The following is a 140,900-nucleotide window of genomic DNA, read 5'->3' as shown; positions in this document are numbered from 1 at the left end:
GGAGCAGAAAGATTACTGGATGTACTTTCGTATTTGGAAAATAATAATAACAGGCGTTTGACAAAGTCCAATAAAACATTTGAATAGGTTCATAGGAAACTGTGCAATTGTAAATAACAAGGTAATGGTTGGCTCCTGGAAAAAGAAAGGAAACATAATTGTTGGAACTACCTGCCTCAACAGTGCATAGTATCTGCATGCTTTTTATTTATATAAATAGAGACTAACAACTAACCAAAAACTGGACAGAGAAGGAAGGGAGCAAGTGAGGCCATAAGTTGTAAGAGAACTAAAATCTCATCCACTATAACAAGAAACCAGTTTACATTAAAATCAGCATTTTTAATTATTGAGAAAGAAAGGTCTATTTAAGAAAGTGTTGGAATTTTCAAATAAAAATGCATTAAAAATAACAGACTCCTATCTTAATATAAAATCTAGATTTAAATGAAATAATAAGCATTAAAAATGAGGGTTTTAAAAATGAACTCGGCATGAAAAAAGCCTCCCTAAGCAAGACACAAACTGCAAAAGCCATAAAGGTAAATTATGGACAGCTTTCTACAAAATTATATTTATTGGAGTCATATTGGTTAATAAAATCATGTAGGTTCCAAGTGTACAATTCTATAATACATCATCTGGATGTTGTATCGTAGATTCACCATCCAAAGTTGATGGTCAGGTTTGGCCTTGAAAGAGCAAGAAATTAAGGAATGACAGGAACTACCATAAATTAAGTTAAACCAAAGCAACCAACCTGAAAGAAAATATGCACAACATATTTAAGATAAAATAATTAATACTCTATCTACACATGTAATTTTTAGTAGTTTTGCCCGGTTCTTTTTCAAATGTATCTGATCAATTTTTAAAATATCTTGTTCCTTAATCATACTTTTGATAGTCTTATTTCTTTAAACACATTAAGCTTATTTTATATTCTGAATCTGATATTCTAATAATTATAGTCTTTGTAGTTCTGAGCCTGTATTTTACTGTTTTGGCTAATGCTTCCTCAGGTTAGCTTGTTTCCTGTTTTTTTATTTTTATTTTAATTTTTATTGTGAGTTCATGTTTGTTGAAACCTTGGATGTGAGAATTTTTAAAACTTGGCGTAAAGGTTTTTCTGCAGGAAGTTTGCTTTCACTAACCAAACGCCTGAGACCATAACCAGCTCAGACCTGCTGTGAACCATATTTACATGTGAGGGCTTCTTGTGCTACATAAGCGTGCAGATCTGGTTCCAGACCCGCCTGAGGGTTCAGTGTGTGGTTTGCTGTTCTCAGGGAACACTCCCCCCCTCCTTCATTGTCCCCTACTACGTAAGTGACTTTCCCACAATCAGTCTTGCAAATCTGATCAGGTCACTTCCCCTACTTAAAAACCAAAGGTCCACTTATTTGTCAGGTCTCAGCTTAAACATTATTCCTCATTGTGGCCTCCTCTAGCTGCCTGCCCTGCATCAGGTCCCCAAATGCATGCTCTTGTGGTGCCTTGTGCTTCTCCTGACAGCATTCATAACAATGAAAACCAATTATTTGTGTAACCACATTTCAGTGAAATGGTGTCTTCGCCAGCAGCTGGCTGCAACCTCGATGATGCTGGAGCACTGTCAGCCATCTTCACTGCTGTGTCTCTAACACCCAACCTAGTGCTGGTTGAATAAATAAAAAACGAATAAAGGAACGGTTTTGGAAATATTGCCATAATCGAACAAATCTAGTTGCCAGCTCTGTCATGTTCTAGCTACATACATGTCTCTAAATCATTGAATGTCTCAAAGTCTTGGTTGCTCACTTGTGAAATAGCATTAATAATACATACCTCATAGGATTGTCGTGAGGGTTACAAGTGGCATAGCTAAAGAACGACAAAATGGATCTTGGCAATGGTAGCTACTCAGTAACTCGTAGTTTTTGTTATGATTTGCCAGAGAAGTGTCATAAGTTCTGAGCAACTGTGCCCGCCAATTATTTTGAGCATACTCCTATAGCCACCTCAAATAGGGAGTAAAGAGCTTTTAGCACATAATGAATCACATACAAATATGCTAATTAACAGATTATTCCTGAAATTAGATATTAGAATGGTATAGGCTTTAAACTCAATAATATAGCTTTTAAAATTAAGCCACTACTATGGTTTCATGGGTGCACACCTACATCAAAATTTATTAAGTTGTGCACTTTGAATCTGTGCAGTCTATTGTATGTCAATTATCCCCCAGTAAAACTTAAAAAAATATAAAGACAAAAGGTAATCCATGAACAAAGAGTAGAATGAAACACATGACATATCTCTGTGTTAAATAAATCACACATTTATTTATTTTGATTTATTTAATTTTTTTTCATCACCGTGTATCCCCCATCCCCTCTTCCATCTCTCCCTCCCCTCCCCAGCCCTGCAGTCACCGTACTGTCAGCGTGTCCATGAGTTTCTTCTCTTGTGTTCAGTCGCTCTACCCTGGGCCCCCTCCCAGCTGTCAGTCTGCTTTCTATGAGTCTGTTTCTCTTTTGCTTCTTGGCTCAGTTTGTTCATTAGATTCTACATATAAGGGAGATTGTATAGTACTTGTCTTTTTCTGACTGGCTCATGTCACTTAGCAGAATGTTCTTCAGGTCCATTCATACTGTCGCAAAGGGTAAAATTTTCTTTATTTTCACCAAGTAATATTTCATTGTATAAATATACCATAGCTGTTTTATCCACTCATCTGCTGATGGACACTTGGGCTGCTTCCAAATATTGGCTATTGTAAATAACACTGCAATGAACATAGGTGTGCATATATTCTTTCAAGTTAATGTTTTGGGTTTCTTTTGATAAATTCCCAGGAGTGTAATTGCTGGGTCAAAAGGGAGATCCATTTTTAATTTGTTGAGGAACCTCCATGCTGCTTTCCACAGTGGCTGCATTCCCACCAACAGTACACAGGTGCCCTTTTCTTCACATCCTCACCAGCACTTGTCTGTTGATTTACAAGTATTGATGATAGCTGTTCTGACAGGTGTGAGGCAATATCTCACTATGGTTTCAATTTGCATTTCTCTGATGATTAGTGACATTGAGCATCTTTTCATGTCTGTTGGCCACATGTATGTCATCTTTAGAGAAGTGTCTATTCAGGTCCTTTGCCCATTTTTAAATGGGTTGTTTGTGGGTTTTTTTGGTGTTGAGTTTTATAAGTTCTTTTTTTAAAATTTTTTTATTGATTATGCTGTTACAGTTGTTCTATTCCCCCTTTCATTCCCCTCCACCCTACCCCCCTTCCCCACCATTACCCCCCCTTTAGTTTATGACCATGTGTCTCAAGTCCTTTAGATTCTATATTTCCCATGCTATTCTTGCCCCCCTTCTATTTTCTATCTACTCTCTATGCTACTTATTTTCTGTACCTTCTCCCCCCTTCTCCTCCTCCCACTCCCCTGTTGCTAACCCTCCTTGAGATCTTCGTTTCTATGTTTCCACTCCTGATCTAGCTGTCCTTTTAGTTTGCTATCATTTTAGGTGTGGTCGTTAATAACTGTGAGTTTGTTGTCCTTTCACTGTTCATGTTTCTTTAACTTCTTTTTCTTCGATAGGTCCCTTTAACATTTCATATAATAAGGGCTTGGTGATGATGAACTCCTTGAATTTGATCTTATCTGAGAAGCACCTTATCTGTCCTTCCATTCTAAATAAAAGCTTTGCTGGATAGAGCAATCTTGGATGTAGGTCTCTGGATTTCATGACTTGGAATAGTTCTTTCCAGCCCCTTCTTGCCTGTAAGGTCTCTTTTGAGAAATCCGCTGACAGTCTGATGGGGACTCCTTTGTAGGTGACTGTCCCCTTAGCTCTTGCTGCTTCTAGGATTCTCTCCTTCATTTTAATTTTGGCTAATGTAATTATGATGTGCCTTGGTGTGTTCCTTCTTGGGTCCAACTTCTCTGGTACTCTCTGAGCTTCCTGGATTTCCTGGAAGTCTATTTCCTTTGCCAGATTGGGGAAATTCTCCTTTATTATTTGTTCAAATAAGTTTTCCACTGGTGGCTGTTCCTTTCCCCCTTTTGGTACCCCTATAATTCGGATGTTGGAGTGTTTAAAGATGTCCTGGAGGTTCCTAAGCCTCTCCTCATTTTTTTGAATTCTTGCTTCTTGACTCTTTTCTGTTTGGCCATTATTTGGTTTCTTCTGGTCCACTCCATTGATTTGAGTCCCAGTTTTCTTTTCATTGATATTGGTGTCCTGTGCAATTCCACTCATTTCAATTAGTTTCGCCTTCATATATTTGTCTAATTTGTGGCTATAATCAACCAGTTCTGTGAGGATCCTGATCACCAGTGTTTTAAACTGTGTGTCTGAGAGTTTTGCTATTTCTTCATCGCTTAGATCTATAGGCTCTGGGGCTTTGAGATCTTCTTGCGATATTTTTCGTCTGTTTGCGCACTTTAAGTGTGAGAAGCGGCGCCTTGGACTCCCAGGTCGCTGGGTTGTGACGCTGTATGTGGGGGCGTGGTCAGAGTGGGGAAATGGCGACCCCCTCTGCTGTTTCTCACAGCTGGGTGAGGAGCAGCGCGTTAGGTCGTTCACCTGGGCCGGGCCACTCAGAGTCGCTGGGTTATGAAGCTGTGTATGTGGAGGTGGGGTCAGAGCAGGGAAATGGTGGCGCCCTCCACTGCCGCTTGCCACGGGGACCCGCCGGGCCCCGGTCCAACCTCCCACTCCCTCGCCTGTCCACCCTCGCACAAATGCGCGACCACAGTCAACACGCAGCCCCGCTCCCCCGCTGTCTCCCCCGCAGTCGCTCGCCCGGTCGCTCGCTCAGTTCGCTCACTAGGCCCAACCCTGCGCCTGGATTTTGCGCGCCTGAGTCCGTCTGACTGAGTTTTCCTGTGCAACCCCGCTTCACCAGCCGCTGGTTTCGCCTCTTACTGGTCAGGCTGCAGAATTTATTGTTAACAGACTTCCGAAAAGTTCAATTTTCTGTGTTCTGGCTGTGTTTTCTGTCGCTAATATTTAGTTGTCTCTAAACTTGGTTGTGTGAGAAGGCACGGCACATCCACCTATGCCTCCATCTTGGCGGAAGTCTATAAGGTCTTTATAAATTTTAGAATTAATGCCTTATCAGTTGTGTTGTTGGTGAATATGTTCTCCCACCAGGTGGGTTGTCTTTTCATTTTGTTGATGGTTTCCTTTGTTGTGCAAAAACTTCTTAGTTTGATGTAGTCCCGCCTGTTTATTTTTCTTTCATTTCTTTTGCCTGAGGAGATATAGCAGAAAAAAACATTGCTATGAGCAATTTCCAAAATTTTACTGCCTGTTTTCTTCTGAAGTTTTTATACTTTTGAGTCTAACATTTAAGTTTTAATCCATTTTGAGTTTATTCTTGTATGTGGTGTAAGAAGAGGATCTAGTTTTATTGTTTTATACAGATCTGTCCAATTTCCCAATGCCATTTATTTAATAGACTATCTTTACCCCATTGTATGTCTCTGCCTCCTTTGTCAAATATTAATTGCCTTTAAAGGTATGAGTTTATTTCTGGTCTCTCTGTTCTGTTCCATTGATCTATGTGTTTGTTTTCATGCCAGTACCATACTATTTTGATTACTATGCCCTTATAGTAGAGTTTGATTTAAGTAGCATGATTCCTCCAACTTTGTTCTTCTGTCTCAAGATTTCTGTGGCTACCAGCAATAGGAAATAAAGCCTAAAAGCACCAATTGAAAAGGAGCCAGGAGAGACTCCCAGCCTCATAGGAGAGCTCGTTGGAGAGACCCATAGGGTCCTAGAATGTACACAAGCCCACACACCTGAGAACCAGCACCAGAAGGGCCCAATTTGCTTGTGGGAAATGGCAGAAGGGACTGAAATCCGAGAGAGAGCAGAGCAAGTGCCATTGTTCCCTCTCTGACCCCGCCCCCACATGTAATGTCACAACCCAGCCACTGGGTTGCCCCACCCTGGTGAACACCTAAGGCGCTGCCTCATACATAACAGGTGCCACCTGAGCAAAAAATTACAGCTCAAACAGAAGAACAAATCAAAACCCTACAGCCAATACTTCTAAGTGACCAAGAGATAGCCAACCTATCAGATACACAGTTCAAAACACTGGTGATCAGGATGTTCACAGAACTGGTTGATTTTGGTCACAAATTAGATTAAAAAAAAATGAAAGCTACACTAAGTGAAATGAAGGAAGATTCACAGGGAACCAATAGTGATGGGAAGAAAACTGGGACTCAGATCAAGGGAGTGGACCAGAAGGAAGAAAGAAACAACCAAACAGAAAAGAATGAAGAAATAAGAATTCAAAAAATAAGGAGAGGCTTAGGAACCTCTCTGAAGGGTGAGGGGGCATCTTTAAATGCTCCAACATCTGAATTATAGGGGTACCAGAAGGGGAAGAGGAACAGCAACAAGTGGTAAACTTATTTGAACAAATAATAAAGGAGAACTTCCCCAATCTGGCAAAGGAAATAGACTTCCAGGAAGTTCAGAGAGTCCAGGAAGCTCAGAGAGTCCCAAAGAAGTTGGACCCAAGAAGGAACACACCAAGACACATCATAATTATATTAGCCAAGATTAAAATGAAGGAGAGAATCCTAGAAGCAGCAAGAGCTAAGGGGACAGTCACCTACAAAGGAGTCCCCATCAGACTGTCAGCTGATTTCTCAAAAGAGACCTTACAGGCAAGAAGGGGCTGGAAAGAACTATTCTAAGTCATGAAATCCAAAGACCTACCTCCAAGATTGGTCTATCCAGCAAAGCTTTCTTTCATTTAGAATGGAAGGGCAGATAAAGTGCTTCTCAGATAAGGTCCAATTTAAGGAGTTCATCATCACCAAACCCTTATTATATGAAATGTTAAAGGGACTTACCTAAGAAAAAGAAGATAAAAAAGATGAACAGTGAAAGATGACAGCAAACTCACAGTTATTAACAACCACACCTAAAATGATAGCAAACTAAGAGGACAGCTAGATCAGGAGTAGAGCCACAGAAATGGAGATCACATGGAGGGTTAGCAACAGAGGTGTGGGAGGAGGAGAGAGGGGGAAAAGGTCCAGAGAATAAGGAGCATAGACAGTGGGGAGAAAATAGATAGGGGGGAGGGCAAGAATAGTATGGGAAATACAGAACCTAAAAGAACTTGAGACACGTGGTAAAAAACTAAAGGGGGGAATGGTGGGGGAGGGGTGTGCAGGGTGGAGGGGAATGAAGTGGGGGAATGGGACAACTGTAATGGCATAATCAATAAAATATATTTTTAAAAAAGAAAGGGAGGGGAGAAAGAAAGACAGACAGACACTGATGTGAGAAATACCTGTTGGTTCCCTCCCATAGGTGCTCTGACCTGCAACATTTCCAGTATACAGGAAAATGCTCCAACCGATGGAGCCACCTGGCCAGGGCTTTTTAAAAAATTTTTTTATTTATTGATTTTGAGAGACAGAGAGACATCAATTTGTTCCACTCATTTATGCCTTCACTGGTTGACTATTGTATGTGCCCTAACCGGGGATTGAATCCGTAACCTTGGGATATCAGAACAACACTCTAACCAACTGAGCTACTGGCCAGGGCTGCTTTATTGTTTTAATAGAGTTTTCTGATGGATACTAGTGACTTAAATTTGATATGCATTAGAAAATTTACTTAATAAAGCTCACAAATAGTGTTTTGGTGCTTAATAAAATTGTAAATTGGAAAAAAATTTCTGTGGCTATTTGGGGTCTTTTGTGGTTCCATATAAATTTTTGGATTATTTGTTCTAGTTCTGTGACATTATTTAATTATTTTGTTAACCAAACAGATCTATTTTTATTATTTTGCTTCAATTTGAGGGCAATTGGTTCGTTATAGCTTTTTTCTTTTTTCATTGCAGGTTGAACTGCAGTTTGACAGTGTTGATGCCATCATTGCTGAAACTCCACTCCTCAATTGTAAATATTTGCTGAAGGTTAATCTTGCTTCAACAGCACAAAAGGAAACAGCTGTATTTCAGAACTAACAGATGCTTTTTATGGTGATGCCCTGAAAAATATGCATAATGCCAGGTTTCTTTTTAAGGTACTTCCTTCACAGACGAACTTTGGCCTCTTTCAGAAGAGTGACCACTTGAGCATACAATTCAGAAATCATGGGTATCTGCATGTGATTCAACCGCCTGTATTTCTGCTCCTGTAAACACAGCAGCAATCAGCTGTACCCTTTATTCATTCACACCCACGGAATGCACCCTCACTTGGGTTGGCCAGCCCAAAGACCTGTGAATAAACCCCAGGGCATAGGACTGAAAGGTGAGCAAGAGCTGGGAGGTGATGCTTCTGTGAACTTGGTGAAGAACTTTAAGACAGTGTCTTAGTGTGTGTTCCCCAAAAGCAGACCCTGAGAAAAGAACATGGAACACAGTTTATTTAGGAAATGACCTTGGGAAGCACAAAAGAGGAAGTAAAAGTGGACAGGAAAGGGAGAAATGCCAACAAAGAATGCATTACGAGTGAGTTACTGCTACGGGAAATGGGCACAGTCTCACTTGGGACACTCTGAGGGGACAGTTGAAAAAGCTTCAAACTTGTCCTGCTGAGAGACAGGGATGCCAGAGTATTTATCCACAGATTCATGTCCTCTTTGTTTAAAGAGTGCCCTGGAAAGTGGGGGTATTAATTACACACACACACAGACACACACACTCCGCTTGTGGGCTGAGCAAGCTCTTGTTGGTCAAAGAGTAGTCTTGGACAGAGACACCAAAAATCATGAGCTGGCCATGTGCATGGAAGCGGCCCACTCTGCAGGCGCGAAATGCTCAGAGGCTGGATGAGGGGGCGTGGGCAGAGATGTCATTGCCATCTGCTACATGAGGGCTTAGGCCCTTTGGTGTGATTGGATACCGGTGCTAGGTGTTGGGGCCCATGTAGTGGCATGATTAAAGCGATGGCTGTATAAATTCTGAAAGAGGAATTTCCCTTTCCCGTTTTCTCAGGATGAAATAACATTGACAACATGCCCAATCAGTTGGTCAATTCAGTAGATATTTCAGTTGTTTTGTATCCTGCAGACAAGAGGTTCAGCAGCCTTGGCATCACCTGAAAATTTCAGGCCCCCCTCCAGCCCTATTGAATCGGAACCTCGGGAGGTGGGACCCAGACGTTTGTGCCAAGTGCTGCAGATGACCCTGCTACACACTGATGTTTGGGACTGTGGATATAGGGAAAGCACTGCACTGAGAGATTTCCCTTTCATCCCAATCACAGGTTAGTGGACTGGGAATAGAGACCTGTCTGGTTTCTGATCTTAGTTGGATGTGCACTTGGGCAACTTTGGTGATCTTTGTGGGCCTTTTCCAATCTGTAAAATGAAAAGTTTGAACTAGTGTACCATAGTTTCAAACTTATTTTTCAGGCAGTGGAATACTTTCTTCTGAAGAAATTTTACTAGAAACACCAGCATATGAGACATAAAAACAGAGCTCCTGGCTTCCAGTATAGCCCAGTACCCATCTTCTCACCTGCCCTGCAGTGACTTCCTAAGCACCACTGCAGTCTCTCAGGGTCCCGAGAATGTGTTTGGAGAATCACTGCACCAGAAGACCCACAAGGTACCTCTGCAATATGATCTGAGACATCAGGCCTCGAACATCCTAACCACACTTTCCCTGATAATGATAACTCTGAGACAGACCTAGGATCACAAACCCTGGATTCGAGGTCTGGATGAACACCCCCACCCCACCCCTGCAGCAGGGCGACTGTGAGCAAGTCATGTGGCTTCCATGGCCTCCGCATCTCACTCGTAAAGTGAAGTTAACTGTAATTCTGGTTCTGCCTGCCTTACAGGGCTGTGGGGAGGATCAAATGAAATCATGTATGTGAGCATACTTTATAAATGGCTAAGTCCTGTGTAATTGGAAGAGATTATGGTGGGAAAAATCATCCTTTCAGGTAGTTTTGCTTTGTAACTGGTGCCAAAGATAAGTAGAAATAGAGAACATAGATAGTTAAATAGTTTGTAGTTTCTCCTTAATCTTCAAGGGATGCAAATATAATTTGCCTTTTAATTAAAAACCTGTTTACCAGGAAGTGTCGCTTTAAAGAAAGTGATGCTTAAACAGATACATGAGTTAACTTGATGAGTCATTCTCCAAACTTATAAAAGTAATGTTTGGGGTAATACTATCTAAAGAGATAATTCGTTTTCCTTAACAATTTGCTGCCCACATACTAATAAGGAGAAACAGTTTTGTAATGTGTTGACGTAGCATTTGTATGTAGCTGCAGTAGGCTCAGAAAAATTTCGGTGTAACATTAATTCATATTTATTTAGCTTTTTTCTCTGTCGGATGGGTGTTCTTGAAGAGATTCGTTCATCTACTACAAAGATGCCTGAAAAATATTAAACACTATGTTTTATGGCTTTTTTTGTTATTAGGGAAGTCATGAATAATTTCTTGTGGAACGTTTGGAAAACTATCTAGTAGGAATGTCAAACATGGTTGGTTACCGGTGGTACAAGATAGTCAGACTGAAGACCCTCAGGGTGGCAGAAGGGCAGGATGATGTTTGAAAACTGTCCCCATGAGTAATAGGTACCTGCCAATGACTGTTGTCCCTCTGAAGGCAGCTATGACATGGACCTACCCACATTTCCTGAGTGTGTCTCACTTTGTGTTTCCTAAATACATTTGCTTGTTACCTGGATCTTCACCCTCACATGGTTGTACACCGATCAGAATTACCTGAGGAGCTGGCACAGACTGGACAAGAAGTTGTTCACGCTCACCCCAGATTTGAGTGGGAAGGCTGTCAACATTCTTGAACCTCAGAGTCATTGAATCTGACTCTGGGAGCCGTGGAGCAAGGCTCCTTTCCATGTGCTCATTCATTCATTCAAAAAGGGGTACACAGCGCTTAGTATTGGTCAGCCACTGTGCTGGGACGGTGACGCAAACAGACAGGCCTCTGCTGACACACAGGTTACAGAGCAGTCAGGCAGGCAGGAGTGGGCTGGGAAGACACGGAGGTTTGTGGGGGAGCTGGGAGCTTTTCCAATAGAAAGCGTAGCACTTGGAAAGACCCAGCAGAGGAGGTATAGGATGTTCTGAAACTGAAAACAGTCCACATGGCCAAAGTTTAAGGAGTCACGTGGGGAGCGAGGTAAGCCAGTGCCAGGGCACGGAAGACCCTGTCAGCACGGGCCTCCTTTCCCTCATTTATATAGTGATAGGGCTGCCACTGAGCAGTCAGACTGGCCCACCGAACCCAGGGGGTTCCACCCAGGGGCCTCTGAGGGCACTGGGGCCTATGCGGTAGAAGAGAACGCCTTGGGGCTCCACCTTCTGCTTCAGCAAGGACAGCTTTGCTAATATCCATGTCAAGTGTTGGGGATCTGAGCAACATACTGTTGGAAGACAGGGCTCCACACATTATAAATAAAAGATTGACAACCAGCAGGTCCCTCCAGCTCTGTAGAGACTGGTAGAATTGCCTGCTTTCTGTTTCTCTCAGCCTCCGCTTCTCTAGACGAGCGGAGCCTCTTTGAGCTTCTCTCACCTGACTTCTCTGGGCTGGACTTCTTGCCTCCTTGACCTCTGGACATTGCCTTCAAGCCCAGGCTTTGGCTCTGAAGCTCAACCTTTGCTCACACATCCATACAATTTGCAGATTGCCCCTGCCCAGCCAAATGCGGTTCTGCTTCCTCTGACGCAGAGCAGCCTGGCCACCTGCCCAGGCCCAAACACACAGCGGTCACAATTTAAGGAATCAGTTTGGACACTACCTGACAGCGCCTGCCTTCCCCAGCCCCTCTCAGCTGGAGCCATGAGATACCATCCTCAGGGAGACTTGGGCCTCCTCATCCCTCCAGTCGGTTCTGAGTAAGCGGTCCTTCTCACAGCTTAATGTGCAAAACAAACCTGGGGGGCCAGGCCAAGATGTTCTGCTTTATTTGGTCTGGGTGGGATCAGACATCCATGTTTCTAAGAAGTTCCCGAGTGATGTCAATAGTTCATGAACTTCATTCAGTCTGAGGAGTAAGAATGAGAATGTATAAACTAGCAGCCTCAGGTTCACCACCTGGGCGCAGGTCCAGAATAATGATGATGATAATGACGAGGATGATGATGATTTTCAAAAATATTTTATTTTTAGAGAAGAAGGGAGGGAGAGAAACATCAGTGTGTGGTTGCCTCTCAGGTGCCCCCTACTGGGGACCTGGCCCACAATCCAGGCACGTGCCCTGACTGGGAATCAAACCAATGACCCTTTGATTCACAGGCTGGCACTCAATCCACTGAGCTACACCAGCCAGGGTTGATGATGACGATTAAACATCTTTCTCTGTGGCCATAGCTGTGCTGCTAAGATCATTCTCTGCTTTCAAGGAACTTACAAACTAGTAGAATAAAAGTGTTTATTTTAAGCCTAATACTTTATATGGCTTAATTCTCACTGCATCTGTATGAGATTATTATTATTATTCGTGGCTTATGCATGAGAAAACAGAGCCTTAGAGAAGTTGGAGACACTTGTCAAAGGTTAACCAATGGGAGATAACAACCTGAATTCCAGTTCTTATCTTTCTGGCTCTGAGTTTTCATGCTTTCTAGGATATTTCGGACACCTTTTCCTTAGTCTTCTTGTGTTGCCCAAGTCCATACAGTTGGGCAACTCTTTGAACCCTGCTTCAAATTCCAGAGTTTGGCTTGGAAGTATGAACCCAGCTCTTTCCTCCTCACCCACCCATCCACCAGACTAGTTATAGATATTCTAATTACCTAGAAACACAAAGCATTGCTCCATATTGCAAAATAGCTTCTAGGAACGAGTCACAGGAATATTCTCTTTCCTCTACAATTCACTCTCGTGGTTCTTTGGCATTTCACACTCAGCATCAAGCACTTCAAAAAGTAAATAAGCTACATAACAGGCATTATGAACAAAGAAGAAGGTAGCACTAATTTATATAAACTTTGTTCTCTGACCTCTTCACTCAGGACAGTATACCTAATGGTCCAGCCATCCTTTCCCCGGGGATGTATAGAGCAGCTCATGCTCAGCAGTAGAGCTCATGATGTGCCTTGTTCCAAATCTCAGCTTGGCTAGTCTCTGCCAAGGCTCTGGCAGGGCAGAAACAAGGGGACAGCATCTGGGACAGTTGTCTACACATAGTCCACAGGGGCCCTGGCCTGTGGTCATGGCTTTGCCTCTCAAGTCCTCCCTGCTCCCTCCTTACCTGGCCCTTCCTAGCAGGGCATACTTCTCTAGTAAGCAAGGAGCTGACTTCCTACTGGCTCATTTATTCCCATGTTACCATCCAGCAAAGGGTAGGAGGAATATTTGCTACAGCTTCATCTGCTTTATCTTAGAACATCATCATTCAGCAAGAGTTAGGAATTGAAATGTTATCATTTCCAGTTCTCCCTGACAGTTGTAATGTTTTCTCTGCTTATTACTGAATGCAATCCAGTCTACTCAACACACTCAGTGTGACTTTTAGTGAGAAATCTTTAGAAAAATTTTGTAAATCATTCCCCACGCTCAGACTGACATTTTTGATGATCATAGAGCAGACTTTGGGCAATCTTCTCTAGACCCTCGTCACTCTAAGTGACACCTGGTACTTGTTTAAGGTTCCCTCCCCTCCCTTCACATGCCCAGCAGATGGTAATACCTGCACAATCCAAGCCCAAGTTTGCCTTGGACCTTCTGAGCCTGCGGCTGCCTTAGCTTGATCCTCTAACCACATTTCCCTCCTCTTCTTCCCCCGTGCACTCTAGGTGGCTTTGACCGCACCAGGGGCAGCAGCTCTGCAAGTCACTCACACCCCATCAGATGGAATGTAAACATCTTTATGGTCAGTAGTTTGCTGTCTTGTGGTTTCCTTTAATTCAAAGTTAAAGCCCCCTGAGGGTTTGCCATGGTTTCTTTGTGAGTCTCGGCATAGTTATTTACCCTGAACATGAGGGCGGCTGATGGAGCTTCAACCAGATGGACCACAGCATCCTGTAGTCAACGTAGAGAGGATTTGGGGTTTGTGTGGGCTTTATGTGCATCTTGAGAACTTCTGAGTGTTATCTGATCTAGTGCCCTCAGAAGCCATCCACAGTAAAGTATCAAAGCTTTGCATGAATATTTTCCTTCTGGGAGTCCACTCAATTCTAGAAAAATTTGCGGTCAAACTCTGTAATTTTTTTTTACTTACAATGTTGACTACATAATTTTGACAATTTTCAGGTGTTCTTTGTTGCAAATTCTTTAGAAACCAGTGGTAAATGCTTAGTGTTATGGACAATATTGACCACAAATTAGATTTGAAATTTTAAAAAAAGGAAAAATAAATTATTTCATTTTAGGTGTTCTAAAACCTGACTAATTGAAAAATATTTTTACCTTTTCTCAAGTCCATATGCCATTTTTGTCTTAGAAAAATTTAAATGCTTTTAATGTTGGAACTATCTAGTAGCTGCTAGCCTACTCAAATCTCTAGTTGGTAAGTATCAGCAGGCAACACGTAAGATTATTGTCACAACTGAGAAGATATTTTAGAACTCAACACATTTGCAAACATTCACTAATTATTCATTCATTCAATGAATATATAGCTAGTGCTTACTCTGTACCAGAAATTGTTCTGGGTTTTAGGTCTTAAAATGATGAAAAAGATAGTGTTTCTGTCTGCATGGAGTTTATAATTTAGTGGAGGCTCAAATGGTTATTAATTGACCAAGTGAATGAATGAAGTAGAGAGAGGAAGAAGGCTGGGATTGGGCTGGGTTGTGGTCAGAGTAACCGACAATTTCTGACAATGCCCGAGGGCTTAGAGAAAGCCAGAGGAAGTCAGTCCCAGGTGTCTGAACCAGTGTGGCGACCTCGCCCATCCTCCCTACACCTGTTGGCCCTACAAGATGCCACGTCTCCACATTCCAGTGCTGGGAAGTCATTGCTGTTTTCACCTCCATCCTCCCTTTTGCTCCTACCTGCTCCATAATGTTGGCTCCAGATACAGTGTTCCTCTTTGCTGGCTCTTTTGTGCTAGGCTCCTTTGAATGCATAGTTCTTTGGCCTGGTTGTTGGTTCTCCTTGCCTTCATCGCTAGATTCTCTCCTTGTGATCCCTTCTTATATTCCATAGCTGTTGACAAGCCCTGCCTTAATCTGAGCCCGCATCTAGTTTCTAAGCTGGAGCCTTAGCACCCCTGACCCAACAGGGGAAGTAGATGTCAGGGACTGGGGCTTAGCAGGCACGGGCTTATTTGGGGGGACCACGTGAAGGAGGAGAGCGGCAGGAGAAGATCAAGGGCTCAGGGATTCAGGGTTGCCTTTCTGTGTGGCAGAGTAACCAAAGTGCAAAATAAAAAGTGAGGGTGAGATCCAATCTTGTGAAAGGCAAGTATGATGGGCTAGGGTCAAGGCTAACATTTGGTGGGCACGTGGTTGTACATACACCATACCAGGCTGCGTTAGTATTAATTCCAGATTCCATAACTGGAATTCTGAAGCCATTGATCCGACAGTCTGGTTAGGGCCAAGACTCACACAGAGTACTGGTTAGAAGCACAGGCTTTGGAAGAAGAAGTCAGGAGAGGGTGTGAATTCTAATTCTGCTACTTAATAGCTCTGTGACCTTGTTTAAAATTGCTTTACCTTCCTGATCCTTAGTCTCCTTACCTGTAAAATGGTAATGGTAACACCTACCTCACATGGAGGTGGGGAGGATTAAATTAATGCATTTGGGATGACTATGAGACTTCTTTAAAAAAAAAAGGCTGATAAGTCTTTAAGCATCTAGGGCTCACCATGAGGCTGAGGTTGGAAAGGGATGGAGGTCAGCAGCCCAGGGCTGGCAGGACTGACTCCAGAATCAACAGTTTAGGGAAGTCATTTAGGTCAGGCTGCTGGAGAGCAGTAACATTCAGTGGGTATGTTCTCCCACTGCATCTGCAGGAGAGGTTGGCTGGCCGTTCTCTTGTATTTGCCATGGCTCTGCTGTGAGCTCATAACCTTGAGAACTGAAGCAATGTATCTCCTCCTTCCTTTAAGCTCAGACACTGGTGACCAAAAATTGAAGGCAGACATACATATCTGGCCCCTGTTGCTGAGTTTATTCCATACACCAAAGTGAGACAACTTGTTATTCTTCTGCTCAGAAATCTTTAGTTGCTCCTCATTTTTAACAGCATCGCTCCACTTTCTAGGCCTTTATAACCTGATTTCCAGTTATCAGTCACTCAGCTGTCTTTGCTTCCTGACACTCCCTGCATCTCTAAATCACAGTTTCCCTTTATCCCTGGGGCGCTTCACCTCCAATTGACCTTGTCCTTCCTCCCTTTAAAATCCTACTGTTTCTTCAACCTGGTTCAAGTCTCACCTTGTCCTCCAAGGCCTTTTTGACTCGTGGAATGCTCATAGATCTGCATATCCCAGAACTCCTGTAATACTTAATAGTTTAGAATTTATCACATTTCTAAGATTTATCACAAAATCTAAGATGCCATCAACTGAAGATGCACCATTATTGTATGTACCATTAGGAGAATGCTTGTAATTGAACTGGCACCACAGAATGTTAGACACATCCTTATTTCAGAAATGTTAAACTGTAAAAGAGTACATCTTAGAATTAATGAAATATAGTAACTCTTTATTGGTACACATTATTCATAATTATAATGACATAATTATTCTTTTATAATTGTTTATTTTCTGATGCTGCTGGAACATATATTCACGAGGATAGATTTCATGCCCGGCTCATTCACTAATATTCCAGCACACTGTCTAGGACTCAACAAATGACAGAATAAAGAGACTTCTAAATTGAATGGAAAGTTCCTCAAGGTCAGTGATTATGTATTGCACTTATGTATTATACTTTTTTTTAGGTTTTTAAAAATATATATTTTATTGATTATAGCATTACAGTTGTTCTATTCCCCCCCTTCATTCCCCTCCACCCTGCACACTCCCTCCCCTACCATTCCCCCCTTTAGTTTATGACTATATGTTTCAAGTTCTTTAGATTCTATATTTCCCAAACTATTCTTTCCCTCCCCCTATCTATTTTCTACCTACCGTCTATGCTACTTATTTTCTGTACCTTCTCCCCCCTTCTCTTTCTCCCACTCCCCTGTTGCTAACCCTCCATGTGACCTTCATTTCTATGGTTCCGCTTCTGATCTAGCTGTCCTCTTAGTTTGCTTTTGTTTTAGGTGTGGTTGTTGATAACTGAGTTTGCTGTCCTTTCACTGTTCATCTTTTTTATCTTCTTTTTCTTAGATAAGTCCCTTTAATATTTCATATAATAAGGGTTTGGTGATGATGAACTCCTTGAATTTGATCTTATCTGAGAAGCACTTTATCTGTCTTTCCATTCTAAATGAAAACTTTGCTGGATAGAGCAATCTTGGATGTAGGTCTCTGGATTTCATGACTTGGAATACTTCTTTCCAGCCCCTTCTTGCCTGTAAGGTCTCCTTTGAGAAATCAGCTGACAGTCTGATGGGGACTCCTTTGTAGGTGACTGTCCCCTTAGCTCTTGCTGCTTCTAGGATTCTCTCCTTCATTTTAATTTTGGCTAATGTAATTATGATGTGCCTTGGTGTGTTCCTTCTTGGGTCCAACTTCTTTGGGACTCTCTGAGCTTCCTGGATTTCCTGGAAGTCTATTTGCTTTGCCAGATTGGGGAAGTTCTCCTTTATTATTTGTTCAAATAAGTTTTCCACTTGTTGCTGTTCTTCTTCCCCTTCCGGTACCCCTATAATTCAGATGTTGGAGCATTTAAAGATATCCTGGAGGTTCCTGAGCCTCTCCTCATTGTTTTGAATTCTTGTTTCTTCATCTTTTTCTGTTTGGTCATTTTTTTCTTCCTTCTGGTCCATTCCCTTGATTTGAGTCCAAGTTTCCTTTTCATTACCATTGATTTCCTGTGCATTTCCCTTCATTTCAATTAGTTTAGCCTTCATATGTTCCTCTAATTTGTGACTAAAATCAACCAGTTCTGTGAGCATCCTGAGCACCAGTGTTTTGAACTTTGCATCTGAAAGTTTGGCTATTTCTTCATGGCTTAGAGTTATGGGCTCTGGGGCTTTGAGTTCTTCTTGAGCCATAATATTTTGCTTTGTTTGCACCTGTTACATATGAGGATCGGAGCCTTAGGTGTTCACCGGGGCGGGGCCACCCAGGTTGCTGGTTTGTGATGCTGTATGTGGGGGCAGGGTCAGAGAGGGACAGTAGTGGTCCCCTCTGCTGCTTCCCGCCGCTGGGGTCTGTGCGGTCTGTCTCACTGCCCGCTCCTTCACCAGTTATCTGCGCGTGAATGTGTGACCATGGTCAGCCCTCAGCGGGTCCACCGCCTTGTGTCCTCAGTGGGTCCACCCACTGCTCCTCCACACCTGGGATCCACCCATGGCTGCCTGTGTGCCTGGGTCGTGTGCCTGGGTCGTGTGCCTGGGTCAGTCTGGTGAATCTTTCCTGCCTGACCCTGCTCTGCTGCTGGCTCTGCCCCCCTTACCAGTTTGGCTGAATGGTTTGTTGTTGTCAGACTTTTGCATAGTTCAATTTTCTGTGGTTTGGCTGCGTTTTTGTTGCTAAAATTTTGTTGTTTTTAAACTTGGTTGTGCAAGAAGGTACAGTGTGTCTACCTACGCCTCCATCTTGGCGGAAGTCTCTATACTTATTTTTTGAATTGACATATAACATGCATACAGTAAAGTGCACTAATCTTAAGGGTAGGGCCTAAGGTCTTTTTATATATGTATACATCTGCATTATAATCACTGATTAATAAAGAGAACATTTTCCTACAGTGCTTTTCTTAGTGTTGAGGAAATAGGAGGTATTTATTGGTGCTGTAGACCTCAGATTTGACTCACTACTGTTTCCACCAGCTCAGTGGCTCTCAGGCTCCAGTGTGCATTAGAGTCTCCTGGAAGGCTCATAGAAACACAGATTGCTGGGCATTGCCTGCAGAGTTTTTGATCTACAAGGTTGGTGGCAGAGCCTGAGAATTTGCTTCTGTAATCAGACAATGCTGATGCTAGTCCACTGGGGGGCTGGGTGGGGAGTCTTCCCAACAGTATTAAATGTCAGGAGCTCATTCTAGTCAGGAGTTTTTAACTTTTCTTCACTATGGACAGCCTGGGCAGTGTGGGGAAGCCCATGTACTTCTCAGAAAAGTATTTCTAAATGGAATAAAATAAAACACCTAGGACTGTGAAGGAAGCCAACTATGTTCAAATGAATTGTTCAGATTGTTTTAAAATTATTATTAAAATTATAATAATTGGCCCTGGCTGGTGTAGTTCAGTGCATTGAGCATAGGCCTGTGAACCAAACAATTACGGTTCAATTCCCAGTCAGGGCACATGCCTGGGTTGCAGGCCAGTTCCCAGCAGGGGACGCACAAGAGGAAACCATACATTGATGTTTCTCTCCCTCTCTCCTTCCCTTCCCCTCTAAAGATAAATAAATAAAATCTTTAAAAAATCATAATAATTGCAATATTTGCAACAAGCCTACTGTAATGTGATATAAAATATTTGGGGTTCTATTGGGGATAAACTCACACACCTCGTAATTAATACTACTGTGCTTGATGCTACATCTATAATTGAAGGAAATGATAAATTTTAGATAGAGATTAGTAAAAATAAAACACCTTGGTTAGAAGTCTTTGCCCTGGCCCATCTGAAATGCGATGTTCTAGCCTTTACATTTGGTGAAGTCCCAAAGGCTTCAATTCCGTGCAGTTGGATGTCATTATCCCCTATGTGGAGACACTGTAACAAATGCTCAACACTCAGAGAGGTCCTTATTCAGGAACCTCTCATTTTGGTGAGGGAGGATCAAAATATAAACTGATGGTTGAAGTGGAATGTGACATATGCAGAAACAGAAGTAAACCCAGGCACAGAGCAAAAAAATGGAGTGGTTTATGCAGAAACATGAGAGAAGAGGCTACTATCTCAGTTAACTAGAACTCAGTTGAAGGGAAATTGTGGCAGTAGACTTTAAAATCAGCGGTTCCTGATGAAACATGCCTCTAGGTATTTGGGCTTCCCCAAGTGGACTTGGATTTTGACCACAAAAATGGCCTTGGCAGAGACTGTTAGCAAGCATGACACAAATACTTGCACATCAGGGTTTGTCTCTTGTAATGCTCAGGCTTCTTCAGCTGCCATGTGAGAAGCTGGGGGCTTAGACTCCTCAATGGAGAGAAGCTGTGTGGAAGGTGGCCCTGCAGGATGAGTGGGCGTCTTGGATACTCCAGCCTCAGGGAAATGCTCAGCTGAATGTAGCAGCATAAGAAACCACAGTTGGGGAGTGAACAGTGTAAGAACAGCCCAAACAACAGAATCATGAGAAATAGTAAGTCGTTGTTTTAATCACTGTTTTTAAATTATATTTTATTGATTATGCTATTATAGTTGTCCCAATTTTTCCCCCTTTGCTTCCCTCCACCCAGCACCCCATCTCCCTCAGGCCATACCCACACCATTATTGTTCATGCGCAGGGGTCATGCATAGGTTCTTTGGCTACTCCATTTCCTACACTGTACTTTACATCCCCATGGCTATTCTGTAACTACCTGTTTGTACTTAATCCTCTCACCTCTTCACCCATCCCCCATCCCCTCCCATCTGACAACCATCACAACTTTCTCCATATGCATGATTCTGTCTCTGGTCTTATTTGCTTAGTTTTTTTTTCAGATTCAATTATTGATAGATATGTATTTATTGCCATTTTATTGTTCATAGTTTTGATCCTTTTTTTCTTAAATAAGTCCCTTTAACATTTTATACACCGTATTTTTTGGACTATAAGATACCCCCCCTGCCAAATTTAGGAGAAATAATTGTTGTTAATGCTGCTGTTGAGTTCTGTTTACATTTACTTTGGTGAAATATTATGTTATTTATTTTATTAAATATTTTACCACATTTTTTGCTTCAAAATTTTTTCCCCTTCTTTCCTCTAAATCCTAAGTGCATCTTATGGTTCTAAAAATATGGTAATGATGGTTTGGTGATGCTGGACTCCTTTAGTTTTTTTCTTGTCTGGGAGACTCTTTATCTGCCCTTCTATCCTAAGTGATAGCTTTGCTGGGTAGAGCAATCTTGGCTGCAGGTCCCTGCTTTTCATGGCTTTAAATATTTCTTGCCAGTCCCTTCTAGCCCGCAAAGTTTCTTTTGTTAAATCAGCAGAGTTTTGTGGGAATTCCCCTGTAGGTAACTAACTTCTTTTCTTTTGCCACTTTTAAGATTCTCTCTTTATAGTTAACCTTTGGCACTTTAATATTAATGTGGCTTGGAGTGGGCCTCTTTGCATCCATCTTGTTTGGGACTCTCTGTGCTTCCTGGTCTTGCATGTCTATTTCCTTCACCAAATTAGGGGAGTGTTCTTTCATTATGTTTTCAAATAGCTTTGCAATTCCTTGCTCTTTCTCTTCTCCTTCTGACACCCCTATGATGCAAATGTTGGAATGTTTGAAGCTGTCCCAGAGGCTGCTTACACTATCCTCATTTTTTTGGATTTTTTCCTTCTTGATTTGATTTGTTGTTTTTTGCTTCTTTATATTCCAAATCATTGATTTGATTCTTTTTTTCCCATTCTACTGTTGTTTCCCTGTAAATTGTTCTTTATTTTCATTAGTGTACCCTTCATTTCTGACTGGAAGTTTTTCATGCTGTTGAGGTCCTCATAAGCCCTTGAGCATCTTTATAACCAGTGTTTAGAACTCTGCATCTGATAAATTGATTATTTCTTGTTTAGTTCTTTTTCTGAAGTTGTGATCTGTTGTTTCATTTGGGCCACACTTCTTTGTCTCCTCATTTTATCTCCTTCTGTGTTTGTTTCCATGTGTTAGGTAGAGCTGCTTTGACTTTGTGTCTTGGTGGTGTGACCTAATGTAGTAGGTGTCCTGTAGGGTCCAGTAGAATAGTCCCCTCTATCACCCAAGCTGAGTACTCAAAGTGCACCCTTTGTGTGGGCTGAGAACATCCTCCTCTTGTAGTTGAGCCTTGATTGCTGTTGGCAGGTCAATGGGAAGAATTTACCCTAGCCAGTCACCTGCAAAGACTGGCTGTGACCACTGACCATCCACCTCTGCCCTCCATGGAGCATCAGCTGTGCAGGAGCAGGGTGGTGGTGCTCCGATGTGGTCTGTAGCTATCTACTGGGTACGCACGCTCTAGGGTTTCCTGGGTGATGCAGGCCAAGGTGAGCCCTACCTATGTTTTGCCCAGGGCCACTCTGCCTGAGCTATAAAGCAATCTGAGATATTTTTTACTTTTTCTGGGCTTGGAGATTCCCAGGCAAAGCCAAGCTGTGAATCTGGGCTGACTTCTGCTATTGCTATGCATGGGGCTACTTATCAAGAGGTACAAGGGCTGAGGGCTTACTGAGTCTGACTGTTGCTTGTTTGAGAGGATTTAGGATTTGAGAGGAAGTTGTGAAGCAGGAGCTAGGACCAGCCATTCATATGGAAAAGCAGCTTTGGTGGTGCATAAATTGGGTGGGACAGAGTCTCAGAGGATTTCCAGGGTGGTGTGAACAGGGTTAGCCAGGTTGATGGAGTCTTGGATATGGCACCTGCCTGCCAGCTCTGTGGATCTGTGGGGGAGGGCTCCAAAAAAAGGACAATCAATGGCTTCTGCCTGCCTGTCTGTCTGGGAGAAAGCTACCCCCCAGCTCTCTCCTGATACTTCAGTTCCTCCCTGTGTGCCACTGGTGTCTTTCAAGCTGCTCTCCTGGTGCTGGGGCTCAGAGGGAGTGAGTGTGATCAGTCCATGTGTGGGTTCTTTAAGAGGGACTGTTTGGGACTCTTGAAGTTTCTTCCACTGGTTCAGTCCCTGCTGGATTTTATAGCTAGAAGTTGTTGGGGCTTATCTTCCTGAAACTGGAGCCCTGGGCCTGGCGGGGGGGCTTGGTATGGGAGGCTTACCACTCCCAAGATATCCCTCCACATGGGGATGTGGAACCAGCAGGTTCTGTGATTCTACTCCTCCTACCAGTCTGCATGGATTGGATTCTATAATTCAGTAGGTGTCAGACTTCCGTTCAACTCAATTTCTGATGGTTCTGAGTGATGGCTGTTCTATATTTTAGTTGTAATTTTGATGTGGTTGTACAAGGAGGTGAGCCGTGTTTACCTATGCCTCCAGCTTGACTGGAAGTAACCACTATGTTTGGAGTGGTATGCTACACACCAAGAGCAAGCGGAAGTAGTTGCAGAGGACAAAACACGGTAAAATAAGTGGATGCAGAGGTTTTTTTTTTGCAAATGAGTAAGAACAACTTCCAGGAACATGTATTTCATACATTAAAATCCTGTAAGATCTATGGCTAAAGAATTGCCTTGATAATTATGACTCTGGTAAACTTAAATGCTGATATTCCAAAAATGATTACTTTAAAATCATGCTCTTAAAACTGGGGATTTTGAGCTGGAAAATATTTGGAATGTATGCAGCCTAACCTTCACTTTAGAGATAAGGGCACTGAGACATGAGAGGTTAAAAATCATATGGTATGTTGTTTGTAGGGTCTAGAAAGAAAGCCAAATCTCCAGGCTTCTAATGTAGTGCCTTATAATAAGTAAAATATAGTCATGTGCAGATTATCATTTCCATTATCTTATTTTATTTTCACAATAGAGAAAATGAATATTTTTATTCTTTCCAATTTTATAGATAAAAAACCCTGAGATTTCGATTTGAAGAGAACCACTCATTTCATATCACTCATAAAACTAGAACTGGATTTTATGACCTTGGTTTAGGTTTTTTTCATGATATCATGCTGCCTGTGATGTTTACTAGAAAAAGCAAAGAAATAAGCTAACATACTTTTGGAAGAGAATCAGTAGCAGACACCAATCTGGTTTATCTTTGAATTCCTTGTGGCGACATTCCATGCACATAATGGTCACTCAGTAAATACTTGTAAAATGAAGTGAATACATGAGTGAATTAATGAGTAACTGAACAAACAAGGGATGAAACAAGATTACGTTTCCTTTTTTCCAGGTCTTACATTCTTGATGTGTATGGTTGGTCAAGATTCCCCTGCACTTGAAAAAGGCTAGGGAATAAAAATGCCAGTCAGTGTAGTAATGACAACATTTTGTAATTATTGTGCTTTGAATTCGAAATCAGAGTAATGAGTACACAGGTATGTCCCATATTTCAATGTCTTTCCTGTGCTGTATGTGATAACTCAAAAGGCCTTCTCTGACATGTCACAATGGGGAAAATTAAGTGAAGGGAGACCTTCCAGCTGAGTCATCAGGAAACAAGGTTACTTCTCTACTCCCAAGGGGAAAAACTGAGGTGGAGCAAGTGACCCCGACAGCTGTGAGCAGCCTTGTCCCACAGAAATGTAATAAGAGCCATGTACTTAATTAAAAAGTTTCTAGTAGCCACACACAAACAAGTAAAAAGAGACAAATGAAAGTCATTGTGATATTATATTTTATTTAATTCCTTATGTCCAAATATATTATCTTTTCAACATGTAATCAATACAAAATTGTTAATAAGATATCTTCCCTTTTTTCTGTGGGTGTTTTACGCTTATGTTATATCTCAGTTCAGACTAGTCACATTGTTAGTGCTCAATAGCCAACATGTGGCTAGTGGCTATCATTTTGGTCAGCACAGGCCTAGTCACACAGGATACAATGATCCTGTTAAAGAGCAGGTGACAGTAATTTCAGCAGAAAGGAAGTAGTGTCCTAAGGGATACTTGAGGGAATTACCCTGTTTTAGTCCAAATGCATAACTCAGACCACTGACTGGAGCTTCAAGGGAGAATCTGCTACCCCCTGGGGAAGGTAGGCCCAGAGTTTCCGAGCAAGTAACTCAACCTTCATATAACTCAGTTTCTCATCTCTTGCCACTCAGCTGCTCAGACGATTACATGAAATAATAGGTAAAAGCACTTAGTCAACACCAGGCAGGTAGGAAGCACTCAATAGTAGCTATAGTAACCTACTGGTATCTCACCTTATCACACTAACCTAAACCCCATTTTGGATTTTTAATAAAAGATCAGTAGAGCTCCCTACAGATCACTATCTTCTTTTCTATGGCAAATACAAAGGGCTCTTAGGTAATGTGGATTAAAAAAAGAAAAACAAACAAAACCTAAAAAGCTAGCCTTCTACCAAAGGGAATCTCACATTAAAAAAACAAAGTGGTGTTTCTTCAACACCATTTATACATAACACAAATATACATAACATAAATTTCGCCATTCAAACCATTTTTAAATGTGTGGTTCTGTGCCATTTATGACACTCACGTTGTTCTGCAACCATCACCATCATCCCTGTCCAGAACTTTTCCGAACCGCCCCCCAGGGAAACTCCGACCAGACAGCCCCCAAACCCGCGTTTCCAGCCTCCCCGCCCCCGGTGAGCACTGTTCTACTTTCTGTCTCTTTGTATTTGACTATTCTAAGTTTCCCTATAACATTTGGGTTTTTTTTGAAGTAACATTTGTTCTTTCTATAAACATTATAATAAGAAAATTTGTTCTAAAACACTGGTAGAATAAGCCCAGAGATTTTTAAAACAAAATAATTAATGTTGGAATGCATGTTAATAATGCCCAGGTGAGAGGCACTGAAGTGACAGGCTGTGGGTGGGGACTATACATACCTGTCTGAGAATGTGATCCCCATGGAGGGTTTCTCTCACTTTGTGAAAGGAACTCTGTATGAAAACATATGCACATATACGTATAAAGGTTATACATAGGGATGCCGAGATCTTCATGAATATCAACAATCTTCCTGGTACAGCAGGTACATGGGTTCCAACCTTGACTTTGTCGCTAGTGTGCCCTTTGGGCCAGGCTTGGGGCCTGATCCTTTCAAGTTCCTCCTGTCTTCATCTGTAAAATGCAGATACTAAAGGCTGTGCTTCCTACCTCCTGGGGCTGATGTGAAGATCAAACAAGATAATCAAAGTGAAAGAGCTTTGAAACAAAGCCTGTAGAACTGCAAGGCATTATTAAAGACTGTGGAAAGATTGTGAACACAGTGTGATTCAAGGCCAAAACCTTGTGCCTCCAAAATTTAAAAAGATACTCAGTATCCGCAAATTATGTAGACAACCAGACTCCTGCTTTGGTGACTCAGTACCGTGACTGAACTGTGTTCTGAGTGCCGTACATTTGATACCTACTGCTGTTAAGTCATCTAACCACATTGCCACACTAGATGTAATTGTACAGCATTTCAGCAATAGCTTCAGTTTTTGGTGGGTGAGAAGTTATAAACCCACAAAGCTTGAGGGCAAAGTGATGTCTTCACAAGGAAGTTGTATTTTTCTCTTCATTTTTATTTCCCTCCAGCAGCACGAGAGCTGCTCTTTATAACACATTTACTGTGAGAGACCTGCCTGCCAATGCAATTTAATTAGCACTTATTGAGTGCCTATGAAAGTATAAGTCATTGAGGGTAGAGAGAGCAGCCATCCTCCACCCCGCAAACGGCACTTCTTTCATTTCTGGTCCATAGAGATGCAAGAATTTTATCTATGTTCAGACAGGGGTTCCAAATTCAAATAACCCATTTCTGCCTGGAAAATGCCTGCAGGCCCACACCCTACCTGCACGTTTCTGAGCTTACTTCTCCCATCTCACTCCGCTTTTGTAGATCCAGGTCTTTACATTTAAGTTTACTGTTCCCCTCCCACCCCCAGAATTTCACTTTCTCCTTCCAATGCATTACTGTTAGATTACTCTTCTCTTCCCCAAAAGTATCAGACCTCTCTTGTAACCATTATCATATTATTATTTACTGAGATCTTCCCTGGGTCAGGCAATGTGCTATGTGTATTACAGCATCTCCCTTACATAGGGCAGGTAATGTTACTATTGAATTTCTATTTTTTTAAAGAATATTTATTTACTTATCATGAGAGAAAGGGGAAGGGAGGGAGAAAGAGAGGGAGAGAAGCATTGATGTGAGAGAGAAACATTGATTGGTTGCTTCTCATATGCGTACCTTATACATGCCAAGACTGGGGACTGAACCCGCAACCAGGCATGTGCCCTGACCGGGACTGGAACCAGAGACCTTTCACTTTTTGGGAAGATGCCCAACTCACTGAGTCACACTGGTCCAGGCACTATTTCTGTTTTACAGGAGAGGAACAGAGGCTTAAAAGAGGTTAAGTGACTTGAGCAAAGTCACGGTGTAGCGGACTGGTGGAGTTGGGACATGCACCGGAGCCTGTACATTTAATAACTGCCCTGCACGATCCCTACCCCCTTGCCGTTCTCTTTGATATCAAGCAAGAATTCTGTGAAATTTAGGTTTCACTTATATGCAAACCATTTTGCAGAGTGGCAATCTACTGTAGGTTAAGAGGAACAAGGCACCGCTGACTTGACATAATCATGTTAACTACGATTTATTCAGTGCTCATCTGGGCAAGGCTCTCTGCTAAACACCTGCACTTTATCATTCGAACTTTCACAGCAGACTTAGAGGGCAGCACTTGCATCCCTTTAACAATTAAGCAAACGGTGCAGCACAGAGGAGTAACTGTACGGTCCTGTTAGAAAGTGGTGGGCCCGGTATTTAAAATGTGGCCATTTGACGTCAGAGCTCTAGCTTTTAACCTCTGAGCCACACAACCTCTTTGGATGAGTTGAGGGCCCCAACAAGATCCTGTCTCAAAATTTCTCTCCCACCCACCTGCCTCGGAGCTTGAGGTGAGAATCCTGAGCCCCTCCCTAGCAGGAAGGGGTGGCTGTTTGTTTCCTGGGGAGGAGTGACACTGGGAGTAGCAGGCACTGACCTCCTTCAAAGCCCTGTAAAAGGTCATGCAAGGCACACACAGGCGAGTCAGACCCAGTACCTGCCCTCCAGGCTGGAGGGGTAGAGGAGGAGATAACCAAGGAAGACACAGTCAACACTGAAAGGGCGTGCCATAAAAAATGAGGTCATGCCACTTCTTCGCTTAAAATCTTTTATCAGCAGCCATCCCCAACAGGATGCAGTGGCTCCCCTCAGCAGGGCAGGCACGCTCCCCCTCCTGTACCTACCTCCTGAGCTTCATCTCTGCCTGCCTGCCACACACCTTGCACACTAGACTGCAAATGACAGGCATGTCCATGTCTTCCTTGTCTCCGCACCCACTATTTTCTCCTGCTTCCTTCTGACCTAATTTATAACCCTCCCTCAAGACAACCTTGGTAATTTTCTCAAAGACTAAAAATGGATCTGCCTATTGACCCAGCAATTCCACTGCTAGGATTATATCCTAAGAACCCTGGAACACCAATCCCAAAGAACCTATGCACCCTAATGTTCATAGCAGCACAATTTACAATACCCAAGAGTTGGAAGCAACCTAGGTGCCCATCAGTAAATGAATGGATCAAAAAACTGTAGTACATTTACATGATGGAATTATATGCGCAGCACAAAGAAGGAGCTCCTACCCTTCACAACAGCGTGGATGGATCTGGAGAGCATTATGCTAAGTAAAGTAAGCCAGACAGTGAAAGACAAATACCATATGATCTCACCTATACATGGAACCTAATCCACAAAACAAACAAGCAAGCAAAATAGAACCAGAGACATAGAAATAAGGAACAAATTGACAAGGATCAGAAGGGACAGGGGAGGAGGGTAACAGGGGAAAGAAGGGGAAGAAGGGTCATCAAGGAACATGAATAAAGGACCCATGGACAAAGCCAGAGGGGGGCAGGATTGAGGGTGAGAGGTGGGTTTGGGTGGGGCAGGGGAGAGTAGTGGGGGGAATGGGGACAACTGTAGGGGAACAACAATTAAAAAAAATGAAATTAAAAAAAGACTTACATTGGTCACACTTTATTTAAGCTTTTATTGCCCTCCTTTCCCAATGTGTGACTCTATAATACTTTTTACGCCTAGTATATTACCCTAAATTGGAATTATTTACAAATTTGTCTTTTCAAAGGCCGGGAGAGTGGCTTAATCCTTTCTTGCATGCCGAGTGCTCTCCTAGAACAGGGACAGAGTAGACTCCAGAAGTGTGGGTGAAAGCTAGAGCTCCCACATGAACACAGTGCAAGGATTCCTCATTCGGGTCCTGCACCCAGCACCGAATGATGCCTTTGGGATTCCGCGTTGCTAGGTTTGGGAGGAGGAAGACCTTTGGAAGAACCCAGGGCCGGCGGACCTGGGCCGCCCTCATTTACAGGGACAACACTAACTGGGAGATGATGAAGGAAAGACCTCAAGGTGCACCAGCTTGGGGAGTTTGTCCGGGCTGGCCTAGTCATCGGTAATGTTTGAAATCTGGCTACGACGCACTATTGTATTCACAGGCTGCCCGTCTCCCCACCGGCCTGCACCGTCCAGCCTGTGCCAGTCCAGTACACGGGTGCACAAGAAGTACACCCGTGGGGTGGCTCAGGCAGTACACCTTGTGCTCACCGCTTACCCGAGTGTTATTTTATTAGGAACTTTGAAAGGATGACCTCATTTAATCTTCTCAACCTGTGAGGTATTTTGATCTATTTTACAGGTGAGGAAACTGATGCCCGGAGCGGTTTTAACGGCCTCTTGCTTGGGTCACGAGGATCCGTAAGGTTCGGCGCCGCTGTCCCGCGGGGCGGTTGACGCCAGAAGGGCGGGTGGGCTCCTCGCGCTCCAGGCTCTGGGTTCCGAGGTCCCCTAACGCACAGCGTTAAAACACAAACACACAAACAAACAACAGCGGTGCATTCTTTGCGCAGTTAAAAAGTTGTTTCTGAGCAAGGTACGCTTGAGAAAGCCGGGGCGGGAGGACCCAGGGAGCCCAGGCGGCGGGAGCGGTGGGCGCAGGGCAGGCAGGGGCTCGAGTCCCCGGGCGCCGGGGGCGGGTGGGGGCGGGCCGGGGAGCGGGCTCCGCGCTATTGGCCCGCAGCCCGGGAGCGGCCCCTGCGCGCCGCCCGCGGGAGGAGCCTGCACGCGCAGCCCTGCGCTGACAGCTGCGGGGTGACACTGGCACCGCGGGGCTGGCGAGTGAGCCGCGCAGAGCCGCCAGCGCCCCGCCGGGGGAGAGGAGGCTCGCGCCGCCGGTCTCCGGAAGGTAACGCGCCACGCCCGGGGCTGCGGGGTTTGCGCCACCAGGCTGGGGTCCGCGGGGAGAGTGCGAAGGCTGCGAGACGCGCTCCCTACCCGTCTGCGAGCCGAAGCGCGTTCGGGTTCTAGTCTCTCCATGTTGCCTACTCGCTGTGTTACCCCAGGCAGCTTTCTCTCCCTCTCTGGGTCTCCGTTTACTTCTCTGTTCAGTGAGGGTGTCTTCTGAATTCTAAAACGTGAACTGCGTTTTGGCAGCCAGCAAGCTCCCTTCCTTAGTTTCCCACCTAATTAAGACTCAGCTGCGCTGCCCAGAGGGCCGAGTCTCCAGGACACTGAGGTGGCTGGACAGGTGGGGGCTCTGCTGGGCGGTCCTGTTTCCTGCGACTTTTGAGGACCGAGCCCGGGGTTGGGAGGGCTGCCGACAAGACCTGGCTGCAGAGTCACTTCCCCCAGATCGCGCGGGTGAAGTGAAGCAGGACATCAGGACCTAGCTACAGGTGGGGGGTTGGGGAGGGAATTGGGGGGCTGATGATTTCTACTGGGGAAATAAGCAAATTTGGTTTGGAATTCTCTTCTCACACCCAGACCCGTCCCAAGGTGAGTTTTACATTAAGTGAATGGTATTTGTCATCTTTTAAGGTGGAAAACCAACTGCTTCAGTGGCTAAGTCATGGGGCTCCACCAGCACGTAGGAAGTGGGCCTCTCTCTCTGCACCTACCCTGCCTTCCTCCCTCTCCTCTTCCTCCTTCCTCCCTTTATAAACCCCCTGTCCTGTTAAAAAGTCCTTATTTTCATTTGGTGTTGGTTTGTGCCCAGCAGCCTTCCCGCAGGGCTTTGGGCTGTGAGTTGAGATGGAAGCCTAGATAAGAACAGACTATGAATCATAGTGTCAGTCTCCTGACCCGCACAGCCTGGCAGGGATGTGCAGAGGAAGCCCAGTGGGTTTCAGACAGACAGGCAAACACTGGAAGGTGGGATGGATTCTAACTGCCGCCCAGCTTCCTGTCCCCTTCTTGGCAGGCATTCCCAACCAGGGAATAGTGGCCCTAGCTGTCAACTGGATGGAGCCACGCAGTAGAGGAGGGTGGTTGAAAGGAACTGGGGACTTGGATGGGTTTCACTGGAAGTTTTTCAGCCTCCCCTCCCCTCCCCTCCCCTCCCCTCCCCTCCCCTCCCCTCCCCTCCCCTCCCCTCCCCTCCCTCCCCTCCCCTCCCCTCCCCTCCCCTCCCCTCCCCTCCCTCCCCTCCCCTCCCCTCCCCTCCCCTCCCCTCCCCTCCCCTCCCCTCCCCTCCCCTCCCCTCCCCCCTATAGTTCTTCTGCTTTAGGGTGGTTTCCAGGTAAAATCAGATTCTAGGACTCTTCAGGAGAGGTGGGGGAGGTGTGATGCAAACCAGTGGCAATATTTACTATCTTTTATTGGGTGCTTATGGGCCAGACACTTTTCTTTGCATACAATGTGTCCCTTAATTCTCACAAACCCTCACGAGGGATGGGATACTGCCCTTCACCCCATTTAAAGTGTTTTTCTTTTTCTTTTTTTAAATCCTCACTCGAGGGTATGTTCATTAATTTGAGAGAGAGAGGGGGGGAGAGAGAGAGGTTGGTGAGAGAAACATTGGTGGGATGCCGGGGACCAGGGATGGAACCTGCTAACTCTTTGGTGTACAGGATGACACTCCAACCAACGGAGGTACCTGGCCAGGGCTCGTTTACCCCATTTTATAAACCTGAAACCGAGACTCAGGAAGATCGGGTCCCTTAGTCACATGGCCAGTAAGTGGCATCCCTGGGATTCAAATCCGTTCTCTCTGAATCTAAAACCTGTGTTCTTTCTACCTTTTTGATGCTCCTTGTGTAAGAACAAGCTGAAATAGTAATGGCAAAAATGAGTACTGAGTTCTTACTAAGTGTCAGACACTGCTCAGAGCGTTTAGAGGTGCTTTATCATTTATGGTGCAGGACTGTAGGTGGTTTTGGTGGTGATCAGTGACCGCCTCCGCCTCTCTCCAGCAGCCCTCCTGTTCCACAAGCGCCTGCCTGATCTCGCCCAGCTGCTAGGGAGTGGGTGGGGCAGGGGCCCTGTTTGCTTTATCCCACAGGTGGTTTGAGGTCTAATGAAAGATTGATTGTCCACCTCTGATCCGTTAGCCCTGACCGTTGGCTTGTGAATGATCCCACTGTCCCCTAAGAGGCCTTTTTCAGACTTCACTCAATACACATTTGTGGAATGACTGAATTAGCACCTTGTGCTGAGCAGCCTGCCGTCCTGCTGACAAGTGAGGCAGCCCAGAGCTGGCCCCAGGAGCCAGGATGCCAGGCCAGACAGTGCTCACCTCTGGCTAGGGAGGCAGGGGGAACTCTGCTCCTGTGGTTTTTGGATTTCCCTGGTAATGTATTTGCTGCCACCTGTTTTATAAAGAATTTTTAAAGGTCTAGTAGAGGAAGAGAAATTTGACTTAAAAACTAACAGTAAAAGTGATTTTATTAATAAGGTTGCTGCTCTCTCAAAAAGCAGGAGAAAGGGGAATTGGATGGTGCAATTTGCCTTAGAGTGTCCCTAGCTTTCCCAATGAGGGGTCCCAGAGAGCAGGACAGACTGGCACAGGCCTCTGGGTGCAGGGAGGACCTCAGGTTAGTGCCAGCCAGCTTGGAAATCGATTTAAGGATCAATGTAATTTTTTCATTTGATTTTGTATGTAGAATTTGGTATATATATATATATATATACATTCATTTTTTTTATTTCCCCCCAATCCTTGTATAAAATCGGTGTCCTGGCACATTGGGGCTGAGAGCACTGAGATGGAGAAGACTCAAGGCCAAGGGTCTGTCTGGTCTGGGGACTTAGAGTGCTGTCTGCATTTTCCATTTACTCGGTTCACAGTAACAGAGCTCCCAACTTCCTGCAGAGATAACCCCCTTTCCCATTTTTCAGAATGAAGAAAATGTTTTTAAAATAAAAACAATCTTTATTGTTTGTTTTCTTAGCTCTCCACTCCGCCCACCCCCTGGAGCCTTACTGAGATATAACTGACCTAAAACATTGCGTCTACAGTGTACACATGATGCTTTGATACATGTAGATATTGTTACTATTTTTTTTGTAGTGGGAACATTTAAGGTTCACTCTCTTAGCAACTTTCAAGCATCTAATTCAGCATTGTTAACTATAGCCACCATGCTCTCATTGGATCCTCAGAACTTACATCACAGCTGAACCAATGTTGCTGCCCTTCCCCACCCACCCCCACCCTCTGCCAATCGCCATTCCGCCCTCAGTTTCTATGAATTCAGCTCTTCGTGGATTCCACTTACGAGATTATTGTTGCTTGTTTTCTTATTTCCAAAGCTATACATGTTCATTGTAAAAATAAAACACATTAGCATTACTAACATACTGCTAATAATCAGTACACCTGTCCTCAAGATACAGCCTTCCAACTCTTTTTCTCTGCATCTAATGAGTAAATATTTTTGAAAAGGAACAAATGAATTATTTTTGATTGAATTATTGTCAAAGCTAAGAGCCATCACAGATTGCTTTTGAAAGGATAGAAAGAATTATGAGTAATTCAAAACATCATAAGGTTAATCCTGTTTACGAACCCCCAAAGCCCTCCCCCCCATAATGCACCTGTGTCGTTCAGTTTCCTGCGGAGAAGCACCTGCTGCAGGGCTGCTGCCGAACTTGCACGCTCAGCCTGGGCTCCTTTCCCAGTGACTCCAGTGTCTTAAATGTCTCCAATGTAGCAGCAAAGGTTGCTCTTTGGTGTTGTTGATGTGCAAAATGTGAGAAGACAATTCTGAAGCTAAATTGCACAGTAAGGAGGAGAGAGACTTAGTCAAGGTCATTGTTACGGCATTGCCTTTTATTATCTGTTGACTTTGGGCAGACTGGTAGTTCCCCTGAACCAATTTTCGCTTCTGCAAATTGGGGATAATTACCCTACTCTACCACGCTCTACTGGAGTTGCTATGAGGACCATGTGTCAAGCATTATTGTTACTTGCATTGCATGCAAATGTGTTTGCTATTTAAAAAAAAAAGTTTAGCTGTAGAAAGATAAAACACATTGTCCCTCTGTAAAATGCTGGAATCTAATTCTTGGGTTTAACATTAGTAGGAATTTATTATGAATGCAAATACTCTATTTGATCCCCACTCTAAGTTTTCTTCAAAGTATGTAGAATTCCTTGATGCCTAGCAGCTCATGGATCTTCAGAAGAAAAGGACAGAAAACAATCTCATTTCACAAAATAAAAGCAGACATGCTACTCAGGGGCATTCTTCATTTGCACAGGGGTCTCAGAGCTCCTGGGAGCTGTGTCTTTCTGCTTTAAGCAAGGCACAGTCACGCAAGGAAGAAGCAATGAGAGCAGCTAGGATGGTGGTGTGCTTGAGGGGCCATGAAGGGCATGCTGCAGGGCCGCCTGCAACCACACACCTGGCTCCTGGAAGCTCTGGGGAGACAAACAGACCCTGCACAGGCAGGCAGGTGGCTTGGCTTCTGTTCCTGCCTCAGAGACAAGCTGTGCAATCTGGGCTTTGTCGTATCCTCTCCCTGAGCCTTGGTTTCTTTATCTATAAAGCCAGGGAATGGGACCAGATGAGGTTCCTTCCAGTCTTAAAAATCTATGATTCTGGGCTATTTTCCATTAACGTCTGCCCAGAGAGAAGTCTGGTGGAGAATCACCACATCCGGATGAATCAGGTGGCAGAAAATGTTTCTACTTCCTGTTGCTTCAAGCTGCCCCCTCATCATTCTCTAAGGGTGTCCCAGGCTGACTGCCCTCACGCGGAACACATGATCGGTAGATTGTTGAGATTTGCTTCTACTCCTCTGTTAACTCTTAACCCAGTGGAGCCTCCTCAGATTGCTGGGAGGAGAGAATTCTTTCAGGCAACTTTTGGGAAGACGGGTTGACAGAAGTACAATGAAAGCAGGTTATTGTAATAAAGCCACGTGTGTCGCTAAGCACTCACCTCTTAAATCACTAGATATTTTTTTTTCCTTAGTGCCAATAGGAGACTTGGCTGTGTGCTTAGGCTTTTGCAGACTGTGTGTGGGGCACACTCTTGAGTGGTACAGAACTCAGGACAGGGGTGCGGGGAAAACGGAGACCGAGAGAGGTGAGAGCAGCTGGAGTGTTTGGAATACCATGGAGATGAAAAGACCAGTTTTCAAAAAGATTGGTCCCCCAAGGGCTTGGACTGTCTAGTTCAATTCTGCATTCACATTGCTTGGCACTTGGCGGGGACTCAGTAAAGTGTGTTTAATGAATTAAAGGAACAAATGAATGAATGAATGACTCTTCTGAAATGAAGTCTTTGCTGAAATGTGTTGCCATAACTGTCAGGTGATTGCAGTAATTTATTTACATATGTGAAGTGCTTTCAACCACAAGAACACTTCATATGCATTATCCTCATCGTGATGCCAGAGATAAAAGAGGCCAAAATAAAAGCATTTCCTAATGTCTTACTTTCTAGACACTGCAACTACTAGCAGAAATAGATTTGGTTTATTATCCCTAGATGAGTCTCCTTTCTAAAATGCATCAAGAAATAAATATTTCAGAGGGGAGGGTATAAGATCTAGTAAACAAGTCCACAAATTTGCATTCTGAGTTAGAGGGAGAAAGAAAGTCTCTGGTTTTCTGTTTGCCTTTGCAGAGGTGTTGTTTTACTGCTAGTCTTGACAGAACTGGTACCATCAGCTTCTGATTAGAAAGATGAATTTTGTGCTGGCATTATTCATGGCTACAGGCTCCTGGGCTCTTCTGCCACTGGCTGGATCAGTTGGTTCAAACACAGGGCTCTGAGGCTGAGGGCCTGGGCTGGACCTCGGCCAAGCTGAGTTGCTCAGTCAGATCAGCGCCTCAACTACCCGCCCCCTGGGAGGAGCACTGAGCTGTGCCGTGTTAGATTCTGTAGGGCCGATTCTTTAACACTGCTCGTTTTAGACTAGTCATTTGAGTTTTAGATGTAAGAGGTGTGGGCTTTCAGTTTAATCCTTTGATTCTTCATAGAATGAATTCTAGGGTTGTATCAGGTCTACCATGTCATGTTTGGGGTACATCCGGAGACTTTTGCAGTTCCCAGGTCTGTAGCTATTGCCACGGCATGTCATTCTCCTCAGTGTGTCTGTAGAATGGGAATGATCGTACCTCACAAAGTTGTGCAGAGGATTGAGTGAAGTCACTTATTTACAAAAGCCAGCAAAAAAAAAGAGATTGATATGCTGTCCCTGGGTGGTCGGCCAAGGACTCACTAGCCAAGGTCACCACCTCACACCCGTCTCTACTATATTTGATTTAACTGCAATTTCCACATGACATATACTCATGTAGCTTGTGAGCAGTGGAAACCATAGGCATTCGGTCTGCAAATGCTATGGAACTACTGGTAGTAATTGGTTAGATACAGTTCATCTTCCAAAGTTATTTTTTAAAAATCTGTTTTCTTTCATTGCTACAGTAACATACCGTATTATATTTGGTTGCTTTAGGCTGCTTTTTCAGCCTAGTGAGGCGAGTGAACGATGACGCTATCTGACATTTTTAAATTTTTTTTTACTATCTGACATTCATTGAGCAGTCACTATGTACCAGACACTGTTGTGAGCACTGCATCCAGGTTTTAATCCTCCCTAATCTGTTACTGATACTGTTTTTGGTACTATCGTTTCTCCATTTTATGAGGAGGAAATTAAGGCACAGACCAGTTAAATGAGTTGCTGAGAAGACAGTCGTGAGGAGCGGGCGTCAGTAGCTGTTTCATGTCAGTTCCCGTCTGTGTGTTCCCTCTGCCTTCTCCTCCCTTATCTGTCTCCCGCTCGGCTTCCTCCTGACTTTGCTGTTTTCCAACTGTACTTCGCCAAGTCACTCCACTTACAGATGCTTCAGTTTCCATGGGTAGCAAGTGGGGTTCATGGTAACTGCCCCACTATTTTATTGGGTTTTCATTTAGTCATTAAGCTTACAACCAGATTCTGGGGATTAAACAAAGAACAAGAATATGCCCATACTAAGGGCAACAATGATTAAGCAATACAATACAATGTGCTAAATGTTCGCAGAAATATTGTGAGACTGCAGAGAGACCCAGCTTTCCTGGGAAAGTTGGAAGGAGACAGACGAGGTAGAATCACAGCCTGGGAGCAGTTTGCTAGATTTAGAAGGGAGTGGGGTGAAGAGAAGAGGTTGAGGGACTTTCAAGTTCAATGGCATGGAGGCAGGAAGGGCATGGAATAGCAAGGGAGCAGGGAGAGACCCCTGAGTTGGCACATGGACAGGTCAGCTATGGCTGGAGGTGTCACTCATGTGGTCGGCTGAAGCGCAAAGGCAAAACTGGGCTAAGTCTTGCCCTTTACCTTGGAGGCTGTAAGAAAGTGTCTAACTATCGTGAGTAAAAACTAGATTTCTTTTTAGAATAGTAACACTCCCCAGAGTATAGAAGATGGATTTGGAGTTTAACAAAGGCACACTTGTTTGGACTTACGGGTACAGATAAGATAGCATATTTTAACGACTTTTGTAAAAGTTACTTGTAGATGTGGTGCTACTATTTAAGACTTATATAGGAAGGTACGTATGTGTTGGAAATGGTAACTGCATGTACTAATTTATAGACTAGACCACATTGGAGCAAAATTATTCCAAAAAGATGCATATGGCCTACTTTGGAGCTAAGCATATTTACCATTTTTTAATAAAAAAGACCCCAGTATGCAAAATGAGTGAGGCTTGGACATAGACAGAATGTGTAAGGCCTTTATTAATATCCCCGGAATCGAGTTTAAGATTCTGGAAATAGTTGACACCCCGTGCATGCTGAACTGGGTTAGTGCTCTGCAGCGAGCACTGCTGTGGTTAACAGTCTCTGAGTTTCCTGGGGGGAGGGGCAGGGAGGCCTGCACCACAAAACTATCATTTATGGGCAAATCTCGAGAAACCGGGTGGCCCTTTTCCCCAAGCAGTCAGAGTCAGCATCGGAGTCAGGCACAAGTACACACAAGTGTGTGTTTGTGTGTTTCTAGGTCTGTGTTTATGTTTTCCTAAGTGTTGTCTGCTTTATCCAGACCAGAGGGAAAAGCTGACATACACCCGGGTTCCCCAGGGGGGAGCCCCTGGGGAGGTTGGCCTTGGTTGCTAGAGATGCCTGGGCGGAGAGAGGGTCACCTGCTTCCCCACAGGAACTGGGTGGTGGCTGGGAGCCAAGGGTGTGGCGGAGATGTGGCTCCACCTGTCAGATTCTGCTGGGGACACGTGTGCGTGCCCCTACCACAGAACTGGGCACAGGTGTTTGCTTGGTGTGGGAGGAAGCAAGAATGCGGTGAGCGTGCTTGCTCTTTCTCTGGTAGCCTTTCCCCAAGATCACTCTGAGCAGTCAGGAATGGAAAGGAAGTCTCTGGTTGGCATTCAGTACAAGAGGGAGCAAGGATGTATGCTTTCAACTCCTTGAGGAATCTCACCTTGAGCTTGTAGATATGAAACCTTTGAACTTGACCTCCTTTACATGCCAGACCTCAGGCCCTTCTCACTGGGTCGATCATGTCTAGGATGATCCTTTGATAATCCAAGAGGGGAGACAGATGTCTACGATTCCCGTGCAGTAATTACAGGTGAACACAGAGTAGAGAGGTGTCTGGTGAGAGGGAAAGCGATTCAAATGCCGAGAGCTTCCTTAGAAGAGGTGACATTGGAGAGGAGACTTGAGGGATGAATAGGGGTCAGAAAGTTAAGGAGGGCAGGAAGTAATGTGTCAGGCACAGTTCAAGGCAAGGGTGGCAGGAGCTGAGGTGGAGAGGTAAGCAGTGGGCTGATGGTGGAGAGTTTTGTACATTTCATTAAGGGGGCTCCACTTTTTTCAGGTCCTGTCTGGTGACCTGCACTGTGTGGAAACTGGGCAAGTGTTTCTGAGCCTCAGTTTGGTTATCAGTGATTTGCAGAAGATAGGGCTGGCCAGGCTTTCTCTCTTAGCCTTGTAGTGAGACTAAAATAAGATAATAGTAATAGTCAACAATTATTGAACATTACTATGTGCCAGAATTTGAGCTAAGCTATTTATACAAAATAACTCATTTAACCCCAGCACATCTTTAAAAGATAGGTACTGTTATGAAGCCCATTTTACAGAGGTGAAAATGAAGGTGCAGAGGTTAAGTAACTTGTTTCAGATCATGAAGCTATTAAGTGGTGGAGTCAGGACTTGAACCGAGGTAGTCTGGCTATGGAGAATGTCCCCGTCGTGGTGTGGTGTGTGTGTGTGTGTGTGTTTATAGTGTTACCTCTCTACCAGGCTTAACAACTGAATCACATTTGCTTTAGGAAGAAGAAATGCATAGATGTGGGCTTACCATACGTGGTGTTTGGCTTCCCCAAATGCCCGTTACCACTGCTCTGTGTGTCTGGGGGAAAATAGCGTGCCTCCTGATGCGCCCTGGGCAGGCAAACTCCTGGAAGCATCATCGCTATGCTTTGGGATTGGGAAGAGCACCCTGAACTGTTCTTGAGCTTCCCCCTCCTCTGCCCCTTGAGGGAGAAGGGGCAGGCACTGCTCCTGGCCCTCAGTGCATTGTGTGGGTATCATCTCTTCACGACCGTCTGTTCTTCTGAACATTGTGTCCCCTCTTTACACCACTCGTTCTACCTCATCCTCCAGAACTTATTTCAGTTTCTTCCTCAGTGACGCAAGGCCTTGGCTCACACACACAGTTTTCTGCTCCACCTTGTCTTTGACTGGCAAAGGTCACTGGTGACATGCCAGTTACCGAATCTATTGCCCTCCCTCTGCTCCCGTCTGCCTTGACTCCTTGCTCTAACTGGCTGGGTGGATAACTACTTCTTTTCTGAAGTTCTTTCCCTGGTGTTGTGATACACTACTCTTTTGTTTTTCCAACCCGATTGCTCTTTCTGTTTTCAGTTGACAAGTACAAGGTTATTTGCTTTCTTTTCTGTGATTTTTTTCCATTGCATTCCTTCCCTTGCTGATATTCAAGCAGCCCCACTGCTATAGCTGAGCCTTGGGGCTGGGGACTTTATAGTTCCAGACACAGCCTCTCTGCTGAGCACTGGTTCTTCATCTCCACTGGCGTTCTAAACGTATCCACTGAAGTTCCTGCCATGTTACTAGTTTTTACTTTCAACCTGGCTTCCCTTACAGGCATTCCTGGTTCAGGGCATCAATCCCCCAGTTAACTCAGCTTAAGTCAAGACCTTAGAGTTGTGTTTGAGTCTTCTTTGTCTCCAAGGAGCATTGTTACTGCTTCCTTCCCGATGTCGTTCCCGAGGGACACTTGTATTTCACCTCTTCTGGCTTTCCTTGGCTTTTGTGAGGTCTATTGTCAAAGCCCTAGCCCTTTAGCTTGTAGTGACCCCTTTCTGTCATGCATGCTAAAGTAGACTGATTATGAAAGGAAACACACACACAAATACACACAGGCTCTCCATCACCAACTACATAAAGGACAATGTCCTTCATCCAACGGTTGAGACCTTCGATGATCTGACCCTAGCTTCTGTTTGAAATTCTTGTCTCAAACCATCCCCTTCTGTGAACCCTGTCTTCCAATTAAATGAATTCCAATCAAATGACACTTTTATTGCCCTCGTCGAGTTCTTCCCAGCCCTGTCACTTACTCTCAAATCCTGTCTTTAAAACTGCAACTCTGGTAATGCTTACCAAAATCTTTCTGGTTGATCACAGCAGAAAGGTTCCTCTTCCTCCTCTAACTGGTTTAGTGTTTGGCTTATACCTCTTTTATGGTTGTCATCGCAGACCACCTTGTGTTATCATCGCTTTTTGTTTACTCATCTTATCTTCCCTGGGAGTCTGAAGGTTCTAGAGGGCAGGGGTGGAAGGAGTTTGTTATTTCCTCAACGCCCGGAGCCCAGCAGGCTGACACAGTGCAAATGTGCAGAATGAATGTTTTGAAGCACTGAGTTATGTTCATTGGTTGTTTAAAGGGTTTCGATATATAGATTGGCCATAGGAATTTAGTGGTCAGTTGGCAGTTAGTAACTAGGTACTTGGTTTTCTGTTCCCGTGTGTGCAGAAAGGAATTAAAATAGCAAGCCTGAGACGGCTTCTCGTTAGAAAGGCCTCCTTGACCAGCATTTGAGAACTTGGATTTGGAAGGGTCCCACCACTCTAAATGATAAGAGTAGCTCACTGTACCTCAACTGTTGTACAAACAGCACAGTTTATGATGAGCTCCTGCTTTCCTTCTGGAGCCTGGCATTTGAGGACATGCCGGGAATGGGGTGTCTACCCGACCAATCCTCTGTAAAAACTCTGGGCCCTGAATCTCAATGAGCTTCCCTGATTTGTAACACTTCCCGTGTGTTGTTACAACACGTTGCGTGTCCTGTGTGTGGCTCCACTGGGAGAAGACTCTTGGAAGCTCACACCTTTTCCTTTGACCCCATCTACCTTTTTTTCTTTGCCGACTTTGCTTTGTATCCTGTCACTGAGTCAGCGGTAGCTGTGACTATGCCGTATGTCGTCCTTTGCATCTTCCTAGTAAACTATCAAAACCTGGGCCTTGCGGGAACCCCCTTAACACACCATGAAATGTCACCAGAGCAGAACCAATCCCTTCCATTTCTCCCTGAGCCAAGATTCCCGAGGTATTAAAGGCACAGAGGTTATTGGTCCTCACATCAGAGGCCAGCCCAGTCCCTAAGGCTGTACGGACTTATGTGGACACGCCAAAGTACTCGTTGCTCTGATAAAGCTGACGCCTTTTCTGTTGCTCACTATAAAAGTTCTGTCAGAAGGAGCTATTGGAGAAGGATTGGTTGAAATTTTCATAACACAGCAAGTACTGTCAGAGTCCTAAGCATGTCAGCTATCAGAACTAGGCTCTTAGCAACATTAGGGGCAATTTTTTTTTAACCTGGGCTCCATTCTCATTCTGCCTTTAAATCGGGGGCTGAGTTCTGTGGGCATTTTCTCTGCCTGGAAATAAGGGGTGGGCAGGGGTGGGCAGGGCGTCCGCCTTGTTGAGCTTCTACTGCGTCAAACATCAGCCAGGTCTTTAACACAGGTGATTTCCTTTAATCTTCACAAAGACCCTCAAAGGTTGGAATTTTAAGCCATAAAATATAGATAAGGGAAATGGAGCTTAAAGAAGTTAAATATTTGCCCGGAGTCACACAGCAATGAAGCGGTAGCCCTGGAACTCAAGCAAGGCAGGTCTCACTCCCAAGTCACTGCTTTCTTGCTTCCTCCACCGCGCTGCCCGATCACAAATGATTAATCACAAAATAATCCCCATTGTATCAGCTCCTTCACAAGTGGCAGAGTCTCACTTGAGCCTCAGTAAATGTTAAGTTTCGAGAAGTTTTAGGTTTCGGTGCCTCCCTGGAAGTTTTAGAGAGAGAGGTTTCCCGGGTGATGAGAGCTCACGTGCTTGTGCGTGGGGTCTCTGTGTCCTGTGTGCCGCCCAGCATGGCTGTCCCTGCAGCTGTGTGCACACCGCCCAGCAGTGAGCTGCGTCTGTGGGGGGTGGGGGGCTGGGGGGGTAGGGGGATGGTCAGCTCAGCTCGGTCGTGTTGTCAATTTCAAAGCAAGCTTGCCTGAAGTCTTCCATCCTGATGCATTTTGGGCAAACACCTATCTGGGAATAATCTGCTTTATTAATTTGAAAGTAAAGGAAGAGTTATTTTTATTTTGTTCTTTTTAAATGCGGCTATCAGGAGAAAAATAGAAATGTGCAATTTGGGGTGCCCTCTTCTGTTCTTGTCAGCTTCATCCTGGGAAATGTTGTCACGTAACATTTCTTGTAGGTGATCAGCAAGCTCCAGTAAGGAAACAAGGCCTTGGATTCCAGAGAGTCCAGTGGAAGGTGCTGACTGTGGGCAGATACACACAGCACCTGGTGCAGTGCCTGGCATAGGCTCGGTTCACAGTTGGCGTTTGTTGAATGGATGGGACTGGGCATAAGAATCTTTACCTCTTCTGTTGCCCAAAGGACAGCCTGACTTGGGCCCTAGTTTTCATTAGTGTGCTCTGGCCAACGGAGGGAAGATTCACTTTTTTCTTTTTTTTTTTTTAAGGTTCAATGTTGAACCTGGGGCCAGGCCACCATCATTTCAGAAAATGAAATGCAAATAGTTTCCCCATGGTGGGGCATGATTTTATTTGGGATGCCGAGAATAGATTTAGTAGTGCTAGTACAATAGTAATAACATCTAATACTCATGTGGTATTCATTCTGCTAGACTAAGTGCTTTACAAACTCATCTCATCCTCGCACTGCACCTTAAGTAGATATTTTAATCAATGAGGATGCTGAGGTATAGAGAGGCTAAGCGTCTCACCCAAGGCAATTGCCAAGTGGTTGTTCTGAAACATAAATGCGGATACCAGAGAGCAGCCACTTACCCCTTCCCTTAGTGATATTATAGGGGAATAGAAATGTAGGCATTCCCCCACATTTTTTATTGTGGTGAAATGCACATAAATTTATTAAGTTTTCCTAATATCAAACACACACGCAATTTTGGGCAACCATCACCACCATCTAGCTCCATAACTCTTTTCATCTCGTAAAACTGAAACTCCATACCCATTAAGCAATAATTCCCCGTTCCACCCTACCCCTAGCTCCTGGCAACTGCCATTCTACTTTCCATCCTTATGAACTGACTGCTGTAAGTGCCACATATAGGTGGAATCACGCAGCATTCCTCTTTCTGTTACTGGCCTATTTCATTTAGTATAATGTCCACAAGATTCATCCAGATTGTAGCATGTGTCGAAATTTCCTCCCTTTTTAAAGCTCCCTAACATTGCATTGTGTGTGTGTACACCACATTTTGTTTATTCATTCATCCACAAGTGGAAACCGTGCTTTAGCTGTTGTGAATAATACTGCTGTGAACATGAGTGTGTAAGTATTTCTTTGAGACTTTCTTTCAATTCTTTTGGACATATCTATCCAGAAGTTGAACAGCTGGATCATAGGATAACCCTACTTTTGATTTTTTAGGAACTGCCATGCTGTTCTCCACAGAGGCTGTGCCATTTTGCATGTCCACCAAGAGTGCACAAGGACTCCAGTTTCTTCACATCCTTGTCAACACTTGTTGCTATCCGGTGTTAGATAGTAGCCTCCTAATGGATGTGAAGGTGGAAGCTCATTGTAGTTTTGATTTGCATTCCCCCAGTGATAGCGATGCGGAGTATGTTTTCATGTTCTTATTGGCCATTCATGTGTCTTCTTTCAGGAAATGTGTATTCAAGTTCCTTGCCCAGTTTTTAATCATCATTTTTTTGGTTGTGTTTTTATTGAGTTTTAGGAACTCACTATATATTCTGGGTATATAATTCCTATATATATAAAATCATATATTTCCTTATCAGATATAGATTTTAAAATATATTCTCCCATTCTGTGGACTGCTTTTTTTCTGTTGACAGTACATTTTGATGCACAAATTTTTAACAGTTTTCATGGATTCTGGTTTGTGTATGACTTTTGGGTCATAGCCAAGAAATTGTTGCCAAAACCAATGTCATGAAGCTATTGGCCTGTATTTTCTTCTAAGGTTTTTAGTCATAGATCCAATTTGGGTTGATTTTTGTGTATGATAGGTAAGGGTCCAACTTCATTCTTTTAAATGTAGATATCTAATTTTATTTATTAAAGCAGCACTATTTGTTGAAAGACTATCCTTTTCCCCTTGAATGGTCTTAGTACCCTTGTCAGAAATCTTTTGAGGGGACCTAGACATTTGAAAGGCTCTCTGGTTCTTGGTATTTCTTGATTTTATTAAAAAGAAAGTGCAGCTGATGGACTCTACTTTCCATGAATTCCTGGAGCAGTTTCTGGAAATTCTGCTTTTCTTCCACTGCTAGGGAAACCTCAAACAATTATTTAAATTTTTATCAGAAAGAAATGAGTCTTCATGTTTGAGTCTTCCTGTACTTCCCCCCAACATAATTTTTTTTCTCTTCTCAAATACATGGCAAATGATAGAAATCAAGCACAGACCAGCAGATAAGAATTAGGTTCTCTCAGTGCAGGACCAGTTTATGGAGAGACACGCTGCCCATTTAGGGGTCTGGATCCTCTTGAGTTTTGTGACATGAAAGTCTGTTCTGTGACCCGGAGGAAGCAGGAAGCAGGAGGTTTTATGGCCTGTCCTGTTGTCCTTTAAAGTTTGAGTCTGCACTTTTGAGTCATTGCAGCATGGGGACGGAGGAATTGTGAGCTCCTCTCTCTAGTGAGTTGCAGAGCATTGTTCAATGCAGACAGCAAAGCATTAACTTCTTATTTGGACATGTTTCCAGTTGTGCTGGGCTTGTTTTTCAGAGCACATCGTTATTCCTGATTAAATATTTTGCAGGGTTCATATTTGCATTGAGAGAGCACACTGACGAAATGTGAAAATGCAGTTGTTTGCCAGCTTCGGCCACAGACTCTCCAACCTTTTTTTGGTAATAGTTTTCATTTGTGCAGAACTAAGTAATGCAACAGCTGCAAGGCTTTACCCATGGAATGGCTATTTATTTGCCTGCGAGGACAATTTCCATGACAAGAAGTGTTGAGAACATTTGCTTGATTTTTAAGGACAGGTTTATAAAACATTGGTTATGAGATATATCAGTTTACATCTCATGGATGTTATCAAAATTTGAGAGGCTGAAACTTCTCCATGCCTGTCTCTTGGAGAAGGTTTATAATTCAAAGGTCCTGAAGAGGAAAAAGGAAACTGCTCATTTCTAAAACATAGAATTTGATTAATAACAATTTTCAAATTACTTCCTCTCCTAAAGGTGTTTGTATTTTGTAATGAAGAAGAAGATGTAATAAAAACTCTGAGACTAAGAATGTAGTTGTGGGAGGGGGAGGGGAGTTTATTAACAATTTTCTTTTATGATTGCATCTCTTTTTTAAAAAAATTAATCTTCATTATATTTTTTCCATTGCCATTTGGTCCCCTTATACCTCCCTTTCCCTAGCAATCACCACACTGTTGTCCATGTCTGTGAGTCCTTTTTCTTTTTTGCTCAGTCCCTCCAGCCCCCAACTGACCTCCCCCACAAGCTGTCATCCTGTTCCCTTTCTATGAGTCTGTCTCTGTTTTGCTTGTTAGTTCAGTTTGTTCATTAGATTCCACATATGAGTGAAATCATATGGTACTTGTCTTTCTCTGACTGGCTTATTTCTTCACTTAGCACAATGCTCCCCAGGTCCATCCATGCTGTCACAAAAGGTGAAATTTTCTTCTTTTTTACAGCTGATCAGTATTCCATTGTGTAAATGTTACATAGTTGTTTTATCCACTCATCTACTGATGGACACTGGACTCTTTCCATAGCTTGGCTATTGTATATAATGCTGCAATGAACATACAGGTGCTTATGTTTCTTTGAATTAGTGTTTTGGGGTTTGGGGGGGTATATTCCCTGAAGTGGGATTAGTGGGTCAAATGGCAGATCCATTTTTAAATTTGGGGGGTATTTCCATACTGCTTTCCACAGTGGCTGCACCAGTCTGCATTCCCACCAACAGTGTAAAGGGTTCCATTTTCTCCACATCCTCACCAGCACTTGATGGTTGATTTATTGGTGATGGTCATTCTGACAGAAGTGAGGAGTTATCTCATTGTGGTTTTAATTTGCATTTTTCTGATGATTAGCGACATTGAGTATCATTTCATATGTTTATTGGCCATCTGTATGTCCTCTTTGGAGACATGTCCATTCAGGTCCTTTGCCCATTTTTTAATTGTTTTTGTGTGTGTGTGTGTGTGTTGAGTTTTGTAAGTACTTTATAAATTGTAGATATTAGCACCTTGTCAAATGTATTGGTGAATATGTTCTCCCATTCTATAGGTTGTCTTTTTATTTTGTTAATGATATTCTTTTCTGTGCAAAACCTTTTTAGTTTGATGTAGTCCCATTTGTTTCTTTTTTCCACCCCCATGCCTCAGGAGGTATATTAAATAAAAAAATTGCTATGAGCAGTGTCTGAGATTTTTCTGCCTATGTTTTCTTCTAAGATTTTTATGGTTTCGGGTCTAACATTTAAGTCTTTGATCCATTTTGAAATTATTCTTGTGTGTGGTATTATTTGTGATCTAGTTTCATTTTTGTACTTATCTTATAAAATTATTTGACTCTTCAGTGTATGGTTTCCTAGAGGCACTTGTTTGAAAAACACATACTTCTGGAGACTTCAAGATATTTAAGGTGAAATACCCCATAGGGAACCCATTAAAAGACAGTTTATATTACGTGGACTAGAAAGGTAAGCTACAGGTTAAGACACAAAATAGAATGCAGAAGAACAAAGGACATTTGGCTGTCACCTGCCTCCTCTGCCCTGTCAGACAGCCGACTCTGAACTGTCCCAACTCTGAGGGTTGTTTTGAGGGTGCTGTGTGCATAGACTGGGGTCACCCCTGATTTGAAGACCATCTCCCACTCCCATAAAGCCTGGGTTGCTGTCATGACTTCCCTGGTGAGTTATGTCTTTTTCAATAATTCAAAGAGTCTAATCACCTACAGGCTTCCCCTGGAACAGACTATACCCTTCATCAGACCTTGTTTATCTGGCTTCCTTTGACTCTTATTGGGTGCACACCCCAACTTAGTAAATAATAATAATCTGTCCTGTAGAGTTCACCAGTTACACACTGTGTGTGGGTTCGATCTCGACTCTCAGCATGTCAAAGTCACTGATCCCCTTCTCTCGCAGCTTTTGTATTCCTATAGCAGCTGGTAGAATTCCCGGGGAATGAAGTTGGGAGTTATGAGTCTTTCTCAGTTTGAAGAAGTCGAGAGAGAACAGCTATTAGCTGCACGTATTCCCTTTCTATGTGCTCAACGCTCAGGCCTATGACCCCACATAGTTGCTGTTGACATCTTGCTAACCGCACTTCATCTAAAACTTTGATTTAGGCCAGAGGAGAGGGGGTGAAGTAGGCACTCATGGAGTTTTCAAGTATGTATTTGTAGGGGTATGAGAAAACAGCTGTTTGCTGTGTCCACAGTGGTCTGTGCAAAAGGGAACAGATGGCAGATTAGCTGGCAAAAAGATAATAAAGGGCTGGTCAATCTGTACAATAGGAAAGATGTATAGAAGTCATCTCTCTGAATCTTTATTCTACAGGTGAGGAAACTGAGGCAGAGGCAGCCTGAATGTATTCCTATAGCAGCCGGTAGAATTCCCAGGGAATGAAGTTGGGAGTTATGAGTCTTTCTCAGTTTGAAGAAGTTGAGAGAGAACAGTCCAGGCTCACAAAGTAGCGTAGGCAGGTGTTGAGTCAGTGTCTTCAGACTCGCCCTTTGGTGTTTTTCTGTAATTCTCTACTCCCAATCCTTAACCATTGTAAAGGCTGTGATTAGATGCTCAAGTGTTCTACCCAGCAGAGCTGAGGGCTCTTCCTTCTAAATTTTTTAAGACTAGAAGACTGTCTGCCTGGGGAATAAACATGAAGTCCAAAGGGGGTGGAATATTTTTCTGGAAGATTCTGTAAGCCAGAATATTTACTGAGAGATTTTTGTTTTGGAAGATACATATTTGTTCACCTGTACCACTTCTTCTGCCACGCCATACTTCATCTCTTTGCCCTACACTGAATTCTAGGTCCTTCGGTTTTCTCTTCTGTTGTGACAGGAGCTGCCAGCACCATAGGGCACACCCTAGTTTCCCAAGAGTCTTCCAGCTTGTTCTTTGTCTCTAACACGTGGGAGTCCAGGGATCAGAGGAAGCTGCTGGAAAGCTGTCCTTAAAATGTGGCTGAATTTAGAATGAAAGAGAAAACAGTGTTTGACATGCAGTAGTCATTTAATAAATAATTATTGAACAAATGAATTGTGGTGCTTCTTCTCCTTCTTCCCCTATACTTGTAGAGCTAGAAGGGAACCTAAAGATAAATTCAGCTCAATCTCTTCATTCTATGGGGTGAAACAAGTGAAGACTAGAAATGTTAAATGATTTGCCCAAATTCATACATCTAGTCAGGGGCTGGGGTTAAGCACATGTCATTCTATCTTGCAATTTTGTCAGGTTGAACCAAGTGAAATTGCCATCTCTAGGGGTCAGAATGGTTGTGTATTAGCAATTTTGTGTGGTTCAACTTAATATGCTTGAAGGACTAATACTGTATACTTTCTTATTTTAATAATAGCAGGAATACCAGGGGAGTCCAACATGTAGCCCGCAGGCCGCATGCAGCCCAGGGTGGCTAGGACCCAACACAAAATCATAATTTACTCAAAACATTATGAGATATTTTTTTGTTATATGTCACAAAGTATTTAATGTGTGGCCCAAGACAACTCTTCTTCTTCTTCCAGTGTGGCCCAGAGATGCCAAAAGCTTGGACACCCCTGCACCAAGCAAACATATGGTCATGTGGCTTAGCGTGCAGATCAAGAATATTGGTTTGGAATAAGATGCTCCTGGTTTTACATCCTTGGTCTTTCTAAGCTGAAATTTCCTCATCTGTATGATAGGAAAAATATTACATACATCACTCTTAGGATTGTGTCAAAGATGAAGTGAGATAAATAATTCTTTGAAGGGCTTAGTCTAGTGCCTGGCACAAAATAATTACCTAATTATGGTTATGATATTATTATTCACCAATTAATAGGGAAGATAATAAAACTGAAAGGTTTGAAGAGTTAAAATCCTGCTGGACAGCATATTCATCTTTTCTGAAATTAATGGGCTCTGTCATACCTGTGTTATCTAAGGTGGACATAGCTTTGTGTTCTCTTTCATGTACTTCTGCCAGTTATAGGGAGTGTACTATAGGGAATGTACTTGGAACGATATCTTAGTTTTAAGATCTTTGCTTTGACATATGTGTTCTTGTACTATGCCGGATCTGCCCCTCTTATGGATGAGTCCTTCTCAGTTTCTAGTAGAGTCCAAGAGGAGAGTGAGTTGAGGCTCAAAATGCTGTTAACGGACCAACTGACTTAGTATATTCTTTCAAAGCCCGGACCCTGGAGCCACATCCAGTGGGTGTCCATTCTCTCTGCAGCCTGTGCTTGGAGACACCCATGTGTGAAGTATTTCTCAGAGACCTCCTCATGACCCAGTGACACATCCAGAGCAAACATGTTTTCAGACAGCTGTGCACTTTGGGGAAAATTATTATTCTGTGGGTAACAGTGGACGAAGGCACTCCCAGCCCTGAGAAGGAAGCAGTAGACTTACCCTGAAAACAAATACTTTCCTCGCAGAGAATATCAACAGAGGTGCTTCCTCCTTCCCAGTACCACCAGCCCACCGTTCTTAGGAATCAGGAGGCTTTTTTGGGTGTCTTCCCCATGTGTGTGTACTGCCTTTGGACAGGACCACTCACGAGACCATGGTGGGGAAGAGCAAGCCCAAGCCGAGCCTCCTTCCATAGTGATTTGTCAGGGGAGGGGCCCGTGCGCACTGCCTTCACCACCCCCCACCCCCTGTCATAAATGCCTTATTATCTTTCCCTTTAACTGGCCTCCTCCCATTTACCCTATCCTGTTTCTGCATTTACTTTGTCTATGTTACTTTTGTGATAATAAGTGGAAGCAAAGTATGATCTTTAGGGAAAGGCGCTACCCCAGTAAAACACTGCGTATTTACTGCAAAGATGTAAGCTGATTAAGGACTGGCCATCATTCTGGACCATAAAGTGAGAATTAGTGCCTGGAAGTGTCTATGGAAGGATAACTGGATAACTCGTTTAGTGGGCATCACTTTAAATTGACATCGAGCGAGGCTGCTTATGTACCTCACCTCACATTCACATAGCAACTTTGCAAAACTAAGCATTATCCCCCGTTTCACAAGTGGAAAGACTCAGAAATTAACCAGCACAAGCTCACACAGCAAATAGTGTAGCTCTCTCACTACTGCTGTGTGTGTCCTTGCGACCAGTGCAGCTGCGCTGGAAGTGACCTTTAGTCTCGCTCCAGGCCTGCAAGGCAGGCCAGCCCATGGGAGAAAACTGGAGGAAAAGCATTGTGAGTTTTCAGTTTATTCGGCTCTACTATGAGGAGTAGAAAATGCATATATTCCTTTATTTACTTACTCATTTATTTTAAAAACTTTTATTCAATCTCCACTCTAGGCTCAGCACTGTGCTAGGCACTGAGATGATACTAAAAATGGTGTAAATGTGGGCCCTGTCTCAGGAGTTTTGATTCTAGATAGGAAGATATGAAAATATGAAATGTTTGTCCTTCATGTAAGAACAGCAGCTAGATTGTGTGATTAAAAACAATTGTTGTGTTGAGAGTTTAGAACTGGGAGAGTCCTGTGTAGGTGGTTGGGAGAGGTTTATGTTATACACACACTCGGTGTGAAATTGGTGGTGCTGATGGTGGCAGAGGGGAGGCTGCCTCGAGATACTTATTTTTAACTAGTGTGGGGCCAGGTGGGTGCTTGAAACATCTGGAGGACGACTCTGTAAAGGACATGGTTTTCTAACCACTATGCTCTACCTGTGAAACTCACACAGAATAATACTGACTGTGAAGTGTAATTGAAAAGTAAAACATATATTTACTTTTAATTAAACTTTTTATTTTGAGGTCATTGTAGATTCTCATGCAGTTATAAGAATTAACACAGAGATCTGTGTGCTTCAACCTCTCTCTCTCAATGGTAACATCTTGCACAACTATAGTACACTAATTATTGTAATTATGAATCACAACTAGGGCACCTTTACCAATACAATCCCAGTTTCCCAGTTTTACACGTACTGGTGTGGGGGTGTGTGCGCCTGTGCACGTTAAGTTCTGTACAATTTTATCACACATATCTAGCACCAGGAAGCTGATCCGTTCCATCCCCACAAGAGTCCCTCCCATTTTTCTTGTACAACTGTGTGCATCGCCCTCTCACTTCCCCACCCTAACCCCTCATAACCACTAACCCGTTCTCCATTTCTGTAGTTTTGCCCTCTCAGGAATGTCACGTAAGTGATATCATACAGTATGTGTCCCTTTGGGGTTGTATGATTCCCCTAGATTCATCCAAGTCATTGCATGTATCCATAGTTTGTTGCTCAGCGGCTCAGGAATGTCCCATGGCATGGCTAAACCACCATTTAGCTGCCGCCTGGTGAAGGGCACCAGGGTTATTTCTGACTTCTGCCATTACAATTAATATGGCTATCAGCAGGAATTTTCAAATGCTACCTATGTGGCATAGTTGTGTCCATTTGTAAGCAGAGTGTGAAGTGGAGGTCCCTGTCACTCCTCCTGGGGAATATTTTATTCTTTTATTTAGCACTCATTCAACAAGTACTTTCGGAGCGAGGCATTGCACCACTTGCATTCTACTAAGAAACAGATGAGGGAAAATTACCTTTGTCGACTCTTGCACTTCAGGGACCTACAGCTCTCAGCGCACGGCTGCTCTGGAGAAATCCAAAATAAAAATCCAGTTTGTGGGCCTCATTTAAGCTCCTGTGGACTCCAGCAGAACCCAAGCCTTTCTGTAACTTTACATGATGGTTAAAAAACTCATCTAAAATCTGAAAGTCCTTTTTTTGAATTATTTTCGAAATAAAAGAACAGAAGTTTCTACAGAAATTGTTTAAAGATCTGCTTTTCTTTGTATAAAACTGGTAGACAAGGACTTTTCTTCCTCAGGAGATATTAGACCTGTGCTAGGTACGGCCTGTTTGAGGCAACAGGCAAAATGCTACTTCTTGCTTTCCATCAGAAGGGGATTGATCATGTTTCCAGCTGCTCTCGAATAAGCTGTGTTGTTTGCTTGAGCTCATGCTGAAACTCTGTCCTATTCACTCCTGTATTTAGTAAACGTCTTTTTATTTTAGTTTTGTTTAGAATTGCAAAAATCTCTACCCTCGAGGGACACTGAATTCCATAGCGTGGACCTCCTTGGATTTGTGCCTTCTGGTTTTAGAGGACACACACTCAGGTGCTTTCCACTTTAGCGTGAACTACACATAGTTGTGGTTGCAGTGTGGAGTGGGCGTGGGACTTCTCTTGGCTTAAGTTGCCCTCTTCTCACCTCCCACTCCTTCCCGCCCCACCCTGAAGCCTCTTCTGATTGCTTCAAATAAGTAGTAGCCAAATAAGAAGAAACTGCATTAACTGCATGCAAAGGCTGATGTGCTACAGCAGGCAAAAGGCTGTGGTGTAGTAACCAGGGCTGATAGGAACTAGGTTATAAGCTCAGATGATGGAAACATTTTTCCTTTCCCAGCTCTGTGGAACTGTGGGAAGAAATTACAACTAAGATTTAGTATGATGTATTTTTTCCATAATTCTTTTTTTTGGTGAATGTTGAAGGCTGATAATTTTCTATGCTTCTAATGTGCACAAATTTAATGAAATGAACATGCAGTAAAGTAAGCCCCATGATGATATCATTTATTTCCCTTTATTTCAGCCTAGATAGTAGTGGTGTTTGAAAGCCATTATTTGGGGGCATAATGTAATTATGGACCCAGAATTTGAACTGAAAAAGCATCTCAGGCAGACTAGTTCTCTTTGATCTCCTTGCTGTTTTCTTCAAACTTTTTTCCTTCTCTTGCATCTCAGATTAGAAAAAATCAGCAAAGCAGAGAATATATCCTTAGATAAGAGTCCCCTCACCTCCCCCCCCCATCTCTGTTAATTTACTTACTCCTTTTTGAAACACATTCATGAGGTTCACCACACGCTTCTTTCCCTCTTGGTGGCTTTGGCCTTTCTAATGGAAGAATAAGGCAGAAGGAATGTGAGGCCATTAGTGGTTAAGCAGCCCTACAAGTCCAGGCTCTGTTTGCAGACCATTATGTTACTCCATCTCCACCATTAAAGTTTCACAAAGCTTAGTCACACATTTATCTGAGTCCATCGAACACTTTTCCTGGGGAAATGTCTCTTTTGTCCTCTGACTGGATCAGACTTCTCCCTGGGTTTTAAGAAAGATAGCTTTTCAGTTACCTTGTGAAGGTTGGTCATTGTCTTAGTTTGCACCAGGAAGTCCGCCCTGCGGCACATGGCCCCTTGGCTATTGTGGCTGAATGGTGCCCATCTGGCCTCCTGGGGTCTCCTCTCCTCGGGCGCCTTGGGGAAGTCCAGTCTGAGGAAATCTGTGAGCAGAATCCACCAGTGATAGAAAATGAGGCAAGACTGAGAGTTCGTAGAGCAGAGAGAAAGGGGGCAGAAAGAGCCTAAGATTTATAAAGCTACAACCCCGGTCACCCAAACCAGGCCAAACCCGAGAATGACTCCACACTCTGGGGCACCTTCGTCCAGGAAAGACAGGGAGGTGTGGTGGTGAGACTACTACGTGCTGGGGCTGGACCGCCTGAGTAGAGTCCTGCATCCCACTGGCTAGTTACTCAGTCTCTCTCAGCCTGTTTCCTTATCCGTTAAATGCTTATGGTGCTTGGCATGTAGTGAGAAATCGAGTTAATGATACAAAGTGCTAAGAACAGCACCTGGAAGATAGTAAGTACTATGTAAGCCTGTGATAATTTTACCATTATGATTAGTAAGAACTATCTTCACCCAGTTTGTTATTTATGGTCAAGAACAAGGGATATTTAATTGATCAGACAGTAGCCCACTCTGTAGAAGAGCCTGAGTACTGTGGAAAGGATGACTGTGTCCACTGTGTTTCCTGCAAGATTGGGGTGGTGTTATTTTGGGCTTTGAGATTAAATGAGAAGTGTACTCTTGAGCGACAAGGCTGTGGTCCATTGTAGCCAAATTCTGTCACGGCCTGAATTTTGCTCTTTTAACTAGTCTGAGTCTGAGCAGGGGTCTATGGGAAAGTGCATCTTTTTTCAGCCCCCTAATTTTGCAAATGAGAATGAAGCCCCAGAAGGTGAAGAGACTTGCCTAAAATCACATAGGTAGCGAGTGACTGAGCTGGGAGAAGTATGGACCCTGCTAATTCTCAAGATATTGTTCCTTCTCCAAAACCCAGGTTGGCCACCATCCCAGCCTCTCTCTGCCGTGTAAGGTACCTAATGAGTCTCTCTCACACAGAGTGTCCCTAAGAGGTACTTATTGATTGGCCTTTGCTGAATAAAAATTTATAAAGTGAAGTTTTATCTTCTTCCAAAATCCAAGTTATGAATAAGATTGTTTTACCTAAGTCATTTCAGTTTTCCATTATAGCTTAAGTATTAAGGATCTACCTTTGCTAAGAAAAAAATAAAAAGAATAACATGATTTTTATGATCCATATGGTTTCGGTTTTTAAATGAAAACCTGACATTCTATTATCTCAGTCTGTAGAAAGTAACGGATATCCCTAATATGCCTACATACGCACGTATCTGTGTGTGACATAGTATTTCCAGTATTTGAGAAGACAGATGGGTAAAGTTATTCCGCTTTTGTGAGGCCCATTCCTCTTTTCTAAAAAAGGAGTGATGATGATATTTTCCACACAGTGTTGGACTGAGGCTTCAGTGACACCGCTGATGTAAGTGTTCTGGCGTCAGGGATCTTCATAGAAACAGCAGCAACCGCAAAAACTTGGCCGTAATCCTGCTGTCCCTCTCCCCATGAACAGCTACATCGGGGTCCAAACGGTCTTTCTTAGGACATCCTTTTAGGGGTAGGGTGCCTGAATCGACCCACCACGTGGACACAAGGACCTTGGTTTTATAGTCACTTAGCAAGTACCCTTTCTCTGTATAATAATAGGGTGAGGAATTCTCAGGATTTCATAAATTGGCTGCAAATAACTGACAGCTAATATGTACATATATTACATATATCCATGTATATGCACATATAGACTTCTGTATTTAGAACATACATAATCTATATTTTAAAGATTTCATTTATTTATTTATTTTAGAGAGAGGGGAAAGGAGGGAGAAAATGAGGGTGATAAACATCAATGTGTGGTTGCCTCTCACATGCCCACTACCGGGACCTGGCTGCAACCAAGCCCTGACTGGGACTTGAACTGGCAACCCTTTGGTTCACAGGCTGGCACTCAATCCACTGAGCCACACCAGCTAGGGCCATATTCTATATTTTAGATAGATAGAGGGTTAGTCATCAAGAGGCCCTGGCTCAAGGACAAGTCTTCATCTCCATTGGTGGATGTCTGTGGAAGGCTTTGCTGCCTTCTGATGAGCTTCTCAAGATGCCAGAAGGCTGAAAAGACGCTGGAATTGGTTCTACTCTCTAGCTTAGGATCTCTTGTTTCTCTTGTTTCTCTCTTGTTCATTGCATTTGCTCTGCAAATAGTTTATGATGTGATGAAAGAGAAGATTTAAGAGTCACCTTTAGCTTCAAGTTCAAATTCCAAAACCACTTCCTGGGTACCATCATCAAATAGCCCCTGCCTCCATCCCATCCCCACTGTTTGCCAGTTGATTAGGATTGGGGGTGAGGGAGTGGGGTTGTTTAATCTCTTCATACCCTATATTGTGTGAGCTATACCTGGGAATTCCATCTCAGAAACCCTGATGAAATAGGTATTGTTTCAAATGTTACCTGAAGAAATAAAATTGGAATCAAAATTCTAGAGGATTGACTAAAGTCTCCATAGTAAGAAGTAAAACTGCTAAGGGTAAACATTAGAGTCCCTGTCACCAAAATTCCCTACCCCCAAAGGACTAACTTGAACCTCACTCTTCTTTGTGTCTGAACTCCCCCCTTTCAAGGACCTCCGGCCTAATCCCACAGGCTCCCTGATTCCCGTTCTTTGGCTTAAAGCCCATCTGTTTGATATGCAGAGCCTGGACCTGTTTTATTAAGCCCTTCTGTGATTTTTGAGGCTCTATCATCACCTTGAAATCTTTCCCAGCTATTCTTCTCCTCTCCCTTCTTACCCCAGGGGTGGATCCAGGTTGCTTATTAATTACATTCTTGAGCCTTGGCAGCAATGAATGCTTTCTGGGAAGGCAGGCTTGCTTACAAGCATGTGATTAGTCACACCCACAGAGAAGAATACTTTGAGAAGACCAGTTAGCTTAGGTAGTTACAGTTTTGGTTGAGAGTGCCAAGGTCAGGGCTTTTCACCCCAGCTCAGGGGTACAGATCACACGAACCTAACCATGTGTGACCTGCCTGTCTCCCTGATGCTGAGTGTGAGCGCCAAGGGAAAAAGCTCAGAGCCACCCATTCTGCTTCTGGGAAAAACACTCAGAGTGTACGTGCTGATTATTGATGGTGGCTAAAGAGTGTCCACTTCTTAAATGACAGACAAGGTGCTTCTGTGTGTATATAAATACAGACATACTTTTGTTTTTCTGCACTCCACCCTAAAGCAGTGCTATGCTGTCTTCTGCATTGAATTCAGTGAATGCAGGTATGAATTGTCTAAATCCTACCCCATGTTCAAAGCTCAATTAAAGCTCCACCTCTTCTCAATTCTTGCCATAATCTCTTCACATCACCACTCATTGCACAACTGACACTTTAAATATACCCCTTCATCTGTCTGTAGTCCTCTTCCCCCTTTGCAAATGTATTCTCTTCCCAGCTATATGAAACTGGGATAAGCCCCTTGACCCTACTGACCTCAGTTTTCGAGTCAGTAAAAGGAAGATTGTGTGCTGGCCACGTGGCTCGGTTGGTGGGAGCGTCATCCGGTACACCAAAAGGAGGTTGTGCGTTCGATTCCCTATCAGGGCACGTACCTAGGTTGTAGTCCAATCCCTGGTCAGGGAGCATGTGGGAGGCAACTGATGGATGTTTCTCTCTCTCTCCATTTTCCTCTTCCTCCCTCTCCCTCCTTATCTTCCTTGCTCTCTCTCTAGAATCAATAAAAATATCTTTGGTTGAGGATAAAAAATGAGAGGATTATGATGATACTTATTCCTACCTCCCAAGAAGAGTACGTACGCTAGAACATAGAGTAAAGCCCAACATTGTACAAATAGGAGCTGTTATTATTGCTGTGAGCCCAAGTCCTCTTGACAACAGGAATCAGTTCTTACTACCCAATAGCTGTAGCCATGGTACCTGCCCCAGTGCCAAATGGAGGGCACTCTCAGAGAGAAAGGAAGACTTCTGGCAGTTTTTATATCTGATTTTTGTAATCATCATTCTCTTCTTCAATATAGCTATATCTTATGAAAAAATGTTTAGTTTCTAAAAAGGCATTTTGCACTGGGCAGCAGGGTGATTTTCTTTTCTTTTTCTTTTTTTCCCTCAGTAGTCTTCCTCTATATTTCTCCCTTGGCTAACTCTGTAGCTAACTATTGTTGGAATTCTTTCTGGCCAATGGCTTTTATCCCCATGAGAGGAAAAAAAATCACACAATTGGAAGGTATCTGAGAGATTGGAGACCAAATGCCTCATTTCATAGGCGTGGCCACCCAGAAACTTGGGGTTTCAGTCCTTAGTGGCAAAGCAAGGACCAGAATGCCATCTGCTGCTGCTCCTTCAGGCAGGGCACAGGCTGACCCTGACTATGAAGTGTCGATGATCATTTTTGCCTGCCACTGGGATGTCTTAAGGAATGACTAATACTATAGAGCTATTTCCCAGATCTGTGCATGCATTTTTGTTGTTCGTGAGGATTTAGGAAAAATAGATCTGCCGATGCTGCAACATCATACACCTACTCTCCACACTTCAGGAGTTTGTTCATATGTGTTGGTGAACTGGCATCACACCAAGAATAAAGACCCCTTTGTCACTGGTTGTGTTACACATCGAGCTTCACAACATTCTGTATTGTGAAGCTCAGTGTTTTAGGTGTGTGAAGGGCTGAAGGAAACCCCAGCTCCACTGTGCATTTTTAGGTTCCTTCTCAGGGCACTTGTGTGCCTGGCCCTTCCTTCCAGCCTTTCCCCAGCCTTTCCTGGTGTGTTGGACAGAACTTTGGGGCCAGGCAGACCTGGTTTCAAACCCCAACCTGGAGGCCTAGAGGAGATGTGGGTGTAGACAGACCCCCTCCCCTCCATGAACTTCAGTTTCCTCACCTGTAAAACACAGACAGTACTGCCTCCTTTGTTGGCTTGCCTTGTGTAGAGATATGCTGCGTGTAAAGATGGAAGAAGGCATTGGAGGGAGGTAATGTCTGTCTCCGACTCCTCCATCAAGTCCAAGTGCTACCTATCAATTAACTTAGTTGTTTATCTCCTATAATACATGCACATACCTTTTAATGTTGTTAGTGGTTCATAAAGAATTTTGTTTTTCTACATAAGATTGCATTCTTTCTTTCTGCTTTTCATGATTTTCCAGGGCTTGGCTGAGAATTTTCAGAAAGCTTAGTGTATAATTTACCCTTTTTGGAGACTTTCCTTCCTCTTGGTTAGAAAAAACAACCCACTAAGTTGGGCATCATTTCTAAATTTGAATCTCCTTTTTAAAAAACTGTGATTCACTTGCTTTAAAGAGGGGTTTCTCAGGGACAAATGTATACTTTTCTAGTCCACAAGATTATGTCACAATTCCAAACAGCTATATCTAATTTCTCCTAATAAGGTAAAAGCTTGGAGATAGTTTTCTTTCTTGCTTTTTAAATAGAGAAAAAATTCCTTTAAAAAATTATTTATTTACTTTTAGAGAGAGGAGAAGGGAGGGAGAAAGAGGGGGAGAGAAACATCAATGTGTGGTTGCCTCTCGTGTGCCCCTAGCTGGGGACCTGGCCCGCAACCCAGACGTGTGCCCTGACTAGGAATTGAACTGGTGACCCTTTGGTTCACAGGCACTGGCACTCAATCCACTGAGCCATGCCAGCCAGGGTTAGAAAACATTCCTTTAAAAAAATAAATTAGTTTCTGGTCTTTTGGAATACCACTACAGAATGCATGCAGTCCTCTGGTGGCATTTGGCGCAGTATGAGCAGACAGGGCATGGTGGGCCCAGAGTCTGATACCAGGAGCACAGAAGAGGCGGATCACGTCTCTACCTTCAAGGAGCACCCAGGCATGTAAGGGAGACAGCTAAGTAAACAGAGAGTCCCTATATAATGCAGAGTCCTCTGAGACCACAGAGGACAAGATCTTAACCCAACTTGCAAGGAAAGGGCTAGACTCGCCTTCCCAGAGGAAGTGACCCCTGGACTCTATGTTGAAAAATGAACAAGAATTTATGAAGCTGGGAAAGGGCATTATAGGCAGAGGGAGCTGCATGTTCTAAAGGCACAGAGGTGTCAGAGGTAAATATAAGGAACCTTAGGTATGGTGTAGGGGCAAATGAAGAGAAGGGCAGGGGCAGATTGGGAGAGACTCATATAACATTGAGTTTGGATTTTCTCATGAAGGCAATGAGGAGCCATTGAATGTACCTCCCAGAGAGTCTTATACCACGTGAAGACCTTGGAGGTTGGAGTCTAGCACTTTATTTTACAGATGTGGAAACTGAGGCCAAGGAAGGGGAAGTGACTTCCTTATGGCCCCACAGGTAGTTAGTGGCTAATAGTGTACATCTTTCTACAGCCCCAGTGGTGCCTGGGGAGTAGGGCAGAGGCAGTCTTCACCATGAAATTGCAGTGTTGACCTTGTGAAGGCAGATTCTCACAGGAACATTTGGACAAGGATTTATCAGGGGGACTGCATGGTTGGGGCTAATGACCCCAGCATGCCTTTTTGCATATTATGTCCTTTAAAGGAAAGGTCATTGCTAGTTAGAAATTCTCTTTGGCTATTTTTAGGCTCTGTGGTAGGGGGAATTAGTGGAATTCCTAAGGTCAGCTCCAGCTGTTTTTCTCCAAAAGACCAGCTGAATTTTTTATGAGGTTTGCTCATTAGGGCTTTTACCCTTCTGTGAGGCATTGTACTGAATCCCAAGTCAGCCTGTCCTGGGAAATCTGTAAGAGAACTAGAGTCTGGAGAGAACTAAACTAGGGTTGAGATGCTTGTTGCCTTTTTAATGTTAAGTGCTAAGTGATGTTAAGTGCTGTCTTAGATGTGTTGGTCCTTCTGGATTACAGCTACTACCTTGCACAATGATTGGATTTTAAAGAGCCAGGATGTCATCTATGCAAAGAGTCTGGCAAGATGCCTGAACAGGGGTGGTGCTGATGATGCAGTAGTTACCCTGAACGTCACCTTTCATTCGGGAATATCACCCCAGAATACTCTACAGGTAGCAGTTCAGGCATTCCTTAGGATTCCTGTGAGGGGAACTTGCCTGTGGCTACTTGGCATCTCCAATTATAATACTACTTTCTATTGTATTTTAGGGGATTGTAGAAAGGCAGGTAAAGTGAAAGCATCCTTCATTTCTTTCAGAATGTGCAATGAATCTTTTCTCCAATCTATGGGTGTCTGCTTGGAGCTCATGCTGTGTGGGCAAGGTGAATGGATACATCTAATTATATAAATATAGCATTTTGCCATTTATAAAAATGTCTTTCCATATATGGTCTCATTGACCTCCCCGTAGTGATTCAGCAAGGAAGGTGGACAGTGGTGAGTCCCAATTTTAGAAATGAGGAGATTGAGGCTCAGGTAAATGCTGTGTTCTTGGTCACCAAGCTAGTAAGGGAGTGACAAGATTTCAAACCAGACCTTGACTTTAAATCTCATGATGATGTCAGCTAGATTGAGGGAACAAAGGGCCATTTTTCCACTTTAGCGTAAAAGCAGTTTAAGGAATGCCTTTAAAGGAAGGTAACTCTGTCGCACACCCACCAAGGAATGGCGCAGCATCTCCAGCATGGGATTCCTAAACCTAATGGAGTAAAAGCGAACTTTGTTCCCCTGCTCCGGGACAACAGCTGTTTTCTGAGCTAGGACTCAGTGACTAAAATAACAATGTGTAACTTATGCTAATGAAAACAATACTCATTTCTTGTTGGTGGGGATGAATAGCAGCTTAGGGGCGTCAAGCAAAGAGAGTGGGTCTTACCGAGTTTCCATGTTGGGAATTCTGTCCAACACTGACAGGATTTCTCCCCGCTCTCTGAAGTAGAGAAAAAGGAGGCCATCCTTACTGTATTCAGAACAGGAAGCCTGAAGAGGGGCTCCCAACAGTTCAGTGACTTATTCAGTATTTAAAAGATTTTTTCACTACTATGTGCAAGGTACTGGGTGGTTACAAAAATGAAGGGGACATGAATCCTTCCCTTACAGAGTCTAGAGGTGGGAATTTCCTCTGTGTGTAAGTTACTGTAATGTTTGTATAATTATCAAATATTTATTATGTCGAGCACCTATGTATGAACTTTAATCTTCTCAACAACCTGGCAAGATACATACAATGCCCATTTTACAGATACGAAGCTTGAGGCTCAGAGATGCTGAGTATCTAGCACGTTGTACTTGGGTCTCTCTGACGCTGGGGCCTGTGCTCTTTCCCACTTCAGATGAGAGCGCACAGACACAGGCTCCGAAGGCTCAGTGAGAGGAGCGGTTACTGCCAGCTGTGGAAAGAATCTTTGTGAGGAGAAAGGGGGGCTGCAGGAGCAGCTTCATGGAGGAGGTGTCTTGTAGGCTGTGATTTGAGTGGGTGTGCACAATATAAGAGAAAGACATTCTAGGCGGAGGGAACAGCAACAACGAAGGCCTGGCAATGACAGTACAGACGTGCTACTGAGTGGTTTTGCTGGAGTTCATGGGGTAGGAATGTTGGATAGGAAGCTTGGAACCAGTAGGACATCAATACCAGGATAAGGAATTTGGACTTACTCTGCCATCGGGGAAGAGCTAGGGGAGTTTTTTTCAGTCAGGGTATGGCAGAGTTAAAGTGGGGCTTTGGAGTGCTGTGTGCATCCAGCTGGATTGTGTATAATAGACAGAAGTGAGGAGAACCAGGAATGAAAGAAGCCAGGTTCAGAGACAGTTCCTAAATGAGAGGTAGAAAAGGGGAGAAAGGGTTGAACTGGTGGGAAGGTTGCAGAGATTCAATCAAGTGAATCTGGCAACGATGGGCTGTAGGGCAAGGAGAGGAAAGCATCCACCTTGCTGTTGCTTATGAGGATGTATCTCGTCAACAGAGTTCCAGGCAACGAGCTGAGAATTCAAAGACGAATAAGGCACATGATCTGTCCTCAGACTGTGTATTGGTTTCCTTTTATTGCTGTAACGAATGATCACAAACTTAGTGACATCAAAGACCGAAAATGTATTATCTTACAGTTCTGGAGGTCAGAAGTCTGAAATGGGTCTCACAGGATAAAATCAAGGAGGTGGCAGAACTCCGTTCCTGCCGGAGGCCGGAGGGAAGAAACTCTTTCCTCGCCTTTTCCAGCCACCAGAGGCTGCACGCCTTCCTTGGCTCATGGCCCCTTCCTCCATCTTCAAAGCACGTTACTCTAACTGCCTCCATCCCACAGTCTCCTCTGACTATCCTTTTCATAAGGACCTGTGATTACATTGAGCCAAACTAGGTAATCCAGGATAATCTCCCAATACAAAATTCTTTTACTTTTTAATTGAATTTATTGGGGGTGATATTGGTTAATAAAATCACATAGGTTTCAAGTATATAATTCCATGATACATCATCTGTATATTGTATTGTGTGTTCAGCATCCATGGTCCAGTCTCTTTCTCTCACCGTTTATCCTCCTTTACCCTTTTCTACTCCCCCCACCCGCTTTCCCTCGTGTAGTCACCATACTATTGTCTGTGTCTATGAGGGTGGGTTTTTTTTTTTGCTGCTTAATCCCCCCACCATTTTCAGCCACCCCCCCAATCTCCTCCCATCTGACAACTGTCATTGTGTTTTCTGTACCTATGAAGTCTGTTTCTATTTTTTATTTTTGTTCCTTGGATTCCACATATAAGTGAAATCAGATGGTACTTGTCTTTCTCTGACTGGCTTATCTCACTTAGCACAATGCTCTCCAGGTCCATCTATGCTGTCCCAAAAGGTAAGATTTCTTTCTTTTTTATGGCTGAGTAGTATTCCACTACGTAAATGTACCACAGCATTTTTATCCACTCATATAGTGATGGACTCTTGGGCTGCTTCCAAATCTTGGATATTGTAAATAATGCTGCAGTGAAAATAGGGGTGCATATATTCTTTTGAATTAGTATTTCAAGTTTCTTTGGATATATTCCCAGAAGTGAAATTGCTGGATCATAAGGCAGTTCCATTTTTAACTTTTTGCGGTAACTCCATACTGCTTTCCACAGTGGCTGCACCAGTCTGCATTCCCACCAACAGTGTATGAGGGTTCCCTTTTCTGCACATTGTCACCAGCACTTGTTGTTTGTTGACTTAGTGATGATGGCCATTCTGACAGATGTGAGGTATTACCTAATTGTGGTTTTAATTTGCATTTCTCTAGTGATTAGTGATGTTGAGCATCTTTACATATATCTGTTGGCCATCTGTACGTCCTCTTTGGAGAAGAATCTATTCAGAGCCATATTTTAATTGGATTGTTTATTTGTTTTGGTGTTCAGTTTTATAAGTTCTTTGTAAATTTTGGATAGTAACCCCTTATCAGATGTGTCATTGGTGAACATGTTCTCCCATTTCTCCCATTCAGTGGGCTTTCTTTTCATTTTCTTATGGTTTCCTTTGCTGTGCAAACCCATCACAAGATTCTTAATCACATTTATAAAGTCCCACTTAGCACATAGTACCATATTCACAAGTTCCAGGAATTAGGATGTGGGCATCTTTGGAGGACCATTAGTCTGTCTACCACAAAGAGTTAACAAATACCGTACATCTATGGAAGATAATTGGCCAAACTTTTTTAACCCCCCTCTTGTAATCTTTCTTGGCTTTTTTTCTATGCTGTTGAATTGTCTTGGTTTTTCCCTTTTAATGTCTGTTTTTCTTTCCTTTGTTCAATGAATGAGGCATGGGCTGTGTGCCAGGTACCTTGCCAGGTGCTGGGAACACAGGGATGCCAAGGCACCTCTGTGCCCACCCCCAGAGGGAGCAGAATTGGATGAGGGCTGTTAATGTTGAACTGGAGACCACAGTGTCAAACTCTTGACTTTTGACTTTCTAAAGCTGAGGTCTAGGCCTAAGATGAGAAGATATAGAAGAATTCTTGGTGATTTAAAAATGGGAACTTCTCCACTGCCAAACTGCCAACATCAAATTTAGAAGTTATTATTATTTTTAATCTCCTTAAAGACCTGGTGGGAAGGATAGAGGAGTGCTGGCGGAAACCAAGATTTTGACTCCTTGAAATGGAGGGAGGTCGAAGATGGGAGAGAGAGAGTGCAATGGGGAAAACAGAACAGCAGTGGCAGCAGCATTCCAACCTGAGGCGGCTCGGGAAGGGGACCCAGTTAGTGAAATGCTGGCAGGCCACTGTCACCAGGCATTTATGGAGCAGTTGCTATGTCCCATCCCATTTTACTCACAGCCTAATGTTATCCTCATGGCAACCCTGGGAAGTGCAGCCCACGTGGTACAGACCAAGCCACAAATTCAGAGTCCTTAGGGGAACTACCAAGGGACTAATAAAAGATGATTCCCCTTTTGACTGTTGGCTCCAAAAGCAGTGTGTTCCACTCCCATCACAGTACATGGATGTCTTAGGCATTATTCACCTACATCAGTTTCAAAGTGTGTCTCTTTAGAGGATGGAAAGGAGCAAGGAGGGAGGATCTTGCACACGGTAGCATGTTGATGTATTTTGGGGATAACTAATGGCCTGGCCAGAAGGGTTTGAGTATGTCTGGGACTAGTGAGGCAAGTGAGGCACCTAGGACACAAAATCTGTGGAGACAAGGACATGTGATGGCTGACACTGCACAGGTGGTATCCTGAGAGTGGGTGTCTCCTTAAAGTTTGTGCTCAAGGTGCATCACTTTCAAGGAGGCCTCACTTTCAGGGTGCGGCAGGTGCAGGTGCCGTGCTCACACAACCCTGCCTTCTTACTTTGTGCCCTTGTACCCTGCTTGCCTCACCCCTAGGTCCTGGATTCAAGCAGGAGCCAAAGAGAGGAGAGGACCATTGGTTCTATGACCACAGTGCTGGCTGCCCATTGACAATCACGTAGGTAGTTTAAAAAAAATTCCAAGTAGGGTCTGACCCCAGACCAGTTAAATCAAAATAGCTGTGGGGAGGTGGAGGGTGAAGGGACCTGGCATGGGTATATTTTTAAAAAGCTTCTCAAGTGTTGCAAATGTAGTGAGGTTTGGGGAAACCCTAAGTTAATACATCTGGAGAGAGTCCTGCACTCTCTGGCCAGGTAGGAATGTACATGTTTGCATAAAAATGAGGCTTCGTGTAGTTTCTTTAAAGTCTGAGTTGGGGTTTTGCTACAGTTCAGTTAATGTTATGATCCCGGGTTTAATTCCAGCGTGGTTAATATTTCAGTTGGTTCCTCCACTCCTGTCCTCTGAATTTAAAACCTAGAAAATAGTTAAATCTAGAATTCATCTGCAATGCCTACTGTTATCACTGTGCTGGTTCGAGGGGTCACCGTGAAATGCAGCCCAACCCATTTATTAGCCTGTTTGCAAATTCTTATTTAGGCTGAAATTGTGTATGTCCTGGCAGATAAAGATGGTGTCCTCTGTGTGTCCCGACTCTCATATTAGGTAGCTGTGTGACCTTAAGCAGTTGGTCTAACCCCTCTGCGTATCAGATTCCTCATCTGCACTAAGAACTAATTGTGACTGATTCAGCTGTCACTTCAGTTCTGTGTTGGCTTATTGTAGCTAGAAAACAAATGAACATGCTTAACTCTACAAATTGCTGTGCCCTTTAAGCAGTCATCAACCGTTTCTGACCTGTTGGGATCCTTTGTAGCTGTGATTCCCCAAACCTGGCCAAACAGCTGCGTCATGTGGGAGCATTTCAGAAAATGCAAATTCCTGGGTCTCAGCCCTGAAGATTTGGACTCAGTAGGACTAGAACAGTCAGTGTCTGGGAATCTGCTGCTCATCAGCCAGAGCTGGATGCAGTCAGTAATAAATACAAGTGATAGAACTACCAATTCCGATATCACTACAGAGTTTATAGTGGACAGAGATCACATTTCTCCCAGAAAGCCTTTCCTGGCCCCCTGAGACTACACTGGGCCTTCCCACAGCTCCCCACCCACAGGCTGAGAGTTTTACAGCATGAAGCTCTATTGCTTGGTAGGACTTCTTGGGTCTGCCCTCCTTTCCAGAAGACAAGGTCTGAGGGCAGAGACTGTGCACTGTCGGAACGTTTGGGACATTCAACTTACCCTCTTCCAGCACTGAGATCTGGGACTGTGGCTATTGCCATTCCAAGGGGAGAGGAAGCGTCTGCCTGGCGGTGTGAACCTCGAGAGGCTCCTGGTCTTCCCAAGCTGGGAAAGCAACGCGAGCCCATAGGTGTGCTGGCTCCTGCAGCAGCTCCCAGCACCTCAGGCCACTCTTGCTCTGTTGCCTTCCAGTTCCTTCTCAAAGGGTTTGCTGTCAGAGGGAATCCTTTTTGTAGATTGTCATCTTTTTTTAGAAGTGATTCGAGTTTTCAGCCTGAGTGTGAAGTTTAAAATGAATTTTTAGTTGCCCATTCACCCAGCTCCTTTTTTTCTTCACTGCTTTTATCTTTTGGTTAAAAACCACAAAAAATATAGATTAAAGGGGTGATCCTGGCACATCGGTCAAGCCTGGAAAATGTGAAAAATTCAGGTTCCGATTTTCTCTCCTGGCATTTTTGGCCCCTCGGGGTCAGACCTCAGGCACTGTTTCCCCCTTTATACCCTGTAACTTTAGTTTCTAGTCTTCTTTTTGGATATCTTTGTGGTTTCCTAGCCCAGTGCTCTTGGCCAGAAGGCCCACTTGCATCTAATTCAGCCTTCCAGGCTCACTGTGTTTCCTCTTTCCTAAATCCCTGTGGCCCCAGCACTTGGTTTGTGCCTCCTTTGTCAGTACTTAACATAGTACTTGTATGAGGGTTAGTCGTGTATAATGCTATCTTCCTCATATGGCCCATTATCTTGCCCTTGGTTGGGGCTTGATTGAAACATTTAATTCCTATGGATACTGTAAGTCTAAAGTTGAGGCCTAAGAATGGCAAAAACAAGCTTTTCAGGAACCTGAGGACATCATCTTTAGGTTTGGATATGGGATAAAGGGGGAGGGAGGTTGTCACAATAAGTAGTCTTTTCTCTGCTAGTCCGAGGTTGCCAGGACCAGCTGTGGGAAACATCAGTGGTGGGCCCATCAGCCTGGAGTCGCAGGAGTTGAATGCAGTGGGAAAACAGTTTTCGCCTTTGGAAGAATCCTCACAAACGTGAAAGCTTTGTATCTTGAGGCTGCCTTCAGTTTTGACATTTCATTTGTTCCTTTACAAAAAACCAAAAAACAACAACCCAGAAACACTGGATAGCAAACTTCTTTCCCATTCCACTACATTCTGTCATTGATTCACTTCTTCATAGGTTCAATTCATCTGTTCATTTTATTTCTTCACTCAAGTCACTCCCTTTTGAGAGGCTGCCTTAAACTGGTCACTAGACAATGAGTTGTTCTTCCCCCGAGAGAAGCCCCATTTAGGCCGCACATTAGGCTGAATCACTGGCATGTTTTAAGCAGGGTGATGAAAGCCCTGACCACGCAGACACGGGAACATGTTCATGTAGCATGTTTCCTGACAGTACTGTGGACAAAGTCTGCGGTTCACACGAACATGTTTTTACGTAAGCATGTAACAAGACGTTCTGATTGATTTAAATATGTAAAGTAGGTTTTTTTAGTACTAGTCTCTGGTTCCAGGGACTTCTACCATTCTACGAGGCTAATGGGCGTGTGTATAAACACCTGCATGTTGACACAGGTGCCCTCTGCCCTCTGTCCCGTGCTTGTCCTTTTTCCCCTATGTCTGTCCATGAAAAAACCCAAAGGGCGCAGTCGTTTTCCTGTTCCTGGCAGGTTGTGCACAGAAGAGCATGCCGTGCTTTGAGGGCCCAGGCCTGACGGCCATGGGAAGTGATGACGAAGAAGGAAGGAGCAGGAGGAAGAACAGCAGGGTGGAAGGACTGGCCTGCGAATCAGGAAACCTAGGGTGCTAGACTCATCTGTGTCTCTAACTAGCTGTGTGAGCTCTCTGAGAATAAGGGGACTGGTGATGTAGTGAAGGTTATAACCAGAGGCTTTAGAATCTTGTAGCCCTGCACTGAAATCGCGTCCTGGTTGAGCAACTGTAGACAAGTTACTGAACTCCGCGAGCCCTGTGTTGTCTGCATGGTGTGAAGAATACCTGCTTCCCTGCGTGGTCAGAGGGATTCACGGAGGTTATATGTGTAAAGTACTTTGCACCGCCTGCTCATTTTTTCGTCCAGAGAAAAATGACCAAGATCGTGAGAGGCTTAGAATACATCATGTGAGGGACAGCTGAAAGAAAGAGGAAGTTCATCTTAACTCTCAACAAAAGAGACGTGGAAACTTGCTTTCTTTCAAGAGCTGTGTGCAAAGGAGGACTGAGCTGAGGGTGGTAGGGCAAACTGGAGGCAAAAGGTGAAAATTACAGGCAAGTTCAACCAAATGCCGACTAAGCCTGAGAAGTGGAGCTGTCCACCAGGGAAACTTGCCGGGTTGGGCACGGTGTCCTAGCAGTGTGGCCTCTGGTCTGGTGACCGCCAGTCCGGTACGCTGTGGGGAGATCTTTCTGCTGGGAGGGGGATGAGCAAACACTCTCCGATCGTCTTACTCCACTTGTTCCCTCTTAGGCTTTTCCTGAACTGTCTCTGGGTTATTCCATTTATCCTTTGATGCCACTGTGACTTAGGAAGTTTCCAGAGCTTTTGGTTCTATATGTGACGGATTGCCCCTGGCGGGGCCGAGCCCCTTAATTAATCAGGCCTGTTTCTGTCCCGCACCCCCTCCTCACCCCCACCCCCACTCAATCACATTCGTCCCTGCTCTCCTTCTGTCTCCCAGGCTTTCCTTTCAAGGCTTCCTTCCTGATGTCATGGGACTGTTAGAACAATTCGCCTCTTTTCCGAAAACCTCATCATGTGAGAGTCACTACTTACTCGTGTTTTCCTCCCCTTCCTTGGGGTCTGCAGGATTCGGTACAACAACAGCCAGACAGTCCCCTCCTTGCTGCAGAAGGAGTTGGGGAACAGATGCTTTTGTTAACTGGTCAGGCAGGATGATTGGGATTGGAGCCACAGGCCTAGCTCTTCTCTTTGCTGCCCTCAGAAGCGAGGACCAACTGTTTGGGGCCTTGGTTTCTTTCTCCAGGTTAACTTCTGGACAGTTGCCAGGAAGAGTCTTGGCTTTATCCATGTGGCACAGCAGGGCTGATGCATGGAGGCTGAACTAAGCGCAGTCTGCATTCGGAGCCCTCAAATTGCCCCGGTGTGCTGCTCTTCCAGCTGCTGCTCAGACCTTATTTGTCCCTGATGGTGTCCTCCTGCATTCTCACCAGAGCTTCACAGTGACTTCCATCAGGAGGGAAAGCAGGACTGAATAGATCCATTATATAGGTGAGAGAACTGAGACCACATTGCCACACAGAGGACCCGGGGCTGGAACTTGATGAATAATGTGGACCCAATATTTCAGTTATGGGCCTTAGAGCCAGGTTCATGTGAAGGGGACCTGTGTTCACGTGGTAAATACTTGAGCATGTACCAGGAGTCAGGAGCCAGGCACAGTGGCAGGTGCTGGGGATACAGAGCGCTCAGAGGCCCAGGCCTTGCTCGTCAGCTAGTTGAGGGACAAAGATGAGTAGACAGGGATTTCAGACAGCGTGAGGTGCCCTCACTGAAGATGTCAGTTGCTAATGGAACACACTGGGGGGACCTCTGACCTGGCCTTGAAGGTTAGGGAAGGCTTCTGGGCTGTAAGTGACATTTAACTTGAGATTCAAGTGGTACCAGCTCAACAAAGGATATTTCAGGAGAAGGAGCAGCATATGCCCAGGCCTGAAGGCAAAAGGAACTGACCAAGCTCAGTGTGGCCAGGGCCTGGGGAGAGGAGCTTGGAGGAGAAAATAGGCACTAATTTCTGTAGACTCCTACAGGCTGTGGTAAGGACTTGGAGTGATTTTGTTTGTTGTTTGTTTGTTTGTTTTAGAAAAATCACTCAGCAGCCTTCAGAGGAGGGGCAGGAGGTAGGGCTGAATCTAAGGAGAACATTTTGTCCAAGTGGGAGCTACTCCTTCTGTGAACGCATCAGGATTCCCTGTGGCCAAAATTGGTCCCTCCCAGTTTTTGCGCTGAGGTTGTCCCCATGCTGACCGCCAGCTGTGGGCCAGTAATTCTTTGATGTTAAGCAGAGAATGAGGGTCCAGAGCCAGACAAAAGACTTTTTGTTTTTTTAAGACAGAGGGAAAGGGAGGGAGAAAGAGAGGGAGAGAAACATCGATGTGTAGTTGCCCCTCACACGCCACCTACTGGGGACTTGGTCTGCAACGTGGGCATGTGCCCTGGCTGGGAATCAAACCAGTGACCCCTTCGTTCGCAGGCCGGTGCTCAGTCCACTGAGCCACACAAGCCAGGGCCCAGACAGAAGACTTTTGTTCTGCTTCCTCAGTTTGAAAAATCCATGTGGAGGGGAGAATTAAATGAGATGTGAGAGTTGGGGTGGCTTATTCTGACAAAGCTACTATAAATGCCAGGCCCACAAAACACAAGCTTGGTGGCAGACACCTCCCTGAGATTGAACTCCTCATTTGGAAAACACTGATAACAAAATACCTCCCTAGATCTTGTGAGGAGCCTACAAGATGATATATGTAAAGTGCCAGGCATATAGGAGGTACCCAGTAAATATTTATTCTCTTTTTTTCCCCTTCCTTTCATAATGCTGCTTCATCTCAGAGAAAAAGCCAGAAATCTTATAACCCTTACAAAGCCTCATACAGGCCCAGCAAGGTAGCTCAGTTGGTTAGAGCATCGTCCTGATATGACAAAGTAGTGGGTTTGATCCCTCGTCAGGGCACTTACAAGAATCAACCCATGACCCTGGCTGGTGTGGCTCAGTGAGTTGAGTGCCAGCCTGCAAATTGAAGGGCTGCTGGTTTGATTCCCAGTCAGGGCACATGCCTGGGTTGCAGGCCAGGTCCCCAGTTGGGGGTGCATGAGAGGCAACCACACATTGATGTTTCTCTCCCTCTCTTCCCCTTTCTCTAAAAATAAATACAGTCTTAAAAAAAAGAATCAACCAATGAATGCGTTAATTAATGAAACAACAGATTGATATTTTTCTCTCTGTGTCTCCCTCCCTCCCTATTCCTCTCTCTCTAAAATCCATCAGTTAAAAAAAAAAAAAAACCAGCCCAGTGCAGTCTGGTCTATTTCCTTTCTGACCTGCGCTGTCCTGTCCTCCTCCTGGCACACTCTGATGCTTCTGCACTGGCCTCCTCGCTGTTTCTGGACCAGCAGACACACCCCCACCTCAGGAACCTCTGATATCTGCATGGCTTGTTTCCTCACCCCTGTCAAGTTTTTGCTCAAACACCGTTTTCTCAGTGAGGTCTACCCTACCCACTCTCTTTGAAACTCCAACTCCCTCCCCCCAACCCTTATAATTAATTTCCTTCCCTGCTTTGTTTTCCTCTATGACCCTTTTTGTCTTCTAACGGGTTACATAATTCATTTATTTAGTGTGATTTTTAAATTTATTTTTTATTATTGAGTTTGAACATTGTCTCCTTCAACTAGCATGTAAGCTCCACAAAAGACCGGACGTTCATTTCTGTCTTATTTATGGCTGTATCATTAGTGCTGAGAACAGTGCCAGGCACAAAAGGCTCTCAATAAACATTTGTTGAATGGATGAAATGTTCGATTAGCTCCCATGATACGCAGCACCCAGAATATTGGGAGTTGGGGGAGCACCTCGTATTGAAAAGTCTCAATAGCCTCCTGAGGGCTCCCTGCCACCTGACAGGGTGCGACTCCTGGCTACTCAGTTAGGAGGTGAGGGTCCCAGCCCTCACTCCTTTGTCTGTAAAATGAGGATGTTGCCCTTTGTCTCACTAACAGTTTATTTTTAGGAAAAGCTTTTAACCCTTAGAAGCTTTTACACAGAAGCACTGCTTTGCTTCTGGTTCTGTGTGAAGGTGTGGAGACCAGCATTTCCCCCTCAGCAGCCCTGCCAGTTACCACTGCGGGACAAGTGTTTCTTCTCTTTTGTTCCCTTCCTGTCCCCCTCACTGAACTTCAAAACAACCTCTCACTGGACCATATGGCAGTGTAATGCCTCACTGGGGACATGGCTCCCGGAATGTGGCTTGAATCTATTTCCTTCCCAGACTTTGAGATCGGAGGAAGTTACTGTACATGAAAGAATTGAGATAGCCGTCCCCTGGTGAAGTTGTGTGTTTGAATTGGGTCCATTCAATTCGTTTACTGACTCACTTGTTTATTCATCCAGAGACTGTCAGTCAAATGTGAGAGACTAAAGGCAGATAAATAATTACATCAGTGGAGTTATCTAAATGGAGGAAAAAGTTTTTGTAAAGTTAAGTTTCTGCTACAAAAATATTATATCACAACCACAAACTTCAGTGGCTTTCAACGACAAATATTTATTTCTTGCTTCCACATTTGCAGGTCAGCAGGGGTGAGCTGCTTCAGGTGGGTCAGGTTCTGGTTGGTCCTTATATCTCTCTTTCTGGGACCAGGCAGAAGAGGCAGCGGCTCCACGGGCAAGCTCTCTGGTGGCACGTGCGGCAGCATAAGAAGCCAAACCAAACCACACAGGGCATATCCACAGCCTATGCTTACATCACACTTGTAACATTCCATTGGCCGAAGTAAGTCACAGGCCAAGGCCAACATGAGGAGGGTCAGGATGAATACTCTGCTCACTCCAGTGGCAACATGGCTGTATAGTTCTCTTTCAGGGAGGGGATGAAGAGTTAGGAGCAATAAGCAAATCACCTACATCATTTAACTCTGGCTGTGGAAGGTCGGGGGTGCTTCTTGGGGGTCGAGACTTTCATCTTGAAAGATGAGTACTTTTCGAGATGAACAAGCAGGCAAATGCATGCAACATGTCACAAAAGAGAATGAAGTACTATCTTAATATTTATTGGGGTTGTCTCTGTGGGCATTTTGTAAAGAGATACAGGAAAATAAAACAAAGGTCTCCAGAGTACCTGTCCATGAAAGACAAACTTAGTGGGGGGAGTTAGAAAACGTAACTCAAAAGAGAAAAAAAAAATACACGTATACAACCAAGTACACTCTTACTCAGTTGGATGAATTCACTCTTATTCAGTGGATTCAGGAAGGAAACTAGAATATATTTTTAGTAGCTATTTTTGGTACAGGAAGCAAGGTGTATGCTGTTTGATATTCATTATTTCATTTAGTCCTTACAACCTGTGAGGAATGTGGTCCTGTCAAATAAGTAAGGATGAGAAAACTGAGCCTCCGCGTGGGAGGAGACTCGCGTAATGGTTCGCAGCTAGCGCGTGCCAGGGGGAGTACTCCCCAGTAGTTCTTTGTTGCCCAGAGAACATATTCATAAAATTACTCACTAGTGTACACACTCCATGTTACTTTTAAGTGAGGCTACTTTCAAATGTACTAAACTCCTAGTTTTTAGTATCTGTTGCACATGCAGCAATGCACTCATGAAAAGGGCCCCGAACCTGGAGCTGATGCTCTCTGAAGTCCTGCCCAGCTGTGGCACTCTTCAGGTCTCCCCTGGTCATTGCACGTGGGTGTAAGATGCTTCAGAGAGAACAGGGTTCTTGCCTGTTGTCCCCACTTAAAATGCTTAGTTCGGAGAACGGGGCATTTTGAATTCTGCCTCTTTCCTTTCCCCAGTTTATGTACACATGCCAGTAAGTGTTCTTTCTCCTCAGAAATGAAGGGAGACGAGCTCAGTGAGTTGCTCTAGGCCCAGCAAAGGTTAGAGGGGGGACTAGGGGAAGAATAACAATTCCCGCTGTTTTTTGCAAAGTACGTCTACCTGATACTAGCTCTCCTGTCATTACGGAGCACAGGTATATTCCAGTGTGACATTCCTCCTCATGAAGTGAGTGTTGGTGAATTTTTATTTGTAGTTTCTTACCCATAGTCACTTGACAACTTGAATCGTGTCTCCCTGGCCTCACTGACTTTTACCATGACTTTTTAGCCGAGTGTCCCATGAGTTTGACAACCAGCTTCTTTTTGAAAACATGCCCTTCCTCGGTGGACTGTCAAACACTGACAGGCATGTGTGTGTGCTGTCCGTTTTGGCGGTCCGGAATTGAGTTGAAGCATGTTTCATGACCCATTTGCCATTTGCTCAAGGAGCCAGCAGAACTGGGTTCCCAATCTCAGAGACTGCCTCGCTTGGTCCGTTTTTCTCCCAGGCATGGTTTAAATCTTATAATAAAGAGCAACGCTTACAGGAATTACCTTTCACTGCTGTTTACTGTCTCACATTTCCCCAGGTAGGTGATGCTCAGATGCTGCTTGTTCCCCTTGACCTGGTGACGGGGACTGAAGGAGAACCAAGTGTGTCTAAGACTGGTCCAGAGAAGGCGTGTGAGTGGAAGTGCAGCTGTAGGAACAAGTGACCTGGCTGGCAAGGAATGCAGCCTCCTGCTCAGAGCCTCTTCTCCACGTCGCCCCGCAGACCACTCCTGCCTCACGGGAAAGGCCACTTACGAGTTTGCCGTCAGCCACCTAAAACTCTTGTTGTGCCAGACCGAGACTTTTGCTGCTGAACTGAACGAGATATTATCTCATTTCACTTTTGCATCTTTTAATCATCTGGGCTACTGTCAGAGTTGTTTAGCTTTGAGGACCTCAAGCCAGATTCGTTACCGTTATTTTTGCGTATGCCTTTCAAAATGATCGACCTGAGCTTCCTGACGGAGGAGGAGCAAGAGACCATCATGGAGGTCCTGCAGCGGGACGCCGCCCTGAAGAGGGTTGAAGAAGAGAGAGTCAGGTGCGGCGGGAGGTCCCTGGGCGTGGGGGGAGGGCCAGTCTGTGAGAGGGTGGGACACTTTTTTTTTTCCCAACCATAAGTGGTAGTTCTGACTTGGAGCCTGAATTTATGGGTTCCAATTTTAGGTTTACTTCCTGGACGGAATTTTTTCCTCCTTGGTGTCTCTTAGTTTATCCCATAGGACTCCTGCCAGAAAAGATTAAAAACCTAACTAAAGTCCTTCAACTTATTAAACACTGAATTAAAAATGAAATATATATATATATATAAACACCTACATCTACATCCACATATATGGATTTGTGTGTATGTTTATACCCATATTTTTTTTTTGTAGAAAACACTTTTAAAACTGAATTATGGGCCAAAATAGGAAGATTTTAAACTTACAAATTTTTTAAAGAAAAAAAATGGGGAGATAGCTCATATTTCTGCATACTTTTAGAAAGGTTTGGTTTCAACAGCAACTAAAGTTGGCTCAGCCAGAGCCGGTTTTTCATTTGTGTCCCACGAGGAGTGGCAGCTCTGACGCACTGTCCTTGTCGGGAGGAGCCCGGGTGTTCCACGTCCGCACCTCTGCCGCTTTCCCTCACCCGTGTGGTAGAAGGAGCATGAGATCAGGATGTGGAAGGAGCGGGCTCGCCTCTGGGCCCTGCCATCGGCTGCCTGTGTAATCCCGGGCTTCAGAGGCAGTGAAAGGCTTCCTGAGTATGAGGCAGTATTAACTGCACGAGCCTTCCCCAGGAGTTACCCAACAGGGGCATTTCCTTTCAGAAGACAAGATGGGGAAAAGGAACCGTGTTCTTATTTTCTGGCACACAGAACCAGGAGTAATGGGTTTACTTGCACCATTTCCCATATTTTGGCCCTAACTGAACACGGATGCTTTACAAATGAGCGTGCTGAAATTCACGCCCGGCGGTCCAGAGTGTCTGATTATGGCTGCTACTACTATTTTGTATATAGGCAGCACTTAACAAGTTGCAAAGGGCTTACATGCCCATTATTTCTTCTGAGCTCACAACACTCCTATGCTGTTAGGGGGATGTAGGAAGATGTAATTTCATCCACTCTGATATGTGGGGAAATTGACTTTGAGACAGTTGAGGAGACTTGCCCAAGCTCATACAGTTTGTCAGTTTAGAAGTAAGAATCAAATCTTGGCCTTCAGATACTCTTCGCTAAGTCCACCTTCTCTCCCTAAAAAACAATAGACAGGCCATCCTGGGATGTGGCCGTGGGAAAGTGGGTGGCTGTCTTGGTGTGAGGCAGCACACTGAGCTGTGACAGTGACAGGAGGTGGCCATAGGTAGTGGGGATCATGAGAATGGGGATCTTGTCATGCTCCTCCCCCCTGGCCACCTGCAGTGCTCCAGGCACCTGGACAGGGCACTGCTCCCCATGCTCAGCAGGTGAGGTACCTTGAGCAGCTTCCCCAGGAGGAACAGAGGATTTACACTGATCAGCCGAAGGACGGAGCCTGTTGGTAGCATTAATGCCTTTACCCATTCACAGTTTCTGAAGCCCTGTCGTGAATATTATCCTCTTATGCTCCAGGCAGGACTTACACCCATTTTAAAAGTAAGGGGAGGAGGCAACACAGATAAAGTATTAGCTGATTTTTAATTTTTATTTATTTATTTTTAGAGAGAGGGGAAGGGAGGGAGAAAGAGAAGGAGAGAAACATCAATGTGTGTGGTTGTGTCTAATGTGGCCCTCACTGGGGACCTGTCCTGCAGCCTGGGCATATGCCCTGACTGGGAGTCAAACTGGTGACCCTTTGATTTGCAGTCTGCGCTCAATCCACTGAGCTACATTAGCCAGGCAATAAAATATTAGTTGATTCTTTTTTAAAAAAATTTTAAAATTAAATTAACGGTGTGACATTGGTTAATTAGATTACGTAGGTTTGAGGTGTATAGTTCTCTAATAGATCATCTGTTTATTGGATTGTGTGTGCATCTCCCCATGTCAAATCTCCTTCTATCACCATATTAGTTGACTCTTAAAGCACCCTGGGAATTGAGAATTCCATTAGCCGAGACGATCTCAGAAGACGAGTTGGAGAAAGCAGTGGGTCCCCTTCCTACTTCAGGAAGTTGGGGTGGTGAATACTGGTTTGCTGCGAGTTCCTTCCACTTCTATGCAGTTGTGTGTGGTCTGCAGTTCTGCCTCCTCTACCAAACCACCTCGTGACAGAGATTTGTTCCCCCCACTCCTGTATTTTCTTGGCCCCTGGAGTTCCAGGCTGCTGAGTCAGCCCTGGCCAGAGGGGCTCAGAGGTTGGAGCGTCATCCAGAAACTGAAACATTGTGGGTTTGATTCCCAACCGGAGAGTATACCTGGGTTGCAGGGGTGCATGTGACCCCCAATTCCAGCATGGGTCCCTGGTCTGGGTGCATATGGAGAAAACCCATCAATGCTTCTCTCACATCTATGTTTCTCTCTTTCCCTTCCTCTCTCTCCCCCTCTCTCTCTCTAAAAAAGCAAATGAAAATGTTCTCGGGTGAGGATTTTAAAAAAATGCAGAGTTCCGCCTGGGCCTTGTGAGGGGCGTGAGTGTGTAGGTTGTGGCACCAGCTAGCCTGTGGCTGCTGCAGGAGTGCTGAGTCCCTCTGCAGTGGTGAGTCTGCAGACACTCCTTCGGTCCACTGTGTCTGATGGTGCCCCAGCAGCTGCTATTGGTGCTGCCCTTGAGTTTTGCTTTTTAACCTGATAGGAAGAAGGCTTGAGGTGGTGAAAATATGCTATGAGTTAAGCCCTGTCTACCACCACCATGCTGGGGGCCTTTTAGTTAGGTCCCAATACCCCATTTCGGCTTGGCATGGGCAAGTCCAGGAGCCTGGGCCGGGGGAGACGTGATGGTGTGCAGGGGGAGCAATGGGCACAAGGCCCATAGCCTGTGGGCACGGGAAGGGGCCCAGCCCACTGCCCACTTCACACAAGAGGAATCCTAGTCTGATCTCCTCTTTGCTTTACGACTGAAGGGACTTGTGGGGATGGTTGTGAGGTTGTTCTGTGCCCGGGCTGGTGGGACCAGAACTAGGTCTCTGGTTTCTAGAAATTGTGTTCAGTGGGCTTCTGCTTTCCAGCCCTCTCACTCTCCTCTAGTTCTTTGTTTTAACTCTTCCATCAGAGTTACAGCTTGGCAGTTCTGAAAAGACTTTTTTTTTGGTTCACCTAATCCCTTCATAGATAAAGTAGGTAAAGCCCAGAGATGGGGAGTGACTTGCCCAGGATCACACAGCTAGTCAGTGCCAAAGCCATAACGAGAAAAGTTTTTGGTCCAGTGCTGGTCCCTCTGCTTCACATGGTTCATTGCTGGCATTCTGTCAGAACCGTAAGGATTTCACCTTGACACAAGGGAAGAACTTCCCTGCACAGACCTTGGAGTCAAAACTGACATAAATTCTATCCTCACCACTGATAAACTGTGGTTTGTTAGTCAAGTTACTTAACTTTTCGAAGCCTCAACTCAGACTGGGAATAACCACAGCACCAAAGTTAAAGGATTAAAGTCAAGAGTAAGTAAAATAATTCTTACTCTTCTTAGCTCGTAATAGGTGATGAATGTGTTTGAAGTCCCTTTCCGCCACTCCACCTATGCCTCTAAGAAAGGACAGAAGTCTCTGGTTAGTAGTCTGACTTTTTATCATGAAATTATTCCTAAAAACTCTCAATTCTGTAATGCAGTGAAATTTAAGCGAGTACCTGTTAGGTAGGGGGACCTCCTCTGCACAATAATATGAACATAATTCTAGGATGATTGAATTATGGTTCCAGTCCTCAGGGAATTTGCTATGTAATGGCCTTTATATATGTAATGGATTATCAATTGCAAATTTAAAATCTTAACCTTGTCTTACTAAGCATGATTTTTAATGCCCCAGTCATCCTTGTAGTTGGTATGGGGCTTTAGAAATTAAGTTACATTATTATAATGTTAGTTTAAGTAAAACATTAGAAAGTCAAACCTGCCGCTAAAATTGAGACTGTTCTTCCACAAACTAATTTGTTATGGACTTTGGAGTATAACCCCCCCATCACCATGAGGATATCACTAATGGATGTGCTCATCAAAACCGGATATGCCTCCGAATCCTTTTTGGTATGGTTGTGGATGAGATTTGGCATTGCAACAGAAATCTATTTGCCACACTTGATGTATCCAGCACTTTGAATTGCTCACATCCCAGCTCATCTGAGACACTTTAAGATGATTGAGTCTATGTGTTACCTCCCATCCTGACTTCATGGATGAGAAAAATGAGTGCCATACAGGGGAAGTGTCCAGTTTCCAAATCACTCAACCTGCTAATGGTACAACATGGACTTAAACCCAAGGGGATATCCGTGGTAGTGTCTCTGGGGTACAGTCAGAAGACAATAGCTCCAGATCCCTGTTGCCATCACAACTGTCTGTCATGCTGCCTCTCTGCCTGTAGCCATGAGAGCTGAGCCTGGTTATCACCAGGCATCTCCACTCTGCTTGCTGCCCTAACAACCAGCTGGGGACATTCACAGCCCAGCAGTGAAGCAGACGTCAGGACAGAATCTTTTTCCCTCTTCCCCTCTGCCCTCTTATTTTTTAAGAGGCACCATCATACATACACATATATAATTTTAGCCTTTCATGGTTTGAAAATGACACACTGCAGAGGTGGTGTTTCCTGTGCTGTGCACCACACTGCCAGCAGGAAATCGCTGCTCGCGTGTGTCTGCACACCGCCACTGCCACGTCCCCCGCCCCTGCACACGCAACCGCATCCATGGCGATGGGCATTCTCATCACAGATACGATCTCAACCGCGACCACATCTTAGGATTCTCAGCGGCATCCTCAAGACCTAGTTTCATTTAAATGAAGGCAGCTGCCATTGAAGAACTGCTTTCCAGGACCTCAGGTGGTGTTTTCTGTCCAAGCACAGGGGACAGGGAGCAACGTTTGTCAAGGAACTATGTTGTACACAGAGCTTCACTTACATTTACCCCTTTCGTCTGCATACAAGTGGAGCTGAACCCACTCAACAATGAGGGGGGTCCAGTGGAAGAGGTTGAGTGCCCTGTAATATCGAAGCCTTGCTTATCAAACTAGGAAGCCTGGGCTTCCCATGCTTTGTGCTGTGTCTCGGTGGATTGTGGGGTCTGTGATGTGTCCAGGACGCAAGGGACACGTATTGCCTCTCACTTTCCGTTGTAAGGATCATTTGCAGTTTATTTCATTTTCACATGCGTTGGTTTTCAGATTCTCTATCAAAGACTGAATTCCTTTCTAGGAAGAGTGAAGTGCAATAGCCATCTTAGAAACCAAAATTACATTTGGCTCTCTGAGGCAGGATGGGGTAGGGGAAAGAGCAGTAGCCAGGAGTCCAGCTGGCTTCCTCTCCCAATTCTGTGTGACCTTGGGCAAACTTCTTAACTTCTCTGGGCCTCACTTATTTAATCTATAAAGTGAGGCCATTCGTATCTAAAGCCCTTTCCAGTTCTCACATTCAAAATAAACATCTAAGTGTATTTTTAAGTCAGATATCTCACCATCTCTACTGAGGGTATACTGCAGAGATTAAAAATGAAAGGCTGGGAAATGGACCCATCAGCTTCTCTGGCCAGTCTGCTGATTCTTATTATCCACAGTTGACTAGATACTATCAACCAAATCTTGCCTATGATGGTAGGCCTTTGCTTAATCAGGAGGAATAGCTGGGAGCTGGGGTGTGCTTTGTAATTACAAGGAGGAAAAGCGGGTAGGCCAAGGTAGAGGGCTTCACTGCTCTTCTGGCTTCCCTGTGAAGGTGCTCGCAGTCTCTGCACCACAGGAGTTGACATTGGCAGTGACGGCTATAGACTTTTTTATGCACAATTCTGACCATAGGCCTGGTATGTGATAGGAGATTAATGTATTAGTGAATGAACAGATGAACAGATATGGCCTTTAGCATACAGAGGAGGCAAGGTGGGCCATCCTTTGCAGTTGACAAAATTCTTTGTACATCTTGGTGAAGTTGCACGGATTAAATGAGATGCTGCGTGATATGAAGTGCCAAGCACGGGGCCCAGTATAAAACAAGGTTTTGTGTGCATGTGTGCATAACCAGCACGTTTGGCCTGGAGGGTGGCAGGACAGTGTTCCCTTTGCACCGAGTGCCCTTCTTCTGCCTTGTCTTCTGCTCACCAGCCCGAGGGTGTTTGTTAAGCATCTTCTCTTCCCTCAGCTCTTTACTAAGCACAGCGTGCATGTGGGGAGAGGATGGTGAGGTGTAAAACATGAGTACCAAGGAACTTACACTTTCTCACTTCAACTAAATGGTACAGTGGTCAGAGAATCCAATGCTGATTTGGTTGGTTAGACTTCAGGAAGAATGAGACATCAACATGGGCCGATAGGGAAGATTTTAACAGCACTTCTGAGGTAGTGTTTTTTTTTTTTTATTAATGATCTACATTTTTATAAAACTTGGGCTTTAATGTCACACACATTAACTCATCTGTAAAATATTTCAAATAACTGAGATAGAAAAAGAAATGGACTAAATGCAGCAGATTATCACGTTAAGACATACATAAATCACATGTATTGAATCCGAGAGAATTTCCTATTCTTTTGCCACTTTAAAAGAAATGAGCCAGCAACCCAACCTTAGTTCCCTCCTTTAATGGCTCCCAGCTCTTCAAGGGGCCACGGGTCTCACTGAGCCTGTGTCCCCTCGTGCACTGAACGTTTAGCAGGAGCAGGAGCACGCAGCCCATCTCTCAGGCAGAAGAGATCCAGAATGGCATGACGATGCATGCAAATGCCTTCCAGTTGAACAACAAAAATAAGTCAATAAATCTCACGTGGAGAAATTGAGCTGTTAATGTCATGAGGGTTTGCGGTTTCTTTCACAAAGATGATGACTGTTGCCGTGTTTTATCACATTTTTTCCTACTCCGCTGAGAGATGAGTTATCCTGCCCCATCATGAGAAGGCACTGCCATTGTGATAATGTGGTTCCCTGACCCCTGGCAGTGACAGGATCTCTCTTATCGCTTGCCTGACTGAGATGGGTGGCTGCTGAGCACTTACTCATTCACTGATTCAGTCAGTCAACAGTCTCGGGGTACCAGCTCTGTGCCAGGCTGTGCACTAGGCACTGGTATGACACAGGTGGTTGGGATGTGGTCCTCGCCTGCGAGGAGTTTGCCAAGTCAACAGCTCAGTGGATGAGACAGATATGCGCAAAGGGCTCTGGAGCCCTTCATGCTGGGCAGAGAAGGGAAGGCAATGACCTCTACAGAGGAGTCACATTACTGACCTCTTATTGAGGCTCAGGCACTGTTAGGTACTTTCTGAGAAACACCCCATTGAATCCTACCCAAAGTCCCTCAGAGGAGGTCTTATTTTCCTATAGCTTTACAAACAAGGAGATTGACACTTAGAGGGGTCCAGTAACCTGCCAGAGGTCTCATCCAGGAAGGGTCAGAACTAGGATTTGGACCTAATTCGGGAGAGACTCCAAAGCCCATAGTCTTTCTGCCACACCCTCCTGCTTCTAAAGTTCACAGGGATCATGAAGGAGCAATGTGGGTAACAAGGAGAAGTCTAGTGTGTTGGCAAGTGGGGGTTAAATGCTGGAAAATGAATCCAAATAGGTAGCCTTAAGCCAGGTGGTCAGGGGCCTCATGTGATACCTGCACTCCACAAGCACTGAATAAAATACCTACTGTTGTTCACACAGCAAGCAAAGAAGTACTGAGTACAGACCCTGACCGTAGGGGCTCACTCTCTAATAGGGAAAGCTGGAAGGACTTATCTCTTCTGGACTCAAACTCAAAGTTGGTCTTTTAGGGAGCAAAAGGCAAAAACTCCATTGGCAGCCCAGGGGTAGTGCACTCTACTGAAAACCTAGGCAGTGGCAAACCATTAGAAACATTTACTAAAAAACCATGACCTGTCTGGTGATGTAGAAGCGTGAAGTGACAACACTGTCCCTGTTAGGATTTGGTGATGGGCAGTCATGGCAGTGTGCCCAAGGGTACTGATGGGGCATGTTTGGGGTAGGGTCACTTCTTCCTTGGGGACTGGGAGAGCGGAGGAAGTCCCAGCAGAGAGCTGGACTCCAGGTGGAAAGACACTCTCCAAGCACACCTGGGAGGGACTGAGGGTAACTGCACCTCCTCTTTCTCCCGCTCCCAGCCCTCATGCCCAGCCCTGCCGCCACCCTGGGGTGGCCACTATACACACTCTCTGCCCAAAACTTAGCTTCACTACTTTGGGAAGCATACATATGTATTGAATAACAGTCATAAAACCTTCTTGGATTTGTGTAGCACCTTATCTTCCAAGAGTTCAAAGTCTCCTTAAGGCTTTTATTCTACTTTATTCTTAGTGCATCTCTATGAGTAAGAAAAGGTAGATTTTGTGATTCTCATTTCATTGAGATGGATAGAGAGATGCAGAGGTTACAAGACTTGTGAAGGAGAACATAATTTTTTCTAGCCAGGGTAGATTAGGAGTGTCTCAGAGGGCAGTACTTGGGTGGTTAATTAAATTTTAACTTTTCAGAGAGCATGAATGGTTGTGGAACCCTTCAAAGCAGTATCTGCATAAAAGGAATTTGCCTCTGCTCCTGCTTCCACTAATCCACCTCCCCCCACCCCCCATAAATTTGATCTTTCTTGATACTCCAGCCTGCCTTTCCAGCATTCATTTCCCTGACCAGGGACATCATGCACTGTCTCCCAAAAGCTTCCAGGAAAATGTCACTGAAAAGGAAAGGCCTGATAAGCTGATAACTACCTCACCAGTTAGTCACCGAGTGTTTATTAGGTGCCAGGCATGTGCAGAGGGGGGCTGACACTTGTAAACTAATTTAATCTTCATAGCAACACCATGAGGTGGATTACTATTATTAACCCCGTTTACAGATACGGCTACAGAGGCTTAGGGAAGCTTAATGTACCATTTTCCCCCGGGTTATTGGCATGTGAACAGTGCACACAGAAGATGGCCAAAAAGTGGATCTGCCTTTGAGAAACTTCAGGCGTCATCTGGGGATCATGGGTTAAATCTTTGAATTAAAAAAAAAAATGTTGGCCTTGGCTTCTCTGACTTCTCAGTCAGTGGGGAACACATGTTTGTTTGTCATCTGGGAGATTTGTGGAATCTTCCAAGACCTCAAGAGCTTCATTTTGACTGTTTACAAATTGCTCTATGCAGTTTCACAGTGAACTCATTTATTTACTGTGGGTTCTCAGCAAAGTAAAGCTCTTTTCCTTTTGTAGACATCTGCCTGAAAAAGTTAAGGATGGCCAGCAGCTGAGGAATATGAGTGGCCAATGGTTTTATGAAGCCAAGGCAAAAAGGCACAGAGACAAAATCCACGGCACAGATATCGTCAGAGCATCCATGAGGAAGAAGAGGCTCCAGGCAGCAGGTGAGTTGATGGGGCTGGTACAGTCAGAGGCAGCCTTTGTTTGGGAAGGAGGAGTTGGGAGAAGGGAAATGTCAAAATTATTATGAAAATCTGCTGAGGGAAATCATTTAAATGTACATTTTTCATAACGTGTAGCCCTCTGGCTCCAACTTTTCTTGCTCTGCATTTGAATGGGTGAGGTGGGGCTGAGTGACTCAGTGTGGAGTAGGAGAAAGGAAGCCCTTTAGATGCCCTGCTGAGTAGTAATAGCCACACAATGGAGATTTATAAGGACCTACCGCCTCTTCTTTCCTTCCTTCCTTCCTTCCTTCCTTCCTTCCTTCCTTCCTTCCTTCCTTCCTTCCTTCCTTCCTTCCTTCCTTCCTTCCTTCTTTTCTTCCTTTTCTTTCTTTCTTGTCCTTACCCAAGGGTATATTTATTGATTTTAGAGAGAGAAGAAGGAAGAGAAGGGTTTGGGACAGAAAGAGAGGGAGAGGGGAAAACTTCAATTGGTTACCTCCCATATGCACCCCAACCAGGGATCAAACCTGCAAGCTAGGTATGTGCCCTGACTGGGGTTCAAACCTGCAACCTTTGGTGTATGGGAATGCTTCAACCAACTGAGCCACTGGCCAGGGCCATCTTTCTTTTTTCTTTTTTTAACTTTAAAGATGTAGAACCTTTTCTCCTGAGTAGGATGAAGAACTTACAAAGAGATTAGCCCTCCACTTAATTACCTTGACATCTGATACTTCTGTAATCAACCAAGTACATTATTTAAGGTACTCTAAAGACAGTATTTTGAGGGCTTTTTCGGGATTCTGTTGAGTTCATTAACTATTTCCCTAGTGCATTCTAACTATGGACTAGCCAGTGTAAATGTTTATCCCTGAGAACAGCCTCTTCCTAGATCTAGCCTGCACTCAATAACAAAAATAACTATCACTTTTTGAGCACCTAAAATATGATGGGAATTTACTCTCTCTTATTTCCAATTGTAGCAGCAATCTTGTAAGATATGTATTATTATCCCCATTCTATATATGGGGTATGTAAAGTTCTATATGCCCGAGGTCAGATAGCTGGCAAATGGCCGAGCTGGGCTTTCAGTCTTTCTGAAAGAAAGAGCCACACTCCTTATCGGGAAAGGCTGCCTGCTTGGTGTGGACCACACATTGCTCACAGGCCTCTTGATTTTCAAAACCATCCAGACCTTCAGGAATCTTGAAGGGTACAGGTTAGTACTGTGGACTCCATTTTGCAATTGAAAAAACTAGGCTTATACTATAAAGAGACTTGTGGGGAATACCATTCTGGAATGTGAGTATATATGGAAATTGGAAGCCCTTTCATTGCTTCATCTTCTTAACATTGATGAAAGTATTCTTGGCACTTATTGGTTATGTGGCCTTGGTTACACATCTGTGATCCTCAACTTTTAAATTTGCAAACTTGGAAAGTCACTCCCTACTCACAGGAGAATACATGCAAAGAACTCAGCTCTGTACACAGCACTGCCTTCACTCTGTTGATGCTCATTATCTGAAAGGAGCCCGTCAAGAGCCCTGGATATTCAGATGCAAAAGAGGTTATTTTCCGAAGAGTGAGCACAAAGGTTTTATAGGGTTCTGGTATCTGATCTGGGTATTAAGGAATATGTAGAATGTGGGTGTGTAGACTGGGGAGAAGAGAAGGTAGTAGAGGGGAACATTCTAGGCTTAGAGCATTTGTTCCCCTTTGTATCCCAAGCCCAGCCTCAAGTCAGGAACATTGTAAAAGTTCAGTAAATGCTTGGTGATGATGGTGCTTCTGTTCAATGAGGGTTCCCTGTCCTCAGAGTCCCCTGGCCGTACACATCCAGTTCTGACCCAGATTTGGGTCAGAGGCAGTCAGAATTCTGCTTCCATTGTCTCTGGAGTTACCTGTGCATTGCTCTCAGGAGACTTTGCTGGGTGCGGGGGTGTAGGGACCTAACATCAGAGGAATCTGCTGGCTTCTCTTGCAGATATAATTCTGATCCCTAATACTCAGACACATTGGTGATTGCCTTGACACTCAGGGAAGGCCTGAAATTCAGGTTCCAGCCTTCAGCGATAAGAGATGATATGATTTTGTAGGTCATGGAGGTGAGAGATAACCTATCTGTCTTTATTGTTTCCTGTTTCAGCTGAGCAGAGTGAGGACAGAGAAAACGGGGCAAAGGAAAGCTGGGTGAATAATGTCAACAAAGATGCTTTCCTTCCCCCAGAGCTAGCTGGAGTTGCAGAAGAGCCAGAAGAGGATGTAGGAGCAGCAAGACCCAGGTAAGACAAGGCCTTTGTGGGGAGAGTGGCTTCAGGTGGCATCCATGGTTTGGTGTGCTGTGCAGGCAGAAAAGCAGGCTGTTAGTGCCTATGCTAGACTGTCCTCAGGGGCGCAGGGAAGGGGCATCTCTGAGAAAATTCTGGGCCCCAAAGCAAGCAAAGCCTGGCTAGTACTGTGCCCCAGCTTCCAGAATGTCTAACAAATCTGAATATTAAGTAAAATTAAAAGATTAAGTGGTGACTTCTTTTAGCGCCAACAACCGTTGTTTTTTATTTGTACTAAGGATTTTCCCTTAGGGCAGAATGAAGAGGTACTCTAACATGTATATAGGGGAGTGAGTCACTTCAGGGAAGAGATGAATTATGACCAAATTATACAGCCTGGTATAATGAATGGAAGGTGCTTAAGTATGCAAACCAGGCAGATATCAATTCAAATCCTGAATATACCAGTTATTAGCCATTTGACCATGGGCAGGTCATTTAACCTCTCTGAGTCTCTTTCCTTAACTAGAGATAGCAATGATAGTCTACACCAGGAAAGGCTGTGGTGAGAATTAATGACAATGGATGCAGAATATCTGGCCTCTTAAGGATGTACATTGTCCTCAATGTTTCAGTCTTGATTTTTGGTGTTTCCCATACATGTCATTGTCTGGCTGATGTGGGGCTACAATGCCACAAATGTTTGAGCCATGATGATGACCTTTTAGGTATTTAAGGTTTTTCCTACTGGTGTTCATCACTTGAAGGTATAGTTGTTACCCTTGGTGGGAGGGTGGTTTCCCTGTATCTCTAGCTCCTCAGTGAAGACAGTTCACTTCCGAATCTGTAACTAGGATAAAGTTGATGGATTCACTGGTGGGACTCACTGAGTCAGGGGGGTGCAAGGAATAGTAGATGTGCAAGGAACGGAAGTGTGGGCTCTCACGTACGCACAGCTATTTTGGGAAGCTCAGGAAAGGGTGTGAAGAATGTCCTACTCCTTTCCTTTTAGTGACTCTCCATTTACCAGCTTCCTGCAACCCCTGTAGTTGGGTGAATACCTGCCTTCCTTCTGTAGGGAAAGATGAGACTTTAATCGTAGAAACTCTGGGACTGGAAATACGGTCATTTAGATAAACCACCAAGGAGCTGAGAGCAGCTCCTAAGAGCCAGGTTTGATGGGGGTGGAAGGGCACCAGAGCACTGACTGAGGGAAGAGGGTACAAGCACCACAGAAGGAGCAAATTTTGGAGACGAACTTAGCTCATTTGCACAGTAGTATGGGGGTCAGACTTCCTGTCCTTCTCCCAGAAACTAACTTCATCTCAATAGTCCTGAGGAACAGAGGGGCCACTGCCTTGATAACCCAACTCATTTTCCTCATGTCCCCATGTGGACTAGTGGGTATTACCCCACTCCTTCCTCAATTCGAGGCTATTGAGTTTCCAAACTTTATGTCCGCATTGTTTTCTGCCTTCCTTGTGTGACCTTTAGGGTCTTGTGAGTCTTTCAGGTCTCATCTGTTAATCACGACAGAGCTGCCTCACCAGGATGCTGTGAGATGAAATAAAATGAGGTATGGGAACCACTTAGCGCTTCTCAGGAAGAAAGAAAATTGGCAATTTCCAAGAGGCAAAATTAAGTCATTATAATATAGATGAGGTATGGTTCAGAAAGCAAGAATAAGAATGTTAGATGTACCCAGCATGCTTTGCTCATTACTTGGTGTAGGTACTGATCACCCAGAATCGTAGGCAGAGCTGTTGTTTACTTGGTTCTTTGTCAGAAACCACTACTTTGCTCAGTATCAGGTTCCTGCAGTGTTTTTTCACCTATACTTTAACCTTCGGGAACTGGGTGTGTTAAGTGTATTTTGGGAATTGTACTTTCAGTCTAAGTGAACTTCAATAGAATGACTCAATACCTGTCAATATTTTCTTAGCCAGGAGTCAGAGAGTGGGAGGTAACAGTGACTGGATATTCTAGTTTCTGAAGGAGGGTTTCTAATGGTCTCCCTGGCTAGATTCCTTCTTTCTGTTGTGGGTGCTGCTCTCTGGGCATTCTGCGTGTGAGGAATGAAACCACTGCAGGTCCTGAGCATGTACTCAACCACTGGAAGCTACCTGTGTTCTTTTGGAACTCGTCATTGTTTGCACCTGTCACTCCAGGAAGCAGAGAGAGGTTGGATGAACAGAGGAGAGGAGAATAAGAAAACTCCAAATGCTCACAGTTCTAGTTCTGGCTAATGACCTTCAGCAGGGCTGTCAGACTGTGAATGGCATTGGAAAAATGTGTGGTAAAGGACTAGTGTTTTGTTTTGTGTGTGTTTTAAGGCATTTCTTTCCATTTCTGTGCTTACCTCATCATGAATAGCAACAGACAGTTCACGACTGGCACTGGTCCATCATGCCCCACCCCCTAAATCATTGTAGAACATGTACATAAACTGCAGGACTGAGCCAAGGTGGGGAGTCCAGAATGGAAATGGGAGGCGCTCTCTTCCTGTGGTCAGGACCCGGTCCATAAATGAGGTGTAATGTGTCCTGAGACGAGAAGCCCCTCCTTTATCACTTCTGATGACATATTCTGTAAAACATGTTTGGGTGCTCTGGGAAACACTGAGAGTCTAGTAGTCTCTCTGCCGAGCAATGCTGTTGGTGCTTCTTTGGTCTGAATCAGCCTGGAAGGGGACTGACCTTTTAGTTTCTCTCTCTCTCTCTTCCTTTAAGATGATCTCTGTGAGGACAGGTAACCCTCTGGTAACTTACATTGTCTTACTTCTGTGGCCACAGACGGGACCAGCCTAAGGCCTCTAAAAAAAAGTTTCTGCAGCATGTTGCAAACTTTAGTTCTTTCCCCCTTCTGGTTCCTCCTCTCACATCCTTCCTATCTTACATCCCTGGGTTGCCTGGCTGCCTCCTTTCTCCTTTGAAGAGATCTCACACGCATACCATTCTAAGGAATATTTGACTTTGCAATAATGCCAGCCTGTCTGGATGGATGTTTTGAGCTTCTTTTCCGATGAGTCGGTCTATGGACAATGCACTTGATCTTTTGTCTTTGGATTGATTGCAATCCGATGATGTGGCCATTTCATTTCCTGGAGGCCTGCCCCACAGAGTCATTTATATTGAGCTCTTACAAGAATTGTTCTTAATTGATAGGGTCTTGGACTTACCCAAATCAGTTGTGGTAGGAATAGTTTCTCACAGTGCCTTGTACTTGGATGAGAATATTTGTGTTAGATAAATTTGTAGGATGAAGTGTGGTAGCACCAGAGAAGTAATTTTTTTCCCCCTCCATCCTACCCTTTATCCCTGGCAACCAATACTTTTTTTTAATTAATTTTTTTTATTGATTATGCCATTACAGTTGTTCTATTCCCCCCCTTCATTCCCCTCCACCCTATCCCCCCGTCCCCACCATTATTTTACTTTAAAAAAAGACTGACTTGAAAGACTTGGTATCGCATATTTCCTAATTCTGTTCCCTCGAGTTATCCCTGAGCTGTTTCCTCACTTGTTTATTCACGTGTTTGGGATTCCTTGAGTGTAACCTGTGCAGGCTTGGTGCTGGGTGCTGGGTGCTGGGGATGAGCTGCAGCATTAGCTTCGAGAAGCTCACAGTCCAAAGGGAGAGATCAGAAGCAACCAAAAAAAAAAAAAAAGGAGGAAAATCACTTGTGGGATTCCTTCTGATTCTAGACACTGTTGATATTTAAGCTGGAAAATACATCAGAAGAAGGTATATGATGTGTCCTGTTATTTTTCACTGTTTTAGAGAGAAAGGCTGGTTAAGGTTCAAAAGCTTTTTAAACTTTGAAAGTTGGAGCACTTTACGGCTGGACATAGAAATGAGTAGAGTATCCGGCTGCTTATGTGGTGTGATTGTAAGACTTCTGTAAAGCCCTACCACTTCCCCTGAGTCCCAGCCACAGTACCTAACATTATTATTTTAAAAACTTCAGTCTTCAAAGGCTTGCATTAAAATGCAGACACTTTTGGGAGGGGAATCCTAATGCCAAAGTCACAATCTAATATCTTAATAATCCTATTAAGGAAATAAACAATTTTGTTGAAGTGTTCCTTCTAGTACACAGGGAGTTTCTTAAGGGTGCCTGTGGAAAGAAATTACAGAGTATAGGGTGTAGAATTTGGCATGCTTTAGTGTTTAAAAAGCTCATCTTGTGGGATATGCTGAATATCTTTTATATGCAAGACACAGTCTACTGACCTCTGAGAGGGATTCTAAGACACAAAGACAGTATCTGGCTGTAAAGAGGCTACATGCTCTCAGGAAAATGAATGCATCTGTCTAAGAATATCTGATCACATGACAACAAATAGGGCCAGTGAATTCCCAGTCCAAAATACCAATAAAAGGTGCCATAAGATTTGAGACAAGGAGACCCACTTCCAGCTAGACTGACACAGGAGTAGCATCATAAAAGGAGGGGAGGTTTGGAGTGGGCTTGAGGATTGAAGCGAGGATTTGGTGAAGAGAGTGGAGCAAACCTTGAGGGAGGAGCTGGGGGATAGATGGCGTGGAGACTGCAGAGACAGTGAGGTCTGGGGACAGCAGGTATATAGACCAGTCATTTGTCATGAAGGGTCGACAGAAGGAGTGGGAAGGTATATTGAGGAGATGGTGGACCATTTCCATTTCCTTTCTGGGGAATTTAGACTTTATTCCCCAGGCCTTGAAGATGCAGGGAAAGGTAATTAGTAGAAGAGGGACAGGGTCTACATTGTGCTTTAGACCATTGCAGCTTAGTGGTGGAATGCTGAATGGGTTAGGGGAATGGAACTCTAGAGTCGGGAGGTCAGATGTGAGGTTAATACACAGGTGGACGGGAAGTGACAGATGTTAAGAGTCCCTAGGAAGAAGACTCACCTGGACTCTACTCCAGTCCTCTGGCCATAAACCTCTGCTTTACTGATGCCAGAAATAGGCATTGTAGCTGAGCCTTTATGACAATTGTCTTTAGAGTCAGGGTGAGATGTATTTGGTTCAAACCCCCAACTCTTTCACAACGAACTGTGACATCGAGCAAGTTACTTAACCTGTCCTGGCCTCAGTTTTCTCACTAGAAAACAAGGCAAAGGATATATACCTAACAGGGATGTCGCAAAGATTGGATGAGAATAAGGTGATTACTGTACTGATGTTGCCCAATAAAAGACCGGCACGCAAAACACTGTTGTCTTCCTCGAGAGAAGCAAAGCCAGAGCTTAATCTAGGAAACAGCTGTATTTTCAGAGATAGAGCTTGAGACATAAGACTCTTGTTTTAAAATTTTTAAATTAAGCAGACTTGTAAACTGCAGCTAACCAAGTATCCTACTCTCATCCCACTCCCCCCCACCCCAACCACAAGGTAATCCAGTGAATTCTGTGTGTTTCTGGTATTTTAGTGTCGACCACCTGTTCTGAATGCCTCATTTCTTCCATTCTTTTGCTTTCTCAATAGCAGGACAAAGACATTTTGTTTAAAACCTCCACAATGTGGGCCATTGTAGTTTGGCAAATAACATGGATTTAAAAATATAAAATAAAACATGGTCACCCGTGTGCTGCTGCTACTGCCTTCCCCGCCACTGGCTCGGTTGCCTTCGTTTGTTCAGTCATTCACCAGTTGTGTGCCAGGCACCGTACAAGGCATTACAGGGATATGAAGGTCGTTGAGATCCTCTCGAGGGACCTTCCAGTTTACTATGAACAATAAGATATATATACACAGGGGGAGGTTACAGAATAGACATGAATTACATAGCTGGGTAGAGTTTAGTAAGAGAGAGACTGGCTTTATCTCTAGGAAGGAGGGGACAACAGGACGTGCAGTATGAGCATTAAGGACTGGATTTCTAGGGAACAGAGAGGAGAACTGGAGACTCTCCTTATCCTTTGTTCTTGGTGAGTGGGAAGGGGAGAGGAGGGAGATGGCAGGAGAACATGAGTGTTCCACAGAGCCCTTGACCATCACGCCTGGCTCATTTCTTCTGATTACTATGTGGCTGCCTTATTGACTAAGGGAGATGATGCAGAACACTCTGAGGAACTGAGCGCGGCACCTTCTATAAGGCTCCTCACATCACTCACCACTTCTTAAAATGACACTCAAGAGAAATTGCTTTCTAGTCCTCAGCTATTGTTTTTTTTTTTAATTGTATAGACACTGTGAGGTCTTATCAGTGACCAGACTTCCTTCTTCACACTGGCTGATAGATAACTTGATTCTGTGTGGCCCATCCATTGCGAGAATAGCCTCCTGTAATGTGTTTGTCTATTAGCCTTCATTCTGGCTCCATTGTAAGTTCTCACTCTTGTTTCTTTTCCTTTCCCTCCCTGTCCTTCCCCGCTTCAGACTGTATTTTATACAGATCTGCCTCATCTCCTGTAATTCCTTTCCGGAGCAATGAGGCTGGGAACAAAAGGAAGAATGGCTACCTCAAAATTTCAGCCTGCTCCTGGGACTAATTCTGTACAAAAAATGACAGCTAAAGTGCAGAGGGAAAGAAAGGAAATGAAGCTGCAGGAACATCTAGCCCACAATCTTGATAATAATCTTGGGCCAGGCTTTGTAGCCCTGGGGGGGCAAATTACTCTCCTCCTCAGCCTCCAGGTCCTTCGCTGCCTGGTGGGAAGCCAGCACTGTCTGAGGTATTCTCCATACTCTTGACTCAGTGCTGCCACTGAGAGAACTGGTGGAGTTTAACTCAGCATCGTGGTTCAGCCAACAGTGACCTCATCTCTTATGCTTGAGGCAAGGCAAGGCCACTGGAACAGGAAGTCTGAGCAGGTGGTTTTTTCCCCATCCAGAAATACTTTGACCCTTCTCTTGCCCTTCTTACTCAACAGCCAAGGGAGTGGCTTTTCAGGAGGGAGCCTGCTCAGCTCACTTTCCTTCATTCACTCTCACTCTGGATCTATCTGGTCCTTGCAGCAGGGAATTATGGTCTAAGCCATCTCCAGGTTCTAACCTCCCATCATCTTCTGGATGCTGTGCTGGCCTTTATCTCTCTTGTATATGAACAAGAACTCTCCCGGCCAGCCTGGAGAGTTGGGCTGAAAGTTCTCAGTAAGTTGCCCAAACCCTCTAGCCTTCCTGCACAGAATCTCTTAGATCTGCTGTTTCTTCTGTTCCTTTGCTGAGTCACTTGTGTCACCAGAGTTTCCTCTTTGGTATTTGCCACCTGAGTCAGAACAAGCACTGCCATTCTGGCCCTGGCCTATATGATGAGGCCCTAAAACTCTGTGGAGCCATGTTTCAGTGATGTTTCTTCCTTGAGACCACTTGGTCACTTTTGTCTGTATCTGATGTTAGCTTCTGACTTTGAGACACGTTCATTTCTACAAATTTAAATGGTGAACCCCTTGTGTGCCTGATACCGTGATATAAACTTTGGGGCTTCTGGGGGGTTGTTTTTTTCTTGTCTCATGCCTATCATCCATTTCTGCTCTGCCATTTCCTTTGCTTCACTGCTTAATCATTTCTAGGCTCAACTCTGTTTCCCTTCCTGCCTTAATAATGTTTGGCTTCAGAGACATGATTTGTACTTCCCCAAAGGGTGAGGTTTTCTCCTCTGAATTATTGTTTCTTCTGCAGTTCCAGCGTGGTCAATCCAGCCTCCACCATGATTGCCATGTCTCTGGAAAACTCCAGGAGTTCAGCCGTGTCTCCAGCTAAGGTAGCCGGGACTTGGGCTTTGAAAAATTGCATTTTGGGTGGGAATTCCATTTTTCTCATTTTATCAAAGCACCATGGAATAAAGAGGATTTTACGGTGCTTTTTGGTACCAAGTATAGATAATATTTACTATTTAATATAAGAAGTCACTTGTGTAGTGGGAAAGTTGATGAGTACCATGTTATTGGTATATCATGCTGAAGACACATATTTTTTGCCCTAGAGAATAAAAAGTCTGAAGCTATTTGGAGCTGCTTCTTTTAAGCTTACGGAGTGTGGCTTATTTATGCCATGTCAGTTTTTTTTTCCTATTCACTGCTTCCTGACCCTCTGTTAGAGATCTGCTGGGGGAAGGGGATTGCCAATTTGTGAAATTATAGATAGTAAGCATTGATACTTAGTCTTATATTAATTTTAAAAGTTCTGTTTACTGATACCCTTTCTTCATTAGAATTGGTAATCATAATAATGACTATAAATAATTCAAGATATGTTGATAAGTGTCCTTTAAATCTCTATAGAAAAGGTCGATTGCAGTTATATTTAGTACAGGTTTAATCCAGCACAATGAGAGTCTCATTGGTAGAAGGAGCACTGGTAGGGAATCTGTCCTTATTAGAGTGTCAGGTATACCTTGACCTTAACCATCTCTTTGATATATCCAGGTCTAAGTTTCTCACCTCTATAAAATATGAAATATAAATTTGAATCCCTGGTTCTAGTCTAACATTGTAGAACTCTGGAATTGAGTATATTTATATAACAGCTTTACCTTTTTGTGTGACATATATGAGGTCTGTCCAGAAAAACTCCAGCCATTGTTAATACAATGAGAATATCTTGCACAACATCGATGTAACCTGGCAGCCAAGGAGAGTGGACTGGAATGCGCATGTGTGAACAATGATGACTTCGCTGTGCTAGTCATTGGGGGCAGTAGGCCACATTGAGTGAGCATGTGCACTGTGTGCCTGTCCCATTCAAAACGACTGAGCAAGTAGAGCAATAGACCTGCATCAACTTTTGTGTTAAGCTTGGACATTCCTCTGCAGAATGATTCAGATGATTCAGATGGCTTTCAGGGACGGTGCAGTGAGGGCAACACAAATAAAAGTGTGGCACAAATGCTTCTAAGATGGTCGAGAATCTGTTGAAAGTGACCCACATTCTGGAAGGCTCTGCAGCAAGCAGAACACCTGAAAATGTTGAACATGTATGGGCTGCAATCAACAAAGATTGGCGACTGACAGTGGGAGAACTAGAAGCTGATCTGGGTATTCCAAGAACTATTGGCTTTTCCTAAAACTAAAATCACATTTGAAAGGAAAGAGATTTCAGACCTTTGATGAGATTCAGGAAAACATGACAGGGCAGCTGATGGTGATTCCAACAAAGGATTTTACAGAGTGTTTTGAGCAGTGGAAGAGACACTGGGAGAACTGTGTGAGGTCCCAAGGTGCCTACTTTGAAGGTGGCAGAGACGTCATTGTCCTGTGTTTCTTGTATCTTATATCTTCTTCGATGAATGTCTCTATTTTTCATATTACATGACTGGATACTTTCTGGACAGACTTCATTTAGTAATTCGATGCTAAACTGATTAACCAGCACAGACATTTTTCAGACATGCCAGATAGAATTTACTGGGTAAGACTATCAAATATTGGAGATAATAAGCATTTGCTAACACTGAGTTGTTGTTATGACATTTCAAATGGGTTTAATAAACAGTGTTTTTCCCCCAGCAAAGGAAGAATCTGTTTAATAGCTCCAAGTTGCCAGCAGATCACTTATCTCAACAAACCAAGAAAGAGCAGTCAGAAAATGGAAGGACTGGTTTCTTTCAGACTTCAAAAGAGGGTAAATATTATTTTTGTAGACTAGATATTTTTATCTCTGCTATCTGTAGACAAAGGGAAATTCTCAGAGTTCCTTTGACTAAAATAACTTTTAAGAGAAAGTGAAAGGTCCTGGTGGTTTTGTTGTCCTGCTCTGCCCATTGGTTTCCCAAGAAGGAAGGAAGGAAGCACATGTTTTGGAAGCCAGAGGATCGTGCATTCCAGCCTTGGAGCTGAACTGGGAAATTTTTTGACCAGAGGCATTCAGTCACTCATCTAACAGCTTTTATTGGACGTCTACCATATGCAGACCCAGCTCTGCTGAAAATTAAAAGTTTGCCTCAAAAGAAAAGGGCTACTTGATAACGTGATGATCCTCTAATCTGTAATTGTCAGCCCAGTCCCTCAGGGGCATTAGGTCAGGTTTGTGACTAGTAATTTAAGTCCGCCTCTTATGAAATTTCACCATTCTTCCATACCTTTCAAGGAAATACTAGACAATTTAATCTCTTCAAAAGTAACTGTAAGAACACCCTGGCCGGGTAGCTGAGTTGGTTAGGGCATTGTCCTGATATGCCAACATTACAGGTTCGATCCCAATGAGGGCACATACAAGAATCGACCAATGAATACATAAATAAGTGAAAAACAAATCGATCTCTCTCTCTCTCTTTCAAATCAAAAAATAAAAAATAGTAACTAAGAAAATTTCACAAACATTAAAGATTGGGTAAGGAGTAGAAAATCACCAATTGAAAATGAAGTTAGGACTTTCAATTAGCCTGTTTTAATATTAATATTTGTCTCCATTGGGAATACTTTACACAGCATAAACATTATACAGAAAGAAGTCACTGGAATATATTACTTTTTAAAACATTCGACAAAGTTAATTTTTGTTTTAGGTATTGAGTTCTGTTTTGTTGAATTGAGTTTCTTTTTCTGGTTTCCATATATACATTTTTTAAAAGTGATTTCTGTGTTTTCCTTCCCCTCCCTGAGGCATTTTTTCAAATTGTTTTCTTAAAAACTGTTTTTATTGAGTATAAAATACCACAAACTATATATGTAAAGGGCATTAATCTCAAATGTATAGTTCAGTGAAGTGTGTGCATGCATTTTAAAAGGCTTTTTAATTAGTTCGGCATTTATACTACATACATATGTGTCTTTAACATTTTAATACTTATGCTATATCTAGATTAAGTTTTTCTTAAGGATGTTAAATTATACATTACTCTCCACTTGCTATATCATCTAATATGTCATTAATTTCAGGTGAATTATCAGGGACAAAAGAAAAGTCGTCTGTCCTGGCTGCTTCAAACCAAAAGTTAGAGAAACCAAAGCAGGATTTCCCAGGCCCTGAGAGTGGATCCCAGATCAAAGCTCCAATCCCCAAAGCCAGGAAAATGATCTACAAATCACATGATTTAAAGCAGGATGATAAGCAGTATTTTCCTAGACAGAGAACAGACTCCTTAAATGCAAGAGGAGCTCCGAGAGGGATCCTGAAGCGCAACTCCAGTTCTAGCAGCACAGACTCAGAAACTGTTCGTTTTCATCAGAACTTTGAACCCAAAAGCAAAATTGTGTCATCTGGCCTTACCATCCATGAGAGAATCTCTGAGAAGGAGCGCTCTTTAGAAGATGACTCCTCCTCCAACTCACTGGAGCCATCAAAGCACGTGAGATTCTCTGCAGTGAAGGACGAACTCCCACGGAGTGCTGGGCTAATCCACGGCCGGGAGGTGGGGGAATTCAGTGTTTTAGAATCCGACGGGTGGAAGAATGGAACAGAGGATGTCAGGGACATGGATGAGTTTTGGAAGGACCTGAAGTCTTCCCAATACAGAAAGCCTTTGCTTTCACATCAGTCAGACTCAAGCCCAAGTGCATTAAAAAATGAAACACATCAGCCAAACACTTCTGCTTCTTTGTCACTTCATGGGCACCCTTCTCCCTTGGAGGTTTTAATGGCAAGACCACAGTGCAGTGAGAACTCACCCACCATCAATGAACACAAAGCTAAATCATCAGAATTATCAAGGCTTGAATGGGAATTGTCCAAAAGCCCTGCTGGTAAGAGAGTTGTCACTATCAGGCGATAAGCATTGACCCAGTGGGCTCGGAACGGCTAGGCCAGGCATCCGTGGAAGCTGCCCTTTGCCTCCTTAGCCATTCCTGCTGGAATTCAGGCAGATGCCACTGGGGAACGCTTATACCTCTCAGTGGGTTTGCAGGTTTTCCTCAACCTCCAAAATTAAAGAAATCAGGATAGCACAGTTTCTGGCCCGTTATGCTTTAACCTAAAAATGTAATCATATCAATTATTTACGAAAATTGCCATGTTTTGAGTTATATCAAGGTCTTTATACAGAGCAAGAATTAAAGATATGCTAATACATTTCTATGGAATAAATATATTATTACTTATCTAATTCAAATCTGTCAATTACCATTTAACCAAACTTTGGTTTCTCTTTTAATCTCAAAAGAGCCTTTACTTTCTTATCCTCAAAGGAAGGGAAACTAGACTTTGAGTACTTATTTTGGCCTACACAGGGCCTCTGGCCTTTGTTCTTAGCCTTTAAAAGCTCTGCAGGAACTTTCTCTTCCAGCTGGTGTGATTTGAGAGGTAACAAGGATGCTGTTTTCTTCCTGCCAGACAGCTAACTAGCTCTCTCTTGAAGATTCTGCAACTCTCAGAGGATGCCTCAAACTGCCTTCCCATATTTACATGATTACTTCATAATTCTTATGTTTTAAAAAACAGAAACAATGACGAAAATCATTGCTTGTACTCTCCCATCTTCAGTAAGTCTTCATCCAACCCTATGATTATTATTATCAAGAATATTAATGGTAGCAACAGGCAAGTTTCTAACCCATTGGCTCTCCTTCCCCTATTTGTCAATAGTGAGTTAACCCAGAGTAACCTCCCTCAGCTCTGCAGTTCCACGCTTGTTCAGATGAACCTACTTTTTTTAAAAGATTTTATTTATTTATCTTTAGAGGGGAAGGGAAGGAGAGAGGGAGTGAACCTACTTTTTAAAAGACAGAGCACTGGACACTTAAAATCATTTGAAGAGAACAGAATATTTTAAAAAAATTAAAAACCAGCAGGTACTTCTTTAAGAAATCAAGGAACTCATATTAAAGGAAATTATTAAAGTTTGAGTAAATATTAGCAAATAATTGGATGATGCTTACTTAAATGTTTATTCAAAAGATGAAGGATATTTCTTTGGTAATATTTTTCCATAGGAAAAGATTGGCAGATCTTTACGGTTTTTCAAACTGCAACTGCTTTTAAAGAATATCTTTGAAATTTTGTAATAACTACTTACTTGTGCTTTCTGATTTTTAAATCACAACTGACCATGAACACTGGGAGGAGGACATCAGTCATCAGCTGGGCCCATTTTGATTGACAGGCAGGCCGTTTGACCCCAGAGCTTGTAAACAAAGTTCTGCTTACTTATTAGCACCCTGCTTTCTTCCTGCTTACCGCAAAAATATACAGTGAAAAAATATGGAGCACAAAAAGAAAATTAGGACCAAGTAAAAGGTAAAATCTCTTCAAACTATTAAGGTTTGACTTTAGCTCTGAACTTCAGAATAGTCAACATCCTGGCTCATCCTGGACAAAACACAAAATGAAAGAATTCCTTAAAGGAAACAGAACATTACCTGGCACCCAAGTTTTAAAATAACTGTTCTTATTTTAAAAGTAATAAACTTTCATTATTAAACATTTGAAAGGAAGAAATACTCTCAGATGCATCGAGCCAACAGCTAATAAATGTTGCTATAGCTCAGTAGCTACAATATGTGGGACCTAGAGGTGAAGGGACAGAAGTAAAAGGGAAGAAATGCACACAGAAGAAAACAAGTATCTGTGATGTCCTTTCCCAGCAGTGACTATGGCTACCTTTCATTGTAGAGCCTTTCAACAATTTTTAGACATGAATATAATTTAAATTATGTCTGTACTGCCTAGACTTTTTTTTCCAATAACAGTGTATTATGAACCCTTTTTCGTTGAGTAGTTTTCTGTTAAACAGTCTAAGAGAATTCTTAAAAATTTCTCAAAGAAATTTTGCAATTATTACATGTATTTAATAGTACAAAGTATAGGTAAGGAAGGAAACCAGTATTTACTATAACTCGTAATCATCAATTATTATATAAAAGTTTGTTGTTTTCATATTTAACCAGAGTTGAGGAATAAAATTAAAGATTGAATTTTACTAACTAATATGCCCTCTAGTGCATTTGAAATGTAGCTGACTTCGTAAAAATTTAGCTCATGTAATTTTCAGAAACATGTATCGCATAGCTTAGCATTCATAAGGAAGAGGGAGACATGCTCAAACACCTGAATCTTAACGAGAGGGGAAGAATGTCTGAGTTCCCTCATCTCAATGTACCCTGTGCCCTGTGATTAAGGCTCAGAAAGGATTCTCTCTTCTTTCTTGATGGCTTAGAAAGAACTTAAATATTCTTCTCTAGCCTCCTAGTCACTGGCTAGCCAATGTCAGATAGAGATCAAATTTTCCATCAGTCCTCAGTTTATTTGGCTCATCGAAACTACTTCTAAGTCACAAATTATAGGAGGGAAATTGGGGGTAATGAAGGAGCTTCTTGAGATCATGGTACTAAAACTCCAGTATGCAAGACAGTCGCTGGGATAGCTGTTGGTAAAGACTCCTGGGCCCCGTCTTCAGAGATTCTGGTTTACTAGATTGGGAGTCTGGCCCAAGAATACAAACATCCTCACTGTTTCATTCTGATATTCTATAGGAAACTCCTTGTTTAATCTTCCTTGAAAGATGTTTTTTCAACTCCTGAAATCTTCTAAGTCTGTGTTCCTCAAACTTGGGTAGAAACCCCAAGTGTTTATGAGTGTGCTAGTGGGTAGGTGGAGTCATAAAATCAACATGGCATATCTTCCTGGAAGGTCAATTTTATGCAAAGATGGTTTGAGAGTGAGAAAAAATTATATATAAATGTAACATGGAGCAGAATACAAAATTTACACGAATTTTTAAAATAAACCAAAGACCTGACCAATGACCAAAGACCAATTTGGTGTACACCCCATACTTCTAGGCATCTCCATTTACCTTCCTTTACTGGCATAGGGCATCTTTGGCAGAATATCTTAATTAGGATGGTTTACCTTATAACCCCTGAGAAATGCTGATATAAACAGATAATAGTGTGGAACATGTAAATGTAAAGTGCCTTTTTAAAAGATAATGTGAGTGGTTGAATAATAATTCTTTAAGCATTCTCTTTTCTTATTTAGAAAAGCATTTCTGTATTACAGATGCACTGCCTCGTGTTGAGCCTGAGCCTTCTCAGGTGCCAGATCACAGTTCCAGAGACCATCAGCAAGGTAAGCCTCCTCCTCTCAAGACCTTAAAAGATGAAACATTCTCACACTCTGGTCCACATGCCACTGAGATAAGGAAGACAACGGATGATTCCATATCTAAAGTCCTAGACTGGTTTAACCGAAGTTCTCATTTAGATGACAGTAAGTCATCTCTCCAACATCTCCATGGAACAGAGCCCAAAGAAAAGGCAGACTCAAAATCACTCAATAGTACCACCTTGGTGACAGATGGTACCATTCTAAAAGGAAATGGCTCAAAGGCTCTATTACCCACCAAAGTTAAATTGATGCCTATGGAATCTGATGCAATGTCCCAGGTAGAGGGAAATATGCTGCTTTCTGGAAAGTGCCAAGACAGTAATGCGAATCTCAAACCCAAATCTATTAATTTGTCTCATCAAGGCAAGGAAGGTCCAGGCCTATTTCAGCCATTTGAAATCTACAGTCCAAATCAAAGGAGTAAAACTATGGACTATAGCCAAGCTTCAAAAACCACGAGAGTGGGAAATGGGATACTCCACCCAACCAGTGCTCTCAAGGGATCTGATGCAGCACACCAAGTTCCATGCAACATTAAGGGTGTTGGCAGCTTATGTGAAGAAGAGCCCAAGTTTCATGTTTATGAAAAAGACAGAGGAAATACAGAGGTCAATTTTGACACTTCAAACATTATCAAAGAACCAGGTTTGAAACACAACATGAAGGCAGAGAGCGTGAGCAAAGGAGAAGATACTTATGTTCTGAAAGCTCCCATAGAGCCAGAGGGCACTGAGTTGCTCCCTGGGGCTGCCAAAAACACACCTCCTTGGAAGGGGCCTGAGGTCCGACTACAACAAGAAGCTGGTGAGGTTCCCAAGAACCAAGTGCTAAGAGAGACATACAAAAGAGTCAGTGACAGAATATCCTTTTGGGAGGGTGAGAAAGCTGCACCTAAGTTAACTCAGAAGGAACCCACATCTTCACACAATCAGAGACGACCTTTTGCTAAAGCCTGTCAGCCTGTAAAGTCCATGGACAGGTTAGCTACAGGCCAGAATGAATACAATCAAGTGACTGCCAAACAAGTGGTCCTAGATGAGGATGGCCAACCAGCTCATCTGTCTGGTTTTTATTCCTCGAAGAAACCTCAAGAGACGAGGGCCCAAATATCAAGCCCATCCAAAAGTTATCCTTCAACTGACCAATCAGGTCAAGTGTCTCTGTTTCAGAATAAGATAAACGAGCCTATGAAAAGGTTGCTGGGGTCAGACAGTTTACATTCCAGAAGAGATATCACTTTGCCAGCACCGCAGTGCCCTTCAAATGCTGGGAGTGAAATACATACTTCTTTGGAGGAAGACAGATCTTTAACTGATAGATCAAATCCCAACTTTAAAGTTATGTCTCTAAAAGAAAGAACAGATGAACCCAATACAGAACAGGTTTATAATCCCTCTCAATTTGAGAGTTTGAGAAAGTTTTGGGACTTAGGAACCAACCCAAACCGTCAGGATGATGTTGAAAAGAATACCACCAAAACAAGCCAAAGAAAATCTGTGCCTTTTAATAGCCAGAAACACAAAGAAGTCCATGACATCAAATCGTCAGGAGAAAATACCCATGAGATAGAGACGCTTCTAAGCCCCTCACGAGTTCCGGCAACAGAGGAAATACAGGAATTAAATTCCAAGTGCACACTCCAGGTGTTACCCTATGAAACCACATTTCCATTGAAACCACCCACAGACTCCACTCATCAGCTTCCAGGAAATGAGTCATCAAAGGAAAATGTGCAAAAGAATATGGAATGGTTTGTTACTCCAGTGTTCAAGGAAGAAAAGGATCACTCAGACCAAGAGGTTCAAGAATCCATGGTGAAAACAAATGTTTTCTCTAAAGACTACAAAGACACTTTTAATGTCAGCTTACAGAAGCTACTTTCAGAAACTTCATCACCAGCAATCCAACCTTCCGATGAAAAAGTTCATGGAAAACAAGTGCTTGCACCAGATGGTGCTGAAAATAGGACATGTCCTCAAAAGGCAGATTTTGCTGATACTGAGGAAGCATCCAGAGGACCTAAGGACATCATTAATGAGCATGTAGATAAAACAGTAGCTCCTCCAAAGGTCAAGCCAAACACTTTGGCTGCTAGTCTAGAAAAACTCCTGAAGGAAGGAACTGGAACTTTACCCTCTCCCTTGCAAAGCAAGTTGGGACCCATTACCTGTAGGATCAACTCTGAGCTTGAAGAGAGTAGAGTTTTTGAAAAAGGCATGGAACAGAGTGACGACTCATCAGCATATCAGAGAGAGATGATAGCTCCTTTTCCAGAAGGGGAACAAGCTTTGGGAAAAACAGCTCTCCCCCAGCAAACTGAAAGTGGTGAGTGCCCGCTAGACATGGGAAACTTGTTTCAGGAGGCTGCAGAAGGCTCTTACCCCTTGGATCAACCTTCCCATCTTCACAGAAAGGGTTCTTTTGGGATTGTGGCCAACTCTCCCCAACATGTGCCTTCTTCCAGAGATGCTTGTCTTGCTCCTCAGGATAAGGCACTACCTCCTCAAAGGGAGATTTCAGAGACTGTGGAGAAAGTCATCCTTCCACCCAAACCTGCACTGAGAGATGTAAATGTTGTGTTACAAAAGCTACTTGGAGAGGCTTGGTTGAGTTACCCAGTTGGGAGGGAAGTAGTCCCTGGAGAAGTAAAAGGATTTCCTGAAGGAGTACAAGCAGCAGGTAGCCTCCAAAATTCTCCACCATCAGCTACAATGGACATTACAGTTCCAGACAGAAAGGATTTTTATTCCTTCAGTGTAGTTCCTGATAAAACTCATGAAGTTGCATCTTTTTTAGCCGCCCCAGTGACTCCAACAGAAGAAACCCTCAGCTCATATGGTTCTACTGCTGATCGGTATAGCAAAGAGCTACCTCGGGAAGTGGCAGAAATTGTGAGGGAAACAATTATTCAACCTAAATCAGTGTTCCTTGAATTCAGCGCTGGCTTAGAGAAATTACTGAAGGAAACAAATGAAACTCTGTCCTCAAAATATGAAAGAGAGACGGATAATACTGAGGTGCCCAGGCCAGCTGCTTCTGAATTCCATCCTGAGGAAAGAAAAGAAATAGTGAAAAAGTCTGAGGCTCTACCAATAACTGAGAGTGCTTTTGATATTGGTTTTCAGAAACTCCTTAAAGAAGCATCAGAATGTCCCTCTGATGAGCTCCAGGTGTCAGTGAGGGAAGACACTCCTGAGAAGGAGACTTCAGAGTCAGAGTGGCCCAGGTTCTGGGGCGGAACCCAAGAGGCCCCCCAAATGAAGCGTAAGGGTAGTGTTTTCAGATCTCAAGTCAGCCAGTGTGATGACATGTTGATAGGAGAAGCTGTGACTGATTTATCAGGACATCTCCATGGTTCTGAAAGTAGAGTTGAGATCATCCCTGGGACCCATTGTGTGGACCATGAAATAGGGATCGTTGAAACCATAAAGCCCCCAGAACCCAAAGATAGTGAAAATGAGGTTGCAGGAGTTGGAGAAGTGGCTTTCCAGGAGCCTGGCGTTGAAGAGGGTCCTGAAACAATTAGTGTGTCTGGAAAGAGGCAACCTATTCCTCTCCTGACCAACAAGGAAAACTCTACAAAACCAAGTCAAGTTGAAGTCAAGATTCCGGCATCACCCTATGAAAGGCAAGAAGAAGAGGAAGAAAGAGAAGCTGTCTCTGACTGTGATTTTTCAGACAGAAACATTGGTTCTGATGCGGAAAGCTGGAGAAATACATCCAGTGAGCATTTTGAAGTTTTTCACCCATTGGTTAATGAGTTAATTAATGGAATGATGATGTAAAGGATGAAGGAGTTTTTAAAATTAGAATTAATTTTACACTCACAAATAATGCTAAATTATTCTTATGACTTCAGTTCTCCCAAGCCTTTCTTGATAAAAACTACATTTCCTTTTGTAGTCTTTAAATAAGTTACATAAGACGGTTTTATCCAGAGGGCAAGGTTTTAGAGTTTTACTTTTTTCTCATTAATCACCACTAGAAGTTTTCAAAACTATTTTTAAAAATAGTTTTAAGAAAAGTTAAAAAGAACTTTTTGTGTTTAGAAACTTTTCCTTCTGGAAATAATTAGAATTTCTTTCATAACTGGCAATCCAAACAGAACTCTCTAGTTATATCTGTGGCAAGAAATTGCCACAAATGAGTACAGATTTCCCTTTTAGGGGCACTAGTGAACCACAGCCGTGGCTAAACACCAGGGACAGAGTGCCAGGCTGGAACTTTGCGTTCCTCAGATCCCCTGTGCTGTGATGTTTTGTTGCCACACTCTCCCGATCATTTTCAGTTACCTTCAGAATCTTCCTCTTCTAGCGTAGGACTTTGGTCAGATGACCTCACCTGATCTCACACAAGGGAATTGCCTGGCCTGCTGAATTTCTGTGTCTCCAGCCTTGGCCAAGTGCATAAAGATCTTAGCGATTATCATATTCACCTAAGTGGGATCACGGGTACTGGTTTGAGCTAGGCTGTAAAACATAGGGTTTGTCTCAGTTTGGTCTTCCAATCAACACAGGCAGTTGGGCAGAGAAACCCAGGAGCAAATAGGAATATGCTACCTGATGAGAGTAATGAAATTGTAAAGGATGCTCCCTGGCAGGACATTGTAACCAAAGCCACACCTCTAGTGTTCATCGCCTTCCTAGGAGTTGAATAGGATTTCTCACTTTCCAGCTCCCTTCAATCTCATGAGAACAAATAAGCTTTGCTGAGTGGCTGCCTCGCGAGGTTTAGGTTCCTTGGCAAGTAGCTGTGGAGCCTCCTAAAAATTGACCAAAGAATGGGATTTTAGTCCTAATCATCAAGTTGAAGACCCCATAACAAATGTTTCTGGTAAGAAAAGGAAAGTGAAACACCTGTCTCTGAAACTAGATATATGCAAGAATATAAGTCAGCACACTGAACTTGGTGAAGTAGACGTTTACCAAACTGCCCCAACGAGTCACTGGAGTAAACTGGCCCGCGGAAGGAGGAGGGCTTGCGTGTCTGCCCTTCCCGTGGATACCGTTGCCTACTGTGTGTGCTGTGTTTTTAGTGTAGCAGCCTAACTGGTTGAACAGCAAAAAGCCTATCTAAAAATGAAATAATCAACATTAAATGAAGGCCCAGACAGGGCCCAGGGAAGATATATTAAAATTATAAGCCTTGTAAGAGGTATAAAATGGTACAGTCACAGTTGTACATCCTCTAACCTAAATTATTTTAAAACAAATGGGTGCCGTGGTGAGAGTAGAGGGGACCCGACTGCAAAGGCACCAAAACTTCGATGAGCAGCCTAACACATCTGACCTGTGGCTGGGCTCTTAACTGACCAATACCTTTCTGCATGCTCCTAAAAAAATAAAAACAAATCCCTTTAAAGGTTCCATTGTCAGATACTTTGGAAATGCTGGGAGATTATGTACATTATTAGCATTAAAATTTCCAAGAAGCTCTATAGTAAGAAACCTTGTAACTTTGAACACAGCGAATCTCCTGTCTAATTCATCTTGGAACCATTTGCTGTAGAACACCCATTAGCATTGGGCAGAACCTGGATGCGTTTCTGTAAAGTATTGTCTGGAGAAGTAGTTCTCGAAGTTATTGATTCATTAATGGAAACACTCATTGGCTTCACAAACATTTTTGAAGCGCCGTCAGCCAACTGCTGTCCTAGGCCCCGAGAATGTAACAGTGATTGATGGCGGCACTCAGGCCGAAGGTCACCCACGATGGAGTTGGTACTGTCAGAACAGAAGAATGAAGGGTGGTCCGGGGAAATTTTTTGAAAGGTTATATGTGTCTGGTTGTTACATTCTGGGATCATGGACTTTTTTTCCCTTTTGGTCCACCTTTTGTAAAGAAAAGGTATTAATGGGTAATAGAGCCACCTCCTACCCTTTTAAGTGCCTAGTAAAACAAAACGTTGACTACCTCATGTCACTTCCCAATATTTTGATGGAACTTTTAGTAGCTCGTGAAACCCAAAAAAGCCCACATCTGTTAATTTGGACGATTCACCCATCTGTGTTGTATTTGATTATACACAGATGTTAAACATCTGAACCCTGCCTTTTATGGTTTTCAGCTAATTTTTTTAATGCTTCTAAAACCACTTTGTGGCCGTCTTCAAAAGCTAGAAATGAAGTGGAATGATTCAAAGTCTGGCACAGAACAAATCATGTGCCTAAAATAGAGGTGTAGAAGACTAGGAGATCGCATTTCTATTAATGTGGCAATCTGGTTTCTGTATGATTTATACTTGCAAATGTTTCTTGACCAGGAAAATTATTTTTTAAAGGCTATACTATTTGTGAAGAAACTTTATTTCCTCCTTTGAAGTGCTTCATAGAGTACACAAAGGTATAGATGCTTATGGCACAACGCCTCCTTTCAACCTACCATTTCAATGTCCGTTGGTTATAAGAGTTTGGTGGGTTATTTTTTTTTATTGTGCAGTGTTCATCGGTTTTGTCTCACAACAGGTTCAGAAGAAGAACCCAGTCCTGTTTTGAAAACTTTGGAAAGGAGTGCTGCTAGGAAAATGCCTTCCAAAAGTCTAGAAGACATTTCATCAGAGTCATCAAGTGAGAATAAAGTTTGCCCCATTGTTCCTGCCCCCACCTAAGCTTAAACATGCTCACGTGCTCCTCTGTGGCCTCACCGCATGCTGTCGTGCACTGAAACCCCTAAAGGGGGCCTTAACAGATGAGAAGAACCTTTCCCAAGTGAGCCCAAGAGGCTTGCCTGAAAGTGGCTCGAAGTTTGCTTTTAAAATAACGCATGAAATTTGGTTACTAAAACGCTAGGTTTCCTTGCATTGAAGAATCCCAGTTTGAGTGTTTATTCAAGTAACGTGAGTTTTAAAAGACAGTGGTAGCTAGTGGTTCTGGTGGTAGTAACTAACACGTATTGAGTACTGTGTGGCAAGACTTGGCTAAGCGTTTTACTTGCACTATTTTATTCACCCGCCATAAGTAACCCTGTGAGGGACCTGCTGTTGTTTTCCCCAGTTTACAGATGAGGACAATGAAGCTCAAAGAAGTAAACTAACTTGCTTAGTATCATACAGCAGAGCAGGAGTTCAAAATCAAGAGCACTGATGACAGAGTTGGATGTCTGATAAATTTTGCATGCTATGGAGATGAATTGGTTCCTGGCTTTAAGGACTCACCTTTCTCTTTCATCCCTTATTTTCATGCATTTTTTCCTGGAACTGTAAGCTTAAAGACTACCTGACACACAACACGTGAGGCACTGGTTGCTGCTTTAGTGGGTGAAGGATTTCTTGAATATTAACTGACACATAATGTGTATGGGGACTTGTGAGCCAGATAAATGGACTTAGAAATCATAACTTCTAGTGGTTCTGCTCTTACTGGTTTTAAATTAACATATACTCTCAGGACTGCAGATGGTCATGAGGAAGTTTATTGAATGAAAGTTAACCACTGTCAAACTCCTATGGTTAAAAATCGACCATTGCCATGTTTAGAATACTTTTTATGCATCTGAAATTGAAATGAGAAAGTCAGAATTTAAAAAGAAAAAGAAAAATAAACCACTTGGCTAAACAATTTTTAAAATTCAGCAATTCCCAGGGCTCCAAAGGCAGTGCTCCCAATTTGGCATGTGGTCCTAACCCTGCCAAAGATCTTGGAATCCAAGGGTTGGAAGGGACCGTGAAGGCCACCCATTCCAAACTCCCCACGATGCAGGAATTCCCTCTAAAGCCTCCTCAACAGGTGGCCAACCCCCACATCCGCCTGAATGCTGGCCCAGAAGGCCTTCCAATCCTTCGTCGGTCAGCCCTGACTGTTCTTCCTGATGGTGAGGGGCCCTGAGAGAAGGAAAAAAAATCTTAGCAACAATTGTTCAATTTGGCAAACCTCTTATTTGTGAAACATGGGGCTATTTCCATGCTGCAGTTTTAGACTACTCAGGAATATGTAGGGTTAAAAAAAATTACCATCGGCTGATGGGTATTCCTGCACGCTCCCTTCCAAATGCCGATACCCACTCTCACACCAGCCTGCCAAGATTCCACTTAGCAGCTGGTCCCCAGTCACATCTCTTCAGTTGACTTCCCAAGCAAGGCTCCCAGAGGCATACACAAATGGTGATGCGTGCACAAAAATATTTGTTAATGACCGTGGGTTTGGGAAGGTGTTAGTCATGGCTAGCGTCTTACCCTTTTTAGAAGAATAGGGAGGCTGTTGCAGCCCCATGCTTTCTCCTGCTGCCGGCTGACTGCTTGCTCTGAGCTCACCCTCTAACCCTTGGGAGTCTGTGTGCAGCAGTGTGCTGATGTAAGCTGCATCGGGGCTGAAACGGGAGCTCCCGCTATGGCACTGGCTCAAGTGGCTAAAGAGAAAGTATTTGGGGGGAGACATCTTGGTTGCACCCCTCACTGCATCTTGACTAATTGCTTCCAACTCCGGGGGATTTCAGGGACAGTCTCATTGTTCTTTCTCACCAAGGGTCAGCCGTGTTAACCATTTGTTAATTTCTCCTGAACAGATCAAGCAAAAATAGATAATCTGCCAGAAGAATTAGTACGTAGTGCTGAAGATGGTAAATATCTTTATGTATCTGCATGTCTGTCTGTGTATCAGGTTCTGGGGTGGTTTGGGCAGTCACTGGGACGCAGCTGTTGAAAAAAACAGAAACGTCATTTGCCACTCTGTGATGAATGGTGCCTAAGTTATTATAAAACGGTTCTGACTTGATGCATTTAATACTAACTGTTTGTATTCTTAAGGCTTCTGCTGGTGATAGCATTGCGAGGATCTCCTCAGAGACCCTGAGAAGCAAGGGTTTCTATAAATAGGCAGTTGTATTTCTATGGGTATGAGCTGATTTTTGCTACTCTGACTGGCAGATCTCCCTGGGAAGGCTGGGAGACTGGAGTGGGTTCCTGGATTAAGTTCTTCTTGTATTTGATAACCATGTCTCAGCATATAGATCGCTCTGAGCATACCTGGCTTAAAGCTTTAAATTCAAAGGAAAGGGTCCCAGAACAAAAGTGGGAATTCTGCCTCTGCTCATATAAATAACTACGAAGGGTCCAAGGGTAAAATGAACTGATTCTGAACATTAAGCAGCCAGAAGGTTTTCAAGATTTTCTGTTGCTCAGGTATTACTTTGTTCAGTTATAAAATGAATAGGGTAATAGTGCCCTGGTGGGGGAAGGGAGGGGTGGAAATGAGTCTGAGTTTTAGAGTTCAGCATTTATGCAAATGTATAATTTATATGTGTATGCTGGAATTTTGTTGTCTAAATTGCTTTCGCTAGAATAATAACAATGTATATTCACTGAGCTTTCCCATACAAAAAGCAGCAGCAGAGATCCTGGAAGGTCATTCCTTACTTTTATGTAATAGATTTGTCTTTCTCATTTTATGTTTACAACAACCTTATTGAGGTCTTTGGGGCAGGGGGGGGTTTAGCTTCGATTTACAGATAAGAAAACCTCCGAGAAATTAGGTGGCTTGTCTAAGATCCTGTAGCTAGTCGGTGGGAGGGTAGGGACTAGAATCTCAGCTTCATTACTCCTGGTCCAGTGTTCTTTCCATTTTAAAACCTGTGGTTTAGTGAATTGGAGGGAAGATGCTAAACAGCTCCTTATGCTGGATGCTGGACTTTTAGTTGAAGAGGGCACACTAATGAAGATCGTCCTGGGGAATGGAGGAAAGCAAGCTGAGCACCGGTCAGACGTGTTCTGCAGTCTGTGCTGTGAAACTGACATTTGAGCTTTACTTTCATGTCTCTTTTAATCCTGCTGTTTAAATGGTATTTATTCTCAATGTTGCCCTTCTGAGTAGATCAAAAAGCAGATCAGGAACCAGATACAAATGAGTGCATACCAGGAAGTGAGTAGCAGGTTCTTTCTCACAAATGACTAAATGTTGCCACTGTACACGGTGTTAAATATACTGAAATAACTAACCCCATTAATAACACAGCTTTATTGTTGGTGCTAAACTCTTGCAGCTTACAAAACTATTTCATTCTGGCAAGGGTTATGTTAAAAAACATTTTACTACTGTCTGTGCTGAAAAATTAATTGGTAGTTCTACCGAGGGAGAATTATACATTCAAAAAACTATTATACATACATATGTATGTAACGTACGTTACATATGTGTGTTAATGCTGGATATTTTCCTTTTGCTAGTCTCTTTGCTCTTTGAGTATGCTTACAATGAAGTAGGCACCTTCTAGTATAACTTGGCTTTTATGATACAGTATGGTCTCGAGTACTGAACCTTTGTGGCCTTTCCACAGACTGAACAAATGGAACAATTTATGGTTTATTTGGATGTAAGAAAGAACTGTACTTTGACAATGAGTGTGTCGTATGGTTATGTATGCCTCTCTGCATGTCTGCAGAAGCAAATTTTATGATGTCCAGGGAGTAAGCTCTGAGGTTTAAAATTGGACTCAAACAGGATATATTCAACATGCAAAGCAAGTGAATATCTGAATCTTAAGACATAAATGTACACTTGTGGTGGTTCATGTCTGTCAGCTAATTAATATTCACGACCAAGCGAAGATTGTGATTTTTTACTCTTTGTTCAATCTTAAGACTGCTGTGCTTAACTGTGACTGTGATGTCGAGGACACATAGCACATTGGAAAGGTGTTTGTGGGCAAGCAAAGCAGGGAGATACGCGTGAGTGTCCTCCCAGCTCAGCGTCCTAATCATAGGCACTGGAGGTCTGAAGGTCATGATGCGCATGCCTGCCCGCAGGAGTCCAGGGGGTTTTCATAGCAGTCTCCCAACACTGTTGGGTTGTGCTCCTCGGTCTTAACGAGAAGAGCAGCTTAATAAACAAAGGGGCCATTGGAGAGAGAAACAAAGTGCTGGTGCTAGAAAGCAGTGACATCTTGTCTGAAACTTCACTCCTGCAGTGAGATGAAGGTGCTGAGCTTTAGTGAAGACCTGCCAAATTCTTAAGAACTGCCTAGGAAAACAGCAATCTGGGCTTTGGTCCTCAGTGCTATTCTCTGTCTGGCTGCCACAGAGGAAACAAGACTTCTGCCCTTCAGGGGTGGTGGGTTAAGGGGCTTTTCCAGTTGCTTTTGAACTGGCAAACCCTTAAATTTGGGCATCTTATTTTAGCTGGCTGTTTTGTTCAATATTTAGACTGAAGAGTAAAAACAAAATATATGTATACCTATTTACCTTCGTATAGATGTAGATATAGTGGACATATGTACATCTTCGTTGGTGATGTGGTGATCTTAGTTATTGGTCAAAGCAAATAGACTAATCATGTGCTGGATTCTGGATAAATTCTCTCTTTTTTACAATATTTTCCAAGATGACTCTTAATCCTTGGGCTGAGATTATTTCTTTTCTCTAGTGAAGAGTATATTCTTACTACACAAAACAAAATGAAATGCATGATCCGTATACCTAAAACTAACATAATATTGACCACTCGAAATTGAAAAATTTAACTTTTTTAAATGGTTTACTGAAAAAAAAAAAAAAGAAATGCATGATCAAGATATAACTAAATCCCAATAACTGCAAAACTGACTATGTTTGAGTACTGGGTGTATACTTTCAAAATAATAGGGAGCAGTGTGGTGATGAAAATTTCTACATGCTCCTCAGGCTGCCCTGTGCCCTGCCAGGACCAAATCTCACACTGCTTCCATATAAGTCGCCGAGTCCACACACATACTCATTATATTGTGTAATGGCAAGTGTTCAAAGCAAGGGGTCATCTTGTGAGATACCGGAAATGTATTTTAATATATTTTTGAGCCTAAGGCTGGCTGAGAACTACTATGGGAATAAGCAAATATTTAATATGTATAGCTCAGTTTTCAGTCTTCACTGAGATTCCATTTAGCTAATGCTTAGAGCTCAATCCGAGTCTTCTGAGTTATATATAGAAATATAATTTGATTTTTGTCTTCCTAGTATCACTTTCCATGATAAAGTCAATATATTTGTATCACATTGTAAAGATAATTTAAAGAATCTCTATCAGATAATATTTATTTGTTTAGCAGATACTTGTGTAGGGCCTACTATGTGCCCATCACTGTTCTAAAGCTTTGAATAGTATGAGCTCATTCAATATAAAAGATCTGATTCACCACAAAAAAAGCTACAATACTGTGATCCTTAGACAAAGAAGAGAAGAGCTTTTAAACTAGAGTTCCACAAATTAGGAATAGACTTCATCATTTTACTGTGACTTCCACACATACACTTACTGTATCAGAAAGAAACCATGTGCTACATTTATACATTAAGTCCTTAGAGTATCATTACCTGAATCATTTAAACTTGACCTTGGGTGTTTCTATTGAAAATTCTTGGAGTTAACAGGTATCTAATATGCGGAATCTGAAAAAACAAACAAACAAATGAGCAGAATAAAAACAGACTTAATGGAGACCATCTGGACAGTTGCCATTGGGGAGCTTGTGGGGAACTGGGTCAAAACAGCCAAGGGGTTAGAAGCACAAAGTGGTTGGTAGTTACAGGACAGTCCTGGGATGGAAAGCAGAGCAGCGAGAATGTAGTCGACAGTATTGTAGTAACTGTGGTGTCAGAAGGGTGATCACTTCCTAAGTTATAGAATGTTTAATCACTCACTGGCTTGTATGCCTGCAGCTGAAGTCAACTGTATTAGAAAAATAAATAAATAAATATTAAAAAGGAATTTATATTTTCAAAAAGTAATTAGTTTAAAAATTGTAATGGTCTTTCATGGTAATCTCCACAGTCACCGAACAAACAAACCATTTTCTAGACACTCAATAATCAGGGCACGTTTATGATTTGAGTTATATACAGAGATCCTTGCTGTCCAATGAAATAGTTTTCCAGCCTGCAGCATGTTAAAAATATATCTCAAGGAGATGAATCAATAAATTATAGATCTTGTGGTTCAAAGCTGTGATGTGAAAAAAAGAAGACCAATTCACATTGGCAGTATATTTTCCTTTTTAAAAAATTGATTCTTGGGGCGGGGAGAAAGAAACATCAATTTCTTGTTTCACTTATCAACACAATCATTGGCTGATTCTTAAAAGTGCCCTGACCAGGGATTGAACCAGCAGCCTTGGTGGACTGGGATGATGCTCTAATCAACTGAGCTACTTGGCCAAGACCATTGTAAATACGTTTTATTATAATTCAAATCCAGCTGCAGTTCAATAAAAACAAATCGTTTTTAAATTAATTTTTATTTTCTATTTGGTTCAACTCCTTGCTAGTTTTCTCTCTATAATTACTTTATAAAAACAGCATGTTGCTTACCTTATGATCCTGTGCATGTAAACTACTGTGTCTTTAACCATTTTACAAAAACATCTCTGTTCATAGATGAAAGAAAAATGTATTTTCAACTTATGCCTTATGTTTATCTGACCATTGTAAAGATAATTTGAACAGAAATACTGCTGTTTAGTTCCCACAGTGCCTTCACAGCCCGATAATCAATTTTCTCACCCCGACAAACTCAAAAGGATGAGCAAGTCTGTTCCAGCATTTCTCCAAGATGAGGCAAGTTTATCTTTTGTGCCTTCACAAAAATGGAGTCAAATGAGTGGGTCTGCTATGCCAAGCGAGTTGGGGTGTTTGTATTCAGCCGTGGCAGAGACCAGAGGTTAGCAGAACTGACCCTTGCCTTTCATATCAATGGAGGTAGTGTTGCTGATCTGGAAAAAGGCAAGGCATGTCTCACTGGACTCAAACAGTAACTCTTTTTGGTAGTGAAGTCAAATTGCATAGATTTGGGAATGCGGCTTTTGTTTCAAAGTGGGTACAAAATAAGAAATCTAGACAGAAGTATGTTGGCAGGAACTAACTACTCCTCTGTAGTTTAGAGTACAGGTGGTTTGTGAAAGCTTAGTCTAAGTAGCATGTCTAGCTAGAAAACATTTGTTAAAATAATAAAGTAACAATGATGTAGCAAAATCAAGGATATCTACTGAGCATAGGCACTTTATATACATTATATACATTATCTCATTTAACCCTCCAACAACCCTAGGAGGTGGGCGCCATCATTATCCCCAGATATTACAGATGAGGAAACAGCTAAGAGAGGTAAAGTCACCTCACTCAGCTAGAAAGTGGTTGAACCAGGACTGGAGGCCAGATCTGACTCCCATGCTATTAACCGTTATACCTACTGTCTCAAGTAAGAACATGACTATTATCTACTATTCACTGAGTACCTAGTGAGTACCAGGTATTTAATATTTGGTCTGTTATCTAACTCTCACTAACAAAATGTGGCAGTGTTTTCTATATTTTATTTTTAAAAAATAGGAAGAGTCCTGGCTGGTGTAGCTCAATGGATTGAGCACGGGCCTGTGAACCGAAGGATTGCGGTTTGATTCCCAGTCAGGGTACATGCTTGAGTTACAGGCCAGTTCCCAGCAGGGGCCAGTTCCCAGTAGGGGATGCACGAGAAGCAACCATACATTGATATTTCTCTCCCTCTCTCCTTCCCTTTCCTTCTAAAGAAAAATAAAATCTAAAAAAAAAAAAAATAGGGAACCTCAGAGAGGTTAAATAACTTTCCCCAAATCCAACAGCTATGAAAAAGTACTTCTAGAATGGTAGGTAACTCATTAAGATTCCACGTTCTTACAGCCAGGTAAGTAGGAGCCTGAGCTTTGGAGTCAGGCATCCCCAGTCTTGGCCGTGCTGCTAATTTGCTGTGTGATCATAGCAAGTTCTTTACCTCCCCTGAGTCCAGCTTCTTAGTACCCACCTCATTAGGTTGTGAGGAGTCTGTGAGATAATGTGGGGAAAACACATAGCGCAGGTCCTGGCACATGGTGGGTACCCAATAAATGTCAGCAGTTACTGTTTGCAGTTTGGGTCTGAGTTTTGATGATGAAATAAATACAAAGATCTATCCTCAAGCATTCTCTTCGTAGGCAGAATGTGAGGGAAGCTGTAGACAACATGCAAGATACACCTCACCTACCCTACTCCTAGGCACCATCCTTGGGCCTTAGATGAACTGTACTTATAGTCAGCCCTTGAATATTTTTAAGAGCCCACATTGCAGTTACTTGGGGAGGAACCACTTATTCTTTGAAACTAATTCATTATCTGGAGGCCAACTGTGCTTTCATACCTTTGTAAATATGGTTTGGTCTTGTTTGCTCATATGAATGAACCATATAATGATCTGAGAGACAAATGACACCAGTTCCTGGCTTTTTATTTTTGTCCTTCCTTCAGTTTCAACCTGCTGCCCCACAGTCGAGTCCAAGTCATTTGAGTTTGTGCATCAGAGATGCCAAGTTAAGCCATATCATTTCACCTTTCAAAGTAGTACATGGGTTGGACTGAACATTAGAGGACATGGAGGTGAAATCAGGCCTTGCTCCTTTGTCCACGGGCCCTTTCAGGCTCAGCATCAGTGACATGTGTTGAGTGCCAGCTGTATGCAAAGTCAGTATTCCAGGTTAACAAGACAGGGTCCCATCCTTCCAATAACTCACCAGTGAGCTGATATACGAGGTAGAACATAGTGCGGGCTATGATAGAGGGAATGGACTATAAGCCTGTGGGGGGACAATGTGACAAGAGAGAGACTAAAAAGGGTTGGATATGTTTTTAATCCTGGAGTGTTTTTTTCTCATACAGGTCGTAAATTTTGGGGTTTTTTTTAACTCCTTTCTTGATCTGCACTATAATTGGCATCTGTTATATTGATATATAATTGCATGGCTCTGGAATATGTCCGCATGAACTAACTACTTCATAAATGTGTTGCCCTGATTCCCGGAAGCACTGAACTGCCCTGTAAGCTTTAACTTCCAAAGGAGCTCACTTGGAACCATGAATTTTTTAAGACTACCATCTAAAAATCTTTAGATCTAAATATAATAAAATTTATTGTTGCCTCTTTCTTGACCTAAATATTATAAAATAAGCATCTTGTTGCTATATTTTTCCAAAAATGTATTAAAATCTAATGTAGGTAGAATGTATGATTTAATCTACTTCCCTAGAGCAACAAAAAGATGAGCACAAGAGCACTACAGAAATACATGTGAGGGGGTTTAAAATTGTTTAACTGTATCACTTTTAGTTGGAACAGATCAGACCGCCATTTGTTTTTCCCAGTTTAATTTGATTTTTAGGGAAGTTAAGGCTATGTTAATAATGAGAGGAATTAGTCATGACATTTTATGTTTTTACAGTAAAACTTAGAACTTACTGCCTGGGTAAAGTTAATTTCTCACTTGGATCCATAAAGTTCTCCAAGAAACATGTGTATGTAACATTAAGACAGTAACAAGAAGGTCACAGTAGTACTGTCCTCTGTAGCATCTTGGGACCACCTTGTAGGTCCCAAAATGACAGTTATTTTGGTAACTAAGCCCCACTCATCTCCGTAAGTGAGGCCCAAGGCAGGCAGACCACCCACCTCATCCTGAATCCCATTCCTTGACAATTACACTCGTGTCCTTTGACCTTGGGAAATGCCATAGGTCAATTTGATACCAAGATACTGTCTTTATCTGAACAGATTCTAATCTTGACTCATTCTGAATTTAAATTGTGTATATATTATATGCTGTTTTGTAGAGCGATGACAGAGAAACAGATACAGCCTCAGAAAGCAGTTACCAGCTCAGCAGACACAAGAAGAGCCCCAGCTCTTTAACCAATCTTAGCAGCTCCTCTGGCATGACGTCCTTGTCTTCTGTATGTAAACAAAGGCTCCGTGTTAATAGCCCACTGCTTCTGTGAACCCTTTGCTGCCCTGCTCCCGCTGCTGCAAAACGGCCTCCTGTTGTCGGTCTCCGATTCCAAGGGCATGCGCTTTTGCCTCTGGCCCACCATTAGCTTCTGGCCAGCTAACTCCTCCTGTGTGTGTGTGTGTGAGCATAAGAGTTCATATCCATTATAAATCAATATGATTTTTAAGGACTTCAAAAATAAACCTAAATTACCAACAAAATGAATGAACCACTAAGTTATTCTGTGCAAAAAAATGGGTAACTGTGATCAAGTCTGTTTATACCAGAAATATTTTTATGTACCATTGACAGGTATGGAATCGTACCTCTCTCTGTCTCTCCCCCCCCCCCCCACGCAGCAAGCCTGATGAGGTAAAAGTACTGATTCACATTAGAGAATAGGAGCAGTGATTTTTTGTCTTATGAAAAGATTCTGAACAGGGTTTTAAAAACAAAGCCCTCTAAGTGTGGTTGCTCAGTTTTGATTTAGAAAGTTTGCCTTCACATAGAACTTCCTTTGTAAAGTGAGGTAATTCTGTGTGCATGTAGCATATGTGTAGAAATATATATTTGTAAATATACCTGCATACACTAACCCAGATATTTCTCCGATATACATACACGTGCACCTCTTTCGAGAGGTGTGCTAAACAAACAATAAAGCTGTGCTTAAATCCATACCAGCCTCTACAGTAAAAAAAGTGAATTATTTAAAAAATTTTTACTAGCTTCACATTTCTCAAACTTCTTTTTTTAGAACCTATTTAATTTCTGCTGACAACAATCTAACGTATAGTCTCGGGAAGGCTTTAAACTCCCTTCATCAATCATCTTGTTTCTACCCTTCCTGACCTCTAAAAGCATATGGCTCAGTAAGCATTTTCCTAGACTCAGCGGATGAGTAACATAGTAAAATTCCTTTTTAGTGCCTTGGAAATTTGATAGAGCAAGTGTCACTGTGATTTGTGTGCCTGGGGCTTCTCACATCCTCTTTCTTTAACATTTTCAATACGAAGCATGCCTAAAAATGGACTTCTGAAAAACCCCTCACCATAAAAGCACCCTGCTGTGAAATGAGCCCGCATCTAAATAACTTTGCATTTTACTTTTCTTCTGTGCCTCCTAGGGCAGTTTTTTTTTTCTTTAGAACACTAGTCATGTCACGTATATCATGTCAGGTTGTGTGTTGGTGTGTCTCTATGCCATATAAAATAAGCTGCTTTTATAATGGCAAGCAATGATTATATCCATGATCCCTGTGTTGAGCACAAGAAGGAGAGAGAGACCAACACTGCATGTTTCCAATGCTTTCAGGTGAGCGGCAGTGTGATGAGCGTCTACAGTGGGGACTTTGGCAACCTGGAAGTCAGAGGAAGCATTCAGTTCGCAGTCGACTATGTGGACTCCCTGAAGGAGCTGCACATCTTTGTGGCCCAGTGTAAAGACTTAGCAGCCGCAGACATGAAAAAACAGCGTTCAGACTCGTAAGTACACACTTGGAGTCACTGCCTTCTCTTAGTTAATCTTGTCGAAATTGGGAAGGAAAGAGAGTAATTGAAGGGAGGGTTTGTGTGTGACTCTGTTAAAAGGACGGTTTGAAAGGCAACATCGGGTGGAGAGGAATGCTGTTTTATTTACTTTGTATGTTCGTATGCCAAACTTATTTAATTGCAAAAACATCAGAGGTGCACATGGTCTCAAATTGGAAGGAACTTCTGAGGTCCTACTGTCCAGTTTCTTCTTTTTATAGATAAGGAAACAAGGGCCAGATAAGAGAAGCGGCCTATTTACATAAATTCAGATGGTCAGCAGCAAAAGGAGGAATGAGGGCTTGAACCCTGGACCCTGGTCTCTTTCCACATCACTCAAATTTTCTCTAAAATCAGGGACATGTGGGCATACGACACAATGTTCAGTGGTGCAGGATTAGTTAAGATTCTTGAATGAGGGAGTTTCCATATTTGAATTGTATTCTACAGAAGCACTTTAAGGGGGATTACCAATTCACCTTTGAAATCACAAGTTTAATTGCATTTCAGTTTATTTGCAAAAGTTGAATGCTATTCCCCACTTATGCCTACGTAGAAGTCTGATTCGTGGTCATTTTGCTAGCATAACCCCAATCCTTTCTTCTTTTCTTTTCTTTTCTTTTCTTTTCTTTTCTTTAAGAACTGAGTTCAATATCGGGGTGTTTTTTGTTTGTTTGTTTTGCATGGAATATGGCTTGAATTAGGTGTGTGCCAGGATTAATTTTATTCCAAAACAGTAACAAAAACTTTTAAAAATAATTCTGCAAATACCAAAGCCTTTCTTAATAGGAAAAAAAAGCCAGTGCATTGAGCACTATGTTAGAGGTCTGTTGGCCCCTCCCCCTGTTACATAATGCCAAAGTAAGGAATTCATGATCAATTCCACTGAAATGGCTTTCAACTTTTAAGTATAAAGGCATTGGTGAGAACATTTATTACTTACTGCTTTTCTCATTATCATGAAGGAATTGTATCTGTCCATTTCCAATGCATTTTTAAAAGTAGAGGTCTAAACATCCCTTTAATTTCTCTGACCTTCTTGTCTGTTTAATTCTCTTTTTAGATATGTGAAGACTTACCTGTTACCAGACAAGGGCAAAATGGGCAAGAAGAAAACACTCGTAGTGAAGAAAACTTTGAATCCTGTGTATAACGAGATACTGCGGGTATCTATGAACTCCCTACCTAGGAACATCCTAAATGGTGACCTGCCTGTGTGTGTAATTAGCCATGTCGTCTTGGATAGTATCTCTACAGATGCAGTCAGTTACCGATAGACGAGAAGGAAAGGAATAAAATTTTCTGAGAAACTGCTTTGTATGAGGTGGTATATCACGGATATTGTAGGCATCATCTCATTCACTTTCTACACGCCCTGGCAGGCGGGTGTTATTATCTGTACCTCACAGATGGGGAAAATGAAGTTTAGAGAAATAAAGTATCCTCGCTCAAGGATACACACCTGATGATGTTGAGCATTGCAACCAGAATGATTCAAAAGCATAACGGATTGCAGTTTTTCTTTGCTTAAAGGGTTTTAGGATTCTGATCACCATTAGCATCAAGTCCAACCTTAACATGCACACCAAGCCCTTCACAACCTGAGCTCCAGCCTCGCCTTTTCAGTCACAGGTCTGACCAGGATACCCTGACTCCTTCTGTTCTTTGGAAGAACTACATTTTCTCACACTGCTGGGACTTTCGTGTTTCCTCCAGCTGGAGTATTCTTCCCCACATTCTATCCCAACCACCTCCTGCAGCCTTAAATACCTCTTCCTATTAGTGGCTGGCCTTAACCTCATAGTCCCCCTGCTGTTTGCTGCCTGTTTTCCTGTTTTATAATGGGCTATATCAACTTTCAGCAGCACTTTATTGGTTTATCTGCTTTCTGGTGAAAGTGTAAGTTCCCGGAGGGCAGGGACCGATTCTGTGTTGTTTTAAAACTGAGTGCCTTTGGGTAAATGATTTAATCTGTCTGCACTTCACACCTGCAAAACAGAGATAATAATACCCACCTTTTAACATTCTCGGTCTCTGTAGTTGTGAATATATAAAGAGATGAATATACATTAAACACTAAATAAATATTGACTTTTGGTACAGTGTCTGGGATAGGTACTCAAATGTTTATTGGGAGGATAGATGGAGGGATAGATGAAAGTACCTGACTCAAATACCTATATTCTTTTTTCCCCAGAACTGCACCCTGCTATCTTACTCATGAGTAACAGATAATTTAGAGCTACAAATAGAAATATTATTCATTCCCTCTTTCTAAAAATTCTGTCCAAGTATTTGGTTAACCTCTGAGAAAAGAAGTTGCATTAAATTAATTCTCAGTCACTCATGGGTGAATTTTTTTGTGGATTTTCTGCAGTAAGTTTTTAATTACAATTTGACAATGATATGCCTCAGCATCCTGGCTACTTCTGGGTCAGCTACTTCAGCCCTACACTCACAAAAAGCCGAATAATTTAAATAGTCAACTCAGAGAAAAACAAGTCTGGTACACCTAAAATGGACGTTCAAGCGGTAGTACATCATAAAGCCAAATAGAGATTATTTTTAGATTAGAAGTGCTATTATCCTTTCCATGATTACATATAATCAAGGAGTGACTGTATTTTAGACAAAAAACTTTTAGGATGCCAAATATTTTCCACTTGACCATTTGAAGAAAAAAACAAGTACATCTTTTCTTGGAAAATTCCTTGTCCCTGTTGGATATGTTGGGTGCACAGGGGGGCAGGTGTACATGGGAACTCTCTGTACTTTGCACTTGATTTTGCTGTGTGTCTGAAAATGCTCTAAAAAGTAAAGTACATTGAAAAATATACCTTTTCCTTAGATAGGAAACAGACCATTGGATTAAACTTCATTTGTATTTTTAGACTAAATTTGATTTATGTTCTACCTAGTTAGAACTAAAAACATCCAGTAAAAATTTAGTAATTGGCTTTTGTTTTAGAGAGCTATTACTAGCTATGATATTTGAGCCACAGTTTGCTTTTTCCAAAGGGGCAAAGAAAATCAGCTTTTGTGAAAGATGGATTTTAGCTCTTGGAAACAAGACCCTTAGAATACGATGACTTTGCAATATTCTTGAGACTGGAACCTAACAGATGAGAAAATCTGGTTTGCACAGATGACTTTTCATCTCTGTGTCATAACTCTAGCATAAAGCAATATTATTCACTACTTGAATTTCCTTCTTTGAACTGCAGTATAAAATTGAAAAGCAAACCTTAAAGACACAGAAGCTGAACCTGTCTGTATGGCATCGGGATACATTTAAACGCAATAGCTTTCTAGGGGAAGTGGAACTTGATTTGGAAACTTGGGACTGGGACAACAAGCAGAATAAACAATTGAAGTGGTATCCTCTGAAGCGGAAGGTAAGTTCAAGAGTTTTTTGGTTGGTTGGTTGGTTGGAGGCCTGGTGTGTAGGAAGGAGAAAGCTACTATAAAAGTGCATTTTAATTCTGAATACTTATCCATAGCTTGGGATCATTCTCTTTTCTATGTCTCTTCTCCTCTCTTCTGTATGTTCACTTTTTCCCTCTGTATGCTGTAGTTTGGCTGTTTTTTGCTAACCTATCTTTCAGTTCAATGATTTTCTTGTCTGCTATGTCTAATCTGCTGTGATACCCATCTGTAAGTTCTCAATTATTATATTTTTCAGATTTATATTTTCATTTGATTCTTTTTATAAACTCCACTTCTCTGCTAAAATTCTCCCTCTTGACATTACCTTTATAAATATGTTAATCCAAGTTATTTGAAGTATCTGAAAACTCCAGTATCTTAAACTTTTGTGAGTCTTATCTAAACTGTATTTTATTTTATTTATTACTCTGAATGGACATATTCATTTTATTTATTTTGTTTGTTTATTAAATGAATGGACATACGAGGTTCCTTGTCCTAGTATGTCTATTCATTTGTTATTGCATGCTGGACATTGTATATGAAAAATTCCAGGGATAATTTGAGAGAATTTACTTTTGTGTCTGACACACGGAATAGGGACAGACCATCTCAATCTAGTCTGGGAATGAACTGACTAGAAGGTGAAGTTCCATTTTCTTGTGGTCAATCTAGTTCTTGTTTACCCATATTCTTAGGCTGTGACCCTTCAGGGGCTCCAAATGAAAAGCCCAGGGAAGGAATCGAACTTTAGCATGATTCTAATTCACCTGAAGAACTTATTAAAACATAGATTTCTGGGCCCTATCCCCAAGGTTTCTGATTTAGTAAGATCTGGTCCCAAGAATACGCATTTCCAGCAAGTTCCCAGGAGCTGATGATGGTGCTGGCCTGTGAATCATGCTTTGAGAACCACTGGTCTAGAATATTATCTAAGACCATTCCTCCTTACCTGGCTGTGGACTTCAATTTTTGTCTCCCCAGTGCTATGAGACCCCCAAAAACCCTGCTCAGATTCTTAGTCTCTTTCTGCTAGGCTTTTTTATTCTCTCAGTTTGGCACTACTTAACAATCAGGTAATGCCTCAAAGTGGAAAACAGAGAAAAATGCCAGGTTCCAACATCTTGTCTGTTTGAGTTCTGTCTGTCTTAATAATCTTTTTGCACTTTCAAGTAGACTTTATAATTGATTTTTGTTCTAGGTATGGGGGTTGGTGTGATCCCAGCTAGTCCACCATAACTGCAATTGATACATAAAACAATTAATACAAGCTTTTATTTAGTATATACATAATAAGACAGTTCCTTTAAGGCTTCCTAAATATCATATCAAAATCACCTGTAGCACTTATTTCTAGCTCTACCCAAGACTTGTTAGATCTCACTGAACTTCTCAGAAGTTGTGAAAAGTATTCATTTTTAACTTAACTTGTCTTAGGTTTCTGATGCTTGGCCATGTTTTAGAAATAAGGCTCTACAGGACCAGATTTTGAAAGTAAACCCATCTCTCATATACTTGAAAGTAACAGATATACATTTTAAAATTATTGTCCAGTCTTTGTTATTCATATAGACAGCTACTCCTTTGGCCTGAAATAACCAGGTTAATGCCACTTAGACAATGTGATGTTTGGCTTTCCCCCTATCTCTACCTTCCCATGCTCTTCTTACTCTTTCGAAGAAAGGCAATATAAATACATCGTTTTATGGGCTGGATGAAAGATTGAGATGTGTTTTTATGAAAAACAAGGCATCCCACAACACATTTCCCATCTCTAAGAAAGCCATTCTGACTTCTCCACTGTCTCTGAGACTAAAAGGCCTTAAAGTGTGTTCTGGGTACCCTGCAGGGTTTTTCAAGATACACAGTATAGCTCTCCCAGGTATAAAAGTAACAGCCTAGGTTTGATGGGGAGGGAAATTTTAATCCAGGGTGCTGAGGAGTGATACACTGTCCCAGAAATGAGGCAGATAATATCCCGTAACAGAGTACCAATAACCAGGGTAAACAGTTTGTCTCACACCTGCTGACATTCCTTCATTCTTCCAGACAGCACCAGTTGCCCTTGAAGCAGAAAACAGAGGTGAAATGAAGTTAGCTCTCCAGTATGTTCCTGAGCCAGTTCCTGGTATGTAGTGATTTTCTGTCCAGACATATGCCCTGCCCTTTCCTTATCCCCCCACTCTCCAAGGTTTTCTTTGGGTTCTGTGATATTTTTCAAAGGTGAAGCCCTAAACAAACTTACTAACCTAATAATTGTATAGACCAAATGAGTCAATTCACAGTTGTAAACTAAAAAAATCCTTGTTTTATTGTGATAAAAACACATCAATTTTACCATTTTAGACATTTTTAAGTGTATCGCTAGTGTTGAGTATGCTCACGTTGTTGTGAAACAGGTCTCCAAGACTTAACCATTGTCAACTGATGGCCAGCGACACCAGTTCAACACCCATAGGAATTCCCAATTCAGGGTGCAGTGAAGGAGAAAACTGTACTCAGTACAAAACAGAGTCAAGAGTCAACTGTGATACAGCATAGCTGTAGAAAAACTCTGCGGCCAAGCCCCTCTCCAGCTAGACAGTTCTGCTCTGCTCCTCAGTGATCTGCTGTTCTCTGCGCCCCTTGTCTCCAGCTGAATTACAACTCAGTGATGTGATTGGCTCTGCTCTGCTCAGACAACACATCTCCGGTGTTTCAGCTCAGCCAGGGAGACAGTCTCTCTTTTTGGGTAGAAAGGGAAAATGTGCTTCTTGAGCCAGAGGGGAGCTGGCTTATATGAACAGAAGTCCTCACCCCTGGTTCCTAATTGGTCTGTCCTAATGCAAATGAGGATTCCAAATATTCACAGTTTGATTGGTCCAAAAGGCACCATGCTGATTGGTCAGAATAAAGTTGCTCTGATTGGCCTGAGTCGCAGGGCTTCAACTGGATGGTGAAATCCTCAATCCTGTTGGTTGAAATAGGATTTCAGGAAACTTTTATAAGGAGTGGCTCAGATGGCAGAAACACAGTGCAAGCAGGCAGTTTGTGCAAGAGGTCCCTATGCAGAAATGGCTGCTAGAGTCTGCTTTTTTATTTGATCCCAGTTAGACACCAGGAGCCCTTCTTAGTAGATGTATTTTTTTTCCTTCTCAGCATTCCTGCCACTGAATTATAACTCCCCTCACCCGCCTTCCCCCCAGCTCCTTGTAAACACCATTCTACTTTCTGTTTCTATGATCAAATTTTTCATTTTTTCCAGTCCAGTTTCCAGTTCTTATTTTAACTTTCACCTCACTCTCCCAAAACTTTGTGTCTTCCTAATGTGAATGGCCTTTCCTGTATACAGAATTTGGACCTACTGACAGTGCTGTGATAAGAATGGAATCTGAGTGTTGTTTTTCACAGGTGGGAATTGGAAGAATTCATGTGAACCCCTAAGAAATTAAAGCTCCGTGGTCTTTCACTCTTAAGGTCTCATCAGGAGAAAAAGCTCTTCCCTGCTGATTACTAATTGTAATCTTTCCTGAAGATTACTAATTCTTGATGTTAGGTCCTCAGGTCTGCAGCCCCATTAAGGGGCAAAGACAAGCAGGAAATGAATACCTGCCCCCCTCTCATTTCCTAAGCAAGTTCCCCAAGTTATTCTTCCTAAGATTCTGTGTGAATGTTATGGCTGAAATCAGGGATTGCACATGCAAATGCTTCCAGCAACCATTCAGTGAAGCTGTGGGATAAAAGACATAATGGATGCTGAGGACAGTGACAGAACTAGAGAAAGACATTTTAATTCAGTTTAAAAAAAAAGTTAGAGGGCAAGCAAACATGTCTTTAGGCCAAAAGGGCTGCCAAACCACTATCTTGTTACTTCTGGATCTTTCTAAAAGGCAGGTTCTTTTATATATAATTTGTATCCTATCATTTATGGTCAACATGCAGAGAAATTCTGCCAGTCTCTTCCCATTCTCCTCACTGGCATTTCTTGGTGGTGGGCACCCGGACACTGTGTGCTGGGATGGGCCCCACCTTGTCTGAGTTTTCACTCATGTAGTTTCTCTTTTCTGTATTGTCATGATCTTCTCCTCAGCCCTTCCAAGTCTCAGATGACATCCTATCTTCCCCATATAGCTTTTCCTGACTATATTCATCCTCACTGATCACATTATCTCCTAAAACAGTATAGTAATAACTTGGCATTTCATTCAGTTTTTCATTTTTATAGTCGTTATTGAATTACTCTCTCTAGATTAATGGTGAACATTTCCCAAGGGCATAGATTTCTTATACTCCTTGTATGGTTGACTGACTGGGTTAACTCATCCAGAAAAATATGGCAGTATTTCTCTGTCCAGGTGCACCAAGTCTAGACAAAAATGTTGGACCAAACCAACTTCCCAGTAATCGCCTATCCATAACATTCACTATTACGTGTATATACAATAGTCTTATAAAATGTGTAGCTCTTTACATTCTACTTTTTACAAGAAGAGTAACTACACTTTAGCCAGTACTTGTTTTGGTTATTTTACAGTAATATGTTTCAAATACTTCCTGCCAGCACCAATGGATATTAGCATCGGTGATTGAAAGGTATATGCACTTCACGGAGAGGTTTTGAATACAGCTGTAAATGGATGACTCACAGAGCTGATGTCTATAATTGATCCTGTTGAGCCAAGCAAAACCCAGCAGGAATGATGTCATACTCTGTACTTGGAATCACACGATTTATTTTCATAGAGCTGCCTGAGCTGAGCACAGCCAGACTATACCAGATATAGTTAAGGATGTACAGATCCAACCAATCAGGATCATGTCATCAAGCACTAGCTGTATCTCTGGGCTAGGCCATTTTTGGGTTGGCATCTTTAGATGCAGTGTTGCCAAGAGAAGGACTGGTAGTAAAATTTTGTTTTCTCCCTTTTTTTCTTTTATAGGTAAAAAGCTTCCTACAACTGGAGAAGTGCATATCTGGGTGAAGGAATGCCTTGACCTGCCAATGCTGAGGGGCAGCCATCTAAACTCTTTCGTTAAATGGTAACAGCATGGATAACGCTGCCTCCCTCAGTTCTTTCTACAGCCGCCTGGCCTTTCCTGGTTGATTTTAGTTCTCTGTATCTGTGATGCTGAAACTCATCGTCCACGGTTTAAATGAAATAACTTGAGACAGCTAGGGGAATCTGTGACATGACCCCCCCCAAGGCTTCATATAGTTTTAAAATCATAAAGATGAGAGGGCACATATAAAAATGAAACCAGGGACCACATACACAGATATGCAGTGCCTCCTAGGGGGCACATCTGGTGGGAACAAGGTTTAGTACTAAAGAGTTTATGAATTTCCAACAGCAGGCTGCCCTACCCCTTGGCTCCTTAGCGAAGGACCTATTTTGTGGCCCATTTGCAAAAGCCCTTTGGCATCAGCCTGCAAATATCTGGAAAATTATTTGCTAAACAGACCTCAGCTAACAGCTCATAAGAGCGTTAGACAATTTTGGTTCTTAACTATCAAACTTTTTTCTCTGTCAAACATGTAAATGCCTGGTATCTAGTAAATAGTAATTAAAGACATTAGTGTGCCATCCTAGCTCCCTCTCAGTAACTTTATCTATATAGAGTCTACAGAAATCCAGCTGTAGCTGTTTAATTTTATGTGACATTATTTATGGCTTTCTCTATACATGTTCTTTTAAAAAATGAATTTATTGGGGTGACATTGGTTAATAACATTGTATAAGTTTCAAGTACACAATTCTGTAACACATCATCTGTATATTGCATTGCTTGCACTTCTATTACCGTCTATTTGACCCTCTTTATCTTCCTCATTCTCTTTCCACCCCTCTTCCCCTTTGGTAGCCACTATACTATTATCCGTGTCTGTGAGTTTGTTTTGTTTGTTTGTATGTTGCTTTATATCCCACATATGGGTGAAATTTTATGGTTCCTGTCCTTCTCCACCTGATTTATTTCATTTAGCATGGTAACACTCAAGATCCATCTATGTTGTTGCAAGTGGCAATATTTCATCATTTTTCATGGCTGAGTAGTATTTCACTGTACAAATGTGCCACAGTTTCTTTATCCATTCATTCATCAAAGAACCCTTGGGTTGTTTTCACGTCTTGGCTGTTGTGAATAATGAGCAAAGCTGGCTGCAGCGAGCCTCGGGGTATGACACCACATACAAAAATTAACTCAAAATGGATGCAAGATTTGAATATAAGACCTGAAACAATAAAATACATAGAAAAAGCATTGGTACTAAACTTATAGACCTTGATCTCAGAGAGGTTTTTTAAACTTGACCCCAAAGGTAAGGGAAGTAAAAGCAAAAATAAAGGAATGTCTACATCAAACTAAAAAGCTTCTACACAGCAAAAGAAACCATCAATAAAACACAAAGGCAGTGCATGCTTCACAGATATCAGCTGGTCAAATTCCTCAGCTGATAAAATAGGGTCCATCTCCTATTTTGAGACTAGTCAGACCTTCTTGACTTTACAAGAGTCATGATTGGTTAAAGTTAATGCAATGATTACCACAAATTAAATGTAAACAGTTGCAGATATATAATTTATTCTCAAAATCAATCTAACAAATTGGAGAGATTTATATTCTTTGCCAATTCTGTGTAAGACTAATTCCTTAGGCTATCACAGATAATCAGCAATAGACTGTACTTCCAAATTTTAAAGGAATCCTCAAACAATTGCTACATTGTAAGTACTCACTAAATGCAGAACTAAGTTATTTGCTTAATGTGTAATTTTAATGTTAACCTTATGAAGTAGGCATTACTGTTCTGATCTTATAGATGAGGAAGCAAGTATCTGAGAGGTTAAGTAACTTTCCCTACAACACACAGCCACTAAGGGGCAGAGTCAGGATCAAAGCAAGGCTAGTCCACTGTGATGCGCAGACTTTCCAGTGGGAAGCCCGCACCCTGTCAGCACAATTTCTCTACTCTATCCTCAGTAGCTGTGTTGAAGTGCGCTAGAAGCATAAATGCTCACTATCGTATTCAAATGCTCTCACAATAATATTTCCATTTGCAGCACCATCCTTCCAGATACAAGTAGGAAAAGTCGCCAGAAGACAAGAGCTGTAGGGAAAACCACCAACCCTGTCTTCAACCACACCATGGTGTATGACGGGTTCAGGCCTGAAGATCTCACGGAGGCCTGTGTGGAGCTTACTGTCTGGGACCATTACAAATTAACCAACCAGTTTTTGGGAGGTCTTCGGATTGGCTTTGGAACAGGTAATATCTGTTACATTTTTAATCTTCTCTGAGCCAAATGCTTCTGGAGACACTAGAGATTTGTTGTGTTGCTTCTTCCCAATGAGAGTGGATATTTTATTTCTGTTAAGGGTAATGAAATAAATGAACCAGTGAAGGAATGTCAGGCTGTGTGTGCTAAGGACTCAGGAAGTAAAGATTAACAAGATGCAGAGTCTCTCCACATAGTGCTTACCTTATTGTGGTGGGGACAGAAAAGCTTTCATCACAACTCTTCTCTGAAAAAGCACGTATGACCCTTCATAGCTAAAAGTGTGCTACGAATAGTAATAGTAGCTAACATTTATGGAGCACTAGTCACTGTTCTGAGTGCTTTATTTGCATTATTTCACTTAACCCTCACAATTCTATGAGGAGTTACTGATGTTATCTCCAGAACAAATGAGGTTTTAAAAAATTAGCAGAGCTCATAAGTGGCAGGACCATGATTCAAAATTGAGTCTGTTCAACACTAAAGCTGTAACCACACTTCCTTAGGGTTCATCTAGTGTCACTTCCAGTGCAACGGGGGAATCCTTCCTCCCACTCCCCTATGCCTGTGACAGATTGTCATCTAGCTGTTGAGTACTCTTCTCAGATGGTTCAACAGTTCTTTCTTCTACTGGGTCCCAGATCTGCCCTCCTGGGGATGTTAAAACTCTTCCTAGATGACTTCCATCGGTGATTATAATTAGTGGCTCCTTCCCCCCCACCAAGGAAATATTCCTTCCTTAATACAATGCTTCCTTATTTTTTTTGTTTGTTTGTTCATTTGTTTGTTTATTTTTTCAGGTAAAAGCTACGGTACTGAAGTGGATTGGATGGACTCTACTTCAGAGGAAGTTGCTCTCTGGGAAAAGATGGTAAATTCCCCCAACACTTGGATTGAAGCAACCCTGCCTCTCAGAATGCTGTTGATTGCTAAGATTTCCAAGTGACCCCAAAAATCCACTGGCTCCTCCACCAAACACTACTAACCAGGTGGAATGTGGTCTCGAAAATCTGACTCTGTGAGCAGAGATCTTCACCTCTTATCCATCGGCACTAATGAATGCCACACAGTGTATTAAAGTCAACCCGCAGGTCTTCTTTGGTTATGAGGCCCAAGAGATTTAAATAATAACCAAATATGTAATGCATTTGTGACTCCAATGTTAAAGAAGACATTTCAGAAAGCTAGGAAAATCCAATCGTTGCTTCACAGAAAAAGCTGCAAGAAAAATTAAAGGTGGGGTGTTGTGAATGGGACAAGTTTCCAAGTGCCATCATGTGCTCCCCCCCCGCCCCAGTCTTGTGCTACATGTAGGAGAGCCTGCCTCTTGACTACTGAGAATCCTTATAAGAAATGAAAATGCGTAGACTGTGGAGAAAAATGACAAAACGATACTAATATGGGGGAGGCAGAGTACCAATGATGATAAAGAATTTGACCACAAGACATCCATTTACTCAGTAATCTCTATTAAAACATGGAATTCCATGTTAAGACAATGAGACTGAAATTACTGCATGCATTTGGAGTCTTGAGAAACTGCTTTCCCTTCTCCCAGTGTTAACAGTCTCAAACGCCCTTTGGTGTCACCCACTGGCCGTTGGTGGAATTCATTTTTTGGCTTAATTTTCTCCTGAGATAGATCTCAAGCCTGTACTTCGTAACAGAGTAGGTAGAAGAAAACAAAACCCAAAAACCTTGCATATATAGATTGTTTTTCTTATAACTCTTCTTTATGAAAGCATGACCGTGGTCAATGACACACTTTGCAACAAAGTTTTAATTAGAATGTAAATGGTTAAATTATATTATACTTCCTACATATGTATAATTTTCATAAAATATTTTGTAAAAACCCTTAGAATAAATTATTATGATTCAAATGTATTTTCAAATTAATTTAACTTTTTATTTTAAATCAAATACTTCATATTATGAATCCTAAATGCTAAATTCCCTAGCAAGGCTAAAGAAATTCTGCTAGGCTAATATTTCTCCAGTCTCTACTGCAGCTCTGGACATTATTTCCTCTAAGTGGGCGGTCTTAGCTATCTTATTCAGAGTTTTTACTTTTAAAAAGGAGTTGAAAAGCTTTGAAGATAAATTTTCATTCTTGAGAAGTTTTCCACAGAGACATTTTGGGACCATATTAACATACAAGGCACCACCCTCCCTTAAGACCCAACTAGGGTGCCTTTCTCAAAACATGAACTGATTTCACAGAAGAAGCCTGAATTGTGGGGGAGTGTCAGATCTTATAGCAGGCAACCAACAAATGTCATTGAAAACAATAGAGTGCTTGCCTCCTCCCCTAAACAGTTACTAGACCCTTCTACACACTTATACTTATCAATAAGAGCAACTAACCTGGACCAACACCTTTCCCATTGTCTGGTAAGGTCTTTTAGGGGGGTGTTTAGTCTAACTCTATTTCCTCTTCCTGTGCTGACCATGGGGAGGGGCAAGGTGAGCTGAGTGGAGGCACATCTCCAAAGTTACCCAGAACATTAGCAGAAGTGCAAATCCTGTTCCAGCTCCTGCCACTTCGGAGTAGGCACAAGCTACTTCATTAGCCTTTCTTTCAGTTACTTGCTTAGCCACCTCCCAGCAGCCAGCCAGCTCTGAAGCACTAATGAAACTGGTTCTAGTATATCCCCATCTCGAACTAGGACTCCTGCTTCCTTGAATAGCTAGAGTGAGTGACAGAAACACCCTCCTTGTGCCCGCCACAGCACTTTCCAACTGCCTCAAGACATCAAGGAGATTTCATGTCTCTTCTTTTTCTGAAAAGGAAAATATAAAGCACAGCCTTAAATCTCACCTGGCTACAAAAGGAAAGCTAAATGGGACTTTCGTGCATTATAAAGTGTGGGCAACCTGAATTCTTTAGTGGACTCACATTGATGGACTTGAGCCAGTGAGACTTGTAAGCAATGTTCCCACTAAAACTTTAATAAATATATTTTTTAAAACTAGAGGTATCTCCTTCACTGCATGTCTTAGGGCTTCCTCCTGCCTCTCATTTTTATTTTTTAAATTCAGAAAACCCAACTAGAAATCAGCTCAAAAGGGGGAATTTATTAGAAGTATATTGTTAGCCCTCAGAATTAAAAATGTATCGTGGGAACCTAGGTTATTATGGGACTCACAGGCTGGAACCAGAAACTTAGATACTATCTCTGAGGGTGTGAGAGAGCCTTGCAATCTCTTGGCTGAAAGTACTTCTCTTTTTGAGGTTCAGTTTGAGAGATCTCTGGGAGACACTGGCCAGGCTTGGGTCATGTCCCCACCTATTGAACCACTCATGGGGCCAGCAATAGGTAGAGCAAGATCTTGTGATTGACCCTGCCTGGAATTGAGTCCACCTTGTGGCCAGGGAGAAGTGATCCATTATCAGAAGAATGGACTGTTGTATAGACATGGGTGCTGAAGAAATCAAGAGCTGTAATTTATGTCTCCCTTAAGTGAAAACACTTCCAAATTCCATTATTGAAAAAAAAATGAAGTAATATTTCATAGTCACTGCTGATTCCAGAGAGGCCTAAATTTCCCATTAACCATGACTGCTGGAGCTTCTAAGTGGGTGAAGAGGATCCTAAGAACCCCATGACCTGTTCGAATGGCCTAGGAATCCACCAAAAGCATGATTACTGTCAGCCTAGGCTAAATTCTTCCATAGAGACCTAGCTGTGTGCACCAGGGAACTTGCTTGGACTCTTCCTTACACACCTGTCATCCAAATTCACCACGCAAGTAAAAACCCTGAACATCTGCCTTCACCTGTATTCTCATTCCCATTCTGCTTTGGGACTGCTCTCCCATCTCTTCTCCTGTCTCCACTCCCTCCCATGTTTATTCACTAATTTCACTAGTTTGTTTCACAAAATAAATGCCCCCAGATGTCTGATCCAATCACAGAATGTTCCTTCTACTTCTTTGGGACTTGTTCCAAAAGACCTGATTCTCCTTCAGCCTCACAAGAAGACTCACTCTACCACATTGAGTAGCTCAGTCAGGATGCAGGATCGGACTTCAGATCATTGCTTTCTTACCTTTATTCTTTGAGAGGAGTGATGTGTCCGATTTATTCATAATTATGTTAGCAATTATCACTGAAGTGCTGTTTTTCTATTATTTGTCTCATCATTAGGCTGTTATCATTTAAGAGCTGGACTGTAACCTTGGACATAATAGTTTCTTGGTATGCGAACTGAATGAGTGAATAAATGAGCAAATGAATGAAGTATGAACTAAAGATAATGGCTTTGGTATCAAAAAGACCTGGGTTTGCACAATAGAATACTACTTAGCCATAAAAAGGAGAAAATTTTACCCTTTGCAATAGTATGGATGGACCTGGAGAACATTATGTTAAGTGAAATAAGCCAGGCAGAGAAAGACAAATACCATATGATTTCACTCATATGTGTAATCTGATGAACAAACTGAACTAAGAAGGAAAATGGGGACAGACTCATGGATGGAGAGCAGGATGACAGCTAGCTGGGGTGAGGCGGGGGGGGGAGGTTAAAGGATAGAAGGATTGAGCAAAAAGGAAAAAAAGACTCATGGACAAGGACAACAGTGTGCTGACTGCTGGGGAGAGGCACGTACAAGGGGACTAAAAGGTAATGTAAGAAATGGAATAAAGATTAAATAAAGAAAAGAAAGAGAAAAGATCTGGGCTTGCATCTGGCTCTATCACCTACTCTCTGGATGAGCTGGAGCAAATTGCTTAATCTTTCTGCACTATAGTTTCTTTGTTCCCTGTAAACCTAAAATGTGGGTAATGGTGCATATCTTTCAAAAAGATTGTTATAGTTAAATGAGAGAAGATGTACAAATGCCTAGTACTGTGTAGGATATATAGAAGAACTCTAATAGTAGTTTTTGAAAAAAAAGAATCATTGCGGGTATGACTCAGTGGTTGGAATGTTGTCCTGTGCCCCGAAAGGCTGCGGGTTCCATTCCCAGCCAGGGCACGTGCCTAGGCAGTGGATAAAAATAAAATTAAATTAAAAAAGAGATAGACATTAAAAGATCTAAAGGCAAGTAGAGGGGACTCACTGGTCACCAGTAGGGAGAACACTGACCAAGGTTTATTCACAGGGACCTCTGGGAAGGGAATAAACTGGTTACTTTGGAGCTCAAAAGTAGCTGAGAAAAAATGGTAGAACAAAGGGAACAACCTGGTAGAGAGGCACTTTTGGTAGAGAGGACCCCAAAGTCATCACTGCTAAACTATAAGTTCTTTGAAGAGTCATGGTATCCAGTTTATTAATGTATACTTTGCATCTAGCCCCCCTCAGTACATTGCAAATGTTTGTTGATAAATCAATAAGTAAATATTGATTAGAATCTTGTGAGATTCTTAGCCTTAACAAGAGATCTATGATTTAATGTTATTTAAAATAATTTAAACAGAAGAAATATAAAGTGATTTAAACGTGGAAACTCTGTTTAATCAACAAATAACACTTGAGCATCCACTATATGCAAGGCACTTAGGCAGAAGGAGGAGGGAAAACATCCATAGTTCATCCTTAAGAAACTGCTGATAAAATTTTGAATATTTCCCCAGGCTTCTTCTTTTTATTTTTCATATATTCTGCGAATTCACTAAACTATATCAGACCATATAAGGTAATCAGCATATAAAATTTTCAATTATGTCTGACCCTTCTACTTAAGAGGACTATTCTAATTTTCTAGTCACTTGCCTCAACTTGACAAGTTCCATTTCAGTCTATAAAGTTGAAATTCAAGGAAAAGTGAAGAAGGGAAAAGTTACAAATATATTTATTTTTTTTAAAGATTTTAATTTTTTATTTTAGACAGAGGGGATGGGAGGAAGAAAGAGAAGGAGTGAAACATCAATGTGCGGTTGCCTCTCACGCACCCCCTACTGGGGGACTTGGTCTGCAACCCAGGCATGTGCCCTGACAGGGAATTGAACTAGTGACCCTTTGGTTCGCAGGCAGGTGCTCAGCCCACTGAGCCACAGCAACCAGGGCACAAATATGTTTCATTCACAGCTTTTTAAAGCCTCCGGAACCCACTTTCATAAAACCGCCATATTTTTATAATTTCAGTTCAGGAAATGTTCTCAGTCCTCAACCTTGCTTTTCCTCTGGAAACAAGAGATTTGGGGTTTGGGACATGACAGCCTGACCTTTGAGACCAAAGGGGAATCTGAAACTATTCTCAGATCTGTTTTGCTCCCAGTGAAATCTGAACCATAAAAAATCCATTCAACATCTATACTAACACCCGGGCCTTTTCCTTATCATTTTGACTTGAGAGATAAAATCTGACACCAGAGACAGTGATCAGATCACAGGAATTGTAAACATTCTATGTTTAGCTTTCATAGCATTAAGATCATTCAGTTTTCTTCCTAACATAAGCATTTCCATGCCATTAAATTGCCTGTAAACAAGTTTAATGGCTGAATAATGTTATGTGAAAATATCATAATTTTCTTAATATTTTCTCTTGGGACATTTATTTAGGTTTTCAACTTTAGTTGTTATAAAGCACACTACAATGAAAAACTTTGTGTAAAACTTTTTCTTTCAGATAATATTCTGAGCAAAGATCTCTCCAGAAGGGCAATCATTAGTCAAAAAAAAAAACCAAAACATAAAAATGTTTTAAGTTCTCAGTACATGTTGTCATCTGACATTCATCAAGAGTATAAGACAATACCTAGCTCACTCTACCTTTGCCAGTCCTGAAAATACTACTTGAAATCTAATTTTATCTTGTATTTATTGGATCATTGATGGGGTTCAATTCTTTACCCTTTCTGTCCCTTTATCTGTGAATCTAATTGTTGATTTCTCTTGTGAGATGTTAAATAGCTTTATTGGTTTTCACAGGCTCTCTATAAAAATAAAAATCTGCTGTCTGTTTTATTTATGGTGGATAATTTCTCAAGTTGGTTTTTGCTTTCAACGCACATTTATCTGAGTTTTCCCAATGTGTCAGGCACTGGTCTAGTCATCATGGATAAAACACATGCAGTCTCTACTCCTAATGATCTCAGGGTTGAATAGGGGGAGGCAGGCACATAAACAGTGAGTGCAGTAAGGTTTTGACACATTCAATTAGAAGTACAAACAGGCTGCACTGTATGCACTAAAAGAGGTAAGCAGTCAATTCTACATATCAACTCTACATATTGGGGCCAGGAAAGGCTTCACAGAGACCATTCTTAACTGTCAAATACTGAACAAACTACTAGAGAGTAACAAGGAACAAGGAAGGCAAAGCATTCCAGGCAAAGGGAACCTACAGACAGGGGCAGAGAGCTGGTTGGTTAAGGGAACTCCAGTGGTTGGTTTGGGCTGGGGAGTAAAACGTCAGGCAAGTCCAAAGGAAGGAGAGACTGGAACGATCTCAGAGGTCACGTAATATTTAAAACTATACACAACTTTAGATGTTCAACAAAGTCTAAGTAAACTTTTCCTTACTCATCTTTTACATAATGTTTAAGCTAAGAAGGTCCTTCCTAACCCAGAACTTTTATGGTTACCTTTATTTTCTTCTGGTTTCCACTTAATACTTTGATTTTTACTCTTTACATTTAACTATTTAATTCATCTGGAATGGATTTTGTTATATGAATGGTAAATTTCAGTTGGATATTTTGTCCTGTTTTAATGTTTATCATATCTACATCATTAAGTTTTCTTCTAAAACCTTATTTTGGTAAGGGTAAAAACAGGGAGTGAGGGAGTGATGAATATCTAATAAAGAGTATTTATTCACACCTGGGGACAATGCTATGGAGAACAACAGCAAAAAAATCCATTGCAATTTGCTCTTTTACTGAACTGTGCCAAATACTACAGATGCAAACTCATAGCCATTCAGGGTCCTGGCTCTCAGAGTCCCACTGCTACTTGGAATTTATAGGTTGCAGGTTTTTAAGGAGCCAGCTGTGTTTCCAAAGACAGTAATTTATCCTAATGACAGCTGAAGTGTAGCGAGGAAGGAAGAATAGGCACAGCCAGCTTGATTTATTTAGTCTTACCAGAAATTAGATGGAGTCAAGTTTTCTGCCCCGGCGCTGGCTGGAAAACAAATGGGGTGGGTTGGGGGGCGCGGCGGAGGCGGGGGGCAGAATCTGTGCAGTGAAGCCCCGGCGCCCGGCTGTGAGCTGAGAGCTGTGATTGGTTAGAAAGGCAAGCATAACGTGACAGGATTGGTTCTAGGCTCTTCCAGCTGTTGTTACTTCAAAGCATTCTGAAGGCCTGTCCACCAATCACAGGGCTCCTTACTGGAAGAAGCAGCGTCTGGACATTGCCAGGGGTCCCTAGCAACACTGCGGCTTTTGAAATCTGAGGGGGAAAGACTGTGGAGTCAGCGGGTAGTGGAAAAGCTCCGGTGCCTGAGGATGAGCAGGGTCTCGGGATGGATGGACACGCCACCCTCTGAAGAACACGTAGATTCGCAAAACAAAAAACTGGAAAACCAAGAAGAGGAGATGGGATTTAAGGAACTGGACGGTCTGAGGGAAGCCTTGGCAAACCTCCGGGGACTGTCGGACGAGGAGAAGAGTGAGAAGGCGAGGCTTTGCTCCCGCATCCACGAGCAGTCCCAGCTCATCTGCATCCTGAAACGGAGGTCCGATGAGGCTCTGGAGCGCTGTCAGGTGCTGGAACTGCTCAACGCAGAGCTGGAGGAGAAGAGGATGCTGGAGACCGAGAAGCTAAAGGCCAAGAGTGAGCTTGCCCAGAAGCTGGAGGAACGCTTTATGACCCTGGCAGCCAACCACGAGTTGATGATCCGCTTCAAGGACGAACACAAGAGTCAGAACATCAAGCTGAGAGAGGAGAATGAGAAGCTGAGGCTGGAGAACAGCAACCTCTTCAGCCAAGCTCTGAAGGACAAGGAGACTAAAGTCCTGCAGCTCGCCGCCCGAAGCAAGGCCCTGGCCGAAGAGCTGCAGACTCTGAAGGAGAGGTACGACCAGGAGGCCATCAGGGCACAGGCCCGAGAGAAGGAGCTGCTGGAGCTGCAGAGCAAGCAGGCACGCGCCCACGCCAAGGAGACGGAGCAGCTGCGCAGCCAGCTGCAGAGCCTCAAGCAGCAGCACCAGGAGGCCACATCGCAGATGGCAAAGGCCGAGCAGGCCCACAGCAGCCTGAGCCAGGAGCTGCAGGCCAGGCTGCAGATGGTCACCCGGGAGAAAGAGGAGCTGCTGCAGCTGTCCATGGAGAGGGGCAAGGTGCTTCAGAGCAAGCAAGCAGAAATCCGCCAGCTTGAGGAGAAGTTGGAGACAGCAGATGTGGCCAGGAGACAAGCACTAGAGCGGTTTGAGCAAGAGGCGGTGGCTGTGGACAGTAACTTGAGAGTCCGGGAACTTCAGCGCAGGGTAGATGGGATCCAGAAGGCCTACGACGAGCTCAGGCTACAGTCAGAAGCCTTCAAAAAGCACAGCCTGGATCTTTTAAGCAAGGAGAGGGAACTCAATGCAAAACTCCGCCATCTCTTCCCATAAGGAAGCTTCTGCTTCCTCTGGCCTCCAATGCAGAAATCAAATATTTGTGCCTTAGCATTATGGCAAGAGTAAAGATGGTTTTGCATTTT

At 42.9% G+C, this 140,900-nt stretch overlaps 2 protein-coding genes across 14 annotated transcripts in view; both read left to right on the top strand.

Moving 5' to 3' along the window:
- Nucleotides 1–29,969: 29,969 nt before the first annotated feature.
- On the top strand, nt 29,970–133,190 carry SYTL2 (synaptotagmin like 2). 13 transcript variants are annotated; one of them, XM_053670775.1, is made up of 20 exons: nt 29,970–30,069; nt 75,218–75,720; nt 84,982–85,133; nt 87,361–87,415; nt 95,006–95,087; nt 96,832–96,946; nt 98,203–99,006; nt 102,260–102,328; nt 108,832–108,933; nt 110,867–110,920; nt 112,171–112,218; nt 115,789–115,883; nt 118,938–119,057; nt 120,407–120,576; nt 121,685–121,787; nt 123,846–124,016; nt 126,097–126,175; nt 128,967–129,066; nt 131,088–131,293; nt 132,104–133,190. In XM_053670775.1, exons 2-20 carry the CDS (start codon nt 75,608–75,610, stop codon nt 132,247–132,249), a joined length of 2,784 nt encoding a protein of 927 aa, XP_053526750.1. In that variant the 5' UTR covers nt 29,970–30,069; nt 75,218–75,607; the 3' UTR covers nt 132,250–133,190. The 13 variants fall into 13 exon arrangements, with proteins under 13 accessions (XP_053526750.1, XP_053526744.1, XP_053526748.1 ...); XM_053670769.1 differs by having other exon boundaries at nt 102,260–106,090; XM_053670773.1 differs by having other exon boundaries at nt 87,280–87,415.
- A 6,395-nt stretch (nt 133,191–139,585) lies between these two features.
- The window catches only part of CCDC89 (coiled-coil domain containing 89), a 2,336-nt gene continuing 1,021 nt past the window's right edge, over nt 139,586–140,900 (top strand). Inside the window, exon 1 of the mRNA XM_037167643.2 lies at nt 139,586–140,900. This exon is cut by the window's right edge and continues 1,021 nt beyond it. Within this exon, the coding sequence (XP_037023538.2) occupies nt 139,705–140,811 (1,107 nt within the window). The 5' untranslated portion in view covers nt 139,586–139,704 and the 3' untranslated portion in view covers nt 140,812–140,900.

Source organism: Artibeus jamaicensis, unplaced genomic scaffold (genome assembly GCF_021234435.1).
Source record: "Artibeus jamaicensis isolate MK-2021 breed Jamaican fruit bat unplaced genomic scaffold, CSHL_Jam_final contig_64, whole genome shotgun sequence".
In the NCBI taxonomy this organism is placed as follows: Eukaryota; Metazoa; Chordata; class Mammalia; order Chiroptera; family Phyllostomidae; genus Artibeus; species Artibeus jamaicensis.
Note: the sequence above shows the minus strand (reverse complement) of the source record. Positions and strands in the feature narration are given on the sequence as shown.

Coding starts and splice junctions, on each gene's coding strand:
- SYTL2 (XM_037167637.2), top strand. CDS start 75,608: ATGCCTTTCAAAATGATCGACCTGAGCTTCCTGACGGAGGAGGAGCAA. Junction 87,416..95,005: donor GTAGGAGCAGCAAGACCCAG/GTAAGACAAGGC, acceptor TTTCTTCTGCAG/TTCCAGCGTGGTCAATCCAG. Junction 124,017..126,096: donor GGTATCCTCTGAAGCGGAAG/GTAAGTTCAAGA, acceptor TCATTCTTCCAG/ACAGCACCAGTTGCCCTTGA.